Source organism: Lacerta agilis, chromosome 7, assembly GCF_009819535.1.
Source record: "Lacerta agilis isolate rLacAgi1 chromosome 7, rLacAgi1.pri, whole genome shotgun sequence".
NCBI classification, from domain to species: Eukaryota; Metazoa; Chordata; class Lepidosauria; order Squamata; family Lacertidae; genus Lacerta; species Lacerta agilis.
Genome location: NC_046318.1, coordinates 22,714,467 through 22,836,362, shown reverse-complemented (window position 1 = coordinate 22,836,362; position 121,896 = coordinate 22,714,467). Strand labels below are relative to the sequence as shown.

At 46.5% G+C, this 121,896-nt stretch overlaps 6 protein-coding genes across 7 annotated transcripts; 4 read left to right on the top strand and 2 right to left on the bottom strand.

The window, feature by feature from the left end:
- Positions 1–9,978: 9,978 nt before the first annotated feature.
- On the top strand, positions 9,979–18,453 carry LOC117049672 (tubulin beta-1 chain-like). The gene is made up of 4 exons (XM_033154479.1): positions 9,979–10,139; positions 10,883–10,991; positions 16,117–16,227; positions 17,036–18,453. Exons 1-4 carry the CDS (start codon positions 10,083–10,085, stop codon positions 18,094–18,096), a joined length of 1,338 nt encoding a protein of 445 aa, XP_033010370.1. The 5' UTR covers positions 9,979–10,082; the 3' UTR covers positions 18,097–18,453.
- A 3,356-nt stretch (positions 18,454–21,809) lies between these two features.
- Positions 21,810–48,117, top strand: LOC117049670 (tubulin beta-1 chain-like). Its single transcript, XM_033154477.1, has 5 exons — positions 21,810–21,949; positions 22,683–22,791; positions 27,086–27,196; positions 28,039–29,114; positions 48,016–48,117. The coding sequence occupies exons 1-4, from the start codon at positions 21,893–21,895 to the stop codon at positions 29,097–29,099; spliced, it is 1,338 nt and encodes a 445-aa protein (XP_033010368.1). The 5' UTR covers positions 21,810–21,892; the 3' UTR covers positions 29,100–29,114; positions 48,016–48,117.
- On the top strand, positions 42,436–48,006 carry LOC117049673 (tubulin beta-1 chain-like). The gene is made up of 4 exons (XM_033154481.1): positions 42,436–42,578; positions 43,288–43,396; positions 45,984–46,094; positions 46,919–48,006. Exons 1-4 carry the CDS (start codon positions 42,522–42,524, stop codon positions 47,977–47,979), a joined length of 1,338 nt encoding a protein of 445 aa, XP_033010372.1. The 5' UTR covers positions 42,436–42,521; the 3' UTR covers positions 47,980–48,006.
- A 6,748-nt stretch (positions 48,118–54,865) lies between the features above and the next one.
- On the top strand, positions 54,866–59,193 carry LOC117049671 (tubulin beta-1 chain-like). The gene is made up of 4 exons (XM_033154478.1): positions 54,866–55,022; positions 55,769–55,877; positions 57,340–57,450; positions 57,962–59,193. Exons 1-4 carry the CDS (start codon positions 54,966–54,968, stop codon positions 59,020–59,022), a joined length of 1,338 nt encoding a protein of 445 aa, XP_033010369.1. The 5' UTR covers positions 54,866–54,965; the 3' UTR covers positions 59,023–59,193.
- A 1,615-nt stretch (positions 59,194–60,808) lies between these two features.
- BPHL (biphenyl hydrolase like) lies at positions 60,809–74,727 on the bottom strand. Of its 2 annotated transcripts, XM_033154475.1 has the most exons (7): positions 74,577–74,727; positions 71,506–71,609; positions 69,629–69,795; positions 68,095–68,248; positions 65,849–65,980; positions 62,248–62,371; positions 60,809–61,205 (listed from the first exon to the last, which is right to left on the bottom strand). In XM_033154475.1, exons 1-7 carry the CDS (start codon positions 74,690–74,692, stop codon positions 61,118–61,120), a joined length of 885 nt encoding a protein of 294 aa, XP_033010366.1. In that variant the 5' UTR covers positions 74,693–74,727; the 3' UTR covers positions 60,809–61,117. The 2 variants fall into 2 exon arrangements, with proteins under 2 accessions (XP_033010366.1, XP_033010367.1); XM_033154476.1 differs by lacking the exon at positions 62,248–62,371.
- A 3,109-nt stretch (positions 74,728–77,836) lies between these two features.
- RIPK1 (receptor interacting serine/threonine kinase 1) lies at positions 77,837–103,271 on the bottom strand. Its single transcript, XM_033154473.1, has 12 exons — positions 102,857–103,271; positions 98,359–98,561; positions 92,990–93,143; positions 91,859–91,996; positions 90,578–90,806; positions 90,293–90,442; positions 87,754–87,830; positions 86,082–86,172; positions 83,457–84,071; positions 81,633–81,701; positions 80,044–80,190; positions 77,837–78,344 (listed from the first exon to the last, which is right to left on the bottom strand). Exons 2-12 carry the CDS (start codon positions 98,508–98,510, stop codon positions 78,049–78,051), a joined length of 2,118 nt encoding a protein of 705 aa, XP_033010364.1. The 5' UTR covers positions 98,511–98,561; positions 102,857–103,271; the 3' UTR covers positions 77,837–78,048.
- Positions 103,272–121,896: the final 18,625 nt, after the last annotated feature.

Genomic DNA, 121,896 nt, shown 5'->3' with positions numbered 1-121,896 from the left:
TAAAAGGGCATAGGATAGAATGTCAATCAGATCAACCAAAGGCTTGCTTAAAAAGGAATGTTTTGGCTGGCGCCTAAAGGTGTATAATGAAGGCGCCAGGCGAACTTCCTTGGGGAGAGCATTCCACAGACAGGGAGCCACTGCAGAGAAGGCCTGTTCTCCTGTTGCTACTCTCCAGACCTCTTGAGGAGGGGGCACACATCAGAAGATAATCTCAGGGTACAGGTAGGTTCGTATGGAAAGAGGCGGTCCTTGAGGTATTGCGGTCCTGAGCCATTTAAGGTTTTATAGCCTGCACGCTGCCTTTCCCAAAGAAACGCCCCACCCCCGCCAAACACTAGGTTAAAAACAGTAGACTACACATCAGGGCTGCCATATGCAACCTTCTTGCTTCGGCAACATGAGTAGAACAAAACAGGGGTGCTTTGCAGGATGGATAATATCTTTGGTGATCACTTGCAGCCGAGTAAGATTGTTTTCCATAAACACGGTTTTAACAATGAGTCCGTAAGTGACTGTGGAGGCCAGTTCTGGATCCACACGTCCTTCCACAGTGGGGACATTGGTTTCCAGGCGGGAGTTGATCATGGTGTGGATTTGCCAAGCATGCCTTCCTCTTAAAGGTAAAGGTAAAGGGACCCCTGACCATCAGGTCCAGTCGTGTCCGACTCTGGGGTTGCGGTGCTCATCTCGCTCTATAGGCCAAGGGAGCCGGCGTTTGTCTGCAGACAGCTTCCGGGTCATGTGGCCAGCATGACAAAGCTGCTTCTGGCGAACCAGAGCAGCACACGGAAACACCGTTTACATTCCCGCTGGAGCGGTACCTATTTATCTACTTGCACTTTGACGTGCTTTCGAACTGCTAGGTGGGCAGGAGCTGGGACCGAGCAACGGGAGCTCAACCCCGTGGCAGGGATTCGAACCGCCGACCTTCTGATCAGCAAGCCCTAGGCTTTGTGGTTTAACCCACAGCGCCACCTGGGTCCCTTGCCTTCCTCTTAGCACTTCCTTAATGTGCTAAGGATGGATATAACCCACACACTTCCAGCAACTGTCCTGACATTCAAAATATGGTTATAATTGTTGTGTCTTGGGTTCGTGGAACAATAACTCCAGCAACACTTCTTCGTGAACAGCTCTTTATTGTAAGGTAACCAACAGGACAGGACAAGACTGGGGAATGGGGGCAGGGGAAGCTCTATTTAAAGGCACACTGGTACAGAGAGGATAGATACATTTAAGCGGGAACCAATAATATTCAAACTTTCCGGCGGGACCCAATCAGGCTGTGGATTGTGCTTGTACCCTTAAACTGACCAATGACATTACTCCACCCAGCTGACAGAATGTCTTAATTAATTCACAACAATAATAGAAACAGACTTGGTCTGCTTTGGTGTAAACAGAGTAATATTCAAAAATGTTGACAGAGTAAAAAGAGTTAGAAATATAGTACATTCCTGTCTTTGCTGCTGCATTTTGTTTTCTTTAGTTGACTCACTGCTCCGCAAGCACAGCTGCACTAAAATCCTGTATACCTGCACTGTTTTCTATGGGTCAGCAGGAATAACGTCTCCCCCAAAAACACACCTGCAGCAAAGGATTAGTAGCAAACCAAAACTGTAGATAAGAGGTGTTTCACTCTAGCCTTGTCTAATTGGATGAATCATCTTTTCTAAAGTGTTAGTTGTTGGTCTGATTCCATTCATTGACTTAAAACGCCAAAAGGTGGGAGCAGGCTAGTTTCTCACAAAGCATGGATGCCTACGGATCTCTGGAACATTAACCTTGCATGCATCGCACAATGAGGCACCAAATGTGGAATGGTGCTGCGGAGCCACATCGCTGCATGCGTCCCTGATGTTCAGACATTAAGTGCTGGTGTTTTCAAAGGAAAGCTGGTGTGCATAGCCTTTCCTTGGTAGAGGCAATGCGGTGCTTGTCCCTTGGTACACAGAGGGGGAAAAGTTGCACACAACACCAAGGAGAGCTGCAAAAATACAAGCTGACTTTCAAGGTAGAGTCTCTTGGGCAGAAAGGACTTCTGGGTGATCCCTCAAAGGAACCTTTCATCTCCTGGCAATTTCAGCAAACATAAAGTAACAAATCACTAAAATCGAACAGCTCATTAAAGAGAGCTCTCTATAAGCACTAAAATAGTTTGTTATTCAGCAGGACTCCGTGGCCTTAAAATAAATACATGTTTGTATTTTTTGTCATTTAAGTTTGAAAGTGCAGGAAATTAGAAAGCAGATGTGATAAAATGGAGGGTGGGAAAAGATCCGAAGAATGAAGAATGGCAGTTCAAGATGATGGAGGATGCAAAATCAGAGGGTCTAACCAGCAGAATAGGGGAATTAAGGGGAAATAATTGTAAACAAGTGAAAACGCTAGCAGGATTATTTATTTATTTATTATGCTTTATTGTGTTTAAACATCAAAAAAGAATACCCATACATTTACATCATCTGTTATACGAAATACAAAGCCAACAAAAAATAAATTCATATCTTCTGACTGTAAATCTTCTTTAAGTACATCTAACTTCCTGTCTTCTCCATTTTTCATTTAATATTTACAAACTTAAGGCATAAACCTATCCATTCAATTTATAATAAAATATTATTTCCCCATAGTCAGCTTTTTTTTACTTAGTACAGGTACAGAGGTGATTTGAAGGCAGCAACCCAGTTCATACTGCAACAGTTATTGTTAAGATATATTTTGAAAACTTCCCATTTTACAATGAATATTTATTTGGCGTAAGCGCACCCATGGAAAAAGGTAGGATCTTGGTGTTTTTTTAAAATAATTGGGCTAGTTCTGCATATACAACCAATTTTTGTAACCATTCTGATCTGGAAGGGGTTTTATCACTTTTCCAATTAGACGCTGTTAGGATTCTTGCTGCGACAGTGGCGTACAGAAAAATGTCTCTTACATTCCTCGGAATGTCTGGTCCTGTAATCCCAAGTAGGTTAGGAAGGCTTTTGTTGTTGTTGTTGTTTTAAAGAAACCCTGAACATTTTTTATAAGTTCTGAATAAATATTGTCCCAGAAAATCCTCCTCACCTCCACATGGAACTAAGAGTATAAGAGAGGGAAGGAAGGAACAATGGGGAAACTGCACAAAACAAAACACAATAGAAAAGAAAAGCAGTCATACAATAGGTGTGCTTCAAAATCTCTACTAGTCCCTTGACATGTTACTTTCTGCACAGAAAACTCCCACTGAGAGCCCCACTCAGTAACAACCAAAGGTGTAAAGACCAAGAACCCCACACTAGCAGCAGCAGCAGCAGTAGTAGTAGTAATAAAAATAATAATAATAATAATAATAATAATAATAATAATAATAATAATAATAAATTTATTATTAGAAATAATTTATTATTTGTACCCCACCCATCTGGCTGAGATTCCCCAGCCACTCTGGGCAGCTCCCAAATGAATGTTAAAACAATACAGCTTTAGATATTAAAAACATCCCTAAACAGGGCTGCCTTCAGATGTCTCTTAAAAATAGGATAGCTGCTTATTTCCTTGACATCTGATGGAAGGGTGTTCCACAGGGTGGGCGCCACTACCGAAAAGGCCCTGTGTCTGGTTCCCTGTAACCTCATCTCTCGCAATGAGAGAACCGCCAGAAGGCCCTCGGCGCTGGATCTCAGTGTCCGGGCTGAACGATGGGGGTGGAGACGCTCCTTCAGGTATACAGGACCGAGGCCGTTTAGGGCTTTAAAGGTCAACACCAACACTTTGAATTGTGCTCGGAAACGTACTGTTATGTACTAAACTTGGATCCTAGAACAATAGGAAGGTAGGATCCTAGAATGCAACAACCTGATTGGCCTGTGGGAGCAGCCCAATCAGGCTCCAGGAAGGAAGCAGAATCAGCCAATCAGACGGGACCCATTGTGTAAATAATGTATATAAAGCCAGAGGTTTTTTGGGGGGGGCGGGACTCACTGTTTTACGAGCTGCAATAAAGAGCATGAAATCACTATGCGACTCCGAGTATATTTCACTGGCAATGAGGATGGGATCCCACTGAGCTGTCCACCATGCACCACACTGCAACTCGCCACCGGCCACACTGCTGCATCGCACTGCACATCCAGGCTACAGCTCCAGGATCCAGAATGGCAACAGACAGCAGCTTCATGCAGGTCAGCCCAGCCTCAGGAGATGGGAAGGATACACCACCCACTTCCAGTTCCTCCTGGAGGCAAAGGATGTCACCGACACAGTCAAGAAGAGGGCAACATTCTTCAGCGTCTGTGGAGAGGAAACGTTCAAGATTGCCCGGGTCCTCCTCGCACCCAAAAATATTGCGACCATTCCCTACGACAGGATAATGGAATGACTGAAGAGGCACTTCTCGCCGCAGTCCTCGGTGGTAGCCAGGGGCGTAGCAAGGGGGGCGGAGGGGGCGGGGCCCCCCGGGCAGTGCCCCTGCTGAGGGTGACACTTCGGGGCATTGGCTCCGCCCCCTGGACTTTAAAAGAAATTGAAATTTTTTAATTTTTTTTATAAAAAATTAAGGCTATTTTTGGCACTGCTGGGGTGGAGCTGCAGGGGCGGCCAGCGAGGAGGGGTGTCACCCCCCCTCGCTGGCCGCCCCTGCGGCTCCGCTCCGGCAGCGCCGAAAATGGTCCCCCCCTTCCAGCGGCGGAGCTCGGCATGGAGGCTGGCTGGCTCCTCGTTGGCCCGTCCCTCTCCCTGCCCCGACTTGCACTCCGCCAAGGGAGCCCAGGCGGTGGATTCGGGAGTCTTTGCAGCCCGCAGAGACTCCCGAATCCACCGCCCAGCACCCCTTCGTGCAGCGGCTGCTCGCGCAGGGACGAGTAGCCGCAGCACAAAGGGGTGCCGCCACCATGTGGCGGCTTCAGGACTCTCCCGAAGCCGCCGCCCGGCACCCCCGGGGCGGGGCGTCGCATGCGTCATGACGCACGCACGCACGCACCGCGATGCCCCACCCCCAGGGGTGCCTCTTGGCTTCCTTCCCCGGCCAGCCAAGGGGCTAAGAACGCCCCTGCTGGTAGCGTGTCGCAATGCCTTCTACACAAAGTGGCAGGCCCCCAGAGAAACCATAACCTGGTATGTAACCTCTCTCCACCAGGCCACCTGGCTCTGCAACTTCACAGAGCTAGAGAACATGCTCCACAACCGCCTCATGGGAGGCCTGAGAGACGAGAAGCTGCAACGGCGCTTCTACGCCAAGAAGGACCTGATGTTCCAGGTTGCCCTAGAGGAGGCCTTGGCAACCGAAGCTGCCGAGAGGTCAGCGCAAGGGTTCTGGCCGAACTCGGCGGTTAGACTTGATCATGGTCGACTTCTGGTGTGAGCACCATTCCGAGCTGTGGACCGGCTGGTGCATCTGGAAAAATACTGAGACCCTTATCACATCCTGCCTACTTAAATCCCACGGTCTCCTTAGACTCAACAATGACATCAATCCAGGAAAGACTATTGCTTGAATTACAATTACTTCAGCAGAATGTTATAGAAAAGTTTACCCAGATTGGAGCTACTTTGAAAAACTGTTCTATACATCCACTCGATAGAAAGGATGGAAAGAATGCTGATCCAGTGGAATTTCATGAATAGGAATATGCACAAGCTGGTAAACAAGAAAGGCTTCCCTGGCGTGAGAGGCGGGGAGCCCTCAGTGTGGACAGTACAATGAACTCCTGGGGTGGCAGCCCAGAGGTTTGTGAACAACAACCATGGAAAGCGCAACAAGAAGTTGAGAGTGGAGGAAAGACACTTTGTGATGAACTTATTGCAGCTACTTATCAAGAAGATTGCTACATTCTGGAGAAGAGGAAGCTACATCTGAAGGGAAGAACAGAAGGAAAAGAAGGAAAATTGAACATGAAGGAAATAATATAAGAAGGAGAACCTGGACTGGTGGAATGTTGGGGGGGGGAGACTGGTGGGGGATGGGAAAGGTAAAGGGAAGGGTGATGATGGTCAGGAGAGGGGTGGGGTAAAGTATGAATTATTGGGAAATGAAAGGCTGACCACGGTACTCCGATACCAGAGGGAAAACGGACTATGAGAATGGAAGAAATATCTAGGTACTTGTTAAAATGTGATTTATATATATATATATATATTTGAAATTGGAATCAGAAGAAATATAGGCCACAGCATAACAAAGTTAAGTGAAGAGAGGATAAAAGAGGTAGAGATGTGTAATTTGATGCATTATTTGATAAAAATAAGATTTGAGATTTGAGATATGTTGATAAGAATAAGATTTAAGGTTTAAGATATATTGATTATAATTGTAAGATTAAGATTAGATGCAAAAAAGTAGATTTTACAATGTTACAAAGTTACTAAAGAAGATTAGAAATGAACGCAAAAGAGAGGATGTGAGGAAGTCCCAAGCTTAGGATTATAAAGAAGATAAGGATGAGGAATTAATTGTTTTGTTTGTGTGTATTTTGTGCAGTTTGTGTAGTGTTTGTATTTTGTGTATTTTTATTTTGAAAAGCCAATAAATTCTTAATAAAAAAAGAGACTTGATCATGGTCAAGGGGCCCTACATCAGCTCACTGGGGTTGGCTTGGTTCGGGCCACTGGGGCTAGCCATCACAGGGGTGAACCCCACCAGTTTCCATGTGGATGTGGACGCCATATGCAAAGCATTTCCAGAGGTTTTTGATGAAGCATTGGGACGATATTCTGGCTCCCCCGTCGGCCTACAACTAGACCCCGCCATACAACCCATCAGGCTCAAGGTCCACCGGGTCCCGTTCGCCCTGAAACACCACATAGATGAGGAATTAGACAGGCTTGTGGAGCAAGGAATGCTCGAGCCGGTGCCTAACGCCCCCTGGAAAACCCCAATCATCAGCCCAATGGCTCGGTCCGCATCTGCGCAGACTACAAATCTACCATAAACAAGACCCTTACGGCCCATGCGTACCCAGTGCCAGTGGTCAGCCATGTCCTTGCCACCCTGGCAGGGTCTAGGATTTTTGGTAAGCTGGACTACCAGCAGTTACCAGTTGATGAGGCCACTGCCAATGCACAGACAATTGTCACGCACAGGGGTGTGTTCCGTGTCAACCAGCTGCAATTCAGCGTCAGTGTGGCGCCAGGCATATTCTGAAATCTCATGGACTCTCTCCTCCCTTCTTCGATGATGTGTTGATTGCCAGGACCACGCCAGGGGAGTTCGGGGGCCGACTCCGCACTGTTCTGCACCGTTTTCAGGTGGCTGGTCTCAAGGTGAAGTGGGAAAAGTGTCTGCTAGGAGTGCAACAGGTAGAATTTCTGGGATTTATGGTGGACGCAGACCGAGTCCACCCGACCAGGGACAATGTGCAGTCTATTTGCGATGCCCTGGCACCTAAGGGTAAGGCGAAACCCCAGGGCTTTTTGGGACTATTGAACTTTTATCACACCTTCTTACCTCACAAGGCAGCGGTAGCAGAGCCCCTACACAGACTATTAGACAAACGGGCACTGTGGGCGTGGGGGCAGCGCCAGGAGGCTGTGTTCCAAGCAGTCAAAGACCTGTTGGTCTCAAACTCAGTCCTGGTGCACTTTGATGAGAGGCTGCTGCTAGTGCTGGCATGCGATGCCTCACCCTATGGTGTCGGCGCAGTCCTGGAGCACCAACTTCTGGATGGGAGAGAGGTGCCGGTGGCCTATTTTTCCCAGACCCTCTCCGCAGCCAAGAGGAACTACTCGCAAATAGACAAAGAGGGTCTAGCAACCGTGAAGGGAGTAAAGAAATTTCACGATTTCTTGTACGGGCACCCCTCCCTTCACCGTGGCGACCGACCACAAGCCACTGCTCGGCCTGTTTGCCCTTGAGAAGCAGACCCCTCAAGTACTGTCACCCCGCATCCTCAGGTGGTTGATTTTCCTTGCCGGCTACCAGTATACACTGATCCACCGGCCTGGGAAGGCGATGGGCCATGAAGACGCCCTCAGCAGGCTGCCACTACCAGAGACTGACCCCGACCCAGCACCCGCACAAGAGGTCATGAGTGCTGGAAGTAGCATGCCACACCTCGAAGGATAGGGTCATCTCCTGGGTCTTGAACTGGATCCAGTAGCAACCCCAGGTTGGAATTCACGGGCTATACAACCCACAAACATGGCCCACAAGGGGAAGCAGGGTGGTTGTTCCCCGGCTCCTCCGCCAAAAGGTCCTCACAGCCCTACATACTGCCAGGCCTGCCAGGAGTCCTACCCAGATCCCCCAAGGGCCCCTGTCCAACCCTAGGTGTCCGCCCAAGCACCGTGGTCCCGCCTGCATGTGGACTTTGCTGGCGCCTTCCAGGGAAGGACATTCTTTGTAGTGGTGGACTCATACTCCAAATGGCTGGAGGTTGCCCTGGTACCATCCACTCCTATGGCCGCAGCCATCTGAGTACTACATAGGCTGTTCACGACCCACAGGCTCCCCGACACCCTTGTCTCGGATAACGGAACAGCATTAACGTCAGAGGAGTTCCAGACCTTCACAGCGCAGAACGCCATCTGCCACTCATGATTGGAGCCGTTACACCCTGCCACCAACAGTCAAGCAGAGCACATGGTGCGGACCACCAAGGATGCCCTCTGTCACATGACGCATGGGTACTGGGAGTACCGCCTCACCGCATTTCTCCTAGCCCAGCCCAGCATCCCCAGCACAATGACTGGCTGAAGCCCAGTGGAACTACACATGGGCTGGTGCCTCACAACAAGACTGGACCGCCTTCACCCCGACAGGGCTCAGGATGAGGCAGCGGTGGGTAAAAGTAGGGACCCCCGAACCTTCCGGCCCCGGGACCCAGTGTACGCAAAGAACTTCGGGGCGGGGCCGGCAGGGTATCTGCCAGAGTCACCAGAGCAACCAGACCCGTTTCATATGAGGTGCTAACGGGGGGGGGGGTAAAGCTGGCGCTGCCACTGTGCATCAGCTACAGTGACGATTCCAGGGGGGGGGGAGACTGGGAGGAGGGCTGGACTGAGGAATCCCAAGGAGACAGCTGGGAGGGGTGGCTGTAGAGCAGGAGGAGCGGGCAAGGGAGGCAGAATTAGTAAGGCCAGAGGTGACCCCTGAGGCCGAGCAGCCACAGAAACCAGAGTCAGCCCCGGAAAAAGAGTCTGAACCAGAAACCCATACTGAGGGACACCGCAGACCAAGGCGTATATGTAGGCGACCAGCATACCTCGACAACTATGAATGCTAACCTTCTGGGCGCGGCGGAAACTTAGAGGAGAGGGGTGATATGTACTAAGCTTGGAACCAAGAATAGGCAGGTAAGATCCTAGAATGCAACAATCTGATTGGCCTGCGGGAGCAGCCCAATCAGGCTCCAGGAGGGCAGCAGAACCAGCCACTCAGACAGGACCCATTGTGTAAATAACATATATATAAACCCAGAGGTTTTGGGGGATACTCACTCACTGTTTTACAAGCTGCCATAAACAGCATGGAATCACTACGCGACTGGGTATATTTCATAAACAAAAAAAAAGGGGGCTACAATCCTAATGATAGTTTCTTGGATTTCTGACCGCAGCAGAAAAACGCAACCCTTAGACTGAGCTCGCGGGCCTACAGCAGTCTATCAGCTTTTGGATCTGGAGGAAAGAAAACCTTCGAGTGCATCAAAATGGTCTCTGCTGCAGGCAGGTCCAAAAATAAAACCCCGCTGCAGAAAAGAAAAAAAAAGGCGGCACAGCGAGGACCCGCTTTTCAGTATTAGGGTCGCCCCTAAGAAACCGCCGGCTTACGTCCGCGGGGCGGGGCCAGTCAAATCCACGCCCACTCCCTCCATCGGGCGAGAGATGCGGAGGTGTGAACTTTCTCCTCTCCGCCCCTCGAGCAAGAGACAAGGAGCCTTCTACGTGCCTTTAGCCCCGCCCCGCTCCCGCCAGGCCGGGAAGGGAAGGGAAGGGAAGGGAAGGGGCGGAGCCACGCGCCTCCCGCTGTATAAGAGCCCTCGGGGGAGGAGGGAGGCGCGCCCTTGTTTCCTGCTGCTGCTATTGTCGAGCGAGCAAGACGCAGCTTTCTCTTTCCTGAAGGTAGCAAGCGGGTGATCGCCTGAAACAAAGTCGCAGCCATGCGGGAGATCGTGCACATGCAAGCCGGCCAGTGCGGGAATCAGATTGGAGCCAAGGTATAATGGGAAAGCGGGGGCAAGGGGATGGGGGGGGGCGGAATCTATTGTTGGTAAGCGCCGGGTGTGTGGGGACCAGCCGTGTCGCCCCCTTTTCTTGCGTCTCCAATGAAAGGCATAAATCGCCACCTAAGAATTGAGCTGAAGGATTGGGGGGAGGACAGAGCACTAGGAAAACCCTCCCCGGGGTTATGTCTACCATGCGCCTCCTCTTTCGCAAAGCTATGGATGCCCCCCCCCCATCTCTCCCTGCCCCTCCCTGCCGCTTCATAGGGCAGATCTTGCGGAAACAATGAAGGCCTTCGCTTGCCATCGTGGCCAGATCTGTCTCACACAGACAGATTTTCCCCTCCTTACCAGCTAGAACTAGCAGCAATCCAATTATAACGGTAAGCTTTTAGGTTGCCTCGCCCCTCTGCAGAGAATGCAGGCTGTTATTTGGAGCAGCGTTCAAGCTGGTTGGGTGTTTGCGTGATGGTGTAAAACCGGAAGCCCATTGGCTTTTTTCTTTGTTAAACAAGACCCCCCCTTCCCCCAACAATATGTCCATCCGTGAAATTTAACAATCCTGCCTTCTTATGCCCTGCTGGCATTGCTTTGTGTGAAGGGACTCTGTCTCGTCATGGCGCAATGGGTCATGTGCTTGCAATATGGTGGCTAAGGTGTGGCCGCGGCAGCTGCACGTGTTTCGTCATGCTTCTTTGTAGCACTTGCTAAATAGCTCTCCAAAATTCCCATTTCAGTTCTGGGAAGTCATCAGCGATGAGCATGGCATTGACCCGACAGGCAGCTACCATGGAGACAGTGACCTGCAGCTTGAGAGGATCAGCGTCTACTACAATGAAGCTGCCGGTAAAAATGGAGTGCTTGTCTTTTTAAGAAAGTGCTTCTAGCTGCTTCCGGAAATTAGTCTGTTGCCCATTTACAGAAATCTTGATTGATAGATTGCACAGCTTCCAACTCATTAAATCTGCAGATAAATATATAGTTCTTGCAAAGAGCCTTTTTATTTTTATAAACAGATGCTCTTCCCATTTTTGGTGTCCATCCCCACCTTAGAATAATTTTTTTCTCTGTGTGAGTGGAATTGAAAGAATTTATTTGTTCTAAGATGGAACCTGCCTGCCATAAGCTCCCTAATTATCTGTTTTCAAACTAAAAATACAGACTTGGGAAGAAGAAGAAAAATGCACACCTGGCCAGTAAACTGGGGCTGTCTTAAAGGATTTAAAATCCCTCTTCGTTATTCTGGGGTGGGGCCAGAAAAGGAACTAAAGTAATAAAAACAGGTTTTTCGTGGGGGGGGGGAACATTGACATTGTTGCATCTGGATGTCAAAGGTTATTTATGGTTTCTGTAACTGAAAATGAATAACCTTGTAATAAAAATTTGCAGACTACACTTTCCATGGGTACGTATGAAGTACAGGTGGTGAATTGACTCTGGCTGCTGTGGTATCTATGCACACATGTACACGCACACACAGGCCAACCTTGACAGGTGAGCAGGACGTACCGCCTGCCAATCACCGGATGTCAGGTAGTGGTAGTAGTACAGTGGTACCTCAGGTTACATACGCTTCAGGCTACAGACTCCCATGGGCGTACCCAAGGGGGGGGCAGCTGCCCCCCAGAAGCAAAAATGATCGGTGTCATGCTGAGGAAGAAGCGGGGCGGGAGGAGAGGAGCGGAGAAGGGGAGGCAGTGGAGGAGGAGGCTGCTGTCCCCGCCTGAGTTCCTCCATTTGCCCCCCCCCTTGCCCAAGGCAGCTCCTGTCAGGCTTCGCTCTTCCCTCTCACGCCTCCCTCCCCTCCCAGCCGTCTCTCTCTCTCTCTCCCTGTTGCCCCTCCATCCGGTGCCTGCATGCCTTCGCCCCTTCCCCTTCTCGCCCTTTTTCTCTCCCCTCGTTCCTCATATTCCCTTCCTTTTGCGCTGCCGGTCTCCTTCAGCCTCCTCCTGATTCTCCTTCGCTTTCTGTCCTTTTCCCTCCCTCCTTTCCTGCTCCTCTTTGCATCCTTTCCATTTCTTCCACCCCAGCCCCAGATATATTTCCTTCAGCCTTCTCCACTCCACCCTTCATACTTTACCTCCTTTCTTGTGCCATTGCCATTTTCCTCACTCAACTTTTATTTTATTTTATTTTCTCCCCTCCCCTCATTCCTTCGTTGCTTTCTCGCCTTTTATTGTCTTCAGCCTGTCGTCTGCTGCCCCTTCATTCCCTTTTCCCTTCCCCTTGGCCCCCAGGCAGAGACCCAGAGAGGGGACCCAGTCAATGACACTTCCCTTGGCTACTGCTTTCTGAAAGCAGTAAGGAAGCTTTCTTTGGCGACAATGGGGCTTGTGCATTTCATGGAATTGTAGAGTTGGTCCAAGTACCCCCCTGCAACAAAGAAATCTTTTATCCAGCATGGGGCTCAAACCGACAAGCCTGCGATTGAAAGTCTCCTACTCTACCAGCTGAGCTGTTCCCCTGAGGGCTAGTGCAGGACATTTTGCTGCCTGACGCCAAGGATGAGAGTTCACCCTTCCCATCCTATGTATTTAGTAATTTGTTAGGTTTCTATCTCATCTTTCCCTCCCCATACATTTCTCTCCCCCATTATCTGTGCAACAGGCCTAAAGAAGAGGTTAGGCCATGGGTAGGCAAACTAAGGCCCAGGGGCTGTATCTGGCCCAATCGCCTTCTAAATCTGGCCCACGGACGGTCCGGGAATCGGTGTGTTTTTACATGAGTAGAATGTGTCCTTAAAATGCATTTCTATGTTATTTGGGGGGCCTGCCTGGTGTTTTTACATGAGTAGAATGTGTGCTTTTATTAAAAATGCATCTCTGGGTTATTTGTGGGACATAGGAATTAGTTGATTTTTTTTTAATTTTCAAAATATAGCCTGGTCCCCCACAAGGTCTGAGGGACAGTTTGCTGCTGAAAAGGTTTGCTGACCCTTGGGTTAGGCTAAGAGACTGGGTCTATGAGTGGCTTTGAACACTGCTCATCTTGATCCTCTAACCACTAGACGACACTACAGAGGCCCACCAGACTGGCAGATGAAACTTCACTGCTAACAAAATAGAGTACATCGCTGCAACAGGTTGGCCTAGTGGGCACAGGGCAGGCTGCATGGCACTCACAGCTCTGTGGAGCAGGCAGGGAGGAGCATCACTGCTTATTTCACAGTTGAGTATGGCAATGCTCTCTGTGCCAAATAAATAAGCTTTTACTCATTCATCCTTTTCCTTCTAAAGACCTTTTTATCTCCCCAGGCTTTATTAACCTCTGCCTAACGCCCTGCACATAGATCATTTTCAGTACTGCCTATTACTGTTTTTAAAGTAATTTGTATTAGTTCTTATAAACTGTCTTGGGAATTTTGAATGTAAGGGCAGGTGCATAAATATTTTAAATACAGTGGTACCTCTACTTACGGACGCAATCCATTCAGGGGTGCCGTTTGCACCCCGAAAAGTCTGTAAGTAGAGCGCTGCTTCTGTGCGCCACAGGAGGCGACAGAAACCAAGGCTCCGGCGCCTCTGAGCCAAGTGCAGAGCGCCTCTTCCTCCCAACCGCCAGCAACCCCCATAGCAAAACCTTCTGGGATCGGCAGGGGGATATTCTTAGATGTCGGCTGGGTCCCCGTCTGTTGGCTGCTTCTCTGTTGGGAGTCAAGAAGAGAAACCGGGGCGCCTCTGAGCATGTGCAGAGTGCATTTCTGTTCCCGCTGGGCAGTAAGTTCACAGCAAGACCCAAATGGTGGTGGTGGTGGTGCTGCGAGTGAAAACCTCGCGGGCAGGGCCTCAGAATGACGAGAAGATGTCCACTCTACCGACCGAGCAGAAATGCGGCCCATGTTTTCTTTTCCGGGGGGGGGGGGGTTCAGCATCTCTCCTGCACATGTCAAGGTTCACGGGGTAGCTAAAGGCAGTTTGGATATGTATGAAGCCTCTTTGGAAAGGGGCAGTTTCAGATACTGCTGGGGACAGAGGGAAAGCGGGGCATCTGGCCAGCTCTGTTGGAAACGGGCGATGGGGTGCCGTCAGGGCAGGACTTTGGGGGCAGAAGTCCATGACCCCATTCATAGGAACAAGCAGGACCCACACTATACACAGCAGGGCTATCAAAGCATTCCCCCCCCTACATTTTTTTTCAGAAGCATTTTTTTTCCGGCTCAGCACCATTTCCCCCCTCTCCCTCACTGCATACTCCCTCCTCCCGGTGCAGCCATTGGCTAATATCGCTGAGGTACAGGCCAATGGGCGGGTGGCTCTGCATGGCTGAGAGCAGGAAGAGGGCTAGGCTGAGCTGGCTCAGTGCCATTTGCAGCAGCCAACCATGCCCAAGCCTACTGCCAGCTGTTTCAGGTAATCTATGTGTTTTTCCTTTATTTATTTTTTAAATAATGGATGTGGATGGGGTCTGGATTGAAACGAAAGTTTTGAGCAAGTTTTCTTCATACCCAAGATATTAGTATAAGACATGTAACTAGAATAAAAATTATCTTTTTCAAGCAAATCATTGTAATAACTACCGTAATAAAGCACTGCTATAATTATATATAATTTTCTTTAAATCTTGGTTTCATTCACCTTTTCCGTGCTGAAATGTCACAACCTGAACAACCATGGCTTGCCCCCCCCCCCCAGTTTTGATCCTGGGTACGCCCCTGCAGACTCCGCTAACCCAGACATAACGCTTCAGGATAAGAACAGAACTCGTACTCTGGTGGCGCAGTGGCAGCGGGAGGTCCCATTAGCTAAAGTGGTGCTTCACGTTAAAAACAGTTTCAGGTTAAGAATGGACCTCTGGAATGAAGTGCTTAACCCGAGGTACCACTGTAGTAGTAGTAATAATAATTTATTATTTGTACCCCGCCCATCTGGCTGTATTTCCCCAGCCACTCTGGGTGGCTCCCAGCAGAACATTAAAGACATGGTAAAAGATCAAATATTAAAAACTTTCCTAAGCAGGGTTTCCTTCAGATGTATTCTGAAGAATTTTTCCGGGTTTCACCATGCGCACATGCGCAGAAGCAGCACCTCCTGTTGTGAATTCCTCGGGATGCGGCCAGAGTTCCAGAATGTATCCCGTTCGCATCAGGAGCTACCACTGTAGTTGTCTATTTCCTTGACATCTGATGGGAGGGCGTTCCACCGGAAGGGTGCCACGACCAAGAAGGCCCTCTGTCTGGTTCCCTGGAACCTCACTTCTTGCAGTAAGGGAACCGTTGGAAGGCCCTCGGAGCTGGATCTCAGTGTCCGGGATGAAGGATGGGAGTGGAGATGCTATTTCAGGTATACTGGACCGAGGCCGTTGAGGGCTTTAAAGGTCAGCACCAACACATGGAATTGTGCTCGTAACATAATAAGACCCCTGTCTTAAGTTCAAAGGAGATTGTGGTAAGAGCTGATGGGCTACAACTTAGCTGAGTGGGATATGGGGAGGGACCAGTGCAGTGGTGGAGCAGGTACATCTCAAGTTAAAAGGACTCAATGGTGAGTGATTTGAAAGGCCCTGCAGACATGGGAAGAATGATGCATGCTTTCCTCTCAGTTTGTACAAAGGTGCCGCTTTGTAAAGGCATAACCAAGGCTAGAGTATGATGGTTGGACAGTGTTCTCAAAGCTACCAACATGAGTCTGACCAAACTGCAGGAGGCAGTGGAAGACAGGAGTGCCTGGTGTACTCTGGTCCACGGGGTCACAAAGAGTTGGACACAACTTAACGACTAAATAGAGTATGATTAAGGCCTGTTTTCTGAAGCTGATGCCAGAAACCTGCTTTCTTTGTGCGGTTGATTTTACTCACTAAATACCTTGGAGAATGTTGATAGTGGTTGCCACTGAAAATCTGTTCACAATAAGAGCTGCTACTTGATATGAAATTCTTTTCTGAGTAACGCTGAGGGTTGCCAGGAGCACAGGAGACTGCAGATAATTTAGCGAGGTCACTGCATCCATAAATCTTTCTTTTGTTCTTACTGCAGGCAACAAGTATGTCCCCCGTGCAGTGCTTGTGGACTTGGAGCCTGGCACAATGGATTCTGTCCGGTCTGGACCATTCGGCCAGATCTTTCGGCCTGACAATTTTGTCTTTGGTATGTAATATTCCTTCGGTGACGGTAGTCTTCCTTCTTGACAGGAGCTCAATGTATCTTGAAGCAGCTGCTGGATTGCTCATGCATACTCATTCCAAATGTTCTGTGAATCTCATCCCTTAAGAGACACTTAAGATCCAGTATGGAGTTGTGGTTAAGAGCGGTAGACTTGTAATCTGGTGAACCAGGTTCACGTCTACGCTCCTCCACATGCAGCTGCTAGGTGACCTTGGGCTAGTCACACTTCTTTGAAGTCTCTTAGCCCCACTCACCTCACAGTGTGTTTGTTGTGGGGGAGGAAAGAAAAGGAGAATGTTAGCTGCTTTGAGACTCCTTCAGGTAGTGATAAAGCGGGATATCAAATCCAAACTCTTCTTCAACTTCTGCTTGAATTCAACTATGAGGAATGTTTGACTAATTAATCCTATACATTCTCTTGGTAACTTTTGCTGATGTTGCTTAAACAAGCCCAAGGCTAGTTATGCCAGGTGGAAGATTGGTGGCACATCTCCAGGTATACATAATAGGTGACGTGGTACAAAGATCTCTCCTTCCACTGAGCCAGTTTCATCATCACCTACCCTCAAATTGCCAAGGTACGAAAGGTCGTGATCCAATGTACTTTTTCAGAGCTGGGTCTTTAAAGACTATAATTAAGAACCAGAGGAAAATAAACTGGTTTTGTGGTCTGGGTCTGGACATGGCTTATAAGAGGAACAGTTGGACCAGCTCATGATGCCAATAGCAGATAAAAATCAATAGTTGCTCATTTGTTTCTGTATCCTTTTCTTTCTGCTTCTTCCTCTAGGCCAGAGTGGTGCTGGGAACAACTGGGCCAAGGGCCACTACACAGAGGGAGCTGAGCTGGTGGACTCTGTGCTGGATGTGGTAAGGAAGGAGTCTGAGAACTGCGACTGCTTGCAGGGCTTTCAGCTGACCCATTCCCTGGGTGGTGGCACGGGCTCCGGACTGGGGACACTCCTCATCAGCAAGATCCGGGAGGAGTATCCCGACAGGATCATGAACACGTTCAGCGTGATGCCGTCCCCTAAGGTGTCGGACACGGTGGTGGAGCCCTACAATGCCACGCTGTCCGTCCACCAGCTGGTGGAGAACACGGATGAAACGTTCTGTATTGACAATGAGGCCTTGTACGATATCTGCTTCCGCACACTCAAACTCACGACTCCGACGTACGGGGACCTCAACCACTTGGTGTCGGCCACCATGAGCGGTGTCACCACCTGCCTGCGGTTCCCTGGCCAACTGAATGCCGACCTCCGCAAGCTGGCGGTCAACATGGTGCCATTCCCTCGCCTGCACTTCTTCATGCCGGGCTTTGCTCCCCTCACGAGCCGCGGAAGCCAGCAGTACCGGGCCGTGTCTGTGCCAGAGCTGACCCAGCAGTTGTTTGATTCTAAGAATATGATGGCGGCTTGCGACCCACGCCATGGGCGCTACCTGACAGTGGCAGCCATTTTCCGGGGCAGAATGTCCATGAAGGAAGTGGACGAGCAGATGCTCAACGTCCAGAACAAGAACAGCAGCTATTTTGTCGAGTGGATCCCCAACAACGTGAAGACGGCCGTGTGCGACATCCCTCCGCGAGGCCTCAAGATGTCCGCCACCTTCATTGGCAACAGCACAGCCATCCAGGAGCTGTTCAAGAGGATCTCAGAGCAGTTCACGGCCATGTTCCGCCGAAAGGCCTTCCTGCACTGGTACACCGGAGAGGGCATGGATGAGATGGAGTTCACGGAGGCCGAGAGCAACATGAATGACCTGGTCTCCGAATACCAGCAATATCAAGACGCCACAGCGGATGAGCAGGGAGAGTTTGAAGAGGAAGGCGAGGAGGACGAGGCTTAGGATCGCGGTGGTTTTGTGCAGTGGGGCAAGTGTGTGAGGGCACAGTCTGTTCAGCTCTGCTGCTGCATGCTTTTTCAGTCCAACTTGGTGCTTTTACTGTTGATTTCCCTCATTGCCCCAAACCATTTGATTTGGATCACTTTTATAGGTCATGAGAACATTTCATCGTAATAATGAAAAGTGGGTGCTATGAAGCTCTCCATGCTTTCAATTGGGGCTAAAGTGAACGTTGTAATTGTTACCCTTAAGAATATATTTACTTCCTTGTTAAGACAACTGTTGTCCTTCAGCTATATGGGTAAAGCTATTGATCACACAATTGTGCTGCAGCTGTTTTATTAAAAAGTAGAAAACATGGCAGAGGTTACTTGTATCTCAGTTTATCTGAAATAAAGACTTCTCGGCTGCTCCATAGACAAGGAAGCTAACTACACAAGCCATATTGAAGATTCAGCAATCTAGAAATAGTAGTTTGAAAAGCCCATTGAGGAACAACCTGAGAACACCTGCACATTTTGTAATATATTTAGATGAGTATGCTCTCCTTGGGGTGCTAACACTATATAAAAAGATAATGTCATCTTTAGCTTCTTGGTGCATTTCCTAATTGAGCGATGAGCGACCTGTGGTCTTCCAGATATTGTTCGACACCAACTCCCATCAGCCCCAGTGAGCATGGCGAGTGGGAGTTTTAGTCCAACATCACTTGGAAGGTCACAGAATCAACATCCCTATTTAAGGAAGCTTGAGTATACTTTGAAGAAAATGGCCAGAAACATGTTTTCAACAGTGTCATAATAAGCCTAAAGCCCAAATTGCCCTGACATTAAGGAGTACTGTTGTCCATTGAAAAGCAAGTTGCTACTCTACCCCTAATTGATGCAACAAGAATTACAACACAAATTTCATTTTTCCTCATTACAGTGAGGAATTTACTTTTGCAATTAATTTAGTGAAGTTTAAAAAACAACACCTAAACACACTCATCTTTAGAGGAGAGTCAAGACCTCAGCCTAAAACCAATTGCTTGAAGGTATGGTAAATGATTATCATTACAGGAAAACAAGATTGGGCCTGTGCCTCTGAAGCTTCATGAGAACGCAGAAGATTGCGGTCTCTGATGATAAGAGTTGAGGTTGTCCTTCAGATCACTACATGCACCTGAAACCTTGGAGAAGTGGCTACTGAGAATATATTTTGCTGAGAGAATGTGCAGAATCTGTCTGTTTAACCGAGGAAGAGTCAAGATCTGTCCATTCGCTCTCCACAGAGAAGAGTTTTCCTTCATGCTGTGGTGATGCTGCAGGGCGAAAAAAGAAGAAATACGTGGTTTCCTTTACCAGCTTCCTAGGACTCGGACAGGAACCTATTTTTCTGCATTCCCTAGGGCAGGCATATCCAACTCCCAAGATTCTGCAATCTACTCCCACTACGGGAAAAAAAACTGGCTGTGATCTAACCATTTGATTGACCAAAGTTGTTGAGCTTTTTCTTTTTCTTTTTGGACGATCGATCAGGATCACGCGATCGACCAGGGATGTCCCGCGATCAACCAGTAGATTGCGATCAACCAGTTGGACATGCCTGCCCTAGGGAATAATGGGGTGGCTGGGCAGTGTTTCCCAAACTTGGGTCTCTAGTTGCTCTTGGACTACAACTCCCATCATCCCAAGCTAGCAGAATTGGTGGTCAGGAATGATAACTGTAGACCAAAAACAACTGGAGACCCATGTTTGGGAAACCCTGTACTAAATGAACAAATGCCTTATTCAAGGTGGAATTTGGAAAACATGGTAGGAAAGGACTGAAAGCTTTCTAAACGAGGGTTAATAAACTAGCCCTTTTGGCCTATGCTTCTTGTTCTTTAAAGGAGCTAAATACTCTCACGCCCCCTGAAATATATATATATTTCAATGATAATACCCCTAACCATAAGAAAAACAATTTAATTCACCATGTGCATGTCGTTTGCAGGTGGCTGACCAAAATCTGCTGGGTTGTCATGTGTTCCTAAAATCTATTCAGTTTTTTTTTATCCCAGAACTTGAATTTTCATCCCAATAGCTTCCTTGTGAGGAAGATGTCTGGGATTCTTTAGCTGTGATTCCTGCATTGTAGGGGGTTGGACTAGATGACCCTTTGCGTCCCTTCCAACTCCTCCAGTTCTTCAACTCTGGCTTTGTCAAGCCCAGCATCTGAAGCACTGGTGACATGCACACGTTTGCTGAATATCTTCCTTTTAAAGGAAATCAACTTTGTAAAATGCAGGGCGGGAGAGAGAGGAGAGGCACCACTTTTATGGTGTATTTTAATCTGGAGCATCAGTAGTGGAGTTAGGCTCCCCTTGCCCCAATTCCTTTAAAGCATTTCTAATCTAAAGCAATAGCATGTGTGGCATCCTATGATCAACAGGCCTCACACCTGCAACCCATGGAACTGAATGTTCATGCTGATCTTAACAGGCTACAAGAGATCACAAACTCATAATGCTATGTTCTGTCCAGAGACCCCCAGGAACATGCTGCATCTGCACATTGTGCTAGAGATGGCCATGATCATAAATGCACATGAACTTCAGCAGCAGTGGGGAGCACTCTGCTCAAATCTGCATGCGACTAAGAGTAGGAGAGAGAGGAGGAGGAAACAATGGCAATGGGGAAACAGCACAAAACACAACAGAAAAGAAAAGCAGTCATACAACAGGTGTGCTTTCAAAACCTCTACTAGTCCCTTGCTTGACATGTTACTCTCTGGGCAGAAAACTCCCCACTGAAAGTCCCATTCAGTCACAACCAAAGGTGTAAAGATCAAACACCCCGCACTAGTAAACAAAAACATGGGGCTACAATCCTAATGATAGTTTATTGGATGCAAGTCTTGAGACAGAAGAGGAAGGCTATGGGAGCCTGATTATTTCACTGCTTCCACAACTGCATTGAAAGGTAGGCAGGTTAGCTCTCAAGCTACCTGGTCAAGGCTAGCCTCCTCACAGATAGGAGGGAATTCTGGGATATAAAAGAAATCGCTTATAAAGTCTTCTTGGGAGACTCTGTGCCCTGCACTTGTCAGCCAAACCCAAATCAAGTTATAGGGAAAATAGCTGCTTTTCCTACTCCACGGCCTGCTCTCTTCTCACTCTTTCACCAGAGTAGTATGAAGCCAGCAGCTAGGCATGCTATTGAGCAGGATTTTCACGGCAGCGTGAGCCCTTTCTTAACAAAACCAAATACCTTTATAGTCGGTAATGCCCACTCCTTGGATGAAGGAGGATGTGAAAAGGCTGGGTGGGGAAGGGGGAAATCGGAAATTTCTGACCGCAGCAGAAAAACGCAACCCTTAGACTGAGCTCCCGGGCCTAGAAAACCATCGAGTGAGTCAAAATGGTCTCTGCTGCAGGATGGTCCAAAAATAAAACCCCGCTCCTGAAAAGAAAAGAAAGGCGGCACAGCGAGGACCCGCTTTTCATTATTAGGGTCGCCCCTAAGAAACCACCGGCTTACGTCCGCGGGGCGGGGCCAGTCAAATCCACGCCCACTGCCTCCCTCGGGCGAGAGAAGCGGAGGTGTGAACTTTCTCCTCTCCGCCCCTCGAAAGAGAGACAAGGAGGCTTTACGTGCCTTTAGCTCCGCCCCGCCAGGCCGGGAAGGGGCGGAGCCACGCGCCTCCCGCTATATAAGAGCCCTCGGGGGAGGAGGGAGGCTTGTTTCCTGCTGCTGCTATTGTCGAGCGAGCAAGAGGCAGCTTTTTCTTTCCTGAAGGTAGCAAGCGGGTGATCGCCTGAAACAAAGTCGCAGCCATGCGGGAGATCGTGCACATGCAAGCCGGCCAGTGCGGGAATCAGATTGGAGCCAAGGTATAATGGGAAAGCGGGGGCAAGGGAATCGGGGGGGGGGGTGATCCATTGTTGGTAAGCGCCGGGTGTGTGGGGACCAGCCGCGTCGCCTCCTTTTCTTGCGTCTCTAATGAAAGGCATAAATCGCCACCTAAGAATTGAACTGAAGGATTGGGGGGAGGACAGAGCACTAGGAAAACCCTCCCCGGGGTTATGTCTACCATGCGCCCCCTCTTTCGCAAAGCTACGGATGCCCCCCCATCTCTCCCTGCCCCTCCCTGCCGCTTCATAGGGCAGATCTTGCGGAAACAATGAAGGCCTTCGCTTGCTATCGTGGCCAGATCTGTCTCACACAGACAGATTTCCCCCTCCTTACCAGCTAGGAGTAGCAGCAATCCAGTTATAACGGTAAGCTTTTGGGTTGCCTCGCCCCTCTGCAGAGAATGCAGGCTGTTATTTGGAGCAGCGTTCAAGCTGGTTGGGTGTTCGCGTGATGGTGTAAAACCGGAAGCCCATTGGCTTTTTTCTTTGTTAAACAAGACCCCCCTCCTCTTCCCTCAACAATATGTCCAACCGTGAAATTTAACAATCCTGCCTTCTTATGCCCTGTTGGCATTGCTTTCTGTCTCGTCATGGCGCAGTGGGTCATGTGCCTGCAGTATGGTGGCTAAGGTGTGGCCGCGGCAGCTGCAAGTGTTTCGTCATGCTAAACATGACGCACTTGCTAAATAGCTCTCCAAAATTCCCATTTCAGTTCTGGGAGGTCATCAGCGATGAGCATGGCATTGACCCGACAGGCAGCTACCATGGAGACAGTGACCTGCAGCTTGAGAGGATCAGCGTCTACTACAATGAAGCTGCCGGTAAAAATGGAGTGCTTGTCTTTTTAAGGAAGTGTTTCTAGCTGCCTCCGGAAATTAGTCTGTTGCCCGTTTACAGAAATCTTGATTGATAGATTGCACAGCTTCCAACTCATTAAATCTGCAGATAAATATATAGTTCTTGCACAGAGCCTTTTTATTTTTATAAACAGATGCTCTTCCCATTTTTGGTGTCCATCCCCACCTTAGAATAATTTTTTTCTCTGTGTGAGTGGAATTGAAAGAATTTATTTGATCTAAGATTGAACCTGCCTCCTATAAGCTCCCTAATTATCTGTTTTCAAACTAAAAATACAAACTTGGGAAGAAGAAGAAAAATGCACACCTGGCCAGTAAACTGGGGCTGTCTTAAAGGATTTAAAATTCCTCTTCATTAGTCTGGGGTGGGGCCAGAAAAGGAATTAAAGTAATAAAAACAGGTTTTTGTGTGTGGGGGGGGACATTGACATTGTTGCATCTGGATGTCGAAGGTTATTTATGGTTTCTGTAACTGAAAATGAATAATAAGAATAATAATTTATTATTTATACCCCGCCCATCTGGCTGTTTTTCCGCAGCCACTCTGGGTGGCTCCCAGCAGAACATTAAAGACATGGTAAAAGATCAAATATTAAAAACTTTCCTAAGCAGGGTTTCCTTCAGATGTATTCTGAAGAATTTTTCCGGGTTTCACCATGCGCACATGCGCAGAAGCAGCACCTCCTGTTGTGAATTCCTCGGGATGCGGCCAGAGTTCCAGAATGTATCCCGTTCCCATCCGGAGCTACCACTGTAGTTGTCTATTTCCATGACATCCGATGGGAGGGCGTTCCACCGGGAGGGTGCCATGACCAAGAAGGCTCTCTGTCTGGTTCCCTGCAACCTCACTTCTTGCAGTAAGGGAACCATTGGAAGGCCCTCAGAGCTGGACCTCAATGTCCGGGCTGAAGGATGGGAGTGGAGACCCTATTTCAGGTATACTGGACCGAGGCCGTTGAGGGCTTTAAAGGTCAGCACCAACACTTGGAATTGTGCTAGGAAACATAATAAGACCCCTGTCGTAAGTTCAAAGGAGATTGTGGTAACAGCTGGTGGGCCACAACTTAGCTGGGTGGGCTATGGGGAGGGACCAGTTCAGAGTTGGAGCAGGTGCATCTCAAGTTAAAAAGACTGGATAGTGGGTGATCATAGAATCAGAGTTGGAAGAGACCACAAGGGCCATGCAGTCTAACCCCCTGCCAAGCAGGTTACACCATCAAAGCATTCCTGACAGATGGCTGTCAAGCCTCCGCTTAAAGACCTGCAAAGAAGGAGACTGCACCACACTCCTTGGCAGTAAATTCCACTGTCGAACAGCTCTTACAGTCAGGAAGTTCTTCCTAATGTTTAGGTGGAATCTTTTTTCTTGTAGTTTGAATCCATTGCCCCGTGTCCGCTTCTCTGGAGCAGCAGAAATCAACCTTTCTCCCTCCTCTATATGACATCCTTTTATATATTTGAACATGGCTATCATATCACCCCTTAACCTTCTCTTCTCCAGGCTAAACATACCCAGCTCCCTAAGCCGTTCCTCATAAGGCATTGTTTCCAGGCCTTTGACCATTTTGGTTGCCCTCCTCTGGACACGTTCCAGCTTGTCAGTATCCTCCTTGAACTGTGGTGCCCAGAACTGGACACAGTATTCCAGGTGAGGTCTGACCAGCAGGGGCGTAGCTAGCCACTGGGCTGCCGAGGGCGGCAATCCCAGCGGCACCCGTGGGGGCAGGGCGTCGCTCCGTGCGCATGACGTCATGACACATGCGCACAGAACAACGCCTCTGTGCGGGCCACTTGGCCCGCCCCTCTCCCGCTGCGCTCTGTGAGCGGAGCCGTCCCGGGGAAAGGAGAGGGGTTGAGCCAGCTGGCCTGCCCCTGTCCTTTCCCCCGGGCTCCGCTCCCTGAGCCCAGCGGGCAGGGAGCGGAGCGGCGGCACGTGGGAGTGGTGGGAGGGGCCGCCGCTTGTCACCCCACGTGCCAAGAAATTAAATGTGACAGCGGAAGGAAGATTCTGAGGAACTCAGGATGTGGTTTCACCTCAGAAAAAAAACACGTTTCTCCACAGTTGCCTCAACTTCCAAACTGAGCGCAGCTGGAGGAGGCAGGGAGGCTTTTGGAGTTACAGGATGCTACGGCAGAAGGGCAGCCGGCCCCCAACTCCCACCCAGGGAGAACCCCAACCTTAAATGAGACAAAAAGCCAGTTAAAGCAGATAGTCAGTGCGGGAGGCGACTCAAATTGCCTCAGTATCCCTCTGAGGCGACTGCCATGAGCGCGCCTTTGTCTCCCAAACCTCTTTCCCCAGAATAGCCATAATACTCCGGAGGACAAGCTCCATCCACCCCACAATAGCTGGATTCCACCAGGCACACACGCAAATCCTCAGGATCAGGCACGCCTCACCCCATAAACTTCAGCAACTCGTTTCAGGCGAAAGCCTCCCCAAAAGCCCCAAAGACGCGCACCATGCCCTCGTTCAGGAAAAGAACCAAGCAGCGTGCCTCGTCGGTCCTTTCCTCCACAGAAACACCCCCCCCCTCCAACAAACTTAAAAGCCATTCCTGCCTCTCGCACTCTATAAGGCACTCAACTAGTACCCACCACCACGTCTCGGCTGGTGGTGCTGCTTTCAGCCAATCCCGGATTTCCCGCCAAAATAGCCACCAGGCTCAGATGGCAGAAAGTCTCTCCAGCTCCAACCGTCGGGGTTAGCTCGTCGTGTCTTGCCATTCCTTCTTTTCTCGTGCAAGGTGTCACCCCACCCCCTTTGCCAAGTCTATTTGGTGGCGAGAATCCCTCGCCCCAGAGGCTGCCCCTCTCACCCCAGTGATAACTGCAGAATCCCCCGTGGAGAGCAGCAGGAAGGGGAGCGGGACGCAGCTCAGGCTCCTCATGGCTTCCTCTGTTCTCTCTCCCCGGGGCTGCGTCTGCACCTCTCCGCGCACTTAAGCCTCGCTCAGGGCTCCCCTTAGGGCAGCAGCAACGGTGAGGAGGAGTGGAGCCGGGGCCGCTGCAGCCCGTTATAAAGCTTAGGGCTGCCATTCAAAAGCAGGATGAGTCACTAACCCACCTACCCAGCAATGCTGCCGTCGGGGGATAGGGACCGGGGGGGGGGAGGACACGCACAGGAGCAGCCACATAAACACACAACACAAAACAAGCACGCACCTCCTCCCCTCACGCTCTCAAGAAGTAGTAGCGCGGCGATTCCCTCGCGCAGAAAAGTGCACAGATATGAGGAAGGGGGGCGCTCCAGGCTGGGTTGCGTTCAGTTGCCACAAATGGGTGCGGTGGACAATACGTTTGTCAGTTTTTATATATTTGCCGTGAGAAGGGTAAATGGGCGGGGGTGGGGAAGCAGGCAAGCAAGGCCATTCATGGGGATGCTGTGGAAATAAAACTTGCAAGAAGAGCACTGATCCCACAGTAAACACGTCTGAAAGCAGGAGCCCATGCAGTCCTACCAAAGCCGTTCGTTCTGTCGCCCCGGGAGCAGCAGCACCGCACACACTGTGCGCAGCTGCTCCCACGGCGACGGAGCGAGCGGCGGTGCGTGGGGGTGACAAGCGACGGCCCTTCCCACCACTCCCCACGCACCACCGGTCACCCTGGGAGGAGCAGTGCTGCACAGACGGGGTGCTCGCTCGGCCAAGCGAGCACCCCGTCCGTGCAGCGCTGCTGCTCCCGGGGTGACTGAGGGAGCGGCGGCGCGGGCCGCCGCTTGTCACCCTGTCACTGGGGGCATGCCGCCGCTACCGCCCCTCCCCAGCGACGCCCCTGCTGACCAGAGCGGAATACAGTGGTACTATTACTTCCCTTTCCTCTGAGTTTGTACAAAGGAGCCGCTTTGTAAAGGCATAACCAAGGCTAGAGTATGATGGTTGGACAGTGTTCTCAAACCTACCAACATGAGTCCAACAAAACTGCGGGAGGCAGTGGAAGAAAGGAGTGCCTGGTGTACTCTGGTCCACGGGGTCACAAAGAGTTGGACACCACTTAACGACTAAATAGAGTATGATTAAGGCCTGTTTTCTGAAGCTGATGCCAGAAACCTGCTTTCTTTGTGCGGTTGATTTTACTCACTAAATACCTTGGAGAATGTTGATAGTGGTTGCCACTGAAGATCTGTTCACAATAAGTGCTGCTCCTTGATATAAAATTCTTTTCTGAGTAACACTGAGGGTTGCCAGGAGCACAGGAGACTGCAGATAATTTAGCGAGGTCACTGCATCCATAAATCTTTCTTTTGTTCTTAATGCAGGCAACAAGTATGTCCCCCGTGCCATCCTTGTGGACTTGGAGCCTGGCACAATGGATTCTGTCCGGTCTGGACCATTCGGCCAGATCTTTCGGCCTGACAATTTTGTCTTTGGTATGTAATATTCCTTCGGTGACTGTAGTCTCCCTTCTTGACAGGAGCTCAATGTATCTTGAAGCAGCTGCTGGATTGCTCATACATACTCATTCCAAATGTTCTGTGAATCTCATCCCTATGCAAAACTGCTGACTCTTTTGTCGGTTCTGGGAGACACTTAAGAGCCAGTGTGGAGTTGTGGTTAAGAGCGGTAGACCTGTAATCTGGTGAACCAGGTTCACGTCTACGCTCCTCCACATGCAGCTGCTAGGTGACCTTGGGCTAGTCACACTTCTTTGAAGTCTCTTAGCCCCACTCACCTCACAGTGTGTTTGTTGTGGGGGAGGAAAGAAAAGGAGAATGTTAGCTGCTTTGAGACTCCTTCGGGTAGTGATAAAGCGGGATATCAAATCCAAGCTGCTCTTCAACTTCTTCTGCTTGAATTCAACTATGAGGAATGTTTGACTAATTAATCCTATAAATTCTCCCGGTAACTTTTGCTGATGTTGCTTAAACAAGGCCAAGGCTAGTTATGCCAGGTGGAAGATTGGTGGCACATCTCCAGGTATACGTAACAGGTGATGTGGTACAAAGATCTCTCCTTCCACTGAGCCAGTTTCAACAACCCCTACCCTCAAATTGCCAAAGGAATGAAAGGTCGTAATACAATGTACTTTTTCAGAGCTGGGTCTTTAAAGACTATAATTAAGAACCAGAGGAATATAAACTGGTTTTCTGGTCTGGGTCTGGACATGGCTTATAAGAGGAACAGTTGGACCAGCTCATGATGCCAATAGCAGATAAAAATCAATAGTTGCCAATTTGTTTCTGTATCCTTGTCTTTCTGCTTCTTCCTCTAGGCCAGAGTGGTGCTGGGAACAACTGGGCCAAGGGCCACTACACAGAGGGAGCTGAGCTGGTGGACTCTGTGCTGGATGTGGTAAGGAAGGAGTCGGAGAACTGTGACTGCTTGCAGGGCTTTCAGCTGACCCATTCCCTGGGTGGTGGCACGGGCTCCGGACTGGGGACACTCCTCATCAGCAAGATCCGGGAGGAGTATCCCGACAGGATCATGAACACGTTCAGCGTGATGCCGTCCCCTAAGGTGTCGGACACGGTGGTGGAGCCCTACAATGCCACACTGTCCGTCCACCAGCTGGTGGAGAACACAGATGAAACCTTCTGTATTGACAATGAGGCCTTGTACGATATCTGCTTCCGCACACTCAAACTCACGACTCCGACATACGGGGACCTCAACCACTTGGTGTCGGCCACCATGAGCGGCGTCACCACCTGCCTGCGGTTCCCTGGCCAACTGAATTCCGACCTCCGCAAGCTGGCGGTCAACATGGTGCCATTCCCTCGCCTGCACTTCTTCATGCCGGGCTTTGCTCCCCTCACGAGTCGTGGAAGCCAGCAGTTCCGGGCCGTGTCTGTGCCAGAGCTGACCCAGCAGTTGTTTGATTCTAAGAACATGATGGTGGCCTGTGACCCGCGCCACGGGCGCTACCTGACTGTGGCGGCCATTTTCCGGGGAAGAATGTCCATGAGGGAAGTAGAAGACCAGATGCTCAACGTCCAGAACAAGAACAGCAGCTATTTTGTCGAGTGGATCCCCAACAACGTGAAGACGGCCGTGTGCGACATCCCTCCGCGAGGCCTCAAGATGTCCGCCACCTTCATTGGCAACAGCACAGCCATCCAGGAGCTGTTCAAGAGGATCTCAGAGCAGTTCACGGCCATGTTCCGCCGCAAGGCCTTCCTGCACTGGTACACCGGAGAGGGCATGGATGAGATGGAGTTCACGGAGGCCGAGAGCAACATGAATGACCTGGTCTCCGAATACCAGCAATATCAAGACGCCACAGCGGATGAGCAGGGAGAGTTTGAAGAGGAAGGCGAGGAGGACGAGGCTTAGGATCGCGGTGGTTTTGTGCAGTGGGGCAACTGTGTTCATCTCTGCTGCTGCATGCTTTTTCAGTTCAACTTGGTGCTTTCACTGTAGATTTCCCTCATCGCCCAAACCATTTGATTTGGAAGCACTTTCATAGGTCATGAGAACATTTCATCATCATAATGAAGAGTGGGTGCTATGAAGCTCTCCATGCTTTCAATTGGGGCTAAAGTGAAGGTTGTAATTTTTACCCTTAAGAATATATTTACTTCTATGTTAAGACAACTGTTGTCCTTCAGCTATATGGGTAAAGCTATTGATCACACAATTGTGCTGCAGCTGTATTATTAAAAATTAAAATACATTGCAGAGGTTACTTGTATCATAGTTTATCTGAAATAAAGACTTCTCAGCTGCTCCATAGACAAGGAAGCTAACTACACAAGCCATATTGAAAATTCAGCAATCTAGAAATAGTAGTTTGAAAAGCCCATTCAGGAACAACCTGAGAACACCTGCACATTTTGTAATATATTTAGATGAGTATGCTCTCCTTGGGGTGCTAACACTGTTAAAAGATAATGATGTCATCTTGAGGCTTCTTGCTGCATTTCCTAATTGAGCGATGAGGGACCTGTGGTCTTCCAGATATTGTTGGACTCCAACTCCCATCAGCCCCAGTGAGCATGGCGAGTGGGAGTTTTAGTCCAACATCACTTGGAAGGTCACAGAATCCACACCCCTATTTAAGGAAGCTGGAGTATACTTTGAAGGAAATGGCCAAAAACATGTTTTCAACAGTGTCGTAATAAGTCTAAAGCCCAAACTGCCCTGACATTAAGGAGTACTGTTGTCCATTGAAAAGCAAGTTGCTACTCTACCCCTAATTGATGCAACAAGAATTACAACACAAATTTCATTTTTCCTCATTAGTGAGGAATTCTCTTTTGCAACTAATTTAGTGAAGTTTAAAAAGCAACACCTAATTACACTCATATTCAAAGAGGAGAGTCAAGACCTCAGCCTAAAACCAATTGCTTGAAGGTATGGTAAATGATTATCATAATTACAGAAAAACAAGTTTGGGCCTGTGCCTCTGAAGCTTCATGAGAATGCAGAAGATTGCGGTCAGTGATGATAAGACTTGAGGTTGTCCTTCAGATCACTATATGCACCTGAAACCTTGGAGGAGTGGCTACTGAGAATATATTTTGCTGAGACAATGTGCAGAACCTGCCTGTTTAACCGAGGAAAAGTCAAGATCTGTCTTTTCGCTCTCCACAGAGAAGAGTTTTCCTTCATGCTGTGGTGATGCTGTAGGGCGAAAAAAAAGAAAAAAATACGTGGTTTACCACCTTCCTAGGACTCGGACAGGAACCTATTTTTCTGCATTCCCTAGGGCAGGCATATCCAACTCCCAAGATTCTGCAATCTACTCCCACTAGGGGAAAAAAAAACTGGCTGTGATCTAACCATTTGATTGACCAAAGTTGTTGAACTTTTTTTTTTCTTTTTGGGCGATTGATCAGGATCACGCCATTGACCAGGGATGTCCCGCGATTGACCAGTAGATCGCGATCAACCAGTTGGACATGCCTGCCCTAGGGAATAATGGGGTGGCTGGGCAGTGTTTCCCATACTTGGGTCTCTAGTTGCTCTTGGACTACAACTCCCATCATCCCTAGCTAGCAGAATCGATGGTCAGGAATGATAACTGTAGAACAAAACAAACTGGAGACCCATGTTTGGGAAACCCTGTGCTAAATGAACAAATGCCTTATTCAGGGTGGAATTTGGAAAACATGGTAGTAAAGGACTGAAACAAAGCTTTCTAAACGAGGGTTAATAAACTAGCCCTTTTGGCCTATGCTTGTTGTTCTTTAAAGAAGCTAAACACTCTCACGCCCCCTGAAATATATATAAATGATAATACCCCTAACCATAAGAAAAACAATTTAATTCACCTTGTGCGTGTCGTTTGCAGGTGGCTGACCAAAATCTGCTGGGTTGTCATTTGTTCCTAAAATCTATTCAGTTTTTTATCCCAGAACTTGAATTTTCATCCCAATCGCTCCCTTGTGAGGAAGATGTTTTGGATTCTTTAGCTGTGATTCCTGCATTGCAGGGGGTTGGACAAACTGCTTGCGTGGAATCCTCCCCACTGCTCATCTCGCCTCCATACGACCGGCTGGGGCAAAAGCGAGTCTCTTGGTCGAGCCCCTGCCTGGAAGTCCGGGGATTGCACCAATTCCAGCCCTGGCAATCCTGGGTCCTCGGCCCCCGCCTCACTGCTCCCTTCCTCGCGTGTCGTCATCAGCTGGCTAGCGGCTACAGCTCTCGCCGGTACCCCTTGAAACCATTTCTCATCTCTCACATCCAAGCCTTGCAAGGACAAAGACAGATCTCTAGAATCTCTGCCTGCTGCCATTTCCTGACTAGCTGACCAAATAACAAACCGCTTGCCCCTTGCTTGGGAAGTATACCACAAATCACCGTTTCTAGTTCACTCCAGTTTGCTTGGTCTTATCCCACCGCGCTGCCACCATGTAGTATTCGAGCGTCCACTTGCCTCTCAGCGTTTCCCGCTGCCAGCGTCCCGGGCGCCCGAATTACTCCTTTTTGTCTTGGCCCAGCTCTCCAGCTGAGGCAAGACAGACCTTTTCGCTGCCACCACCCTCTGCAAATTTGAATCCCAGCTGCAGCCACAGAATAGGACCCGAGGGCAGCCCCACCTGTGCACCGGCTCACAGCCTTCAAAGCTCAAATAGAGCCACAAATAATTATTCCCTTAAAGTAGCATACCAAGCGGCAGACCTGGATTTAGCCAAGCAAACGTAGAAATGAACAGAAAACCAGAACAACAGTTCCTTTAAACATTTATCTAAAAAATTACTAAAAAGTACATAAGGTATAGTTCCCAAATCAAGTTACATGCAAGAAAACAAAAACATTCTTAATAGACTAGCCCAGGGGTCTGCAACCTTTAAGACAAAAAGAGCCACTTGGACCCGTTTCCGAAGAAGAAAAACAAACTGGGAGCCGCAAAACCATTGCGACATTTAAAACAAATACAACACTGCATATATATGTATATGTATATATGTATTTCAACTAACAATCCAGTCTTGGCTCCATGCACTGCCTGTTAATGCTTTGAATAAACTCATACTGCAGCATAAACTTAACATTCTATTTACGGGGGACATTATCTTCAGACCAACTAACTGAGTTTCACGATACTTTACTGCCCATACTTAAAAAAAAGAAATCCCTCAGGATCTTTTCCACCACACCTAGTTTGAAAGCTCTTTCTGAATGCTGTGTCAACCAAGAGGATTGGCAATACTGAAACCCAGGCAGCACTGAGACTGGTATGCATAACCATGTGCAAATAAGGCCGTTCAACACCTTTTTGAAAGCCCTAGCAAACAACACAAACAACACTAGCAAACAACACAGTCCCTCCCAAATGTAGTATACCCCAATGCAGATGCTGCTTGAGTCACACAGAGGCTCCCCCAAGCAACCAACAAATGAAATAACAATAACAATATTAATGTTACCAATAATAGTAATACAAGTAAGAGGTCTCAACGAACCTTTCGCTTCTGGAGACTCCCCTGTATTAGGCAACTAATAAATAGCATTAAGAACGGTGATAATATAAGGAAGAGGACCAGCAAAATTTTTGCTTGATGGCAAATTGCCCAGAGACTCCCACCCCAACCCCCATGTTAGGCAACTACTAAGTTAAATAACTAAGCAGGGCCCGGTATGGTTTCAAACTGGATGGGAGAGCATGTGTTGAGATACTTGTATTGCCGGGGGTTGGGCTAGAGGACCCTCGGGTGCCCCTTCCAACTCCACAGTTCTATGATTCTAACAATATAAGCAAAAGGGTGAGTGCGTTTTTCACTCAAGGCCAGTGCATGCCCCCTTAAAAACAACAACACACCATCAAATCCCACTATGGCGCTTAATAGAGCAATTTCGTTGTTTCACGCAAGGGGACAATGACAATGAAGATTTATTCTATTCAGTAGTAACAACACATGCCTTTAGTCCTTTGCAGGTTGCATAATCGGTTATGCTGCAGTCCTGTCTAGGCTCGTTTTACCAGGACCTAAATCCCGATGGACCTCAGCGGGGATTTGCTAAGTGCGCTGGTTAAAGTCTTTGAAAGGCTGCAAACTTGTTGTTGTTGTTGTTGTTGTTCAGTCGTTCAGTCGTGTCCGACTCTTCGTGACCCCATGGACCAGAGTACGCCAGGCACGCCTATCCTTCACTGCCTCTCGCAGTTTGGCCGCTGCAAACTTACCCGGAAGTAAGTCCCATGGAGCGCAATGGGACTTACTTCTGAGTAGACAAACACGGGGCTGCGCTGTGAAGGTGCCACTTCAAGATGCAACACCCTCGGAAGTGAAAAATGCTAGGCGCGTCTACTCAGGAGTAAGAGCCGCTGAGTTAAATGGAACTGACTCCCAAATTCAGAGGAGCGCAGGCTTGCTTTTTGTTTCATCGCTACATCTTAAGGTTTATTTGGGGCCTCCTCCACGTGCACTTCTCCCTAATGATTATGAAATAAACGAGGTTGAGGGGGGGGACGCCTGTTGCCCTTAATCCCGAAGAGCTCACCAAGGACAATGACCCCTTAGCTTCCCAACACACACACGTACACCTCTCCTCCAGACCATTTGCTGGCTTTACTCTGATTTTCCACTTCATCCCCCCCCCAACACACACACACACACACACATCCTTAGATGGGCTTGTTTCCTCCCCAGCAACCTAACCAGCATTTGCAAAATCAGGGGTTGCGAGCAGTGGAACTGGGGGGAGTGAGGTTGATATCCATCGGTCCTTTTCTGATTTTTTTCTCCAAGAAGTTAATGTTGGGGGTGGGGAGGGCGCGTCCAGGATGCCACCAGGCAGGCCCCGCTTCCTCTACAATTTTTTAAAAGAGGGCTTGTTCCTCCTCGCCCTCGCCTGCCGCCCGCCGCCCCTGGCTCAGCCCGCAGCTGCCTACCTGTTGTCGTCGCCTTGAGCCAGCAGCAGCTCCACGCCAGCAGCAGCAGCTCCATGCCAGCAGCAGCCACACCTCCAGGCCAGGCGCCAAGGAGGGAAACTGCTGCTGTCTGCTGCTGCGCCTGCGCTGGCATAAACGAGGCACGGCGCATGAGCAGAGCAGCAGCGCCTGCCTCAGCCTTGGGGGCAGGCCGCTGGCCAGCTGGAGGGCGGGCTGCTAGCGGCCAGCTGGAGAAGAAGAGGAGGGTACGGGAGCAGCCGGCGGGGCCACAAGCGCGGCGCCGCCCCCCAACTTCCCCCGCCCTGGAAAAGAAGTGGACGGGCACAGCCGGCGGAGCCGCGGCAAAGGTGTGAAAGAGCCGCATGCGGCTCCGGAGCCGCAGGTTGCAGACCCCTGGACTAGCCTAAAGACTTTCTTTAATCCCTCTCCATTTAACCGGCAAGGATGAATACTTAGCTGCATCTGCATCTGAAAGAAAGGCAGTTCTTCTGGCAGGCAATTAGGTGACCAAGGCCGCCAGGCCTCTAAGCTTCCTAGGTGCCCATACTCCGATGTTCCCAGACACCTCAGCAGTCCTAAGTCAGGTGTGAAAAAGCTCCCTGCATTACAAAAGGCTGGGGCAGATAAAGGATTCCCCCACGTGGAGTCCCCGATTATCCTCCTATAGGAGACAGGTTCTTAATCCAATTAACCAATCAACAACTCTTGGTCATTACTCCTCACCTGCCAAGGATGAAAGGCAGCTGCAACCTTTTTGATGTTTTCCTCCCTAGTTTTCTCACCAGCTTGACAATCACCAGCTGGCCTCCTCAGTTCTTATCAGACATCAGGGTAACTCCTTGCAACTGTGAATCCTAACACTCCCAGCTGATCTGCCGGGTCATAAAAACTTACAGATAACCCTCTACATTCCTGAGCCAGGGCAGCCGTCGGTCAGCTTCCCATAGCATAGTACCCATGATTCTCTACTCCCAAAAACCCCTGCTTCAGAACCAAGGATTTTTGGTCTTACACTACACATGCTTCCCCTGATTTAATACTCCATTCTTAAGAATTAAACAATACAGTAGTACCTTGGTTTTAGAACAGCTTAGTTTATGAACAACTTTGAAACAGAATGCTGCAAACCCGGAAGGTGGGAACAGGTTAGTTTCACACAAGGCATGCTAAAAACTTGCTCTTAACGAAGGCCATTGATCTGAGGGTTATGATTTTTGTGGAGGAAGATGCCCTTGCTGTTTCATGGAAGACCACAGATTTCAGTAACATTAACCTTGCATGCATTGCACAATGAAGCACCAAATGTGGAATGGTGCTGCGGAGCCACATCGCTGCATGTGTCCCTGATGTTCAGACCACTGGCGGCGGAAGGTTCCGCGCTACCCGGGGCTGCGAAAGAAAATGCCCCGAGGGCGGGGTGTTGTGATGTCACATTGTGACGTGATGGCGGAGTGCGCCTGTGCAAAATGTCGCGCAGGCGCACTCCGCCGGCGGGCCGCTGCCACTTCCACAGCCGATCACGCATGGCAGCCCCATGAGCTGCCTTTTCGCTCTGTGGCTCAAAAGGGGGCAGCAGAAGCAGCGGTCCGACGACGGAGTGCGCCTGGGTGAATTGTTGCGCAGGCGCACTCTGTCGTCAGGCCGTGCGCTGCTGCTGCCGGGGTGATGGAGGGAGCGGCGGCGCGTGGGAGTGGCAGAAGGGACCGCCGCTTGTCACACCCCCACCCCGGTCACCCAGGGCGTACTGCCCCTACCGTCCCCCCTAGCGACGCCCCTGGTTCAGACATTAAGTGTGGGTGTCTTTAAAGGAAAGCTGGTGTGCATAGCCTTTCCTTGGTAGAGGCAATGAGGTGCTTGTCCCTTGGTACACAGAGGGAATAAAGTCACACACAACACCAAGGAGACCTGCAAAAATATAAGCTGACTTTCAAGGTAGAGTCTCTTGGGCAGAAAGGACTTCTGGGTGATCCCTCAAAGGAACCTTTCATCTCCTGGCAATTTCAGCAAACAAAAGGTAACAAATCATTAAATCGAACCACTCATTAAAGAGCTCTTTATAAGCACTAAGATAGTTTGTTGTTCTGCAGGACTCCGTGACCTTAAAATAAACACAGAGTACGTTTGCATTTTTGTCATTTAAGTTTGAAAATGCAGGAAATTAGAAAGCAGATGTGATAAAATGGAGGGCGGGAAAAGATCTAAAGAAGAAAGAATGGCAGTTCAAGATGATGGAGGATGCAAAATCAGTGGGTCTAACCAGCGGAATAGGGGAATTATGGGGAAAAAATTGTAAACAAGTGAAAATGCTAGCAGGATTAAGGTAAATTCAACAGTTAAAATCATGCTAAGGTAATATTTAAAAGGGGGTGTGTGATTTAGAATAGGATATGCAGTAATGATGGGAAACTTAAAAGAACCATGGGAAGGGAAGCCAATGGTTGCATTATTTTATTGGTGAAAGTATAATTGTGGGAAATATACAAACTTTCAATAAAAATATTTATTTTTAAGGAGAAACCAAGGCGTTATGACTTGTATGCACAGCCTTTCAAATATGCCTCTTTGAGCTCTTAATCGCGGCATGTTGGCTGACAGAATCATAAATAGCCAAGAAGAAGAAGAAGATATGCAGCTAAATACTGTTGCCCGTCACCCCAATCTCCAAGATGTGTGTGATTCCAGGGGTTTCAGACCCACGGTCCAAGTTTCCTACTGGAAATGAGGCACAGCAGAGACTGGTGCCTTTTGTGCGATGTATCATCACTGAAGCAGTCAACTACAACATTTCCTGTTGCTTAGAGTAGACACACAGGGGAATGTTGCTCCAGACAGGGAGGACTTCCTGTCATACCTGCTCTGGAGCCTCCTCCCCCTGTGTGTGACCAGGTAGATGGGCATGACCCTACAAAACGGCTAGTCATGCAGTCATCTTTCCTTTTTTCCATTTTCTCCTTTCGGACTCCTGTTCTGGCTCTTAGCCAGCTCATGGCTCATCTTTACAGAGGATGGAAGCCACAAGGTAGAAGGTCTGAGGCCTAGCTCAGACTTCTCTTCTCTACAAATGTAACTGTAACCACAAGATAAAGCCTTCCTTCAGAATACTGCTGTGAACTGAATGTAAGTAAACTTTACTCTTAAACAAGACTGTTGTGTTATTATTTCAGGAGGGAAATAAAAGGGGACAATTTGCCAGGAACAAGCCAGACTGGATTGCTTAACTCAAATGATTCTAACAAATCATCAGCTTGCTTCCAGCAACCTGCAAGGGTCAGGGAATGTGCTCTGCTGCTTTCTCACTAGCGTGAGTGAGGAGGGATAATACTTAATATATCCGCTCCTACTTTCCTCAACATTCCCACACCTTTATTTACACATATATACAACCTGAACATATGAAGGAGGGGCTTACAGCATTAATATCCCAAAAGGGTCTCATTTCTCCCATAGCTACAGCCTTGGATCCAAGCAGAAATGAGCTACAGCTCCCTGACTCTGCTTGCTGCTTTCCCCCCAGTTTCTTGCTCACATCACAGCCAGCTCTCAAACTCTGGCTTTGTCTTCAAATTCACTCTGAGTTGAAGGAGGGGCCCTTTCTATTTGCTCTTTGGCACAGAGCTCCCTCTCTTTGCTTCCCTAATGGCTCGTAAGCTTCCCTTTGTTCTCTAAATGGCTCATCTCCCAAGCAATTACCTGATCAGGAAACTGGCCTGGCTTATTTTTTAACATTTACTGGACCCAGGAATTTAGGGGAGTCTGGTCCCCACAAACTCATAATGCTATGTTCTGTCCAAAGGCCCCCAGGAATATGCTGCATCTGCACATGGTGCTAGAGAGGGAAGGAAGAAACAATGGCAATGGGGAAACAGCACAAAACACAACAGAAAAGAAAAGCAGTCATACAACAGGTGTGCTTTCAAAATCTCTACTAGTCCCTTAACATGTTACTCTCTGGGCAGAAAACTCCCCACTGAAAGTCTCATTCAGTCACAACCGAAGGTGTAAAGATCAAACACCCCACACTAGTAAACAAAAACATGGGGCTACAATCCTAATGATAGTTTCTTGGATGCAAGTCATGAGACAGAAGAGGAAGGCTATGGGAGCCTGATTATTTCACTGCTTCCACAACTGCATTGATTTTTTTTTACAAAGATTTTATTGGTTTTCCACACAATAAAAGACAATACAACAGAACAAATACAACAACAAATACAACAATCAAAACAGAATTTAAAAAAAAAACCAAATACAAACCTCGACTGGAATACCAATATTCCTTTTACTACTTAAACAAATTCTTGTTTCAAATCTACTTGGGGGACTTCCCCTGTTTTCTCTCCTTTGCTTCCAATTCTAATTTACTTTAATAACTTCTCATCTCTAAAGTTTAAATCATCACCGTCAAAATATCTAAACATAACTTCTTAATATTTATTTTTACTTCATAATACAACCTATTACTTCTTAACTCAAATCTTACATCTTATTTTACTTAAACTGCTGCTGATAAACAATTCACATATCTCCTCACTAGTTCAAAATCTTAAATTCTTAACACACTGACTTCAGGGTACCATGGTGAGCCATCCTAATTATATTTTAAATATTCTCACCCTATCCCTCTTCTAACCATTTTCCTTCGCCATCTTGGGATCACCCCCCCAGACATTTCTCCACCTCCCTCCAACATCATTGTCCAGAATGTCCTCTTTTTCTTTATAACCAAAGGTCAAGACGCAGTCCATAAACATCCTTGCAAGGAACTCCAGGGAACACAAGTCATCACCTTCCAGCATCTCCATTTCAGAATTCCAGTCATCTTCAAGTTGCAATTTCAAAAATCCTTTTCCCTTCATTTCTGGGCTCTCACCCCAGAAATTGGATATAAATTGTCTTCCAACCCTGGGTCTCTCACACCAACAGGATTTTCCATCTTTCTGGAGTTGCATAGTCACTGTATTTGTTTCTCAAAAATTTCCTCAAGTTCCCTAGCAAGGTTTTCTTCCAGTTTAACAAAGTTCTCAAGAATCTTTCCTGTTGCATATAACTTTTCCTCGACATTCTGCTTCAACAAATTTAATTTCTGGTTTAACAGTTCTAACTTCAAAAGAATAATCCTTTGTTCATGAGTCATACCCGGATCTAAAGCCAGTTTAAAAACGAAACCAAGCATGGTAGAAGTAGGCAGAGGGTATCAAGTTTCAGTACTTTTCCATCTTTAACCACAAGTTTCAGCCGCCATTTCCCCCCGAATCAGGGTGAAAAGATTATAATCCAACAACTTCAAAGAAGAAATATTTCCAACATCTTAGTTCCCCTGGAAGGGGTTCAGCCAGTCTCGCTTGTCAAAAAGCTCCATAGAAACTTTGTATTCGCTACTGCAGCAACAGCTAGAAACAATGTTATTTTCTTCATTCAGCAAAGGGAGGAACGGGCTTCCTTTTGACGTTCCTCCCGGAGTGCCAATTGTCAAAATTTTTAAATCCAATTAACTCCGTACTCACGGCATACGGGTTTCTTCTTTTTTCCCCTTCAAATCAGGTAAGAACGACGCGCTCAGTGCAGGCGGCAGCCGCCACTTCGCCTGCCCGATTGCGGCATAACCTCCACAGCCCGGCGCCGTTGTCCCTTCACTCCCGCGCCCCTTTTACAAGGGGAACGGGAGAAGGGTTCAGCGCCATAGTGGGCTCGCTGGAGAGCCCATGCCGCGGGACGCTCGACCCGCGGTTTAGCTGAGCCCGCTGTGCGGTAGCGGAGCTCCTACCCCCGGGGCAGGCCAGAGTCGTCTCGCTGCCGAAACGACCCTCTACCGCCCGCAATGGTGTCCTCGCCGGAAGTCCACAACTGCATTGAAAGGTAGGCAGGTTAGGTCTCAAACGATTGCATTTGGTCAAGGCTAACCTCCTCACAGATAGGAGGGAATTCTGGGATATAAATGAAATCGCTTATGACTTCCGGCGAGGGCGCCATTGCGGGCGGTCGTGGGTCGACTCAGGCCGGCCCGGGGGTAGGAGCCCCGCTACCGCACAGCGGGGCTCCGCTAAACCGCGGGTCGAGCGTCCCGCGGCATGGGCTCTCCAGCGAGCCCGCTATGGCGCTGAAGCCTTCTCCCGTTCCCCTTGTAAAGGGGGAGCGGGATTGAAGGGACAACGGCGCCGGGCTGTGGAGGCATGTCCCAACAGGGCCGGCGAAGCGGCCACCACCGCCTGCGATGAGCCAGATCGTTCTACCTAACTCAGAAGGAAAAAAGAAGAAACCCGCAGGCCGTGAGTACTGGAATAATCAGACCTAAATTTTCTGACATTTAGCGCTCCGGGAGGTACGTTAAAAAGGAAGCCCGTTCCTCCCTTTGTTTAAAGAAGAAATAACTGTTTCTGACTGTGACTGCTGCTGCAGTAGTGGATACAAAGTTTCGATGCAGTAATTTTTTTGACAAGTGAGACTGGCTGAACCCCTTTTAGGGGAGCTAAGTTGGTGGAAATATTTCTTCTTGAAGTTGTTGGAATGCAATCTTTTCACCCTGACTCCAGGGAAAATGGCTGCGGAAACTCATGACTAAAGATGGAAAAACACTGAAACCTGATACCCTATGCCCACTTCTACCATGTTGGGTTTCGTTTTCAAGCTGGCCTTAGATTCTGGACTGACTCATGAACAAAGGATTATTCTTTTGAACTTAGAATTGCTAAATCAGAAATTAAACGTGTTGAACCAGGATGTCAAAGAAAAGTTATATCCCACAGGAAAGACTCTTGAGAATCTGGTTAAACTGGAAGGAAACCTTGGTAGGGAACTTAAGGAAATTTTTGAAGTGCAAAGTACAATGTCCATGCAACTCCGAGAAGATGAAAAATCCTGTTGGGGTGAGAGACCCAGGATTAGAAGACAATTTATATCCAATTTCTGGGGTGAGAGCCCAGAAATGATGGGAAGAAGATTTGTGTATCTACGATTAGAAGATGATTGGAACTTTGAAATGGAGATGCTGGAAGGTGATGATCTGCGTACCCTGATGCTCCCTGCAAGGACCCTTATGGACTGCGTCTGGAACTGTGGATTTATAGAAAAAGAGGACATTCTGGACAATGGTGTTGAAATAAGATGGAGAAATGTCTGGGGGGAGACCCCGAGATGGCGAAGGAAAATGGTCAGAAAAGGGATAGGGTGAAATATTTAAAATATAACTAGGATGGTTTATTATGGTACCCTGAAGTCGGTGTGTTAAGATTTTAAGATTTTGAACTAGTGAAGAGATATGTTAATTTTTTTATTAGCAGCAGTTTAAGTGAAATAAGATGTATGATGTGTGTTAAGAAGTAATAGGTTAGTATGAAGTAAAATTAAATATTAAGAATTATGTTCAGATTTTATTTCTTGGATGATTTAGATTTTAAAGATGAGAAGTTATTGAAGTAAATTAGAAGTGGAACCAAAGGAGGGAAAACGGGGGAAGTCACCCAGTACAGATTCAAACAAGAATTTTTTTTTTTTTTGTTCTAAACAAGAAAAAGAAATATTGGTGTTTTAGTGGTGGTTGGTATTTGTTTTTCATTATGTTTTGATTGTTGTGTTTGTGATGTGGTATGTGTTTTGTTGTTCTTTGTTTTGAATAAAACCAATAAAATTCTTATAAAAAAATAAATAAATGGAATCGCTTATAAAGGGACTTGGGAGACTCTGTGCCCTTTACTTGTCAACCAAACCTCCCTCAAGTTATAGGGAAAATAGCTGCTTTTCCTACTCCAGGGCCTGCTCTTTTCTCACTCTTTCACCAGAGTAGTATGAAGCCAGCAGCTAGGCATGCTATTGAGCAGGATTTCCCCGGCAGCGTGAGCCCTTTCTTAACAAAACCAAATACCTTTATAGTCGGTGATGCCCACTCCTTGATGAAGCAGGATGTGAAAAGGCTGGGTGGGGAAGGGGCAAATCGGAGATTTCTGACCGCAGCAGAAAAACGCAACCCTTAGACTGAGCTCCCGGGCCTAGAAAACCTTCGAGTGAGTCAAAATGGTCTCTGCTGCAGGCAGGTCCAAAAATAAAACCCCGCTCCTGAAAAGAAAAGAAAGGCGGCACAGCGAGGACCCGCTTTTCAATATTAGAGTCGCCCCTAAGAAACCGCCGGCTTACGTCCGCGGGGCGGGGCCAGTCAAATCCACGCCCACTCCCTCCCTCGGGCGAGAAAAGCGGAGGTGTGAACTTTCTCCTCTCCGCCCCTCGGGCGACAGACAAGGAGGCTTCTACGTGCCTTTAGCCCCGCCCCGCAGGAAGGGAAGGGGCGGAGCCACGCACCTCCCGCTATATAAGAGCCCTCGGGGGAGGAGGGAGGCTTGTTTACTGCTGCTGTTGTCGAGCGAGCAAGACGCAGCTTTCTCTTTCCTGAAGGTAGCAAGCGGGTGATCTCCTGAAACGAAGTCGCAACCATGCGGGAGATCGTGCACATGCAAGCCGGCCAGTGCGGGAATCAGATTGGAGCCAAGGTATAATGGGGAAGCGGGAGCAAGGGAATCGGGGGGGGGGGGTGATCTATTGTTGGTAAGCGCCGGGTGTGTGGGGACCTTTTCTTGCGTCTCCAATGAAAGGCATAAATCGCCACCTAAGAATTGAGCTGAAGGATTGGGGGGAGGACAGAACACTAGGAAAACCCTCCCCGGGGTTATGTCTACCATGCGCCCCATCTTTCGCAAAGCTACGGATGCCCCCCCATCTCTCCCTGCCGCTTCATAGGGCAGATCTTGCGGAAACAATGAAGGCCTTCGCTTGCTATCGTGGCCAGATCTGTCTCACACAGACAGATTTCCCCCTCCTTACCAGCTAGGAGTAGCAGCAATCCAGTTATAACGGTAAGCTTTTGGGTTGCCTCGCCCCTCTGCAGAGAATGCAGGCTGTTATTTGGAGCAGCGTTCAAGCTGGTTGGGTGTTTGCGTGATGGTGTAAAACCGGAAGCCCATTGGCTTTTTTCTTTGTTAAACAAGACCCCCCTCCTCTTCCCCCAACAATATGTCCAACCGTGAAATTTAACAATCCTGCCTTCTTATGCCCTGTTGGCATTGCTTTCTGTCTTGTCATGGCGCAGTGGGTCATGTGCCTGCAGTATGGTGGCTAAGGTGTGGCCGCGGCAGCTGCAAGTGTTTCGTCATGCTAAACATGACGCACTTGCTAAATAGCTCTCCAAAATTCCCATTTCAGTTCTGGGAAGTCATCAGCGATGAGCATGGCATTGACCCGACAGGCAGCTACTATGGAGACAGTGACCTGCAGCTTGAGAGGATCAGCGTCTACTACAATGAAGCTGCCGGTAAAAATGGAGTGCTTGTCTTTTTAAGGAAGTGCTTCTAGCTGCCTCCGGAAATTAGTCTGTTGCCCGTTTACAGAAATCTTGATTGATAGATTGCACAGCTTCCAACTCATTAAATCTGCAGATAAATATATAGTTCTTGCAAAGACCCTTTTTATTTTTATAAACAGATGCTCTTCCCATTTTTGGTGTCCATCCCCACCTTAGAATAAATTTTTTTCTGTGTGAGTGGAATTGAAAGAATTTATTTGTTCTAAGATGGAACCTGCCTGCCATAAGCTCCCTAATTATCTGTTTTCAAACTAAAAATACAGACTTGGGAAGAAGAAGAAAAATGCACACCTGGCCAGTAAACTGGGGCTGTTTTAAAGGATTTAAAATCCCTCTTCATTAGTCTGGGGTGGGGCCAGAAAAGGAATTAAAGTAATAAAAACAGGTTTTTTGTGGGGGGGAACATTGACATTGTTGCATCTGGATGTGGAAGGTTATTTATGGTTTCTGTAACTGAAAATGAATAACCTTGTAATAAAAATTTGCAGACTACACTTTCCATGGGTACCTATGAAGTACAGGTGGGGAATAGACTCTGGCTGCTGTGGCATCTATGCACACAGGTACACGCACACACAGGCCAACCTTGACAGGTGAGCAGGACGTACCGCCTGCCAATCACCGGATGTCAGGTAGTGGTAGTAGCACAGTGGTACCTCAGGTTACATACGCTTCAGGTTACAGACTCCGCTAACCCAGAAATAACGCTTCAGGTTAAGAACTTTGCTTCAGGATAAGAACAGAAATTGTGCTCTGGTGGCCCAGTGGCAGCGGGAGGTCCCATTAGCTAAAGTGGTGCTTCAGGTTAAGAACAGTTTCAGGTTAAGAATGGACCTCTGTAATGAATTAAGTTCTTAACCCAAGGTACCACAGCAGTAGTAGTAGTAGTAGTAGTAATAGTTTATTATTTATACCCCGCCCATCTGGCTGTATTTCCGCAGCCACTCTGGGTGGCTCCCAGCAGAACATTAAAGACATGGTAAAAGATCAAATATTTAAAACTTTCCTAAGCAGGGTTTCCTTCAGATGTATTCTGAAGAATTTTTCCGGGTTTCACCATGTGCACATGCGCAGAAGCAGCACCTCCTGTTGTGAATTCCTCGGGATGCGGCCAGAGTTCCAGAATGTATCCTGTTCGCATCGGGAGCTACCACTGTAGTTGTCTATTTCCTTGACATCTGATGGGAGGGCGTTCCACCGGGAGGGTGCCGTGACCAAGAAGGCCCTCTGTCTGGTTCCCCGGAACCTCACTTCTTGCAGTAAGGGAACCGTCGGAAGGCCCTCGGAGCTAGACCTCAATGTCCAGGCTAAAGGTTGGGAGTGGAGACGCTATTTCAGGTATACTGGACTGAGGCCGTTGAGGGCTTTAAAGGTCAGCACCAACACTTGGAATTGTGCTCGGAAACATAATAAGACCCCTGTCTTAAGTTCAAAGGAGATTGTGGTAACAGCTGGTGGGCCACAACTTAGCTGGGTGGGCTATGGGGAGGGACCAGTTCAGTGTTGGAGCAGGTACATCTCAAGTTAAAAGGACTGGATAGTGGGTGATCATAGAATCAGAGTTGGAAGATACCACAAGGGCCATCCAGTCTAACCCCCTGCCAAGCAGGTTACACCATCAAAGCATTCCTGACAGATGGCTGTCAAGCCTCCGCTTTAAGACCTGCAACGAAGGAGACTCCACCACACTCCTTGGCAGTAAATTCCACTGTCGAACAGCTCTTACTGTCAGGAAGTTCTTCCTAATGTTTAGGTGGAATCCTTTTTCTTGGAGTTTGAATCCATTGCCCCATGTCCGCTTCTCTGGAGCAGCAGAAAACAACCTTTCTCCCTCCTCTATATGACATCCTTTTATATATTTGAACATGGCTATCATATCACCCCTTAACCTTCTCTTCTCCAGGCTAAACATACCCAGCTCCCTAAGCCGTTCCTCATAAGGCATCGTTTCCAGGCCTTTGACTATTTTGGTTGCCCTCCTCTGTACACGTTCCAGCTTGTCAGTATCCTTCAACTGTGGTGCCCAGAACTGTACACAGTATTCCAGGTGAGGTCTGACCAGAGCAGAATACAGTGGTACTATTACATCCCTTTCCTCTGAGTTTGTACAAAGGTGCCGCTTTGTAAAGGCATAACCAAGGCTAGAGTATGATGGTTGGACAGTGTTCTCAAAGCTACCAACATGAGTCCGACCAAACTGCAGGAGGCAGTGGAAGACAGGAGTGCCTGGTGTACTCTGGTCCACGGGGGTCACAAAGAGTTGGACACCACTTAACGACTAAATAGAGTATGATTAAGGCCTGTTTTCTGAAGCTGATGCCAGAAACCTGCTTTCTTTGTGCGGGTGATTTTACTCACTAAATACCTTGGAGAATGTTGATAGTGGTTGCCACTGAAGATCTGTTCACAATAAGAGCTGCTACTTGATATAAAATTCTTTTCTGAGTAACGCTGAGGGTTGCCAGGAGCACAGGAGACTGCAGATAATTTAGCGAGGTCACTGCATCCATAAATCTTTCTTTTGTTCCTACTGCAGGCAACAAGTATGTCCCCCGTGCCATCCTTGTGGACTTGGAGCCTGGCACAATGGATTCTGTCCGGTCTGGACCATTCGGCCAGATCTTTCGGCCTGACAATTTTGTCTTTGGTATGTAATATTCCTTCGGTGACGGTAGTCTCCCTTCTTGACAGGAGCTCAATGTATCTTGAAGCAGCTGCTGGATTGCTCATACATACTCATTCCAAATGTTCTGTGAATCTCATCCCTATGTAAAACTGCTGACTCTTCTGTCGGTTCTGGGAGACACTTAAGAGCCAGTGTGGAGTTGTGGTTAAGAGCGGTAGACTCGTAATCTGGTGAACCAGGTTCACGTCTACGCTCCTCCACATGCAGCTGCTAGGTGACCTTGGGCTAGTCACACTTCTTTGAAGTCTCTTAGCCCCACTCACCTCACAGTGTGTTTGTTGTGGGGGAGGAAAGAAAAGGAGAATGTTAGCTGCTTTGAGACTCCTTCGGGTAGTGATAAAGCGGGATATCAAATCCAAGCTCTTCTTCAACTTCTTCTGCTTGAATTCAACTATGAGGAATGTTTGACTAATTAATCCTATAAATTCTCCGGGTAACTTTTGCTGATGTTGCTTAAAGAAGCCCAAGGCTAGTTATGCCAGGTGGAAGATTGGTGGCACATCTCCAGGTATACGTAATAGGTGACGTGGTACAAAGATCTCTCCTTCCACTGAGCCAGTTTCATCATCACCTACCCTCAAATTGCCAAGGTACGAAAGGTCGTGATCCAATGTACTTTTTCAGAGCTGGGTCTTTAAAGATTATAATTAAGAACCAGAGGAAAATGGTGTTTTGGTCTGGGTCTGGACATGGCTTATGAGAAGAACAGTTGGACCAGCTCATGATGCCAATAGCAGATAAAAATCAATAGTTGCCAATTTGTTTCTGTATCCTTCTTCCTCTAGGCCAGAGTGGTGCTGCGAACAACTGGGCCAAGGGCCACTACACGGAAGGAGCTGAGCTGGTGGACTCTGTGATGGATGTGGTAAGGAAGGAGTCGGAGAACTGTGACTGCTTGCAGGGTTTTCAGCTGACCCATTCCCTGGGTGGTGGCACGGGCTCCGGACTGGGGACGCTCCTCATCAGCAAGATCCGGGAGGAGTATCCCGACAGGATCATGAACTCGTTCAGCGTGATGCCGTCCCCTAAGGTGTCGGACACGGTGGTGGAGCCCTACAATGCCACGCTGTCCGTCCACCAGCTGGTGGAGAACACGGATGAAACCTTCTGTATTGACAATGAGGCCTTGTACGATATCTGCTTCCGCACACTCAAACTCACGTCTCCGACGTACGGGGACCTCAACCACTTGGTGTCGATAACCATGAGCGGCGTCACCACCTGCCTGCGGTTCCCTGGCCAACTGAATGCTGACCTCCGCAAGCTGGCGGTCAACATGGTGCCATTCCCTCGCCTGCACTTCTTCATGCCGGGCTTTGCTCCCCTCACGAGTCGCGGAAGCCAGCTGTTCCGGGCAGTGTCTGTGGCAGAGCTGACCCAGCAGTTGTTTGATTCTAAGAACATGATGGTGGCCTGTGACCCGCGCCACGGGCGCTACCTGACTGTGGCGGCCATTTTCCGGGGCAAAATGTCCATGAGGGAAGTGGAAGACCAGATGATGAACGTCCAGAACAAGAACAGCAGCTATTTTGTCGAGTGGATCCCCAACAACGTGAAGACGGCCGTGTGCGACATCCCTCCGCGAGGCCTCAAGATGTGCGCCACCTTCATTGGCAACAGCACAGCCATCCAGGAGCTGTTCAAGAGGATCTCAGAGCAGTTCACGGCCATGTTCCGCCGAAAGGCCTTCCTGCACTGGTACACCGGAGAGGGCATGGATGAGATGGAGTTCACGGAGGCCGAGAGCAACATGAATGACCTGATCTCCGAATACCAGCAATATCAAGACGCCACAGCGGATGAGCAGGGAGAGTTTGAAGAGGAAGGCGAGGAGGACGAGGCTTAGGATCGTGGTGGCTTTGTGCAGTCGGGCAAGTGTGTGGGGGCACAGTCTGTTCAGCTCTGTTGCTGCATGTTTTTTCAGTTCAACTTGGTGCTTTCACTGTTGATGTCCCTCATTGCCCCAAACCATTTGATTTGGAAGCACTTTCATAGGTCATGAGAACGTTTCACCATAATAATGAAGAGTGCGTGCTATGAAGCTCTCCACGCTTTCAACTGGGCTGAAAAGTGAACGTTGTAATTTTTACCCTTAGGAATATATTTACTTCCTTAAGACAACTGTTGTCCTTCAGCTATATGGGTTAAGCTATTGATCACACAATTGTGCTGCAGCTGTTTTATTATAAATTAAAATACATTGCAGAGGTTACTTGTATCATAATTTAGCTGAAGTAGACTTCTCAGCTGCTCCATAGACAAGGAAGCTAACTACACAAACCATACTGAAGATTCAGCAATCTAGAAATAGTTGTTTGAAAATCCCATTCAGGAACAACCTGAGAACACCTTCACATTTTGTAATATATTTAGATGAGTATGCTCTCCTTGGGGTGCTAACACTATGTAAAAAGATAATGTCATCTTGAGGCTTCTAGGAGCATTTCCTAATTGAGCGATGAGGGACCTGTGGTCTTCCAGATATTGTTCGACTCCAACTCCCACATGGGAGTTTTAGTCCAACATCACTTGGACGGTCACAGAATCCACATCCCTATTTAGGGAAGCTGGAGTATACTTTGAAGGAAATGGCCAGAAACATGTTTCCAACAGTGTCGTAATAAGTCTAAAGCCCAAACTGCCCTGACATTAAGGAGTACTGTTGTCCATTGAAAAGCAAGTTGCTACTCTACCCCTAATTGATGCAACAAGAATTACAACACAAATTTCATTTTTCCTCATTTCAGTGAGGAATTTTCTTTTGCAATTAATTTAGTGAAATTTAAAAAACAACACCTAATCACACTCATCTTCAAAGAGGAGAGTCAAGACCTCAGCCTAAAACCGATTGCTTGAAGGTATGGTAAATGATTATCATTACAAGAAAACAAGATAGGGCCTGTGCCTCTGAACCTTCATGAGAACGCAGAAGATTGTGGTCAGTGATAAGACTTGAGGTTGTCCTTCAGATCACTACATGCACCTGAAACCTTGGAGGAGAGACTACTGAGAATATATTTTGCTGAGACAATGTGCAGAACCTGCCTGTTTATCCTTCATGCTGTGCTGCTGCCGCAGGGTGAACAAAAACAAAAAAAAAGACATGGTTTCCTTTGCTACCTTCCTAGGACTCGGACAGGAACCTATTTTTCTGCATTCCCTAGGGCAGGCATGTCCAACTCCCAAGATACTGCAATCTATTCCCACTAGGAAAAAGAAACTGGCAGTGATCTAACCATTTGGTTGACCAAAGTTGTTGAGCTTTTTCTTTCTTTTTGGGCGATTGATCAGGATCACGCAATTGACCAGGGATGCCCCGCGATCGACCGGTAGATTGCGATCGACCAGTTGGACATGCCTGCCCTAGGGAATAATGGGGTGGCTGGGTAGTGTTTCCCAAACTTGGGTCTCTAGTTGCTCTTGGACTACAACTCCCATCATCCCTAGCTAGCAGAATCGGTGGTCAGGAATGATAACTGTAGACCAAAAACAACTGGAGACCCATGTTTGGGAAACCCTGTGCTAAATGAACAAATGCCTTATTCAAGGTGGAATTTGGAAAACATGGTAGGAAAGGACTGAAAGCTTTCTAAACAAGGGTTAATAAACTAGCCCTTTTGGCCTATGCTTGTTGTTCTTTAAAGGAGCTAAACACTCTCAAGTCCCCTGAAATATATATATATTTCAATGCTAATACCCCTAACCATAAGAAAAACATCTTAATTCACCTTGTGCATGTCGTTTGCAGGTGGCTGACCAAAATATGCTGGGTTGTCATTTGTTCCTAAAATCTATTCAGTTTTTTTATCCCAGAACTTGAATTTTCATCCCAATAGCTCCATTGCGAGGAAGATGTCTGGGATTCTTTAGCTGTGATTCCTGCATTGCAGGGGGTTGGACTCGATGACCCTTTGCGTCCCTTCCAACTCCTCCAGTTCTTCAACTCTGGCTTTGTCAAGCCCAGCATCTGAAGCACTGGTGACATGCACACGTTTGCTGAATATCTTCCTTTTAAAGGAAATCAACTTTGTAAAATGCAGGGCGGGAGAGAGAGGAGAGGCACCACTTTTTATGGTGTATTTTAATCTGGAGCATCAGTAGTGGAGTTAGGCTCCTCTTGCCCCAATTCGCTTAAAGCATTTCTACTTGGAAAATGTTTCCAACAACTTGGAAACAGAACGCTGCAAACCCGGAAGGTGGGAACAGGTTAGTTTCTCACAAAGCATGCTAAAAACTTGCTCTCAACGAAGGCCGTTGATCTGAGGGTTATGATTCTTGTGGAGGAAGATGCCTTTGCTATTTCATGGATGACCACAGATTTCAGGAACATTAACCTTGCATGCATGGCACAATGAGGCACCAAATGTGGAATGGTGCTGCGGAGCCACATCGCTGCATGCGTCCATGGTGTTCAGACATTATGTGCGGGTGTCTTCAAAGAAAAGGGGTGTGCATAGCCTTTCCTTGGTAGAGGCAATGCGGTGATTGTCATTTGGTACACAGAGGGAATAAAGTTGCACACAACACCAAGGAGACCTGCAAAAATATAAGCTGACTTTCAAGGTAGAGTCTCTTGGGCAGAAAGGACTTCTGGGTGATCCCTCAAAGGAACCTTTCATCTCCTGGCAATTTCAGCAAACATAAAGTAACAAATCATTAAAATCGAACCACTCATTAAAGAGCTCTCTATAAGCACTAAAATAGTTTGTTGTTCAACAGGACTCCATGGCCTTAAAATAAACACAGAGAGTATGTTTGTATTTTTTGTCATTTAATTTGAAAATGCAGGAAATTAGAAAGCAGATGTGATAAAATGGAGGGTGGGAAAAGTTCCGAAGAAGGAAGAATGGCAGTTCAAGATGATGGAGGATGCAAAATCAGTGGATCTAACCAGCAGAATAGGAGCATTATGGGAAAATCGTTGTAAACAAGTGAAAACGCTAGCAGGATTAAGGTAAATTCAACAGTTAAAATGTTGCTAAGGTAATATTTAAAAGGGGTGATTTAGATAGTTAGAATAGAACATGCAGTAATGATGGGAAACTTAAAAGAACCATGGGAGCTGAAGAAGGGAAGCCAATGGTTGCATTATTTTATTGGTGAAAGTATAATTGTGGGAAATATACAAACTTTCAATAAAAATATTTTTAAGGAGAAAGCAGATGTGATAAGTAAAACCAAGGCGATATGACTTGTATGCACAGCTTTTCAAATATGCCTCTTTGAGCTCTTAATCTCGGCATGTTGGCTGACAGAATCATAAATGGCCAAGAAGAAGAAGAAGATATACAGCTAAATACTGTTGCCCGTCACCCCAATCTCCAAGATGTGTGAGATTCCAGGGGTTTCAGACCCACGGTCCAAATTTCCTATTGGAAATGAGGCACGGCAGAGTCTGGTGCCTTTTGTGGGATATATCATCACTGAAGCAGTCAACTACAACATTTCCTGTTGCTTAGAGTAGACCAGCGGTCAGCAACCCGCGGCTCTTTTACACCTTTGCCGTGGCTCCGGGGCGGATACGCCCGTCCACTTCTCCAGTTGGCCAGCGGCAGCGGCCGCCCTCCAGCTGGCCGGCGGCCCGCCCTCCGGAGGCTGAGGGCGCTGCTGCTGTGCTGCTCTGCTCATGCGTTGTGCCTCGTTTCTGCCAGCGCAGGCGCAGCAGCAGTTTCCCTCCGGAGGTGTGGCTGCTGCTGCTGGCATGGAGCTGCTGTTGGCTGCTGCGGGCCAGGGGCGGTGGGTGGCGGGCGAGGGCGAGGGGGGAAGCCCTCTTTTAAAAAATGGTCGAGGAAGCGGCGCCTGTTTCCCTGCTGCTGCCTCCTTCGCTCCTGGTTCCGCTTGCAGCCTCAGACCGCGCTCTCGCGGGTGCGCGTCTCTCTCCGCCCCGGAGCAAGGCCGGGGTGCCCCAAAAGGTTGCAGTTTTTCCTCTGTCCTGAGAGTGTGTTAGGGGAGCCTTGACAAAGCACCTGTTGGCGTGGAAGAGAGGAGTCCTAACTTGGATCTGTGTTCATGTGCAAAATCTATCGCCATTGTCATTAAGGGGGCAGGGAACTCCCCTAAAAAGGTTTGAACACTATGAACTACTACAGCCACCTGTATGCAAGTCAGCACAAACATCACAGGCTTCTTTGGTGCAATTCTGTGCTTTATTTAGCAAGAGAGGAGGTTGGAAGAGGTGAGCATAGCCTCTGGTCTGGAATATTAAGGGTAAAAGACAGCAGTCTTCAATTAGACATGGGACAAACATTTAACACAAGTGTGCAGTTGAGGACTCATTTTTTAGAAAAACAACAACAAATCAAATATTTGTATGTTGTTACCCACCTTGGATCAGGCTGTGACCTGGTAGTGGTCCCCAGGGTGGATAAAAATGAATGATTAAAAAAAAAAGATGGATTTTTTTTATTTAAATCAGATTTTTTAATTTAAATCAGATTTTTTAAAATTTAAATCGGATTTTTAAAAATAAAATGCAGTGTTATATTTGTTTTAAATGTCGCAATGGTTTTGCGGCTCCCAGTTTGTTTTTTTCCTTTGGAAACGGGTCTAAGTGGCTCTTTTTGTCTTAAAGGTTGCAGACCCCTGGAGTAGACACACAGGGGAATGTTGCTCCAGACAGGGAGGACTTCCCTTCATACCTGCTCTGGAACCTCCTCTCCCTGTGTGTGACCAGGTAGATGGGCATAATCCTAGCAACCCTAGTCATGCAGTCATCTTCCCTTTTTTTCCATTTTCTCCTTTCGGACTCCTGTTTTTGCTCTTAGCCAGCTCATGGCTCATCCTTACAGAGGATGGAAGCCACAAGGTAGAAGGTCTGAGGCCTAGCTCAGACTTCTCTTCTCTACAAATGTAACTGTGACCACAAGATAAAGCCTGCCTTCAGAATACTGTGAACTGAATGTAAGTAAACTGTACTTTTACTTTTAAACGAGACTGTTGTGTTATTATTTTAGGAGGGAAATAAAAGGGGACAATTTGCCAGGAACAAGCCAGACTGGATTGCTTAACTCAAATGATTCTAACAAATCATCAGCTTGCTTCCAGCAACCTGCAAGGATCAGGGAATGTGCTCTGCTGTTTTCTCACTAGCGTGAGTGAGGAGGGATAATACTTAATCAATATATCCTCTCCTACTTTCCTCAACATTCCCACACCTTTATTTACACATATATACAACCTGAACCTATGAAGGAGGGGCTTACAGCATTAACATCCCAAAAGGGTCTCCTTTCTCCCATAGCTACAGCCTTGGATCCAAGCAGAAATGAGCTGCAGCTCCCTGACTCTGCTTGCTGCTTTTCCCCCAGTTTCTTGCTCACATCACAGCCAGCTCTCAAACTCTGGCTTTGTCTTCAAATTCACTCTGAGTTGAAGGAGGGGCCCTTTCTATTTGCTCTCTGACACAGAGCTCCCTCTCTTTGCTTCCCTAATGGCTCATAACCTTCCCTTTGTTCTCTAAATGGCTCATCTCCCAAGCAATTACCTGATCAGGAAACTGGCCTGGCTTATTTTTTAACATTTACTGGACCCAGGAATTTAGGGGGGTCTGGTCCCCACAAACTCATAATGCTATGTTCTGTCCAAAGGCCCCCAGGAATATGCTGCATCTGCACATGGTGCTAGAGAGGGAAGGAAGAAACAATGGCAATGGGGAAACAGCACAAAACACAACAGAAAAGAAAAGCAGTCATACAACAGGTGTGCTTTCAAAATCTCTACTAGTCCCTTAACATGTTACTCTCTGGGCAGAAAACTCCCCACTGAAAGTCTCATTCAGTCACAACCGAAGGTGTAAAGATCAAACACCCCACACTAGTAAACAAAAACATGGGGCTACAATCCTAATGATAGTTTCTTGGATGCAAGTCTTGAGACAGAAGAGGAAGGCTATGGGAGCCTGATTATGTCACTGCTTCCACAACTCCATTGAAAGGTAGGCAGGTTAGGTCTCAAGCTACCTGGTCAAGGCTAACCTCCTCACACATAGGAGGGAATTCTGGGATATAAAAGAAATTGCTTATAAAGGGACTTGGGAGACTGTGCCCTTTACTTGTCAGCCAAACCCAAATCAAGTTACAGGGAAAACAGCTGCTTTTCCTACTCCACGGCCTGCTCTTTTCTCACTCTTTCACCAGAGTAGTATGAAGCCAGCAGCTAGGCATGCTACTGAGCAGGATTTTTCCAGCAGCGTGAGCCCTTTCTTAACAAAACCAAATACCTTTATAGTCGGTGATGCCCACTCCTTGGATGAAGCAGGATGTGAAAAGGCTGCGTGGGGAAGGGGGAAATCGGAAATTTCTGACCGCAGCAGAAAAACGCAACCCTTAGACTGAGCTCCCAGGCCTACAGCAGTCTATCTGCTTTTGGATGGGGGGGGGAAACCTTCGAGTGCATCAAAATGGTCTCTGCTGCAGGCAGGTCCAAAAACAAAACCCCGCTCCTGAAAAGAAAAAAAAGGCGGCACAGCGAGGACCCGCTTTTCAGTATTAGGGTCGCCCCTAAGAAACCACCTGCTTACGTCCGAGGGGCGGGGCCAGCCAAATCCACGCCCACTGCCTCTCTCGGGCGAGAGAAGCGGAGGTGTGACCTTTCTCCTCTCCGCCCCTCGAGCGACAGACAAGGAGGCTTCTACGTGCCCTTAGCCCCGCCCTGCTCCCGCCAGGCCGGGAAGAGAAGGGGCGGAGCCACGCGCCTCCCGCTGTATAAGAGCCCTCGGGGGAGGAGGGAGGCGCGCCCTTGTTTCCTGCTGCTGCTATTGTCGAGCGAGCAAGACGCAGCTTTCTCTTTCTTGAAGGTAGCAAGCGGGTGATCTCCTGAAACAAAGTCGCAGCCATGCGGGAGATCGTGCACATGCAAGCCGGCCAGTGCGGGAATCAGATTGGAGCCAAGGTATAATGGGAAAGCGGGGGCAAGGGAATCGGGAGAGGGCGGAATCTATTGTTGGTAAGCGCCGGGTGTGTGGGGACCAGCCGTGTCGCCCCCTTTTCTTGCGTCTCCAATGAAAGGCATAAATCGCCACCTAAGAATTGAGCTGAAGGATTGGGGGGGAGGACAGAGCACTAGGAAAACCCTCCCCGGGGTTATGTCTACCATGCGCCCCCTCTTTCGCAAAGCTACGGATGCCCCCACCATCTCTCCCTGCCCCTCCCTGCCGCTTCATAGGGCAGATCTTGCGGAAACAATAAAGGCCTTCGCTTGCCATCGTGGCCAGATCTGTCTCACACAGACAGATTTCCCCCTCCTTACCAGCTAGGAGTAGCAGCAATCCAGTTATAACGGTAAGCTTTTAGGTTGCCTTGCTCCTCTGCAGAGAATGCAGGCTGTATTTGGAGCAGCGTTCAAGCTGGTTGGGTGTTTGCGTGATGGTGTAAAACCGGAAGCCCATTGGCTTTTTTCTTTGTTAAACAAGACCCCCCTCCTCTTCCCCCAACAATATGTCCATCCGTGAAATTTAACAATCCTGCCTTCTTATGCCCTGCTGGCATTGCTTTGTGTGAAGGGACTCTGTCTCGTCATGGCGCAGTGGGTCATGTGCTTGCAGTATGGTGGCTAAGGTGTGGCCGCGGCAGCTGCAAGTGTTTCGTCATGCTTCCTCGTCGCACTGGCTGAATAGCTCTCCAAAATTCCCATTTCAGTTCTGGGAGGTCATCAGCGATGAGCATGGCATTGACCCGACAGGCAGCTACCATGGAGACAGTGACCTGCAGCTTGAGAGGATCAACGTCTACTACAATGAAGCTGCCGGTAAAAATGGAGTGCTTGTCTTTTTAAGGAAGTGCTTCTAGCTGCCTCCGGAAATTAGTCTGTTGCCCGTTTACAGAAATCTTGATTGATAGATTGCACAGCTTCCAACTCATTAAATCTGCAGATAAATATATAGTTCTTGCAAAGAGCCTTTTTATTTTTATAAACAGATGCTCTTCCCATTTTTGGTGTCCATCCCCACCTTAGAATAATTTTTTTCTTTGTGTGTGTGGAATAGGAAGAATTTCTTTGTTCTAAGAGGGAACCTCCCTTCCATAAGCTCCCTAATTTTCTGTTTTCAAATGCAGGGTTTTTTTTACTTGGGAAGGGAAACATTGACATTGTTGCTTCTGGATGTCGAAGGTTACTTATGATTTTTGTAACTGAAAATGAATAACCTTGTAATAAAAATTTGCAGACAAAACTTTCCATGGGTACCTATGAAGTACAGGTGGGGAAGTGACTCTGGCTGCTGTGGTCTCTATGCACACATGTACACACACACACAGGCCAACCTTGACAGGTGAGCAGGACGTACCGTCTGCCAATCACCGGATATCAGGTAGTAATAATAATAATTATTATTATAATAACTTATACCCCACCCATCTGGCTGTATTTGCCACTCTGGGCAACTCCCAGCAGAACATTAAAAACATGGTAAAATATCAAATATTAAAAACTTCCCTAAATACGGCTGCTTTCAGATGTCTTCTAAAAGTCAGATAGTTGCTTATTTCCTTGACATCTGATGGGAGGGCATTTCACAGGGTGGGTGCCACCACCGAGAAGGCCCTCTGTCTGGTTCCCTGCAACCTCACTTCTTGCAGTAAGGGAACCATTGGAAGGCCCTCGGAGCTGGACCTCAATGTCCGGGCTGAAGGATGGGAGTGGAGACGCTATTTCAGGTATACTGGACCGAGGCCATTGAGAGTTTTAAAGGTCAGCACCAACACATGGAATTGTGCTCTGAAACGCAATAAGACCCCTGTCTTAAGTTCAAAGGAGATTGCGGTAACAGGTGACGGGCCACAACTTAGCTGGGTGGGCTATGGGGAGGGACCAGTGCAGTGGTGGAGCAGGTGCATCTCAAGTGAAAAGGACTGGATAGTGGGTGATTTGAAAGACCCTGAAGACACGGGAAGAATGATGCATGCTTTCCTCTGGGTTTCTACAAAGGTGCCGCTATGTAAAGGCATAACCGAGGCTAGAGCACGATTTAAGGCCTTTTCCCTAAAGCTGATGCCAGAAACCTGCTTTCTTTGTGCAGTTGATTTCACTGACTAAATGCCTTGGAGAATGTTGATAGCGGTTGCCCTTGAAGATCTGTTCACAATAAGTGTTGCTACTTGATATAAAATTCTTTTCTGAGTAACGCTGAGGGTTGCCAGGAGCACAGTAGACTGCAGATAATTTAGCGAGGTCACTGCATCCATAAATCTTTCTTTTGTTCTTACTGCAGGCAACAAGTATGTCCCCCGTGCAGTGCTTGTGGACTTGGAGCCTGGCACAATGGATTCTGTCCGGTCTGGACCATTCGGCCAGATCTTTCGGCCTGACAATTTTGTCTTTGGTATGTAATATTCCTTTGGTGATTGTAGTCTCCCTTCTTGACAGGAGCTCAATGTATCTTGAAGCAGCTGCTGGATTGCTCACACCTACTTATTCTAAATATTCTGTGAATCACATCCCTATGCAAAACTGCTGACTCTTCTGCCTGTCCTGGGTGACACTTGAATTCAACTATGAGGAATGTTTGACTAAACCTATACATTCTCCCTGTAACTTTTGCTGATGTACTGAAACAAGGGCAAGGCTAGTTCCTCTGAGCCAGTTACATTCTCCCCTACCCTCAAATTGCCAAAGGTACGAAAGTCATGATATTTGTTCAAATGTACCTTTTCAGAGCTGGGTCTTTAAACACTATATTTGAGAACCAGACAAAAATAAACTGGTTTTGTGGTCTGGGTCTGGACATGGCTTATAAGAGGAACAGTTGGACCAGCTCATGATGCCATTAGCAGGTAACAATCAATAGTTGCCAATTTATTTCTGTATCCTTGTCTTTCTGCTTCTTCCTCTAGGCCAGAGTGGTGCTGGGAACAACTGGGCCAAGGGCCACTACACAGAGGGAGCTGAGCTGGTGGACTCTGTGCTGGATGTGGTAAGGAAGGAGTCGGAGAGCTGTGACTGCTTGCAGGGCTTCCAGTTGACCCATTCCCTGGGCGGTGGCACAGGCTCTGGGATGGGGACGCTCCTCATCAGCAAGATCCGGGAGGAGTATCCCGACAGGATCATGAACACGTTCAGCGTGATGCCGTCCCCTAAGGTGTCGGACACGGTGGTGGAGCCCTACAATGCCACGCTGTCCGTCCACCAGCTGGTGGAGAACACGGATGAAACCTTCTGTATTGACAATGAGGCCTTGTACGATATCTGCTTCCGCACACTCAAACTCACGACTCCGACGTATGGGGACCTCAACCACTTGGTGTCGGCCACCATGAGCGGCGTCACCACCTGCCTGCGGTTCCCTGGCCAACTGAATGCCGACCTCCGCAAGCTGGCGGTCAACATGGTGCCATTCCCTCGCCTGCACTTCTTCATGCCGGGCTTTGCTCCCCTCACGAGCCGCGGAAGCCAGCAGTACCGGGCCGTGTCTGTGCCAGAGCTGACCCAGCAGTTGTTTGATTCTAAGAACATGATGGCGGCCTGCGACCCGCGCCATGGGCGCTACCTGACGGTGGCGGCCATTTTCCGGGGAAGAATGTCCATGAAGGAAGTGGACGAGCAGATGCTCAACGTCCAGAACAAGAACAGCAGCTATTTTGTCGAGTGGATCCCCAACAACGTGAAGACGGCCGTGTGCGACATCCCTCCGCGAGGCCTCAAGATGTCCGCCACCTTCATTGGCAACAGCACAGCCATCCAGGAGCTGTTCAAGAGGATCTCAGAGCAGTTCACGGCCATGTTCCGCCGAAAGGCCTTCCTGCACTGGTACACCGGAGAGGGCATGGATGAGATGGAGTTCACGGAGGCCGAGAGCAACATGAATGACCTGGTCTCCGAATACCAGCAATATCAAGACGCCACAGCGGATGAGCAGGGAGAGTTTGAAGAGGAAGGCGAGGAGGACGAGGCTTAGGATCGCCGTGGTTTTGTGCAGTGGGGCAAGTGTGTGGGGGCACAGTCTGTTCAGCTCTGCTGCTGCATGTTTTTTAGTTCAACTTGGTGCTTTCACTGTTGATTTCCCTCATTGCCCAAACCATTTGATTTGGAAGCACTTTCATCGGTCATGAGAACATTTCATCATAATAATGAAGAGTGTGTGCTATGAAGCTCTCCACGCTTTCAATTGGGGCTGAAAAGTGAACTTTGTAATTTTTACCCTTAAGAATATATTTACTTCCTTGTTAAGACAACTGTTGTCCTTCAGCTATATGGGTAAAGCTGAATTGATCACACAATTTTACAGCAGCTGTTTTATAAAAATTATAAATTTAAATAAATTTATAATTTTTATAATTTTTTTGCAGAGGTTACTTTTAGCATAGTTTATCTGAAATAAAGACTTCTCAGCTGCCCCATAGACAAGGAAGCTAACTACACAAGCCATTTTGAAACTTCAGGAATCTAGAAATAGTAGCTTGGAAAACCCATCGAGGAACAACCTGAGAACACCTCTGCACATTTTGCAAGCGTGAAAGAGAAGAAATCCGTACAGCAGCTTCCCCTAACCTGGCCCTTCCAGCTGTTTTGGATTATACCACCACCAGGACTAGGTTGGGGAAGGATGCTCTACAGAACTCTAGAGGTGTATGTTCAGCTAATTCTGGATATTCCCTGCCCTCAAAAAAATGTCCTTGTAGTGCCAGAATGCACAGTATATAAATTTGCAACCTGAATTGTGTGTTAGATGTGCAACAGTTTAAATTTGAATTGCAACATTTGCGGTTGTTGCACTGCGTACCTCAAAGGATGCAGATACTTAAATTATGACTGAATCATGGATAACTTTTTCTTCAGAGGGAGGACTTTGCCAGTGAGTTGTACGGTTTATCTTCAGTTCCGTAGTTAGGTTATATTTGGGGTATTATTTGCTCAGTGACGTATGTCCCATGTTCCCTATGAAGGAAAACAAATTGGCTTTTAAACCTTTCCATTTGAAGAGAATAAAAAAGCTTGAAGATGAGGGGGGGAGGGGGGAAAGCAGCAAGTAGACAGCAAATAGAGCAGGCATGGATTCTGATAGCAGTGATTTTTTTGTGGCATTTTTGTGTAAACATTAAGAATCTGTCATGAACTCAAACTGTTCATGGTTTATGTGTGGTGTTAAATATTGAGTACTCTATAAAGGCATGTGTTCTGAATAATGACTCTTGTTTCTTTCACGATAGATCATATTGTACATCTATTAAAACCAGGGCCGTCTTAAGGAGATCGGCTGCCGTGGTGCAGTGATCCCTCCGGCGCCCCCGGCGTACCGCCTCTCCGCTGCCGCCCTCTCACGCTTGCCGCCCCTCGGGAGGGGGGGTGGGCGAGCAGGGGATGAGGGGCATGGCCCTGGCACGCGAGCACCCGGCCGACAGCCCGCCCTTGGGGGCGGGTTGGGGAGGGGGGTGGCCGGTACGTCGGTGGGCTCGATCCTTCCGGCGCCCCCATGCGTCCCACAACAATAAATTACTCCCCCCCCCGCTCGCTGCGCTCAAAGACGGGGCTGTGCCGCCGGCGTGTGAGCGCCCGCCCACCCGCCCGTGGGATCGGGTTGGGGAGGGGGCGCCCGGTATGCCGGTAGGCTTGTGGGGGTGCCCCTGGGGGCCTGGCGCCCTGGTGCGCCGTGCCACCAGCCCAAATGGACGAGACGGCCCTGATTAAAACTAATGTACTTCCCTAATGTTCCTTTTAAAGTTGCTAAGAAACACGAGCAGTCCTTAATAGCCAAAAGGCAGACTTTAATGCTCATTTAAGTGTAAAACCCCTGGAAGGTTAAGATACAGCCAAACACTTGACATAAGAAGCATGTTACAACTTTGGTGCAATACATATATAACAGGAAGAAATTTGATTCCCCGTCCCCCCCATACTTGATGAAGCTGATTAAAGTGGACTTATCGTCCTATCCACCCCGTGAGTAGGAACAGCAAAGAAACTGCTGCTTATCAATTATTATTATTAATTAAATTTGTATACTGCACTATACCCATAGATCTCAGGGTGGTTCTGTAACAACTAGCAACATTTCATAGAAGAAATTTTTCCACCACTCTGTTAAATTCGTCTGCAAAGCGTAGGTGCAAATTATGTTTTCCTTCCGGCATCAAATGCAACCTGAAATGACAAAAACGCTGGATAAATTCTAGGTGTACAGGAAACATGGCAAGCATTTATTACTTAAACCTGCACTCTGCCCAAGTGCATGCAAGAAGCCAGCTTGCTAGAAAGATTTGCATTTTCGTATTTGGAATTGATATCTCAAAGCATCTGGGTCATAATTTATGGACAGTAATGGAGGTGTCCGACTCGGGTCATGCTACAATTATTTCCCAGTCCATGCTCATCTTTTTCAAATGGACATGTCTCCAAAAAAAAAAAAAGCCTTTATGAAAAGAAGCAACATAATCGGCAGGACATGACTGTAGTGGAGTCATGTCATAGCAAAGTATTATGAGCTGCTGTGGCCATTTCAACATTCGAAGCAAGCACTGAATTGGCAGGTTTACGTGCCTGTCTGACGTGGGCAAATTTGGAAACAAGTTTCAGTGAAACTTAAGCTTGCAGTCTTCGTTGTCTTGCTATTTCTACAAAATTACTGGATTTTAAAAAATGACCCCTTAAGGAATGTTTCAGCAAGGTGGTTCATTTAAACTATGACAACATTACCGCGTTTATTCACTGCAGGGCGTCCAAGACAGCGATTTTGTAGCTGCTACAGAATAGATTGCCTCCATTGTACCATGTCCCATTAAAGACTTTCAGCATTTAGAGTTTTGAAACTCTTGCTAACAGTTTCTAACTTCCTAATGCCGGTGTCTAATTTTGGAAGCAGGTCCTTCAGCTTCCATCTCAAGTTACGGACCCCAGACGCTTTGCTGAATTGCGAAATGAATTTTGTGCTGGTTTGTCCAAGTTGCACTTCCTACTTGCGTTCAGAAATTGCATCTACTGAGCACAAATCTTTCCTGTGGGATGGATCTGTCTGCTTGTGAGTATTTCTACAATATCGTGGCTGGAAGCATTCTTTCAAATGATCATAGCTTCTAGAAGCCTACAAAGTGGTTCGTTCTGAACAGCTGGAGAAGCTTTTTAATCTATTCACATAATTTTTAGCTTTAGTTTCTCCTGCCCACCTTCCCAAGAAAAACTGACTTACTGTGAACCCTTGATATGTTTGTGAAGATATTCAGGGTGAAAGCGTGGAACCAAGGGGTCTTTCTCTCCGTGGATTATTAACGTTGGGCAGTTAATATGAGGCAGCAAAGACTGACAGATACTTCCTGGGTGTGGGAAGTGGAAAAAAATGTCAAGATAATTTCCTTATTCATTTACTTTGAAATGGTAATATGCTTCACTGGGGAAATGTGATACTAACACCACCTACTTCCTCCTTGCAAAGGAAGTGAAATAGTTGATTCTTCTGGCTGCAAAAAAATGGTTTAGTAGCAACTGGATCAGCAACAGGAATTACCACAATGGGAGCAATTCATTGAGTGCCTGCCAGTCTATCTGATTCTGACAAAATTGCCAGAACTCTCCCCCTTCTCTCAGCATCTAGTTCTGAATTCTTAGACAACCTGTTCAAGCATGTACTGATAACTGCATCTAAGAGCTTTGGTACTTAAAAATTTGTTTTTGTAGGCAGTTTACTTCTGTGTTTCCTTTTATTCCCCATCATGAGTGCCGGCACTTATGAATCTTGAATTAATGCAGGCAGGATGTTGTGTGTTCTGTGCGCACAAAATAAATTAGGTTCCAAATAACCCAATTCTGTGACCTGTATGCCACCCTGATACCATATACAGGTTTACAAAGAAAGGTAAAGCTGATACCTAGCTCTACCTCTCTCTCAAATCAGAACCAGTGAAGGCCCTGTGTGAGTGTCTGGAGGGGGTTGGAGGATGGATGGCGGCTAACAGATTGAGGTTGAATCCTGATAAGACAGAAGTACTGTTTTGGGGGGACAGGAGGTGGGCAGGTGTGGAGGACTCCCTGGTCCTGAATGGGGTAACTGTGCCCCTGACGGACCAGGTGCACAGCCTGGGAGTCATTTTGGACTCGCAGCTGTCCATGGAGGCGCAGGTCAATTCTGTGTCCAGGGTAGCTGTTTATCAGCTCCATCTGGTACGCAGGCTGAGACCCTACCTGCCCGCAGAATGTCTTGCCAGATTGGTGCATGCTCTAGTTATCTCTCACTTGGACTACTGCAATGTGTTCTATGTGGGGCTACCTTAGAAGGTGACCCAGAAACCACAACTAATCCAGAATGCGGCAGCTAGACTGGTGACTGGGAATGGCCGCCGAGACTACATAACACCGGTCTCGAAAGACCTACATTGGCTCCCAGTACATTTCCGAGCAGAATTCAAAGTGCTGACCTTTAAAGCCCTAAATGGCCTCGGTCCAGTATACCTGAAGGAGCGTCTCCACCCCCATCATTCTTCCCAGACACTGAGGTCCAGTGCCGAGGGCCTTCTGGCGGTTCCTCACTGTGAGAAGCCAAGTTACAGGAAACCAGGCAGAGGGCCCTCTCGGTAGTGGCACCCGCCCTGTGGAACACCCTCCCACCAGACATCAAAGAGAAAAACAACTACCAGACTTTTAGAAGACATCTGAAGGCAGCCCTGTTTAAGGAAGCTTTTAATGTTTAATAGACTATTGTATTTTAATATTTTGTTGGAAGCCGCTCAGAGTGGCTGGGGAAACCCAGCCAGATGGGTGGGGTATAAATAATAAATTATTATTATTATTACAATGTTACAAGAGTTCCTAAGGCCTGGGAACACTGAGAAAGTGTCATCAAGAAATTAAACAGTGGCTAATAATAATCCGAGCAGCCCTAATCTCCTGATCTGCACTGCTGGGTGTGTGTGTGTGTGTGTGTGTGTGTGTGTGTGTTAGGCTATGGTAAAGGTGGAAATCTGTTAGTGGGGTGAGTGTGGGTCTTAATGGAAAGCAGTCTCTGGAAGTTCTGCTGGTGGTAGCTGGCAGAAAGGCCAGAAAGGGTGCCAGGCTTGCAGATTCCCCAAAGGCACCAATTCTCGGACACCTCAGCTAGGCCAGCCTGGAACTCATGCAGCAAATTTTTTATTTCCACCTCTTCGCTCCTGGTTGTCAGAACCTGGGAAGTGATGGCTGATAGGCCACTCTACTTCTCCCCAGCTGGGACTGGGATAGTAATAATGCAGTTCTAGGTCTACCCAGAAGTCAGTCTCACTGAGTTCATTGGGGTCTGCTCCCAGTATATGTGGGTAGGAGATTGCAACCAGAGTTGCTTTGCCCAGCCTTGCTGCCCATTCTGTGCCCTCCAAGTGATTCGACCGCTTTGTCCTTGATGTAATTAGCAATTAGCATTCAGAAGCCTTTTTTTTAAAGCTCGGTTTTTTTAAAAAGCTGCTGGAAATTAGTCCTGAACGATTATTGCTTTTTTAAACCAAGACTGGCAATGATTGACTTAAGCAGAGGAGTGTAAGCAGGGAATGTTAATTTTTTTTCTGAAAGGTGGAGTAGAAAATACAGAAATACCTTGTGTGCAATTAGGCAGTGTGTCATTTCCCCTACAAGATGTTCCAACAAGCTTGCTTTCTCGAAAAAGCAGAACTACGAGCAAAATGCACGGATCTGACAAGCATAACGGTTATTTCAAGGTTGCAGAACTGTTCAAATGGCAGCTCCTCATTTGCAGGTGGATTGCCAATCCAAATCTTAAGGGAGGGGTTGTTGTGAATCCGGAGACCCCCCTCCCCAACACAATCCCTCAGAAGCTTCTTTCACCTTGCAAGTAGCATAGTGCTTTTCCAACCACTGCCACCAGTAAAAAAACAAACTTCATATGGCAAGGAAGGTAAAATGACAGCCAGAGAAACAGTCTGCACTCGAAATGTTTATCCCATGGCGGCCATGTGTCAAAAGGTAAAGGTAAAGGACTCCTGGATGGTTAAGTCCCGTCAAAGGTGACTATGGAGTTGCGGTGCTCATCTCGCTTTTAGGCTGAGGGAGCCGGCGTTTGTCCACAGACAGCTTTCCAGGTCATGTTGCCAGCAGGACTAAACTGCTTCTGGTGCAGTGGGACACCGTGACGGAAACCAAGTGACAGAAACCAGAGTGCACAGAAACACCATTTACCCTCCCGCCTCACTCCATCGTGGGGATTCGAACCGCCAACCTTCCGATCGGCAAGCCCAAGCGGCTCAGTGGTTTAGACCACAGCGCCACCCACATCCCAAAAGGACACAGAATTGGGAGGGGAACTTCATTCGTAGCTGCTAAAGGGAGAGCCTCAGCTCTGATCTAAATAATCACTTGCTGGAACGCGGCTATAATATACGGGAGGAGTTCACCGTCTGCTGAGGTGAATCAGTGCAAACATTTCAGCTCTGACAGCACATTTCCCTGCTCCTCAGTGCTGCTCTGGGGAAGTGAGATCATGATGGAAGAGAAGGCAAGCCTCCATTGTGCTAATGGAAGTCCTGGTGTAGGCTTCCGCTAATAGAAGGAATTAATTAAATCTGACCCATTGTAATATTTCAGTTATTTTAAAATGATTGCATTTGTATCCCACCTTCTCCCTCTAATCACACAAAGTCAGCAATAATTTTTAAATGCTTGCAGATCCCTGGGAAGAAAATTTGTGGATAAAGATGATTCTGAGATACAGCAATGGACAATGGTGAAATGAAATGCAACAAAACAGGGTGGAGACCTAAAGCTTATCATTGCTGGTCTCTCTATTTCTTTTTAGCTGCAGGATTTCTTACCATTTGGCTTTTGTGCAAACTGGGAGATTCCATCCACCCAGGCTGCACAGGTTTTGCTAAAGTAATCGTGGCCGTACATTTCTTCCATTGGCTGCCTGGCTCTTTCACTCCATTTTGAAACATCACGGATAGCTGCGGACAAGGGAATGAAATGTGTATATTAAAAGAAATATCAAAATCCTGCCTACTATGGGGGAGCGGGGAACCTTTTGCAGCCCAAGGGCCTCAATCCTCTTCCATCGCTAACATTTCAGAGCTTCGTGCCAGCAGTGGGCAGGGTCAATGCAAATTGATTCACACAATTAAACACAAATCCAGCTCTTTTCTAGTATTTTGAGAGAGAGAACCTCTACCCACTTTCTCCAGATAATTTTAATACATCTTTATTATGCCCCCATTACTCACCATTTTTCTAGGCTAAAAGGCACCATACATCATAACCTTTTCTCATAATGGACTGGATTTAGCCCCACCCCTAATCATTTTGGTTGCACTTTTTCCAACTCTACTGTATCCTCTCTTCGCTTCAGTAACTAGAACTGTACACAGGATTCCATAGTTGGGTATAAAGGCATTGGTAACTGCATTTTCAATCTCTTTTGCGAACTAGAATTTTGCCATTTTCACAGCACTTAAACTCTGGGGCGCGGGTGGCGCTGTGGTCTAAACCACTGAGCCTAGGGCTTGCCGATCGGGAGGTCGGTGGTTCGAATCCCTGCGACGGGGTGAGCTCCCGTTGCTCGGTCCCAGCTCCTGCCCACCTAGCAGTTCGAAAGCACGTCAAAAGTGCAAGTAAATAAATAGGTACCACTCCGGCGGGAAGGTAAACGGCGTTTCGGTGTGCTGCTCTGGTTTGCCAGAAGCGGCTTAGTCATGCTGGCCACATGACCCAGAAGCTGTACGCCGGCTCCCTCAGCCAGTAAAGCAAGATGAGTGCCGCAACCCCAGAGTCATTCGCGACTGGACTTAACTCTTAGGGTTCCTTTACCCTTTTTTAAACACTGGATCAGCATTTAAATTGAGCTTTCCCTCACATCCTTTCTTGGTCAGTAACTGTTAGCTCGGGCCCCACCAGTTTATAATGCAGGGTTGGTAAAAATCCAGACATAAACAGTTGTTGAGATTTTGGGGGGCATTCGCCCAATAGCCCCCACGCTGTCTGCCGCTGCCAAGCCCAAACCACCTGTGGCTGCAACAGAACCCAAGCTGCGCCAGAGCCTAAAGTAGAGCCACCTGTGCACCCCAAAAATTTATTTTTTAATTTTTTAAATCCCAGACATTTGCTTTAAAGCATAAATTTCCCTCCAGGTGGCCATATACACCCCCCAACAGAGGACATGTTCTGGAATTTCTGGACATATTGCAATCCCAGTATAATGTGAAGTTAGGATATTTTGTTCCACTTGACCCTTAGTTACTCTGAGTTGTACTTGGCATTTTCTCATCCATTCATCCATTTTGGATAAATACAGTTCGAGCTCTTTGCAGTCCTTTTGTTTTTTGTCTTTACTACCCCGAATAATTGGATGTCATTAGCATATTGGCTGCCTCACTGCTCAGCTTTGTCGCTTATGAACAAGCTAAAAGAACCAGCACCAATACAGCAGTATCCTAAGATCTCATCTCACTGCTAGAAGCGCTCACATTTAAGTTTTTACAGAGTTTGGTTTTTTTTAATGTAGCAGCAAAATGTGCAAATGTTTAGCTTTAAACTGAATTATTTTTCTGCAGGGTTGTTAATTATAGTAGCTCCATGCCTCACCCCGTCCCCATTTCTGTTCAAGAGCAATTCAACTGTTCCTTAAAACATTTTTTTTCCTTTTTGTAACCACAATCCATGATACTTGATTCAAGAAGGCTTTTAATTCTATTTGATGCTTATTCAACTGGTGCAAAACAATATTTTTCTGATTTATCGTTAACTATTTAATGGGAAAACAGCAAGTATTGTAGGGAGCTGAAAAGGTGGATAATCCATTTTCTCCTCACATATATTTTGAGTACAGTGGGAAAAGATTTTCTTATAATAGACCATTATTATATTTTCATTGTAATGCATTTTTACTATATTGGAGCATTAAGTTTTACATCTAGTAACCAAGCTTCCTTTCTGGGTTAGGAAGATAGCTGAATCACGAATTCTTCAAGCTTACATTACTTCAATTTTTGAAATGTTTATGGCTGTTTAAAAAATAAAATTAAAGAAAAACTTCAATGTACCCTTTCTACATTCATCTGATACATACCATTGTAAAGTTTCACGTCGTCCTCTGAAACGCTGGGATTGGCTCCCCAAACTACCATTTTGTGGATAAGATTTGGATTCTTTGCAGCAGCAATGAGTGCTGTTATTCCACCATCACTCCACCCCAGCAAGGAGAACTTCTTAAACTTCAGTGCCTTGTTTAGTACAGGGAAACAGACAGGAAACAACTGATTTTTACAGCTGAATGGCTTTACCTGAAGACACAAGTCACTTCAGAAGCAACCCTTCCTCACCGAATTCAAGGGAATTTACAATTGCTGGAAGTTTGGCTATGTTGGGCCTACCAAAATTCACCTATGGTACTGGAGGCTTGCTAGATCAGGGGTTGCTACCTTGTGGCCCTTCAGATGTTGATGGTCTTCTTCCACCAGCTCAACCAGAATGGCCAATGGTAAGGAAAGATGGGAGCTGTAGTCCAGCAATATCTGGAGGGTCACAGATTAGCCACTCCCATACTGTATCCTGACAACCTACAAGAAGGGTAGCCAGCACCCTTCCTCCAGATCGTCTAAAGCAGTGTTTCCCAAACTTGAGTCTCTCCAGCTGTTTTTGGACTACAATTCCTATCATCCCTGGCTGCTGGTCCTGCTAGACAAGGCTGATGGGAGTTGTAATCCAAAAACAGCTGGAGACCCAAATTTGGGAAACTGTGATCTAAAGTAATATCCAAACCTTTGTGAAAGTAAAATAGAGTAGATATAACAGCCACCCCCTCCTGCCGGCACTCTGTGCTTTGAGTGAGAGTAGCCCATACATGCTGCCTCATAGACCCTTCCGTGAAGCACAGAGAGGTCTGCTACTTCAGTCGTGGTGGTTGGTGCCAGGCTAAGATGGTAGGTGTGTATGAAGGCTACAAGAAGGCTAGGGAGCTATGCTCATTCTGGAGGTGGAGGGGAGATTAACTGGACCACTGGATTGTAGGGCTAAAACTATTTGGCTTAACCATTCATGACAAATCATTTGGTCCTCATTCTCTCTCTCCAATCCACTTTGTGTTTCTCAATGTGTTTTTCTCCAGAAGTAGGTCTGGCTGTTAGGAGCTATGAGAGAAAAAAGTTCAGCACCCCCTACCATGGACCTCTTTTGCTCTTAAAGTTGTTTCCTTCAATTACATGTGAATGAGCTGAAAGTTTCAGTGACTTGTAGTTTGGGTGCTAATACCTTATACTTGTTTTTGTTTGTGAAGAGGCTATATATAATGGTGAGCGTTGTTGTTGTTGTTGTTGTTGTTGTTGTTGTTGTTGTTGTTGTTGTTTTAAAGGAATTACCAGTAAGCTGAATAGTCTTTGAAAGGAATAGGTTGCTGAAGCAAAAAAACCAGGCAGTGCAACAGAGGTATCCTGCTACTAAACAGTTAATCGTTTTCATAATGTTTCTGAGCCACAAACTCTGAGGCTCAAAAAAATAAAACTTTTGCTTGCTGTGTTTGCTCCCACAACCAATATCCTAAAACCCCAGGAAGGGAACACTTCAGTTCTCCAAAGGGTGTTTGTTCCTTAGAAGGACAAATTTACCTGCATCAAGTCCACAGCATCTTTTGCATCTCTTTCAAAAAAATCTGCAGGGAAGTCTCGAAGTGGGGGGATTGACTTTCCATACCCGCGAGGATCCCAGGCTACAACTGTGAATTGCTGCTTGTTCATAGACTTCAGCTGTGGTCCAAAATCAGTCTGACCACTCCCTACAAAAAATAGGTGAAATAATTGCACCAAAACAGACAATTATTATGCCCAGGGCTGTTTTCAGCTGGAACTCAGTTCCAGCACCTCTCAGATGGGTGCCATTGCCATTATAAGAGAACTATGGTGAGTTCTGGCACCTCTTTTTCTAGAAAAATAGCACCAGTATGCACATTTTAAGTTTAAAAGGAAACTCTGCCTTATGGGTACCACCCAATAAACCAACTTTGTCTCTTTATTTCTCTGCTCAAGGAGTTACAGATCTAACATAACATCCTACAACTACTGACCGCAGCCACAGATACTCTCTTACAATGATGAGCAATTGGAAATTACTGGTAAGCCCCAACAGTTATATTTACAGTGGTATCTCTGGTTATGAACTTAATTTGTTCCGGAGGTTCGTTCTTAACCTGAAACTGTTCTTAGCCTGAGGTACCACTTTAGCTAATGGGGACTGCCGCCGTGCCGCCAGCGCGTGATTTCTGTTCTCATCCTGGGGCAAAGTTCTTAACCCGAGGTAGTGCTTCCGGGTTAGCGGAGTCTGTAAACCTGAAGTGTTTGTAACCCGAGGTGTTTGTAACCCGAGGTACCACTGTACTTAATATCTATGCCCCATATGCTTACAATCAATGGTGCAAGGACACCTTTTGACCAGGGAAATGTCCCCCCCCCATGCACCGGACTCATTCTAAGGATTGTTCTTGGTTACACTGTAGTGGCTTGGTGCAAGAGAGGTCAGGACTCATTTGACAGGTGCGGAGAAGGGGGAAATTCAACAGGTGTAGCTTGCGTGATAACTCTCATCACCAAGGAAGACCACATGGTGGGATATGAGCATAAGAACATAAGAGCAGCCCAATGGCTCATCACGGCCAACATCTTGTTCTCCTAGGGGACAATCAGATGCCCATGGGATGCTCACATTGAGGACCCAAGCAGAAGAGCCCTCTCCCCTCCTGTGGTTCTCAGCACAGAAGCATTAGTAGGGGCAGAGCAATAGCTTTCATGACTAACAACCATCAAAAGCCTTCTCTTCTATGGCTTTGTCTAACCCTCTCTATGTTGAAATAAGAGATGAGGCAATAGCTTTTGCGGAGAATTGAAAGCAGCTTGGAATTAAGGGGTGCTGCTCCTCACCTGCACACCTGCCATCCTCTTTTCACCTTTGGCGTCCTTGCAAACACCTGTTTGGCCAGAGGCAAGAAAATCGTCTCTACACCCAGGCAAGCGATGCCTCTTTCAAATCCAGTTCTAGTTCTACATTCTTAAAAACTGCATATTTAGCCTAAATAGGTAAACAAACACGTAGAAGCCCATGAACAATCCTGAATTAAATAAATGGCACAGAAGGAATTTTATATCTTAGCTACAAAATGGATTACTTCTGTATGATGGCTATGCTCAATCTCCACTGTCTGAAGCAGGATGACTCTGAATACCCGTTTGTGTGAATCGAAAGTGGGGAAAGTTGTACTTGGGTCCAGCTGGTCTGGGTGACCACTGTGAGAAAAAGTTGGTGGACTGAGTTGTTCATAGTTCCTTACAATATTTTTTTTTTTTAAAAAAAAATCATTGCCACTCTGTAAGAGTGTGAATGGTATGAATAATCCTGGTTCTTGTGTATATATCTTACTGGGGAAAATAACGTCACCAAGAAAGACCACAAACATAAGACAAAGAACAAAGATGTAAGACAAAAAGATCCAAACCTAACATTCCAGGGAGAAGCAAGACAGCATGGCTTCCACTTCCCGTTTGCTGATAATGTAGTCGGACGCCATTCACTTCGACTTTAGCTGAGGTTACTGAAGTGCTGGAGGAAATATCAGCCCCCCCCCAACAAATAACATTTTAGCTTTATAACACCTGAATTGGAGCTCAGACTGCCCAGTCTTACTGTTAAGACTGATGCTGTTAGTGAAAGAAGGATAAAGTGTGGTTGTTTGCACTTTAGGTACGGAAGGAATTTTTTTTGTCCTGTATGATAGGAGTGAAGTTGCCAAAAATTAGAAAAACAGAATTGTGCTCTGAGGGTGTTCTTTTAGCAGACTGTGAAAGATTTACTCAATGCTTTGGCAGCTTTTGAAGGAGGATGGGCCTTCAGCTGCTGGGGAATAAACAAATGAAGCATTCTCCTGTATGGAAACACAAGAGTGCTGCTATCCAGCGAAGTGGTTCTGTAAGTGCAAGGATTTTTGTTTGTGCTGTGGACCTCCCCCCTCCCTCTCCTTTCTCTGTGCATCCCCCACCCTCTCCACAAATCTGCTCCAGAGGGGATCAGAGGAGAACTCCAGAACAGATTTAACCCCCGGGATTGTTGACTTAAAATCCAGGTACTCTACAAAAGATGAGGAACAGCAGTGCGTTATTGCAACATTCATAAACCAAATCCTCCAGCCTCATTTGATCTGAGTTTCTTCTCCCACACAGATCTCCTTACAATCCAAATTCAGAACTATCAGTTACATCCCGTTGTGAAGCAAGTAATGTCACTCACTAATTGCATGCTGGTATTTTAGTTATTAAATAGGCGTATACGTACAGAAAAAAAAGTAAAACTGAGATTTGATGCTCTTAAAGGAATGGAGCAACCATTTCGAATTAGATTAAAACATCGCTCCCAGGGTTCTGTCATGCTCACATGACAGATAAATGTTGGACTCCAACTCCCCTGTTCTGGAGTCATGCCTCTTTAAGGAATGGAACCCAGAATGCGTAATATTCTCCTGAGCTTTCAATAAAATGCTCAGCATGGCCTTGCTTTCCCCCAATTCCCTTCTTTTAGTCAGTATCTGCTGTTTTGCTTCTATGTAGCTGGAAACCAATCTGTTGAGTTAATGACTAACAAAGGCACAAAAAGAAAATGGATCCACTAATCTAGCCATTGGTCTGGGGAGCGGGGAAGTGTGATACCAGCAACTGAACCAGCTTTATGTGTTTATTTGGGAAGGAAAACCGAATCGCACAAAATAGGGGCACCAATTGGATAGCGCTGCGTATTGATAAGATAGGGACTAAATTTATGTCAGTGCTTCGCCACGAAAGGACTTTGGACATTTTATCAAATCGTGTCTTGTGACCCTTGCCATTTTAGAATTGCAAAAACACTGTAAAATATTTGTCTTAACCCATATTCCAAAAGGGTGGCTACATTAGAATATTGTAGCAAGAACAGTCTTGTGGGCAGTGGTAACCCAATCCTACAAAGAGTTACTTGGAAAATCCACTTTGAAATACTGTACCCCATTCCAGAGCTTTTCTCTGGTCACTTCCAGCTTAACTGGATGATGTTGGGGGGGGGGGCGTGGCGTGGCGTGGTTGAGTGCATTCCTCCACAAATGGAAGGAAGTGTAGGAAAGGAAAGAGTGTGGCTTTGAGATTTAGGGGGATTCTTTTTAATAAAAAAAATTGCTTGACATTTCACTTGGTAGGGTTAGACCCTGTTTGCTCTAATCAAACTTTAATCAGGAGGTAGGAGAAAGTGGGTGGCGCTGTGGGTTAAACCACATAGCCTAGGGCTTGTTGATCAGAAGGTTAGCGGTTCGAATCCCCGTGGTGGGGTGAACTCCCGTTGCTCGGTCCCAGCTCCTGCCCACCTAGCAGTTCGAAAGCACGTCAAAAGTGCAAGTAGATAAATAGGTACTGCTCTGGCGGGAAGGTAAACGGCGTTTCCGTGTGTTGCTCTGGTTCGCCCGAAGCGGCTTTGTCATGTTGGCCACATGACCCAGAAGCTATATGCCGGCTCCCTCAACCAGTAACGCGAGATGAGCGCTGCAACCCCAGAGTCAGACACGACTGGACCTAATGGTCAGGGGTCCCTTTACCCTTTACCTTTTTAGGAGAAATGAAGAGTGGAAATAGAACAATACCAGAATTCCACAATGGCACATTTCAAAGGTAACCTCCGTTGACAACGTATACTAGTAACTTGGGGGCCCTCAGCCACAACACCCTAATTCTGTGCATATTTATAATCTGACACTGGCCAAGTCGAGGTGCTAAGGTTGTCACTTAGCCAAAATTTTACTGGGCCCTCCAGAACTTTTATTCAGTTGCCAGAACAGGAAGAGGAAATAAGTGTTCTGATTTTCATTGATCTTCATGTATTTCTGTAGCCTTTGGAAGCACATCACGTGCTCACAGGCACGCTCAAAACGAGAGCAACAGCATCAAGCGATACCGCAAGCTCACACCTCTCATTGAGTTACTTATGGTGCATATGAAAGAGGCTTGTTTATAATCAAATTTTGGGAAGGATTTTTGTTCTTCTGCAACTGTTCTGTTTTACATGGTACTTTCTGGATGTCCCGTTATCAGATATGATAAAAGTAGCTGCGCACTGTTAGGAGCATGGGCGTGGCCAGGATTTATGTTAGGGGGAGCAGAACCGAGCTATCTGCAAGTATTTTTTTTTTAATTTATGGCTAGGAGTTATTTCTCTTTGTTTTCCAATGCATTTCTTATCAACAACAACAACAACCAATAAATAATTAATAATAATATCGGTGGGGCGCGAGCAAATCTTTATGCTGAAAGTGTGGCCCAGAGGAAAAAAATTGGGAACCACTGGGTTGCGCGCTATGCTCTTAGGCACGCACGCGTCTCCTCCCCCGTCCTCCAACATTCTGCCCACCGCCCCGTGCTCGTCAGGAGCCACCGACTGCGCGCGCGCACAATCCCTCCCCCGCGTTCCCGTCTCTAAGTCGCTGAGTCTGCAGAGCTCCCCCGCCCCGTCTGTCTGTCTGTCTGTCCGCCCGCCCCGTCTCAACTGGGAATTTACCCGTAGGAAGCAGCCGGCGCCTGGGAGATCCGCAGCGTCGCCCCCTGCGCGGAGCGGGAGAGCTGCGAGAGAAGGCGACGCAGCAAGAGCCCTCCTCCGCTTCCCGGCCGAGCCATGGCCCTTTCTGGCTCTGCCGCGCGGTGGCTCCGCCTTCGCCTTCTCAAGGGAAGGACGGACGACTGAGCGGTCCTCGAAGGGTTAACATTTCACAACCAAGCTGCAGGCCGGGCAGGCTGAGGGCCTGAGGCGACCCATTTGGGGTGCGGAGGGTTTTTTTTTGGGGGGGGGGCTTTTAATCAGTGCCGGATTTACCTATAAGCTAAAGCTTAGGGCCCCACTCTCTTGGGGGCCCCCTAAAAAGAAAAAAATGGATTTTGTTATGTGCAAATAGCTTTAGATACCTATTAGGTCCATAAATATAGCATATTTGAATATAGCATATATTCAACACAAAAAACTCACAATTTGTTGTTGACAAAGGACAGCTGGACATATAAAGCGCCCCATTACCTTCAGTAGCTTAGGGGCTCATCAAACCTAAATCCGGTCCTGCTTTTAATTGTTTAGTTTCTCTCTCCTCTCCCCCCCCCCCTTATTGCAAGCAACTTTTTTTAAATCCATTTAATTTTTTTTAATCCGATGCTTTGTTCGTGCATTGCAGGGGGTTGTGTTGATGACCCTTGGGGGACCCACCATCCTGACTCTACAATTCTGATTCTACTTGCAACTGAATGCCAGTGTGTGGAGTGTTGGGGGAGGGGTAGTACCTCTGGTGGGGGGCACACATCATGCTCCTTTGGGTCCCCCACCTTGCACCTAGCTCTCACCCGTGGCTCTTGACATGCGACAGGAATGGCTTTGACTGGCTGGCTAAAGTAGGGCAGGGTAGCTCAAGCCCTCGGTGAGATAGGGACTTCCCCTGCACGTGAAAAGAAAAGCTTGAGAAAAGAGATTAGCTAGATTCGGGGGGGGCCAGAGAACTCATTGGGGGCTGCGTCAACCAGGACAAGTTGAATGGAGCCTCAATATTCAGGTGCAGTTTATCACAATACCAGCTACTGGAGCGCAGGTGTGTGATGAGGACTGCTAATGGACTTCCCTGGCTACTGTTGGAAAGAGGCAATCCTTACCACTTTTCGCACTTCATAACAACTCTGCGAGTAGCCCAAGCTCGCTCAGTCTACTTCTTGGCTGAGTGGAGATTTGAATCTGGGCCTCCACAGCCCTGGTCTGGCACTAACTACCACACTACCATGTACTTAAAGGTAAAGGGACCCCTGGCCGTTAGGTCCAGTCACGGACAACTCTGGGGTTGCAGCGCTCATCTCGCTCTATAGGTCGAGGGAGGCGGTGTACAGCTTCTGGGTCATGCGGCCAGCATGACTAAGCCGCTTCTGGCGAACCAGAGCAGCGCACAGAAACGCCGTTTACCTTCCCGCCGGAACGGTACCTATTTATCTACTTGCACTTTGACGTGCCTTCGAACTGCTAGGTTGGCAGGAGCAGGTTCTTACAGCTTGTTAACTCTGCTAATGATAATAATAACATTTTTATACCCTGTTTTCTACAAAATTACACAGGGCAGCTTTCATAAAGTCCACACAACACAAAATAAGTCACGCAAATACATTTTGAGAGGCAAAATGTAACCTAAAAACGAAACAGACTAGCACAACAGCAGCTAAAAACAGGGAGGAGTTCTAAAAAACAGTTTAAATAATAATCCCCCCCAAAGTCCCAGGATGGTAACAATGTAGATAAAACAGTTTAAAACAAATTGCAGTCACTACCAGAGTGGGTCCCAAAGTATGTATACTTTACACAATAAATGATTAGGAGGCATGGGATTATAAGCTAGTTCCCTTACATGTCTCTAATTTCTCCTGCCACTGAGGTTCTTTCTTAACCAGGATGCGAAATCAGGATTTGAGGCTGCTTCCATAGCAGTTATGGTAACTGTGGTTGCCATTCATGCTGATGTAACATAAAAGCTGCAGCTGAGATTGCACATGCAGATTCCTGGGAAAAGGGAAGAGGAACTCCTGTGGTCCCCTTGCAGCCTCATAACCATGGTTAAGAGATTGGGTATGCTACATCTGGAATGCTTTCACACGCCTGGTCCTTTTAACGACATATAATTCACCTGATGTGAATTAGCTGGCCAAAAACACTACCATTACAAATCATTCTACTGTTCTGTAATCCTTGCCTTCTGAGGCCACGCCAAGCTAGATCTGAACTGGAAGGCTTTGCCATGATTTTGACAAAATACGAATTTGTTATTCATGTATTGCACATATCTAGGAGCCCTGGACAGTTAAGTCCAGTCAAAAGCGACTGGGGTTGCGGTGCTCATCTCACTTTTAGGCTGAGGGAGCCGGTGTTTGTCCACAGACAGCTTTCCAGGTCATGTGGCCAGCATGACTAAACCGCTTCTGGTGCAACGGAACACCGTGAAGGAAAACCAGAGTGCACGGAAATGCCATTTACCTTCCCGTCACAGCGGTACCTATTTATCTACTAGCACTGGTGTGCTTTCAAACTGCTAGGTTGGCAGGAGCTGGGACAGAGCAACGGGAACTCACCCCATTGCGGGGATTCAAACCACCAACCTTCTAATCGGCAAGCCCAAGAGGCTCAGTGGTTAGACCACAGCGCCACCCATGTCCCTGGTACATATGTATGGTGTGGTGAGTCTGACATCCATAAAACTGGGCTGTTCATAGTGCGCTGACTAATCTCCATGCTGGCAGCTGTTAGTACCAGAGACTGAATGGGACTAGTCCAATCCAAAACAACACAGTTCAAAACAGTAGCCATAACATTGAGCTACAATGATTAGCCACACTTAGTCTGAAATCCTGTGCACAGTTCCTTAGGATCAAATCCTATGTATAGGATTGAGGAGCAGATCTGTGGCTGAAGGAGCATCTCAACCCCCATTTTTCAGGTCCAGCGCTGAGGTCCTTCTGGCGGTTCCCTCACTGTGAGAAGTGAGACTACAGGGAACCAGGCAGAGGGCCTTCTTGGCAGTGGCACCCACCCTGTGGTACGCCCTCCTATCAGATGTCAAGGAGATTATCTGCTTTGTAACAAACAAAACTTTAATAAAAATTAATTTAAAAAAGAAGTGCAACGGCAGTGGTATTGCTAGAAAGTGCAGTTTTCCCTCAGTCTTCCTTGCTTGGTTCTTACTATATGCTAATAGTGAATGACTCAAGATTGATATATGCTTTCCGTTTTTGCATCTGATAATATTTTATTATTTACAGTAAAGCTAGAGGAGCAGTCTTGCGTCCATTTATATTGGGTTTTATTTAATTAAAAATATACAAATACATTCATTTGACGGCAAATTCTATACAGGCAGCACCAGAGTATTCATAATGGCAATCAAGATACTGTAAAGCAAAATGTCCGTACTTTTCCCTGTAGGGAGCTCTGCAAAGTAGTTTATGCTGGTTTATGGCTCTCATTTGTTACTCATTTCTGACTCCTGCTTTATTTTGGCAAGGAGATCTATCCTCTGGCTAGCAAAGAGAGCTCTGGCCAGCTTTCCCACCGTCGCTCCTTTGCTCCCTTCCTTCATCAGCCACCTCTGAAACATTTGATAAACTTTTTCCTTTAACCCATCCCGCTCGTAGTCGTGGTCAATTTCCTCCAGGTCAGGGTCGCTGAAGCCCAGCTGCCGCGCAGTGGGTTTCCACTTCTTTCCCATATTTTCTCTCACGAAGTTCAGTTGCACTTCTGAAACGAGAGCAGTGTTCTCTGGTGGCGACAAAAGGGAAATGTTTCTTTAGTGCCTTGGTGACGGAACACCGTTTCTTTTGTTCTCGGAGACAATAGGAAGATCCTGACAAACTCCCATCTTGCATGAGAAACATGGGTGCGAGGGGGCAGGCAGGTCAATGCTGCTACTAACAGTGAATGCAGGGCTCTGAGTGCATGTCAATATATAAATATATATAAGGTAAAGGACCCCTGGGCAGTTAAGTCCAGTCAAAGGTGACTATGGGGTTGCAGCACTCATCTCGCTTTCAGGCCGAGGGAGCTGGCATTTGTCCACAGACAGCTTTCCAGGTCATGTGGCCAGCATGAATAAACTGGCGCAATGGAACACTGTGACGGAAACCAGAGTGCCAGGTAACGCCATTTACCTTCCCGCTGCAGTGGTGCCTATTTATCTACTCGTGCTGGAATGCTTTTGTACTGCTAGGTTGAGAGGAGCTGGGACAGAGCAATGTAGTCGTGGGGATTCGAACTTCCGACCTTCCGATCAGAAAGCCCAAGAGACTCAGTGGTTCAGACCACAGTGCCACCCACTTCCCTATGCCAATATATTCATCATGGAACCTCCATTTGAGGGTGAATTCTGAGCCAGCCAGAATTGTCCGAAAATGCCACAAGACTGCATTGCTACATGATTTGCTACACTTTAGAAAACAACAACAACAACTGGGGGAAATAATTTTTTCCTACTGAAGTGGGACACTTATTTATGAAAGCGTGGGATGGGGGAGAGAGAAGGAAAGGAAGAGAAGCTTTAGCATGCTGCAACAATAGCATCACAGCCTAAGAGGTAGCTACTTGCCACCAGTGGCATTAAGTGATACAAACTATAAGACCAGAATCTTCAGGGTCAGAATCCGAAATCGGACTGCAAAGTCCGTGTTTTGTGGATATCACTAGCACCTCTGTTTCTACAGATTAATATAGTACTGATAGTACTACTACTAGTAGTATTAATAATAGTACTATCAGTACTACAGTGGTACCTCCGGTTATGAACTTAATTTGTTCTGGAGGTCCGTTCGTAACCGGAAACCACTTGTGACATGAGGTGCACTTTCACTAATGGTGCCTCCTACTGCTGCTGCGCTGCCGGAGTGCAACTTCCACTTGCATCCCGGGGGAAAGGTCGCAACAAGGGGCATCTACTTCCTGGTTAGTGGAGAACGTAACCTGAAGCATTCATAAGGGGGATGGTACATAACATGAGATATCACTGTACTATTACTACTACTAATTTATTTCTAATACCCCAGCCACTCTGGGTGGCTTCCAACAAAATACAGAGGAAAGAAACGGGGGGGGGGGAGACAACATCAAACATTAAAAACTTCCCGAAACAGGGCTCCCTTCAGATTTCTATGAAAAGTCATATAGTTGTTTAACTGTTTGATATCGGAAAGGAGAGCGTTCCACAGGGCAGGCATCATTATAGAGAAGGCTCTCTGCCTGGTTCCTTGTAAGCTCACTTCTTGCAGGGAGGGAACTGCCAGAAGGCACTCGGATCTGGACCTCAGTGTCCGGGCTGGACGTATCTTTCCTTGGTAGATGTTTTCAGTTCTATTCAATCCTACCGGTAACTACATATCCTGAACAGAGTTTCAAAGGCAAAATGTATGGCTTTGAAACCAAGTACTATTTCATTAAGGAAGAAAAAAGTTTTAACTTCAGTACTTACCAAACAGTTTCTGGTAATCTGCAGGATTATAATGAGTATTTTCTGGCATTTTGTGTATTTGTTGAGGCTTTTGTTTAATGGTTAGGACGTTGTGAGAGCCTATCTGAATTGCACTACTATTATATATATTGTAGCTTGCAGGTTCTCCTGTATGTAAGATAATTTTTAAAAAACACCCATTTAATAAAGCAAGTATAAAACTATACACAAACAAAATGAGCATAGGGACAGTGCAGGGGGATAAATGACTGACCCGTGTGTTCACACATGTTAATTTAAAGAAGGAAATAGTAAAATGGCAAAAATGCATTATTTGAATGCTGCACTTATATGTTGGTTAGTTTCACTTCAATGAAGGAATGGTTCCTGCTCTTAGAATTTATGTTACCGTACAAGGGCATATTTACACAACCAGGTTTATTTCTCAGGTTGGTGACTGGTATAGTTAATCATGGAATTACAGAATTGTAGAGTTGGAAGGGACCCTGAGGATCATCTAGCCCAACCCCCTGCAATGCAGGAATATGCAGCTGTCCCATACGGAAATCGAATCTGTGACCTTGCCATTATCAGCACCATGCTCTAACCAACTGAGCAAGCCAGACTGCTCCAATAGTTCTTTGATAGGAGTTAAAATCATAGCAAACCTTTGAAAGCTTGTGTCAGTCAGATCAGTAGGACGAGACAACAAACTCCCCAAAGAGAAAACATGTTGGCTCTTCTATATCAGGCACGTCTAACTCCCAAGAGACTGCGATCTACTCCCAGTTTAAACAAACTGGCAGTGATCTACCCAGAGTTGTTGAGCATTTTTTCGGAGGAGAAGCCAGAGTTGTTGAGTTGGGGGGGGGGGATCTACCCTGTCGATCACGGTCGACCGGTTGGAAATCGTTCTATATCAACAGTGTTTCAAAAACGTTGCGAGAATTAAGTCTTTTGAATCAAATAGATAATGCATTTTGAGACTTCATTCAGTGAATATGACTGTATCTTGTTGAGATCAAAACAAAACAAAATAAAAAAATCCTTCCAGTAGCACCTTAGAGACCAACTAAGTTTGTTTTTGGTATGAGCTTTCGTGTGCATGCACACTTCTTCAGATCAAGCAAGCAGTTGTTCCTGGAGCTCCAAAACTCTGTCTTTTTTCATTTTGAAAGGGACCAGCACCACAAAAGGGAATCTCAAACTCTCTCCTCGTGGAAGGAGCAGATTGCAGGGGCCAGTTCTGCAACCTAACATAGTCTATGCTGTTTGCACCTTGGGCCCCTCCAAAAATCCAACTAGTGTGCCTAATAAACCCTGGGAAAGCGGGGTTAAATCCTACAAATTTGGCTGCTGGGAATAGGCACACTCAGCCAAGGCAGAATTGGATCCCACCCACCCTGGTCGATCAGCTCATTTCACGTGTGACACCAGCTGATGGACAGGTGGATATGATTGGAGGGAAATGGCCATGTAGGAGCTTCCCTACTTCTGCTTTAGAGCTACCAAATGGTATTATAGCCCTAAAGAGTCCAGACCGCTCATGCCACTCATGTTGAGATCATACTGCTCATGTCAAGAAATAACTACAGGGAGTTTTTTTTTACCTGAATTCTGTTTGTGTATAGGCGTATGGGCGAAGTTCGTCTTCATAAAAGAGGTCGATTCCTCTGGATCTAAACAGGTATGCAAATTGTGTCAAAAATGCACCACTGCTCTTGAAACATTAAACTCTTGACAGTGCAAAAACCTACGCAGACAAAAATCTACCCAGGTGCAAAAGAGCTCCTGCATTCATTAATGTAGATGAGGGAATTTCAACAGGTAGACATTTCACAATACAAAGTGGTGGTCTTGGGAGAGCAGCAACTGCCAGAAGTGAGAGGTGAGGACATCAAGCCCTAGTACTTTTCAGAAGACCACACTGACGTCCGACAGAATGAAGCCCTCCCAGATGCAGGTAGGTAGCCGTGTTGGTCTGCCATAGTCGGGGGGGGGGGAATTCCTTCCAGTAGCACCTTAGAGACCAACTAAGTTTGTTGTTGGTATGAATACCAAGAACAAACTTAGTTGGTCTCCAAGGTGCTACTGGAAGGAATTTTTTATTATTATTTTCTTTCTCCTAGATAGACAGTCTAAGCTTCCAGTGCTGTACTTGTTGACTGTCACGGAGCCACATTTGCAGCCCACAATGCTGACGAGCCAGAGAACTTCCTGCAGAGTTGGGACCAACCAAGACCCACCTTCCCTGGAGCTCCTTGGGATGTGTGGACCCTGAGGGAAGACACCAGGCAAGGGAGGAAATAGGCCTGAGGATGTTTCGCACCACTTGTTAATAAACCGCCTGAGGCGCTTTGTCCAAAAGGTAGCATATAGATGCAATTGATCAATATAATTAAGTTAGCAATTTCTATTCAGCCCACAGCCAGTGAGTACAGAGTGATGTCCAACCAGCATTCCTAGTGCTCTTACACCAGAGGAGACATATGCCGACAAAGAGAGAAGCCAAGGGAGTTTTTGCCAATTCTCCCTCGAAACGCTTGCTTAAGTTTGTTTTATGGTTGTAACTCTATTATTATTTTTTTATAATTGTATATTTTATTGTTACAACCTACAGGATTATTGTTGAAGGGCAGGTAAGAGATCTAATCACAAACAAACAAATAAAACTGCTCCAGAACAGGTTTCCAAAGCACACTGGGGATTGCTGGGCAAAGGGGATTGGCAAAAACCTTCGCTCATCTTCTGAGGTGATTCCACCGGATCAAAAGCCCTTTTAGTACAATGGCACGAAAGGGCCACCACCCAGTTTTTAGGGTGCTGGAGTATCCCTTATGTATAGATGGATATTCCACCTTCCTCCAAAATGGAGCACAGCTTACAACATTGATAATGAAACATGACAGTCCTAAGAAAACAACACATATAAAATACAGCACAATGAACAGCACGGCTAATGCTCTATGTAGAAACTGCACCACAAACAGTATTTTGCGATTCAAATGCTTGGAGGAAAGTGATTCCATTCCACAAAGCCTCCCAGTCAGTGCTGCTCATTGGGCGACCTCAGACAAATATTCATTTCGGTCAACCTCAGAAGATTGTGAAATGAAATGGTACGGGAGTGGGGAGAACTGTTTGCCGCAAGCTCCTTGAAGGGAGGGCAGGATGAAAATTTAATAAAATAAATAAATAAATATAAATATGCATTGTAACCTTAAAGCTCACCAGATTTTGAATTGCTATTACATTTTAGCTGCCCAGGATTAGCAGGATGGGACGAAAGACTGGCACATAAAAAACGGGACAGCTTTTACTGTATTTTCTTTGTAGAAGGTAGTGAAGAAGAGCCATTTTATTGCTGGTGTTAGGCATGTGGGCTCTTTCTCCCCTGAAGGAACAAGAAGACGACCCTCAATCAGTTCACTTACCAGTTTCTGCACTGAAGCTTTTGCCAAAATAGTAAGGTCTGAATGGGTTAGGTTGACGATCCACACCAGATTCAGGTACAGGCGGTTTACTGAAGCTAAAGGGATTGGCTGATCCATAGAGATCTTCTGGGCTTAGAGATGCTCTGAGATTTGCAGATCCGGGCCCATAGTGCCTAACTGGATTCAGCAGGATATTATTTTCCCTTTCTGGAGTAGCTCTGATTGGCGATGGTTTCCACTGACGACTGTACGGGTCCACAGTGGTGTTGCTACGATGGGAGCCAGGCCCGACCTTTTCAGATCTCAGGTGCGACTCCTGCATCGGTCGGTCGGCAGGTGCCTTTGCATACGGGTCGTGAGACACCTTCCTCCTCCTCTCCTCCTCCAGCATTTCGGCGCTGTGCGGCACGGAGCGGCCTTCCGCCTTGTCCATCCTGCTGCCATGCACGTGGTAGTTCAGCTCGTCCTGCAGTTTCCGCTCCAAGGTCACCGGAGGATCCAAGGACGTTTCGCAGCTCTCCACAGGTTCGTTCACCAGGCAAGCCGCAAACATGGCTTCATCTACGGTGTTGCTGGCCACAGGACACTGAGAGCTATGCAGAGAGCCGGGCGGATCTGCAGGGCAGAAAGGGAGAGGCCTAAGAGGACTGGTCGTTTTGCAGAGATTTCACTGCAATGTTCTAGCGCAGGGGTCAGCAAACTTTTTCAGCAGGGGGCTAGTCCACTGTCCCTCAGACCTTGTGTGGGGCTGGACTAAATTTTGGATATATATATATTCAATGAATGAATTCCTATGCTCCACAAATAACCCAGAGATGCATTTTAAACAAAAGCACACATTCTACTCATGTAAAAACACACTGATTCCCGGACCGTCCGTGGGACGGATTGAGAAGGTGATAGGGCCAGATCCAGTCCCCAGGCCTTAGTTTGCCTACCCATGTTCTAGCACCTTGGTGAGACTCTACTGCTGTGAGATCAAGGCTGCATCCAGGGACAGGAAGCCTATGGGCCTCCAAATACTGTTGAACTACAATTCCCATCAGTCCAGTAGCATAGGGAGGGCCACAGCTTTCCCTGACCTATCCTACACTCTCACCTTCGATCCCAATGAAGTCAATGGGACTTACTTCTGAGCAGATTTGCACTGAATTGTGCTGTAAGCATGAAAAGCTCATTGGGTTGCTATGCTTTAATAAAACAAATATTGGTCGTCTTCCACAATAATTTGCCTTATACAGTCAGCCTAACTTGCTATCATCTGGGAGATGCCATAAACTGCAGTATTGCTGTACCACTGTGCTCGGGCACAAAGTTCTAGCATCGGCTGCCATTTTCCACGGCCCAGCAAACGAGAAGTGAAGGTATCATACTTCAAAATCACAACCAGAGAGGACCAGAAGGAAGCCTTCCAAAACCAGAAGATTATAGAAAGTGCTCTCACAAAACTCCCACTCAACACACATGGGGTGGGGGGTGGGGGTTAGAAGCCTAGAAGGACAAAGGAATACTAAATAACTCCCCCCCCCCATTTGGAAGAATTAAGTGTGTTCATACCACCACCCTGTTCTAGGGTTGAGCAGTATATCGATATATTGTCCATAATCATGATGTTGGTTTCATAATTTCAGAGCTGGCAATATATCGCAATCATGCTGTGTGTGTGTGCTCGCGTGCTATGCAAAAATCACGATGCAGGAAAAACCGTGAAGGCAGTTAATGCCTCTACATAGCTCCATCCTGACTTCAGACAATGTGATATATCAGCGTATTGCGATGTTGAAAACCAGATATCACCCAGCCATGGTCTATTCTGAATATTCAGAAGTTCAGGTTGAACAAGTAATCAGCATAAATAACTGCCAGAAAACCTTTTTTAAAAACCCACTTCCAATATTAACAGGTGCTACAAAAAGGAAGAGGCTGCTACTCTACCTCATGCTTTCTGGCAAGCTGAACCCCTCCAAAGTAAAACGGAGGTGTGGTCTTTGTTCTTATGCCAACCCAACAGGATGACCCAAAGGAGCCTTTGGTATTGATCCTCCCTGAGACCTGCTGGCAGGTTTCCTTTGAAGGCTGCTACACCTCAGGCTGTGCCTTACAGCCTAATACCCAAAGGTCAAGAGCCTTTTGGTAGCTGTAGACTCTGAATAGAGACGGCAAGAATAATGACTTTTGGAAGTGTGAATGGTTCTTGGCTTCTTGTTGTTGTGGAAATCCTGCTCAGCCCCTGCTGCTTCCACGCTATGGGATTTCACCAGGCCCTGTCTGTTTGTCTGTGTGGGCTTCCCCTGCCCCAAAAAGGGAAACAGATGGGGTGATGAATTCTCCACCCCAAACTGACTTCATCACTTCTGTGACGCTATCATAAAATATACACATACTCTAATTTGAGTCATAAACCAGAGCCCAGACAAAATCTCCAGCTCTGATATGATTTATTTACAAAGTAGAGACCGAAACTGTAGTCTGCACTGACCCTAATCAGCACTGAAATGGTGTACTTCAGCTTTGATTGTGTGCGTTTTTTTAATGGGTGTCCTTGTTATCATAAAGAAATGTGCAGCTGTTGCCCCAAATATGGAATGCAAAAGGATGAACTCTTTAACAACTGAAATGAATTACCCATCCGGCCATTGCTTGGTGGTTCCACTGTGGCATCCACTTGGAGAGACTGCATCCTTTTTATAAGCTCCGTTGGCTCAGGGTACGTTTCCTGTCGCAGAGAACAACAGCAACTAAAATACCTGATTGAATCACTGGAAGAACCTAGAACCTCTAGGGGAATGTTGCGTAGGGTGCCCATCAAGCAAAATCCTGATGGACTGTACGACTAAGGATGTCAGGAACCCTGTTGCACAGGGAAACTTACATGTCTAGAGGTTTACACATGTAGGCTTTTGCATTTCAGACACTCCAGTTAATGTGTGAATGGCAGAGAGAGACCAAGGGAGCAGCCCCACTATTACTTCTCTCCTAACACTAGAATTTGTGGATTCCCAATGAAGCCGAACATTGAAATAGCCATGGCAGATAAAGTAATTCTTCATGCAATCTATAGTTAAAGCATGGAACTCACTTCCACAGGAGGCAACGATGGCCACCAGTTTGGATGACTTTAAAAGAGGAGTAGACAGAGTCATGGAGGGCAAGGCTATAGCCATGATGACTATGCTCTGTCTCCACATCTGGAGACAGTAATGCTTCTGAATACCAGTTGCTGGAAACCACAGGAGAAGTGAGTGCTCTTGTGCTCAGGTCCTGCTTGAAGGTTTCTCACAGGCTGTCAGCGATTGGACTGAAGAGGAATGGTGGAGGCTACCCCCCATTCTCCTGAACCTTCCCGAGAAGAGGAGGACAGTATAGACTTACAACGGTGGTTTGCAGAAGGTCATGAGACAGAAGAAGGACAAAGCTGGGAGATAATGGAAGGAGAGGGAGGGGGAGCAGAAGAGTCACGACAGCTGGTTGACACATTATCATTAGAAAGCATTCCCGACCCCCCCCTTCTTCTAGAACAAGGAGGGCTGTTAAAGTGAGAGAACAGAAAGCGAATAGACAAAGGTCCTCACGCAGCCACCATATAAAGGGGTGGAGCTGCTGACGACTGAGAGTAAAAGGGGGGAGGAGATTACCAAAAGCAATGCCATTATCCTAGAGACAGCATCCTGCATCTCTCTCTGTGACTATTGAATAAAATACCATGGTAAGAGCTTCTTGTATTTTCATTACTAGCAGCCTGCCATGAAGCCCAACACAGGCATTTGGGCATTATTATTATTATTATTAGTACCCTGCGCATCTGACTGGGTTGCCACAGCCACTCTGGGTGGCTTCCAACAGATATAAAAAGATAATAAAACACCAAACCTTAAAAAATATTCCCTATACAGGACTGCCTTCATATGTCTTCTAAAAGTCGTATGGCTATTTATCTCCTTGACATCTGGTGGGAGGGTGCTCCACAGGGCAGGTACCACTGCTGAGAACAGGATTCTGGACCACTGGGCTGGTCCAGAAGGTTCTTCATATGATTTTGTATGCTTTTAGGGATAGAATTGGAAGGGACCGAGGAAGTCATTTAGTACACCCCTCTGCTTATTGCAGGATCTACAATGCAGATGCAGTGACAATCTCTGCTTCAATGCTTCCAGTGGACGAGATTGCTCACCTGTGTGACAGCTCTTACTTTTAGGAAATTTCTCCTACTTAATAGCTGGAATCTGCTCCCCTACAATTTCCACCAGTGATTCTCGCTCTTTTTCTTTTTTTCAGCCATAAATGTTTGACAACTTACCTTTAACTTTCTCAAGTCATCTTCAACATCCTTTTCATAGTTCTGCTGATAAAATGGCTTGTACGTCAAATTGATTTCTGTAGTAAAGGATTAGTCAATTAGTAAAAGAAAACCCCAAATGCGGTCTCAATGAAAAACAGATGAGACTGTTCTTATGCTGTTTTTATAAAGGCAAGTAAGAAGTGATATGGCAGTGGCAAAGCATGGCAGGAGGGCACAGGGGCGGTTGCCCCTGGCGCAAAATTACTAGGGGGCGCAAAATTTCAACACCCAGTGTTGCCTCAATAAAGCTGCACATTTCCGTCGCTGGGTTCCATTGAAAATGGCTTCTCTATGTGAAGCAGGAAGTGACCACTCCAGGCAAAGGAATGACTCTTCTTTTCTTATCTCTGTGGCTGTGATCTCCTGGGTGACACGAATGCTGTAAGGCAGTTGAATATGCATGCATACTCTGTCCGTTCCCCCCCCACATGGCCCCGGGCACTGGCAACCCCACGCTACGCCACTGTGACATGGCAGAAGTGTACAAAATTGTGTGTGACATGTAGAAGGAGATGGAGACAAGTTTTCCTCCCTCTCTCATTAACACTAGAACTTGTGGAAATCCAATGAAATTGAAGAACAGAAGATTCAGGACAGAGAAGGTTCTACTTCACACGGCACCTAGTTAAACCACGAAAGTCTCTCCCACAGAAGGCAGCAAAGGCCACCAACTTAGATGGCTGTAAAAGACGATTGGACAAATTAATGGAGGAGAGGGCAACTAACCATGATGGCTACATTCTCCCTCCACAGCCTGAGGCAGCATGCTTCTGAATACCAGTTGCTGGAAACCACAGGAGGGGAGAGTGCTATTGCGTTCAGGTACAGTTCCCAGGCTGATTTAACAAGCAATCCCCCTTTGCAGGGAACTCTGTGAATTCTAGCTCTGTGAGGGGAACACTGGTCTCTTAACAGCTCTTGGCACACTTAACATACTCTAGCTCTCATAATTCCTTCGGGAGAAGCCATGACTGCTTAAAGTGGTATCGTAGTGCTATAAATAATAATAATAATAATAATAATAATTATTATTATTATTATTACTACTACTACTACCTATTAGATTTTTTTATCATGGTGTGAATGTGGCCTCAGTCACCTGGCCCCCCTTTTGCAGTGCTAAGTGGTACAGCCCACATACCTCTGTTCTCCCCCCCCCCCAGTGATGCCTTAGCCCATTTGGGATTTCCAATTCCCCCTGGGGAAAGAGAGGCAGGTATCTGTTGAGAGCTAGCAAAGCGGTCTTCAATGAATCCCCTGTGCCTTTTTGAATACCTGGTTTAGGGCCTTAGAACCAAAGAATTCTGAGTGCAGGATTTATTTATTTTTACTCAGAACTGAATGGAGCTCTCAGACCGTCCACACAAAAATGGCTACCTCAAACATTTGTCATTTCAGCAGTATAGCTTGAGGTGAGGAGAAATTGATTTTGTTGCTGCTCTTGTTAAACCATCAAAGGTCTGAAATCCTTTCCAATTCACTGCAAATCACTCTGGTTTCCCATAGATCCAGATTGACATTCAGCCCATTCCTTTTCTACTCCCTATTTGTAGGGGGTTTCGCAGGGGTGACTATTGAAAAAAGGGTATCCTCTCGACATGCACTTGTGACATCACATGGGTCGGGAGGCCCAATGGGTCGGGAGGCCCAATGAGGCCCTCCTTCACTGTGGTGAGACCTGGTGGGGCGCTTTAAGATTGGGTGGGGCTCAGCCCTGTCCTCACATACTTCCCCATAGATTTGGCACCTATAAGGAGTGCAGTGTTACCTCTTTGCTGTTCCTCATCCCACTGCACCTGTAAAAAGGTTCAGTCATGTCTGACTCTGGGGTTGCGGCACTCATCTCACGTTAATGGCCAAGGGAGCCGGCGTACAGCTTCCAGGTCATGTGGCCTGCATGACAAAGCCGCTTCTGGCGAACCAGAGCAGCGCACAGAAGTGCCGTTTACCTTCCCGCCGGAGTGGTACCTATTTATCTACTTGCACTTTGACGTGCTTTCGAACTGCTAGGTGGGCAGGAGCTGGGACCGAGCAATGGGAGTTCACCCCACTGCGGGGATTCAAACTGCCAACCAGTGTGAGAGCCAGTGTGGTGTAGTGGTTAAGAGCGGTAGACTCGTAATCTGGGGAACCGGGTTCGTGTCTCCACTCCTCCACATGCAACTGCTGGGTGACCTTGGGCTAGTCACACTTCTTTGAAGTCTCTCAGCCCCACTCACCTCACAGAGTGTTTGTTGTGAGGGAGGAAGGGAAAGGAGAATGTTAGCCACTTTGAGACTCCTTCGGGTAGTGATAAAGCGGGATATCAAATCCAAACGCTTCTTCTTCTTCTTCTGATCAGCAAGCCCTAGGCTCTGTGGTTTAACCCACAGCACCACCCACCTGTAGACCCACCCAAAAACTAAACATCTGGAATATTCCGTATGACCTTAAGGCTGCCCTCCTCTTGTACTCAAATATTGCCGGACCCACTTCAGCAAAAATGCCCTCTCGCTACCTGCAAAAGTTGGCCGTTCCTCTGGCTCTTGACTCCAAGATTGTTTCATTAACGTAATGATCTCTCCTGGGCAACTTTCTTCAATGTCCTCTATGAGAGGCCTGTCCCCATTCATGATGCAGAAGTATATTTGCGTATCAGTCAGAGCATCTGGTGGGGGAGAGAGGAATTGAACGGGTTTAAATAATAATAATAATAATAATAATAATAATAATAATAATAATAATAATCGTATGCAGCTTTAAACACTCCAGCAAGCGGAGTTATTTGATCAGAAACACTCACTCTCATAGGGCTCTTTGTTAGCAAAGATGGCCCATAATACTATGCCAAAGCTGTACACGTCTGATTTTTCCACAGGCGTGGTGTTAACTGATGCCAAGTGTTCTGGGGCCATGTAAAAAAGGGTGCCGGCGTTGCTCTTCGAGCTGCGATTGATTTTCATCTTCCGGATGCTCTCCTCTTTAGTCAGCCTGCTCCAGCTTTTGAAGCGGGCCACACCGAGGTCCGCTATCTGCAGGAGAGGATGGAGAACCGTTACAACAGGAAGAGGTGGGAGCAGCAAGGTCCAACTGAGATCACACAAGCACACAGTCGATGAGACCCTCATGGGCCGTCTTCTCCAACTTCCTGCTTGGCGCAGGAAATCCAGAGCTAGAGCATTCTATATAGATGGACTATCTACCCTCTACTTAAAGGAAGGGAGAGCCCACCACCCCTCTAGGTCATGGGTTCCATGGTCACAGCTGCTCAAGAAGTTTGACTTAATGCTCAACCAAAATTTACCTGCCTGTATCTTAAGCCCACTGAATCAACCCCTGGAAGCAGCAGAGAACACACATTTGCCTACAATGTCCCCACATTCTCAGTCTTCTCTTTTCCAGGCTAAACATGCCCCAGTTCTTTCAAACCATTCCACATAGGACTTGTTTTTCTTAATGCTGACAGTCTTTTGTTGCCTTTCTCTAACCCCATTTCAGTTGAGGACAATTTGCAGTTGACATGCTTAGCGCGACAGCAAATGTTTCCCAAAGTACTTTGTTATTTAATCAAATATAGTGTTTTTAAGTTAACCGGGTCAAATGGAGTGCACCAATCTGAACATTCAGAAAAGCATGCGGTATAGCCTTTCCTGGCCTGCTATACCAGGAAGGGAATGCAAAACACTGGGAAACTGTGTATTTTCCTTCTCATCCACATGTGCATAGCGGGTAAAAGCCTGGTTAGCTTACTGCAACCGTCTAAACATAGTGGCTTCTGGAGCAGATTGCACCCACTTTACAAACCTTGGCTGCAGATCTTGGTTAAGGAGGAGAGAGCAGAACAACAATCCTGGGTTCAGAGAACATGCAAAGCCATACCTTGCCTTAGTTGCCACATTACACTGAACTATAAGGACCAGGAGAGAAGCAAAGTGGCTGCGATCTCCCTGGGATCCAGCACATTTGCAGTCACACAAAACCATGGTTTGCCCAAACAGGCAGGTTCTGCTATAAATCATGCCCACATCTGGTTTAGCCCTAAGATTGACATGTCTCCCATCCAGGAATTATGTGCTAATGGTACCTTAATATGAAAGTCCTCGTCTACAAGGATATTTTCTGGTTTTAGGTCCTTGTGAACTAAGCCCTGTTCAGTTAAGTAAAGCATTCCTTCAATGATCTCTAGGATGAAACACCCTTTCACGGACAAAGGAATAGAGGTCTGCAATAAAGCAAAAACAGCAGAATATTAGTATATACACTGAGTTATACCTGCCATGATCAAGATACTGCCTTTTAAAAAATGAAAAGCAGTGGTATTCAATTAAGTTTACTCATAGTAAACATATCAAAATTAATGAACTTAGCCATGCTCATTAATTTCAGTGGGTATACTCGGGGTTAAACATAACTGAATACCACCCCAAATCTTTAAAAAGAGCACTGACTTATTCAGTCCTCTGTTGAACGAACATCCATCAGGAATAGATATCAAGCCTTACGAATCATGGTTGCTAAAGGAGTTTGAATATAAACCATGCCCAACTAGTGCTCCTTCCAATTATCTTTGCTTTTTGAAGAAGCAAAAAGGATCCTCACAGAGGCTAGACCCAGCAGATTTGGAGATACACATTTTAGAAAATAAGGACAGAATCTGTCTGCTGGTGAGAAATATTAACAGATAGCCAACTACCCATCATCATGACGGGCAGATTCTACATGGCAACAGGGATTGGTATCCATGGGAAGGTGCCAAGACCGCATCACTAACCCACTGCCAAACAGAAGCTCAAACATATTATATAAGCATATATTATATTACTATCTGGCCCAAACCTTCCCAATACTTTGGAAATCTGGATCTTGGGAGCAATTATCTATGCAAGACTGCTCCATTTACAGCGCAAATTATGAACAGGAGGTTCGCTGGTGCAGAAATCATGATCTCCCCATACAGAGCAAACACTCACATTTATGAGTTGCAGAGCCCAGTGCTAGTGTGTTCCTAACATTCACTATTAGCATGTCTTAGACCTGATCCAGGTCCAAACCAATGATGAAAACATTTTCACTGAAAGGGACAAAAAAAAGTTGTTGATAGAAACAAACCCAAGATGACCGACAACGTTTGAATACAATTTTCCGAGGTTGTGGTATAATCTCAAAAATTACCGCTTGGCTTCTTCCCAGTGTATCAATCATAATCTCTACTCACTGCCTTTAGTACGGACATCAGGTTTCCTTTGCGTACGTATTCCATCACCAGGGAGTAGTTGCCATCTTCCAAAATGATGCCCAGTAGCTTCACCACACGGTCATGGTTTAGTCTGAGCATAATCTTGCCTTCTTCGAGAAGGGATGTGTTACATCTGGGGGGTGGGGGAGAGAAATAGGTACCATTGGATTACCAATGTCCATGACTGCCAAGAAGGGAATAGAGCTATAGACTAAAGATCCCAGTAAGACATTCCAAGGTGACAGGCAGAAATGTCAACTTCTTCACCTGAACTCTCCAAAATGATGAGCCAAACCTGCATAGCTCAAGCTGCAGCATAATCTCCGAATGAAATGGCAACTGCCTTGCTGGGTGAAATCCTGCCTTGTTTCTGAGTGGTGATGAGTTAGCATTGTTATTACCAATTATTCATTTGATCATTTGCACAGCACTCTGGCTGGGAACTGCAGGCTAGTGCTTCCCAAATTTGTAACAGTGGGATAACACATTTTAAAAATGCGAATTAAAATTAAAAACACACAGGTGGTTTTCTTATAGTGTGTGCAAGGTGACAGAATTACAGGTAGATCTACTAAAAAGCCACATCAGGAGTGGCCGAATGATCTAATGACACATAATCCAGTCAGGCCTGGCATCAACAAGTAGCATGCATTGGCAACTTCCAGGACCCACACTGATAACAACAACAACAACAACAACAACAACAATTTATTATTTGTACCCTGCCCATCTGGCTGGGCTTCCCCAGCCACTCTGGGCGGCTCCTGGCCTGGGCCCCCTTTTTAACCCCCCACTAGCATTTGTGTTGGGCAGTTGGGTCTGCTGAAGACACCATTTTAATTTCCCACAATGCCCCATCAATGGGTTGCCCTAAGGCATTGTGGGAAATGGCAGCCTCCCCCACACCCAGCTGCCCATTGTGCTGCTGCAGCCACCATCCGATAAGGAACATTGCTATAGCAAGGAGCCCTACAGAGAATGATTTCTTTTTTTTAAAATAAGAATTTATTGGATTTTTCAAAATCAAATTAAACAAAATACAAAAACACACAATACACACACTACACAAAAACACACCAACAAAAAACACAATTATTTAACCATCCTTCTCTTCTTTAAAATCCTAGGGCTGGGACTTCCTCACATCCTCTCTTATGCATTCATTTCTAATCTCCCTTAGTAACTTTGTAACATTGTAAAATCTTATTTCTTACATCTAATCTTAGTCTTACAGTTATAACCAACATATCTTAAATCATACAACATGTTCTTATCAAATAAAATATCGTATTCCAAATCTTAACTTCTTATATCCTTTCTTCATTTAACTTAGTAAAGCTGATTCAAGTTACTTGGAAAAACTGTTTTACTGATCTACTCAAGGAAATAGTTAGAGAGAACTTTATTCCAGAGATCTCATCTGATGAAGAAGAGGCACAAGTACAGGGACAGGAGAGGCTTCTTGGACATGAGAGGTCGGATGCCGGTAATCGGGACAGTGTAGTGAGCTTCTGGGGTGGCAGCTCAGAGGCTTTGGAACAACAATTCTGGGAAATGCAACATGAACTGGAGAGTAGAGAAAAGTTACTTTGTGACAATGTCTCTGCAATCATGTTTCAAGGAAATGCGACATTCTGGAGGAAGAAGGAAATTGCAACATTCTGGAAGAAGAAGAACCTGGACTGGGATAATGTTGGGGGGGGGGAGCCTGGTGGGAGATGGGAATGGGAAGAGGGAGGATGGTGAGGAGGGGGGTGGGGTAATAGGGCGTGTCATTTAAGGACGGAAAATTTTATTTTGTGAATTTGCTCAATGAGGGGGTCTAAAAATATGTAATTGCACATGAGGAATCCAAATCTGCAATTATTTTTATGATTGGTTGATGTTTAGCTTGGTAAATTGAGATTTGTTTGAAATACACTAAAAAAAGCCAAAAACTCGCATTTTGAAGCAAAGTTAAAGTTTTTAATCATTTTATACAAGCAAAATATAAAGAAATTTTATTTCCAGCTGTAACAACATATCATCACTTTATCTTATAACGTCCTATTATAGTTAAAAAAAAGAATAACATTAATTGGAATTAATAACAAGTTTCATCAAGTACTGTATTGATTCATTTCTTGACAAAACCAGACGACCTGCTTCTTGGCCTCTCTGCAGCCTCCATGACTTGTTTCACACATCTTTCAATCCCTTGACCATGACAAGGCCACTGAGGAACTTGCATAGGCTTGTCAATAAATTCCTTTATTTCTGTCAAGGTCATTTTGCATGTTAATGGAGGTTCATAAACTCCATCAAACCAGTCTATCAACTCCAATAAGTTTGAAGCAGAGGTGTTTATAGAAGGTGTCTTCCTTGGACATACTGAAAGGTCTCCAAATATATCATCATTGCCACCTCTCAAATCGATGATCTTTTGAATTCCAGCTCTCCTTTCTTCCTTATTATTTGAGCACAGCAATGTCTGAATTAACATTTCACTAAATGCATACCACGCTGAACGCTTAACAGTCGGCAAAACAGCATTTACTACAGCCTTGTTTTGCAGTCTAAGCTGTTGCAATTGAAACAACAAATGACATGGGCCTTCTATCCACAAATGTTTTACTTTTATATTGAACCAACACAGATAGTACACACCAACAATGTATTCTACAATCAGCCTTAAATTATTGAGGTTTTTGCCTTTTAGGCCATGTTTGGAAACTCACAAGCGACAAAGTCTGTTTGCTGTTGTAAGCCACCTTACAATGAATTTGAATTTCAAATTCATTAGACAATGAATTTGAATTTCTTCAAATTCATTGTCTAATGATGACATCAATTTCTCCTGTGCTCTCTTTACTTTATTGTGGTCAACAACAAGTTTCGTATTCTCTTCAGTGATCAAGCCAATATCAATAAATGCAGCGGTGGTAATTGCAGCTGTGGCACGAAGACCAACACCGTATCTGATGCACTGCATAGCAACATTAGGAATATCTAATGTATTGTACTGTTTCTCTCCATTAGAAGTTGAAGGAGCTGCTAAATCATAATTTGATTCACCTCCATCTTCTGTATCAGATTCTTTTTCATTTCCAACCCCGGAGGAACTTTCTTCATGTGATGGAAGTGAAGAAGTCTGCAAACATTCCTTTTTCTATTCAGCATCAGCAAGTCTTGTTCTCTCAACTTCTCCTCGCTTTTGCTTCTTTATCAGTCTGTTATGTTCTGGAAAATCTGGCAAACCAATTTGGTGTGGTCCAATAGAACCAATATTGTTTCTCTGGCCTTTAATGAAAGCAAGTTCTTTCACTGGGATCTTCTTGTCTTTAGAGCATGTGCAATTAATGTGAGCTTCTTTTGTGCAATCTGTAGCACAGCCGAATTCAGAGCACATAATGATTTCACATTTGCAATTGAGAATGTCAAAGAGCTTGTCAAGTTTTGAAGCAAAGGCTTCTTTAATATCTAACTTGCCCCTTCCAAGAGATATGTTTTCTGCTTGCTCTCAACTTTCTTGAATCTTTGCTAATACTGTAACTCTTGAATTCACAACAGGGAAAACAAAAGAACAGTTTGCTCGTTCCCATTTTTCAAGTACTTTAGGCTATAAGTCTTTTGCAACACTGGCAGCTGGATAGTTTCTCATATCCTCACTTACTTTGTTCTCTCGGCAACAGTCCATATCTTAACATGTCTCACAAAGTTGGTAATTCAGAAGGCAACATGTCTCTTCCACTTCCAATAAGGTTGCTCATATGTGTGAATGTTCCCTGCCTTGTTCTCTTCTTTGTAGTCATAGTGAAGCAGTTATCACTGGTTGTACAAAGCAAAAAAGAAATCGCATACCATTGTATAATATTAGAATCATAGAATCCTAGAGTTGGAAGAGACCACAAGGGCCATCCAGTCCAACCCTCTGCCAAGCAGGAAACACCATCAAAGCATTCCTGACAGATGGCTGTCAAGCCTCCGCTTAAAGACCTCCAAAGAAGGAGACTCCACCACACTCCTTGGCAGCAAATTGCACTGTCGAACAGCTCTTACTGTCTGGAAGTTCTTCCTAATATTTAGGTGGAATCTTCTTTCTTGTAGTTTGAATCCATTGCCCCGTGTCCGCTTCTCTGGAGCAGCAGAAAACAACCTTTCTCCCTCCTCTATATGACATCCTTTGATATATTTGTACATTGCTGTCATATCACCCCTTAAACTTCTCTTCTCCAGGCTAAACATACCCAGTATTAATAATACAGATAACTACATATTAATAATTAATAATATTGATATTAATATTAATAATACAGATAACTACAATACATATATAACAGAACTACAATATCTTGTAATCAATTTTAGGCACTTATCAACATCTGTTTTCATGAAAATTTGGGAATAACATATACGTTTAAATGACAGAAAAATTTAAAAAAATTAAAAAGTAGGAACTTTTCACATAGATATTTACCAAGCAAGACCTAAATATTTACAAGTAACCAAAATATATTTCAAATTACCTAATCATACCACAACTTTTTAACACCCCTCAAATCAGGATTTTTAAAGATGAAAAATTCAACACGCCCTAGTGGGGTAATGGGAATTAAGAGGTATATTACAAATGCTGACCACAGTACTCTGATATCAGAGGGGAAAACGGATTTTGAGAATGGAAGAAGTACCTAGGTTTATGGTAAAATGTGTTGATTGTTACAGAGAATGATTTCATAGAATCATAGAATGCAAGCTGGATAGCTCAGCTGGTTAGAGCTGGTAACACCGAGGTTGCAGGTTCGATCCCCATAAGGGGATTGGACTAGATGATCCCCAGGGTCCCTTCCAACTCTATGATTCTATGAACCAAGGATCATCTTGTCCAACCCCTTGCAATGCGGGAATCTTTTGCCCAATTGGGGGGGGGGCTTGAACCCACGACCCTGAGATTAACAGTCTCATGCTCTATCGACTGAGCTATGGCTCTGTTCTGTCGAGTTTCCACTCAGATCTGGAGCAGAGGCGCCATCAGCCATGGAGGCTAACTAGGAGGCAGCCTCCTCTGTGATGATCTGAGCCCAAAGGAACCTTTAATTGTTGAAGCTGGGAAATAAGAGTGGGAGATGGCCATTGCTTTTGTGAGCTGCATGTGGACTTCCCACGGGCATCTGACTGGTGATGATGGTCATCTGGTTTGATCCAGCCGGACTCTTCTTCTGTTCTCACTGCACAGATCTCTGGGTAAGCAAAACCCTGGGAAAGTTGAGGGAGGAGCCTATCCAGTCAGAAACTGGCAGGAGCTCAGTGGTAGGCAGCTCTAGACTGCTCTCTCTTGCCTGCAAAGGATCTCCCTCTGACCAACTTACTCTGTGCGCTGAGGCCCTGTGTACACCGTTTTCAACACCACAAGCCCATGCCTCTTGTGGTAACACAACGAGACCATTCCAAATCCGCCGGCGTCCAGCTGCTCTTTTTGCAAAAAGTCCTCCGAATTCATCTGAATGTCATCCAAGGACATGTTTGCGGCTCACGGGGCGCTCCAGCAATTCGTAGAGAGAAATTCCAGGGCCTGCAATGTGAAAACAGAAGAGAAGGCATTGTGTGTGGTCTGTCTTTCCACTGCCACAGGACACGATGGCCAAAAGGCCACGAAGAAAGCTGTGCAGACCCATCAAAGACCTAAGGATGGCATGAAGGTGACAGTAAGAGTGAAATCCTATGCACGTTCAGTCAAAAATCAATCCCAGAGTGTTCAATGTGGCTTACTCTCAGGTAAGTCTGCACAGGTAACAACAGGGGTCAGCAAACTTTTTCAGCAGGGGGCCGTTCCACTGTGGGGGGCCAGACTATATTTTATTTGGGGGGGGGGAAATGAATGAATTCCTATGCCCCACAAATAACCCAGAGATGCATTTTAAATAAAAGCACACATTCTACTCATGTAAAAAACACACTGATTCCCGTACCATCCACAGGCTGGATTTAGAAGGCAATTGGGCTGGATCCGGCCCCTGGGCCTTAGTTTGCCTACTCATGGACTAGATGATCCTCAAGGTCCCTTCCAGCTGTATGATTCTATGATTCTTGCACAACAGACCTGCTTCCCCCAAAATGTAGGACTTTCTGTGACAGGGAAATGCACTGGAAAATGTGAGATAACATTTGTGTTGATGCCGTGTCACCTAACCTTCCCATAAACAAGGCGGAATGTGAATACTCGTTGAATAGCCAATGTCATCTAATCTCCCTATAGGGACGCGGTTGGCACTGTGGTCTAAACACCAAGCAGGCCCCACAGATAACCCAGAGATGCATTTTAAATAAAGGGACACATTCTACTCATTTCAGCTGAATGCTACTTAGGGAAGTAGGAGGGTTTGGGGTTTCATGGGTCTAGTTTTAATTCCCATTTTTTTCTCTGGCTGCTTAGCTGTTTTAATGTATTACTGTTTAATTTTTTTCTTTTAGGGCTGCCATATATCTGGGATTCGACCATCAGAAATAGTGTCTGGGCAGAATGTCCAGGGAAACCTGGGCGTACGGCAACCTATGTTGGAAGTGTAGATTTTAGGGGTGAATTTTCTTAAAAATAGCTCTGAAACGACTTCTTCTTTTTGTGGAGATTTTCCAAACAAACAAACAAACAAACCAACTCAGCAACTTTTGTGTCTGGATTTTAACTTTTTGAAATATGGCAACTCTACTTTTAATTTGCAGTATTTTTTTTGCTGCTTTTTGGCTCACAGGGTATGCATGTTCTTTACCCTGTTGGGTTGGGGGAAAGCTCATATTTTCCCAACCCAACAGGATAGCTCAGTCAGTAGAGCATGAGACTCTTAATCTCAGGGTTGCGGGTTTGAGCCCCACGTTGTGCAAAAAGATTCCTGCATTGCAGGGGGTTGGACTAGATGACCCTCGTGGTACCTTCCAACCCTACAATTCTATGATTCCCTGGCCAGTCAGGGCTGAATGGACCAGTGGTCTTGCTACATGTAAGGCAGATTCTTATGTTTCTCAACTATTGTTGCAAAGCCCTTTGGGGGCATATAGGCAAAAAGTCAATGGGATTTACTCCGGGGCAATAATGTACAGCACTGTAGCCTGAGCAATAGAAGTAGTAGCAACAATAGTTGAGAAACATAAAGAATCTGCCTTATATGGGTCACCAGCTTGGTACCCATTGGGCCTTCCCTGGCACCTGCAAGCTCACCTCCCTGCTACTGAAATCAGGCTTGGGGGAAAAGAATTCTGTTATAGCAAATAGAACAGAAGGAGACGTCATGGTCCTGGACTCAGATTCCTCATCAGGGGGATAGGGGAGAAGAACGGAAAGGAGATGCAGGACCAGCATGCCTCTCAAAAGAGAGACTGTGTTGCATAGTGGTTAGAGCATTGGGCTAGGACCTGGGCGACGAGGATTCAAATCCCTGCTCAGCCATGAAACTCACTGGGTGACCCTGGGCTGGTCAAGTCTCAACTTAACCTACCTCACGGAATTGGCTGCGAGGGTAAAATGGGAAGGAAGAGAATCATATCTGCCACCTTGCACTCAGTGTTAGAAATCAGCCAGGCACTTGGACTGGCGCATGTACAATTGAACCCACCTACATCTGACCTAACGTTTAACACATGCAAAAACAGGACTGCTAAATACAGGATACCCAGCCCCTCAGTGGGATCCATCCACACAATGGTAAAGTGATTTAAAGGCAGATCCCAGGCAGAGATGCCTAGGTTCAGACATCACCTTGCCGACAAAGGTCCTTATAGCTAAAGCTATGGTTTTCCCAGTAGTAATGTACGGAAGTGAGAGCTGGACCATCAAGAAGGCTGATCGCCGAAGAATGGATGCTTTTGAATTATGGTGCTGGAGGAGACTCTTGAGAGTCCCATGGACTGCAAGAAGATCAAACCTATCCATTCTCAAGGAAATCGGCCCTGAGTGCTCACTAGAAGGACAGATCCTGAAGTTGAGGCTCCAGTACTTTGGCCACCTCATGAGAAAAGAAGACTCCCTGGAAAAGACCCTGATGTTGGGAAAGATGGAGGGCACAAGGAGAAGGGGACGACAGAGGATGAGATGGTTGGACAGTGTTCTCGAAGCTACTAACATGAGTTTGGCCAGACTGCGAGAGGCAGTGAAGAATAGGCGTGCCTGGCGTGCTCTGGTCCATGGGGTCACGAAGAGTCGGACACGACTGAACAACAACAACATCACACCTCTTTCACCCTTTTGTTAAGCAAACAGGAACAGGACGACCAAGGATGGGCAAGGTGAAAAATAGGCAGGAAATTCTGGGATTATGGAAATTGTAGGAATCAATCAGTTCACAGCCTCCTCCTCCCCTATCCACTGACATGCCTTGGTAAAACAAAGGTTAAAAAACTAGATTCAAAGGCAGCTTTCTCCCGATTGAAGTGCAGAGTGTTTGAGGACCGGGACAAACCAAAATGCTTGTTTACAAATGCTTGTTTACTACCAACCTTACTGTGTGCTTGTGAAACATGGACCACTTATAAACACCATCTCCAACTCCTTGAAAGATTCCATCAACAGTGTCTTGAAAAAAAAAGTACATATCACCTGGGAAGACAGGTGAACTAATGCCAATGTACTGGAATAAGCAAAGATAATCAGTGTAGAAGCATTGATTCTTCAACATCAACTTCGTTGGACTGGTCATATTGTGTGGATGCCTGGTTATTGTCTTCCAAAGCAACTACAGTCATACCTCACGTTGCGTTCGCTGTGGGTTGCTTTGCTACGGGTTACGAACGCGCCAAACCCAGAAGTACCAGAATGGGTTACTTCTGGGTTTTGGTGCGCGCGAATACACAGAAGCACTAAATCGCTCTTTGTGCATGTGCAGAAGTGCCGAATTGCGCCGCGCACATGTGCAGATCGGTGCTTCAGGTTGTGCTCTTTTCATGTTGCGAACGGGCCTCCGGAACGGATCCCGTTCACAACCAGAGGTACCACTGTACTCTATTCCAAACTTTAAAATGGTAAGTGTAATGCTGGTGGTCAACAAAAGAGGTTCAAAGACTCTCTCAAGGCAAATCCAAAAAAATGTAGTACAAACATGGACAACTGGGAAACACTGGCCTGTGAGTGTGCCAATTGAAGAACAGCCTTTACCAAAGGTGTCATGGGTTTTGAAGATGCTCAAACTCAGGATGAAAGGGGGAAATGTGCTAAGAGGAAGACAGGCTTGGCAAACCATCACCATGATCAACTCTCATCCAGAAACCAATGTCCCCACTGTGGAAGGACGTGTGAATCCAGAATTGGCCTCCACAGTCACTTACGGACTCACTGTTAAAACCGTTGTTTATGAAAGACAACCTTGCTCGGCTAGGAGTGCTCGCCAAAGAAGAAAGATGTTATCAAGTGCAGCAAAATACGAGTTTGGAGGGGCTAAGTGGCTTTCATCTCCCTCATGCCCAAACCCCTCTCCAACTCCACATCCGCAAAAGCAGAGCGAGATTGCGGCCGGTTAAAACTTTTGAGCAAAACCCAATAAGGCACCCAGCTGCACTCCTAGCCACACAATAAGCAAAGGGAAGCGCATGGTTTAGGATCCGGATGGTGACTAATAATGGGAGGGAAGAGTTCCTATCACCATCGGTCACCCCGCCCTCATTCAGCGAGCCGCCTCTTGAAACCATGGACTTCAGCAGGGGGAAGGATTTGCTGAAACCCTCCAGATGAAGTTTGCGCGCGCGCGAGCTCGCTCACAGAGGCACAAACTTAGTTTCATTTTCCGGCAAGCCTCCCCTTCCCCCTCTCGCTTCCCTCGAGCGCAACGGGAAGCAAGCGGCCGTAGGCTGTTCCCCACAAGTTCGATCCTAAGGAAAACCTACCCGGGCGAGTCTTTCTCTCTGCAGGGATGCCGAGGGGGAAACCTGGAAGCAGCCAGCCCGAGCTAGTGGGGGCCGGGGCACCACCTCCTCGGCTCCAAAAAGATCGACGGGAAGGGACCAGATTCCTCTCCACCGTCTCCTCTCCCCGAGCAGCAGGAGAGATCCCCAGATGGTGTACGCTGCGCCCCACGGGGAGCGATCCCCTCGATTTCTTCTCTTTCCTTTTTCGCCCTCCTGCTCCCGAAAGGGGCCACCCACTGCCCGGAGCGCGCCCGGCGCTTTTCTTCCTCTTTCGCCGAACTTTGCCGGGGCGGAGTCAGGCGGTGTTAAAAGCGCACGCAAGCTCTTCCCAACCTATGATCCAGGCTTCTCTTCTCCGGAGGGGGAAGGCGTGGCGAGCAGCGAGGCTTTCGGATCTCCCCTCGGGGCGGGATCGGCGGGCGAGATCTCCGAAGAGAGAAATGGGTGGTGTCGAGAGCTCCCGAAAGGGAGAGGAGGAACACGAAGGAAGGTAAGAGAACAAGGGCTTCCTTCAGCTGTGAGCAGCTGAATATAGTGCTGCTTCTCACTTGCTGGATGCCACAGGAGGGGAGAGATGCTCTTGTGTTCAGATTCTGCTCCCTGGTTTCCCACAGGCAGCACTGTGAGAACAGGATACAGTACTGGACTGTTTGGGTCTGTTTGGGCAGAAAGGGACGCCAGGCTTAAGCCAACACCTTCAGTAGTAGTAGTAGTAGTAGTAGTAGTAGTAGCCCTGCTCCAGAATGGAGTTTGGATCGGGTGTACTTCAAGTTTCCTTGAATTTGCACCAGCATCTAGGGTAGAGAATTGCCTTGCCGAATAGTGTTTGTGAATTGTTGTTTAGTCGTGACCCCATGGACCAGAGCACGCCAGGCACTCCTGTCTTCCACTGCCTCCCGCAGTTTGGTCAAACTCATGTTGGTAGATTCGAAAACACTGTCCAACCATCTCGTCCCCTGTCGTCCCCTTCTCCTTGTGCCCTCCATCTTTCCCAACATCAGGGGCTTTTCCAGGGAGTCTTCTCTTCTCATGAGAGCCTCAGCTTCAGGATCTGTCCTTCCAGTGAGCACTCAGGACTGATTTCCTTCAGAATGGATAGGTTTGATCTTCTTGCAGTCCATGGGACTCTCAAGAGTCTCCTCCAGCACCATAATTCAAAAGCATCAATTTTTCGGCGATCAGCCTTCTTTATGGTCCAGCTTTATGGTTTGTGAATTACACCACCCTTTCTCTCAGCTTAATTTATGCCTGTTTGCCAGGTCATGTGGCTGAGCTGGAATGGATTTAGGATCCAGCCTAATAGGGTAGCTCCATTAAGCACCTGTGCTGTACATGGGCTAGACTTGCGCCCCCCCCTGCATTTTTAGGGGGCGTAGTTTTGTTTCACTTGGCAATGTGAGGAGCAAGGGTGGCATCTTCTGGTGAACCCGAAGATTGCATGGCCTCCTTTTAATTTCCTGGTGTACTCCTCCATTGCCTCATGACTGATACCAACCAACCATCTTGAGTTTGTGCTTCCTGATTCAATGCAATTTAAGAAATGCTCAGGGCTTAGCCATGCTTAACTTTCCTTCGCTCTTTTCTTTTTTGCTGTGCTTTCTCCACAAAAAACCCACTGAAAGAAAGAAAGAAAGAAAGAAAGAAAGAAAGTGGTGGACCCAGCTGTTACCTGGAACTTTCCCTTCTTCTCCCCCTCCCTCATCCTGGGAGATCTTCCCTTCCCTGCCTCTCACTCAGGATCCTTCATCAGCCATCCATCACCTTCATGTGTGTGTGTAATCTTGGATCTCAATAATGGTCCAGAGCAGAGGACACCAAAGAAAAGAAAAAGGAGAAAGAAATTTGAAGGGGGGGAGGGGAGAGAAGGAAATAAAATAAAAATAAAACGGACTTTTCCGTCTGTAGAAAATCCAATGCAAGGTTCATGTCTTCTTCATTCACATAAATACATGAAAACACAAAGCTCCTTCGGATCATTTCATGGAATCTGTTGTTTGTTTTGTAATTTTTAGTGTTTGTTTCGTTTTAATGTTTGTAATGTTTGAATGATGGCTATGCTCCGCCTCCACAGCTGAAGGTAGCAATGCTACTTCTTTTTGAATAACCTTTTACAGTCATAGAATCATAGAGTTGGAAGAGACCACAAGGGCCATCCAGTCCAACCCCCTGCCAAGCAGGAAACACCATCAAAGCTTTCCTGACAGATGGCTGTCAAGCCTCCGCTTAAAGACCTCCAAAGAAGGAGACTCCACCACACTCCTTGGCAGCAAATTCCACTGTCGAACAGCTCTTACTGTCAGGAAGTTCTTCCTAATGTTTAGGTGGAATCTTCTTTTTTGTAGTTTGAATCCATTGCTCCGTGTCCGCTTCTCTGGAGCAGCAGAAAACAACCTTTCTCCCTCCTCTATATGACATCCTTTTATATATTTGAACATGGCTATCATACCCCGGGTTGCACACGCTCCGTGTTGCATACATTCGGGTTGCGTACTCCGCTAACCCAGAAGTGCAACACGGAGCACGGACACTTCTGTGCATGTCCGTGCAGTTCGCGCATGCGCAGAAGCATGATATCACACTTTCACGCATGCATGAAAGCGCCGCCCGGGTTCCGCAATGTTCGGGGTGCAAAAGGCACCCCGGAACGAATTCAGTGCGCAACCTGAGGTACCACTGTATTGGGCTTTATAAACAAGGTTCATAGGAATAATAAATGATACAGATACCGGTATATAGACCAAGTCTTCTCATGTTATTTTTATATCACAAAAAATAGCATAATAAATTTGCAGTAATATCTACAGCATATGGTTCATTGTTAGTGGTCAGTGTATATATTCTTGGTTCATGAATTGGTTTAAACAAAAACAAAGGGGAAACAGGATAGAACAGTTAATGTATGACATTCAAGATCACATAGCTGAACGCCTAATCAGGCACCCTTGTGATTGCATTTCGATTAATAGTCATTTTTCCTCTTATGTTACGACGCTTAATAATTACTTATGCATGAATGGAGACCAAAAAAACTTCTCACACCGAACTGGAAGTATGTTTATTATCGTTTGGCACAGGAGAGCACAGGAGATATGCCACAAAGTGAACATGAACAGGTAAGCTCAGACTAACTATAAAAGATTAGTCAAGCAGAATCACCCACTGTGTGTGCCATAGAACCGAATCCATACTTCTTTCCTTCACTGGAACAGAATAAGTGATTTTCCAGCACTAGATCAGTCTTGAAGTCAAGGAAATGGGTTCACAGATTTAAAAATGGGACCGGTTTGCATGGTAGTCATTGCATGAAACCAGGCCTCTGATTCTACCCCCTTTCAGTCATTCCCAGCGTACAAAGGCAGAGCAGATGGGGAGGAATAATGAAGCCAATGGAAACAACAACAACAATAACAAAAGGATAATATTTTTTATCTGTGATATTAATACTCAGCTGTTACTTATAGGAGTGCAGCTTCCAATGGTCAGGGCCTTGTAGAACATCACAACGATTGACATATTTAGAAACTCAAAGGGATGCTGACTTCTCAAATTATCCTTCCAAATGTCGGCTGAGTGACAGCAGACAAAACAGCTGGTTCCAAAGGTTTAGTGACTCTTTGCCACGGACAAGGAAAATGGTGTCCAATCATGAGCAGAGTTGGCTACACACGCTGAGGCCTGCCAGGTAGCTTTATTCCTGTTGCTGGGTACTGTGCCATGTGGATGGAGACATCTTGCAAGACAAGCAACATCAATGCACAGTACAGTGGTACCTCGGGTTACATACGCTTCAGGTTACATACTCCGCTAACCCAGAAATAACACTTCAGGTTAAGAACTTTGCTTCAGGATAGGAACAGAAATCGTGCTCTGGCGGCACAGCAGCAGCGGGAGGTCCCATTAGCTAAAGTGGTGTTTCAGGTTAAGAACAGCTTCAGGTTAAGAACGGACCTCCGGAACAAATTAAGTACATAACCAGAGGTACCACTGTAGTCGAGAAGTCAGGCCTGAGGCCTGGTACAGGGCCAGCTCTCTCATCAGGCAGAGGGAGGCACCCACCTCAGGCAACCCGGGAGGGTGTTTTTTTGTTTTGTTTTTTAAAGCAGCAAATTATTATTCAATTTATTAGTGTTATGTTTCAATTCCTAGGGAGAGAAATTTTGTATCAGGTGCCAAAAAAACTTGGCAAGCCTTGGCTGGTGGCATCAGGAAAAGGAGCACCATATGCTGTTCCAGCTCAGGCAGCAAATGCTGTGGTCTGGTGCAGGGCCGGATTTAGGTTTGATGAGGCCCGAAGCTACTGAAGGTAATGGAGCCCTTTATATGTCCCTCTGTCCTTTGTCAACAACAAATTGTCGCTGTTTTTTGGTGTTCGACATATGCTATATGGTAATTTATGGACCTAATAAGTATCTAAAGCCATTTGCACATAACAAAATATGCATTTTATCAAAGTAATTGTTGAACTGAAATACAATTTTGAAGTCCATGCAGAATGTAGGCACCCTATATATAGAAATGAGGAAACCAGTGATATTTTAGGGAGCAGGCTAGCAGGCAGGGCCCATTACTTGCATCATAGGAGCTTACACAACACGAAACACTGTTGCTGTATGTAGGTTTTATTTTATTTGTTTTTTATCTTATATTTTGGAAATGTACATACAGTTTTTTTTCTTTAATTTTTTTTTGGGGAGCCCCCAAGAGAGTGGGGCCCTAAGCTATAGCTTGTTTAGCTTATACGTAAATCCGGCACTGCATGCATCCCTCTCCGAGATCTGTTATAATTTCCAAATCAATTTTAAAGCTACCTTCTACTGGGAAGAGTTGCTGTGCTCACGAGGCCTGGCCTCCTGAGCTGACCTTGTTACCTTGAATAAAGAGTTAACTTTAGGCCTACTGATGCCGTGTCCTTGCACACCTCCCTCCGGCAACTCCTGCAGCCAAGCTGGTGCAGTAACACATTGCTCTGCTTTGCTTCAGACCATGTCAGCAAGTTGGCAGGAGTTCGAGTCCTCTGTAGGGCTACGGGTGCTGCACCCCTGAGCTACATTATAATTCTTTAAAGAAAATTGCAAAGTCAGAATAAATGAGCTGCCTAAAAGAATGGAAGAAGTAATGTCTGGAAAAAGAATGGTTTGATCACTCAGTTGTCTGGATGTTAGTGAGCTGGAAGAAGTCTCCTCATATAATTTGTATGGGAGCAGTCAACTTTTAAGTGAGTATGAGCTGTGCTCAACCTCAATAATAAGAGAGGTAGACGCATGGGGATTTGACAGGAAGTCTGATTTGTGAAATTAAAGTTTTGTCAAGTTAAGTTTGTTATGTATACGTACGTAAGAGAGTCTAGGTATATATAGGTATGTATAAGTAAGTGGATGTATGGACTATCTAATTACCGGTATATGCCTGGCTGAATTTTTTTTCCTTTTTCTAATATTTTTTCCTTTTAGTTTTCTCTTAAGATATAAACAGTAAGACACAGATACGACTATGTGGGATGTTAAATTTTATTCAGTAATATTATATAATAGCAGTTGTAATACTTTGTTACCTTTTTTTCTTTCTTTGTTAAACAAAATGAATTAATAAAAATTACATTTAAAAAAAAAGAGCAGGCAGTTGTATGGGCAGTACAGGGAAAGGCCTTGAGATCTTTGCAAATACACACACACACACACACATGCCTCAACTCTTGGCAAGCATGTAGACCATATATTTGCCTAGTGCCACCTGGTGGCTATATGAAAGAAACTCATTTTAAAGTTCCAGTTACAGGTAGGTAGCCGTGTTGGTCTGCCATAGTCGAAACAAAATAAAAAAAATTCTTTCCAGTAGCACCTTAGAGACCAACTGAGTTTGTTCTTGGTATGAGCTTTCGTGTGCATGCACACGAAAGCTCATACCAAGAACAAACTCAGTTGGTCTCTAAGGTGCTACTGGAAAGATTTTTTTTAAATTTCATTTTAAAGTGTTTCTTTTAAAAAATTCTGGCTTGACAGTGTTGATTTATTAACACATAAACTGCTAAAGAATAAAACTGTTTCAATGGGTCATGTTAAAAGTCTTGTGCGCATAGCAAATACTCATTAAGACGAAAGATCTCTATAAATAAATGTCCACATTTTTCTTTGTCTTCGTGAATTGAAGGGAGACCATGGCTTCGTACACACTATATAATATATTGAAAGCACATTTGAAACAACATTCTTTCCCTCAAGGAATTCTGGGCACTGCAGTTTGCCCCTCACAGACTTAATGATTCCAAAGTGATGTTTTGGTCTGCCATCTTGATTCAAAATGAAGCCTGGTGTCCAAATGGTCACAACGTCTGCTTAGGGTTGCCAGGTCTGCTTCCAAAAAATAGTGGACAAGTGGGGGGCGGGTTAAATTAAATTAAATTATATATTTTCTTACAAACATTTTAACACGTATTAAAATACCATTTCATCATAAAGCTTTTGAATTAAAAAATGTCCACTATTCTGTGGGGGGGGGGGAGTGAACATAATGTGAAAAAGTGGACTGTCCACTCAAATAGTGGACACCTGGCAACCCTACGTCTGCTGCTTCACCATGAGAACCCCGGTGCCAAGTTTGGTGATGATATCTCAAGTGGTGGCTGAACTTGCGACAAAAAAGAAGTGAACTCACACCAAAGTCATGTTTCAGCCCGCCATCTTGATTCAAAATGGCAGCCATCTTCCAAACATCAACGAAGAGTGCTACCCCTACCTCAGAAACCCTTGTGCCAAGTTGGGTGGCTTTATCTCAGGAGGTATCTGAACATCTAAGGAACAAATAAAAAAGGACTTGCAGACAGACAAACAAACCACTTTCTAGAATCCTGGGAACCGTAGTGTGTTAAGGGTGCCAGGAATTAACGCACTGTGAGAGATAAACTACAGTTGCCATGATTATTTTTTAGGAAGCCACATGCTTTAAATATATAGTGTGGGTGTGAGCAGACTCATTTACACAAGAATCATAAAACAGATGATATCTCTCAATGGAAGAACTGTAGATGCTTAAAAGAAAATGGGTGCCTTTTCTTTTAAAGGACACACAAAGCACCAGTAATCACAGGTTCTTCCCACACAACACATCAGCAAGTCACAATATTTGGGGGCACGCACAACTGATTACCTAGCTATTCTTACTAATTTTCCTCAGAAGTTTTCTTTCTCTCGCTGAATTAGCAAGAGAGTTGAGTAACAGAAGAAAAGGAAGCAAGAAGATGGGTTTATGTGGTTTTTCGTCTTCGATTCTGAGGTCAGTCGCAAGAGGAACTTGGTGGCAAAAATTAGGATTGGGAAATCATGAGCAAAAGCGTGGAGAGAAATGCATACACACAACACACACACACACACACACACACACACACACACACAGACAATGTAAACATGTTCTTCCAAACCAGGGGGCCAAATTCCATGTCTGACACGATTATTTCAGTCTTGTAGTAAATAGCCATTCAGCTGGTCATTCACGGTGTGTAGAAAAAGCCACACCAGGCAGGGAATCATCTGTAAAGTGGAGAAGATGAGACATAAATTGTCGCTTCCTTGCATTCCTTGCCACAGTTTTTCTGCCTAGCCTACCTCACAGGGTTGTTGTGAGGGCAAAATGGAAAGCACTGAACCACGTGCACCCCATTGACTTCCTTGGAGGAAAAGTGGGAGAAACATGTAATAAATAAATAAATCCTCCCCTCAAAGAATGTGCTCAGAGTTGATTTGTGCTTTTGATTCTCTGTATGTCTTTGTGCATTGAGCTCTCGTTTGTAGATTATTTTAATGAATTTATATACTGCCCTATACCCAGAGGTCTCAGGGTGGGTCACAGAATAAAATCAAAATATAAAACCACAAAATACATAATCAAAATTAAAACAACCACCCAATAGCAAAACCCCACATTTTAAAAGGGCATAGGATGTCAATCAGATCAACCAAAGACCTAGTTAAAAAGGGAGAGTTTTGCCTGCTGCCTAAAGGTGTATAATGAAGGCGCCAGGCAAACCTCCCTGGGGAGAGCATTCCGCAGACAGGGAGCCACTGCAGAGAAGGCCCGTTCTCATGTTGCCACCTTCCGGACCTCTCGAGGAGGAGGCACACAAAGGAGAGCCTCAGAAGATGATCTCAGGGTCCGGGTAAGTTCATATGGAAAGAGGCGCTCCTTGAGGTATTGTGGTCCTGAGCCCTTTAAGAGCCAGCACTTTAAGTTGGGCCTGGAAACTAATTGGTAACCAGTGCAGTCAGATGAGGATCAGTGTAATATGCTCAAATCGAAGGGCGCGCAGAGCCCCGCACCGCTCCAGCGCCAGGCCCCTCACCCCCTGCTCTCCCACCCCCCCAAGGGGTGGCAAGCATGGGAGGCGGCGGAGAGGCGGCACGCCCGGGGCCCCAGAGGGATCGCCGCGCCACGCCGGCCGAAGACGGCCCTGCCGGTGAGCAACCTGGCCGCTGAATTCTGCACTAGCTGAAGTTTCTGAACCGTCTTCACAGGCAGCCCTACGTATAACGCATTGCAGTAATTTAACCTTGAGGTTACCAGAACATAGACAACACTGAGCCTCGAGCAACAGCGAAGGATCCAGGAGTACCCCAAGCTACGAACCTGCTCCTTCAGAGGAATTGTAACCCCATGAAGAGCGACATACTAAGGATGCAATGGAGGTAGCAAAGTATGCCTTCTTTCTTGCTGCCTTCACTGCAACTAGGTAGGCTCGATAATGAGCCCTTACCAGTGTTCGGTTGCATTCATTCGGATCTTTCCTCCACTTGCATTCAAACTGTCTTCCAGCTTGTTTCCTCGCCCTAAGCTCTGGAGTACACCAGGGGGCCAAATGGGCTCCACAAAGTGGGAGAGGGCGCTCAGGGACGATCGTGTCAATAGCTTGAGCCATTTGGGTGCTCCAGAGGTCAGCCAGGGCTTTGACAGGGGTGACAGTCATATCAGCCAAAAAGCCCCCATAGCCGTTTGTAATCCCACTAGATGCATCAGCCTCCGAGGGCGGAAAAAGGTACTGACAGCCTAAATCTCAACAGCAAGTGATCTGATTGTGACAAGGGACTGATGTCAATGTTCCCCACCTTCAGATCACCCACTTCCTGTCCTGTCGAGAAAACAAGGTCCAGAGTATGGCCTGCCATGTGTGTTGGGCTGGTGACATGTTGGGACAGCCCCATAGTTCTCATGGGAGCCATGAAGTCCTGAGCCGCCCCAGAGCCAGCTGCTTCACCATGGATGTTGGAGTCTTCCAGAACCAGCAGTCTGGGAGTCCTCAACCCCACCTCCGAGACCAGCTCTGTCAGCAAGACTGCTGGGTAGCAAGGTGGTTGGTAAACCAGCAGATTCCCTAATCTGTCCCGATTGCCCAGCGCCAGGAACACACACTCTAGATTCCCCCCTGACGGGACAGAGAACCTGGAGACAGAGAATCTCTATGGACCACAGCAACTCCCCCTCCCCGACCCTCAAGTATGGCCTGACGCTGCACTGAGTACCCCAGTGGGCACAGCTGGGTGAGACCAACTCCACCCTGTTCACCCACCCAGGTTTCATTGATACATCCCAGATCAGCCTCCTCAGCCATAATCAGATCATGGATAAGGGAGATTTTATTCTGGGCCGACCTGGCATTCAACAGCAGCAGTCGCAGACCTGAGAGCTGGTTGACATGAGAACGACAATTCCCCAGGTTGGAGGAGGGGCCATAGCTGTCAAGTTTCTGATTTGAAAATAAGGGATCAGCAGTCTCACCTATCCCGGGGACAGTCACATGTCAGTGGTGGGTGGAGCCAGAAGCAAAAGTGGGCGGAGCAGCAATGTAAACTCCAAGTGGGCTCGGGCTCGGAGCGGAACAAAGAGGAGGGCAGCCAGCAAAGAGGAGGGCAGCCATGTGCTCCGCGCAATGGAGCCCCATTGTCTTCTTGTCTGATCCCATCAAAACAGGACAGGAAGCAGCAGCTGCTCAAAGGCAGCCAGGCTCCGCCCACCAGCTAACCCTATTGGCTGGCTGAGGGGCTCGGCGGCAACGGATAGGGGCTGATGCAGGGGGGGGAATACACCCCCCCCTGTAAGCACGGGAAACGGCTCCCACTTGCTTTGAGGGCTGAGGCTTTTCTCTCCAAGTAGGCGAGGTCTTCCCACCCAGTCCCTGGCTAGCAGGGGAGGAGCTGCTTCCATTAAAAATGGGAAATTTAAGGGAAATAAAAAAATAAGGGAGAGCAGCAGGAAACTGCTTAAAATAAGGGAGAATCCTGGGGAAAACGGGATACTTGACAGCACTGGGAGGGGCTGGCACACGGCCCTGTCACTAACTACCTGTGCTGCGTGTGCCCCCTATGTGGCCTGCCCCTCCCCCTGCTCTCCCCTGCTCCTCTCCTCCCAGGCACACCCCACCAAGTGCTCTTACAACTCAGTTAAAAACAGTTAAAAAACTAAACAAATATTAAAAAGGATATAAAAAACAATTTAAAAGCAGAGAAGAAACCCTCTCTGAGTAACAGCAACAGCCCTTATAAAAGCTGTCAGGCCCTGCCCTGAGCCAGGTGGAGAGAGGCAGGAAGCTCTCAGCAGGGTTCTGGTCAAAATCAAGGTAGGTCTTCAGGTGGCTTGCAGCTGGAGACGGAAGAGAAAGAGCTGTTGCTAAAAGAATAATGGGTTGCCGTGTCCCCCTGGACCTTTCACTACAAGAGGTCACCGAAACAGTGGAAAGAACATCTATTAAAAGCCACCTGGGAATAAAAAGTGGTTGCTATTGACTCAGTTTTTTTATTGCATATGATTGTAGCCGGGACAGAACCTTATTGCACCTGTTGAGATTTGAATACGTAGCTTTCTTAAAGAATGGGGAATCCCTTTTCCCTCGCTGTGCTCTAGAATGCTGCCGTGTTCACTCGGTGCTGAAGGGCTGTGTACATTGGTGCAACGGCGTCTCCTAACTTCTCTGCAAACCAGCCAGCACAAACGCTCCATAAATAACTTGCCGTGTAGCTTTCCTGCAAACTCTGCGCAAAGCAATCAGGATGGATGATCAGTCAACAGGTCATCTGGACTTGACGTTTGATGTCATTCTCCCATCAGCCAACAAGGGGTGCTTTTTAAATAAGACACTCTAACAGCCGATTGATTCATTTTTCTTTAGTTAATGATGTGAATAACTGGCAACAGTACACTAAATTTTGACTATTCCCACTGGATCACTCAGAGACCTGCCTGATTAGACTTTATTGCAGGTTTCTGGTCATAGGAGCCAACTCCTAGGGGCTGAGGCTGTCTCCCCAATAAAATATTTGAGTCGTCCCCCCCCCACGTTCATAGGCATTGCCATTCAAATGCTGTCTGTTCACTGCATCATGTGATTGATTGTGCAGGGCAGGGCTTACTTGGGGCCCCCAATATTTTATTCAAGTTGGCACCCCTGTCTCTGGTTGTCCCTCATGACATGTAGCGTGGTGTTTTTTTTAAAAAAAAACAAGCAAACAAGCAAATAAATCAATCTCTGGTTTATATTCAGGCTTTACTATTTTACTACTCAAACATGGGCCACCAGGGGTAGCTATGCAGCCAAGCAATGAGCATTTATGAAAGAAGAAGGAAGAAGAAAACAGTTGTGTGTGCGTGTATGTGTACCTTTCTGTGTGCCTTGTAGAGAGGAATTATGTGCCCTTTCCCTTTCTCATCTAGCAAAACACTTTAAAGTAGAAGAAGAAGAAGAAGAAGAAGAAGAAGAAGAAGAAGAAGAAGAAGAAGAAGAAGAAGAAGAAGAAGAGATTGCTTTATCGATTCAACATATCTTCAATTTATATATTTTTAAAAAATCCTCTGTTGCAGTTCAGGCATATCTACATTACAAATTTAAACTGCTCTGTCAAGAGTTCCCCCCAAGGGAAAAGAGCTTGGTGAGTTGGCAGAAGATTTAGGGTCCCCTTGGGGCAAGAGAGGTGGCCCCCAACCTGGAGCTGCTCAAATGTTTATGAGAGCAATCCTATGCATGAGTAGCTGGCATAAAGCAAGCTGGTGCTAAGAAGTTAAACTGGTGTAAAGTTATAGCGGATCCAAACTTCATTCGGCAGTGGGCTATCGCTGGCTGAGCTGGCCTAAGCTTGGCAGACTGGGTCAAACAAGCCTTTTAAACCGTGGTACACTACCGTTTTTGCTGGCTTAACTATCTCTGGGTTGCCCTACCTGCAATAAAACATGTCTCTCCTGTATCGGTCTCTACAGCCACAGCAGGTGCTCTCCAATAGTTTGACTTTCCCCCAAAGGGTAAAGTCTTCCATTGGCTCCCAAGATGGATGGATGCCAACAACAGTGGAGAAGACCATCGGGGTAGAGGACCAAACTCACGCAGGGTCTCCTCTGCCAATGCTTGGAGCTTCCTGGCCTATAGCCTCTCCTCCCCTTCCTGTTTGTCACTGCCTGCTTGTGGCCACTTTCGCATCACCTCAAAAAGAGGACAGAATTTCATAAAATTCACCTAGGCCCATTTTTCTCTATAGATGCAAATTTAGATATTTGACCTGTGTGCCAATGAACATTCTGGAGCCCGTCGAGACTGGTTGGGCGAAAGGCAAGGAACCCAACAGTAGGTGGCGTCAGAACCAATCACAGGCAAGGGCAACTAACTCTGGTTTTGTCCCACCCCTCTCCTCCTTGCTGACTTCTCCAAGATCTTGTTGTGAGGATAAAAAAGAGAAGACCCAAGAAAATGCACATTTCACCCTCATCTCTCTCTTTTGCTGTATCCTCTTGATTATCCATAACCCATGAAATAAGCAGGTTTCAGTGAGAGAGAGAGAGAGAAAAAGGGCAGATTTATTTTTTATTGTTATTACAACGCAGGTGGTACTTTCATTCTTCACCGTTTAGTTTCAATGTGCCTGAGATCTCCTTTCTTCTCAGAGAGGTTTCCCTGTTGAGTACAATATGAGTGATATCAACAGTACTTTGCGCATAAGGCAGTGTTTTCCGAACTTCTGACAACTGAAGTGTTTTCTGAATTTAAAATTATAATACGTCCATGATACAGGTGCTCTGGAAGCACTGATTTTCAGAGTGTGGAAGTGTAAACAAGTAGCACAGCCTAAGGAAAATAAAGAGCAAATCCAGCATCTCAGATTGTGGTTTGAGTAAATATGCAACAGCAACAAGAATGGCTAAAGTCCTTAGTGAAAATGTTATTTTTTCAGTAAAGATGGGTTTCTCACTACAGGAGTAATATTGTTCTTTTGAGTCCTTCACTTTCCACATGGTTATAAACCAAACTCATTCTGCATAAGAAGATGTTACATTTAATATTATGCTGCAGGCTGTGTGATCTAGCATATTCATGAGCAGACACACACACACACACCCCATTGCCGGGGAAAGTTCAGCAGAGCTCTGTCACGGGAAAGAAGGGGAACCCACGTTGCTAGCAGCTCCTCCAAACACTTGGTTTGCTATATATATATTTTTTGTTTAAAAAGATGTCCTTCAGTAATGTTTCCACATTCTTGTCACTGTCTCCAGGGTCTGCCTTCAGTCTGTCATGCAGAACCTTGGGTTGAGGTGAACAACAGAATGTCACATGACAGGCATGGGGTGAAGTTAACAGGAGATGGGATGAATCACTACACATCTGTGAAAAAAGGAGAATATGGAGAATAGAAAGCGCAAGAGGGGAGGAGAAAAGAGAACCGGGGGAGGAAATTTGATGTGCTAGACACTTGTGGGATGAGGAAAAAATACCATGCTTTACACGACGCTGTTTGCAAAAATAGGCAAAAACATTTCTCCAATGAAAATAGGGGTGTCCCATCCCATAATAATAATTTTACTATCTGACTGGGTTGCCCCAGCCTCTCTGGGTGGCTTGCAACATATATAAAAACATAATAAAACATTAAACTTTAAAAAAAACACCCAGTATACAGGGCTGCCTTCTGATGGCCCAGGGGTTGGATAACTCCATACTCTCCAACATCTCTCCAATGAAAATAGGGACATCCTAAGGAAAAGTGGGACATTCCGAGATCAAAGCAGAACCCGGGACGGCTTCTGTAAATCCGGGACTGTCCTTGGAAAATAGGGACATTTGGAGGGTCAGGTGTGCAAAGGCTGGTTGGGGAAATGGGCTCTTTGGAGGTTTGGGAAGGAAGAAGAAACTAAGATTTTTGATACTGCAAAAAGCGTGACATGACTTCTTAATAACAGGGTAGAAACTATGGCAAAACAAAAAAGCTACAGAGTGGCTTAACAGTCAGTCCTTCTTCCCAGAGTATTCTGGGCATTGTAGTTGTGTGAGGGGAATAGGGGTCTGCTAACAACTCTCAACACCTATAACCAACCACAATTATCAGGATTATTGGGGTGGGGGAGCCACAACTGCTTGAAGTGGTATCATAGTGCTTTAAATGCATAGTGCAGATGAGACTGATGTTGCATCAAGCGCTATCCCACACTTTCTAGTGCATTTTCTGGTCTCACGGAGACGCCGTCTTTTTACACAAGACCTCCCAATCCACAGTAATTGTGCAACCTGGCTTGGACAGCATGCGATCGAATACCGTTTGAAAATAGCAACCGTCTGGAAACACCCAGAGTGGTTTTTCTGAGGGAATGTTTTGTCTTTCCAGAGAGGATGTGTCAGGGATTGAATCTGGGACCTTGTGAATGCAAACTGTTTGCTCTAACACGATAGGCTCCAAGTTTGAGAGCTAGGCTTATCCTAACAGGAAGCGGTCAATTTGAGATGGTGTGTGCGTGTTTCTGGAGTTTCAAAATGGCTGGGCCCTCAGTAATGGACGCATTCTGACTGATAGACTCACAAACTTAGCAGGAGATTGTAGTTTACTCTGGCAACTTGAATCAGTATATTCCTTTGAGAAGCTGGGACCTCGAGACCCTCCTCCTCTTTGGTTTCAGTGCTCCTTTCACCTTGTGGACCACAGTAGCCAAACTCGTATCATGTGTATGTGACCCCTGTTTCCCCTCTTTCCAGGCCCTTGGTTTGTAGGGTTTGCTGCCTGGTCATGGGCAGCATGACCGTTACTTTGGGGCTTTCCCCCACTCAGAAACTTCCTTCAGGCTTTTCTTTTCATTTTGAACCATCTTTCTCGTGCTTTCTCTCTCAACGTGTGCCCCCCCTCCTGTTAGTATAATTCTACCCTTCCTTTCTCTTGGAACACTAAACCTTTACTCCACGTGGGTATACTAGTTAGAAGTCAAACACTTAATTATTTTTTAAAAATGAACCAGGTGAAAACAAACATATAGTAGTAGCGTGTGTGCCTGTCTGTATCGGAGATTCTTTAGCGTCTGGTGGCCTATGGGGAAAGCTCCCCAACCACCATGCATACTTTCATATAAACCCTGAACCAAGTCTATGCCATCTCAGGAAGACAGGAATTGCCAACCTGGCGCTCACACTATGCTGTAGGACTACAACTCCCATCAGCCCCAGCCAGCTCAGCTGATGGAAGTTGTAGTCCAATGATATCTGTGGACGGCATCAGGTTGATCAAAAGCTGCAGGAATGTGTCTTAGTATTTTGGTCCACACAAAACCTGGAAATTCAGTATCAGGGTCCTGGGCGTAGCCAGGATTTATTTTAGGGAGGGGGGCAGGGTTTTTTTTGTCGGGGAGGCAGAATTGAGTTATCTGTGATGCAATTGGTCAGTTAGTTAAGTATTTTTATTTATTTACTTGATTTAGGGGGGGCAGCTGTTCCCCCTGCAACCCCCCTGGCTACACCCATGATCAGAGTTGGTTCAATCCAAACTACTGTCCAAGCCACACGCAAAGAAACCCTAACATTGTATCATGTAATGTAACATTACTGCACAGTTTATTACCAGATTTCACATATTAGGCTGTATCCTATAAGTGAAATCAACAGTCATGATTTTTCTACCAGATTAAAAGGATTACAGTGCCAATTATCAGCAACAAATGGATGGCATCCGTGGAATGTTGTATGTGAATTTAATGCTGCTTTGCTACGAATCATAGAATCTTAGAGCTGGAAGGGGCCATAGAGTCATCTAGTCCAGCCCCCCTGGAAAGCAGGAACCTTGACTAAAGCATATATGACAGATGACACATCCAACCTCTGCTTAAAAACCTCCAAAGGAGGAGAGTCCACCACCTCTCGTGAGAGTCGGTTCCACTTCCAACCCCCCCCCCCCCGAATTTTTAGTCAGAACCTCCTTTCTTGTAACTTGAAGCCTTTGGTTCGAGTCCTACCCTCCAGAGCAGGAGAAAACAAGCATGAGATAAACATACTGTAGTATCTCAAGATAGCCTTCGTTCCAGTTTACCTAGAAGTAAATTCCATACATATATTTAGTATGCCCTTTGCATGGTGTTGACCATGTTGGTGCATGGTTTTTCTTCCAGAAATAGCCAGCTGAGGGAACACCAATCTGGATTGGGACCCTGAAGGGATGGTAGGGGAGTTTAGCCCACTGCTGTGGTCCTAATTTAGCTCAGCCCCATCCCCACAACTTGCATGAAGGAAAAGCTACCATGGAAGTGAGGTACATCTGGACTCGGCATGAGAGAAAACCTCTCCCATCGAGAAAGAGCCAGGAAGGGAGTCTCCAGTGTGTCAAACTCCTTTTACTTCACAAATTCTTCAAGTGGTTTCTCTCTCAGAGCACAACATCTTTATAACAACTAACGGCCTAGTATAAAAGGATGGCTTGAAAGAATTTCATTTTTCTTCCTCCACACATTATTCACTTCAGCGTCTCTTGGGAGTTCTAAAGACAAATGCTGTTCGCATGTGCTTCTGAGTCCCCTGTGCTGTGGGGAACTCCCCTCTCAGGGGAAATTCAGGTGTAGTCACAAAAGGGGGGGGGGAGTCCCCAATGATGAGACCACAGTGCACAAGACCTCTGCAAAAATGGCCACGTGGCTACAAAAACTTTTGCAATAACCCTATCTTGTTCCACAGTGGGTATAATTTGAGAGGAGAGCAAGAATTTTCAACAGTGCTCTTTGGAAGCAGACCCCCACCCCAAGTGTTCCTGTTTTCCAGGGACAGTCCCATATTTACAGAATCATAGACTCATAGAATCATAGAGTTGGAAGAGACCACAAGGGCCATCCAGTCCAACCCCCTGCCAAGCAGGAAACACCATCAAAGCATTCCTGACAGATGGCTGTCAAGCCTCCGCTTAAAGACCTCCAAAGAAGGAGACTCCACCAAACTCCTTGGCAGCAAATTCCACTGTCGGACAGCTCTTACTGTCAGGAAGTTCTTCCTAATGTTTAGGTGGAATCTTCTTTCTTGTAGTTTGAATCCATTGTCCCGTGTCCGCTTCTCTGGAGCAGCAGAAAACAACCTTTCTCCCTCCTCTACATGACATCCTTTTATATATTTGAACATGGCTATCATATCACCCCTTAACCTCCTCTTCTCCAGGCTAAACATACCCAGCTCCCTAAGCCATTCCTCATAAGTCAACGTTTCCAGGCCTTTGACCATTTTGGTTGCCCTCCTCTGGACACGTTCCAGCTTGTCAGTATCCTTCTTGAACTGTGGTGCCCAGAACTGGACACAGTATTCCAAGTGAGGTTTGACCAGAGCAGAATCCAGTGGTACTATTACTTCCCTTGATCTAGATGCTATACTCCTATTGATGCAGCCCAGAATTGCATTGGCTTTTTTAGCTGCTGCATCACACTGTTGACTCATGTCAAGTTTATGGTCTACCAAGACTCCTAGATCCTTTTCACACGTACTGCTCTCAAGCCAGGTGTCACCCATCCTGTATTTGTGCCTTTCATTTTTTTTGCCCAAGTGTAGTACTTTACATTTCTCCTTGTTAAAATTCATCTTGATTGCTTTGGCCCAGTTCTCTAATCTGTTAAGGTCATTTTGAAGTGTGATCCTGTCCTCTGGGGTATTAGCCACCCCTCCCAATTTGGTGTCATCCGCAAACTTGATCAGGATGCTCTCAAGCCCATCATCCAAGTCATTGATAAAGATGTTGAATAAGACTGGGCCCAAGACAGAACCCTGTGGCACCCCACTAGTCACTTCTCTCCAGGATGAAGAGAAGCCGACCCACTTTCTGGTTTGATCTTAGAATGTCCTGCTTTTCCTAAGGACGTCCCTATTTTCATTGGAGAAATGTCAGAGGGTATGGAAGGAGGTCCCTATTTTCACCGGAGTAATGTTGGAGGGTATGGAGTTATCCAACCACTGAACCATCTGAGGACAGCCCTGAATGGGGAAGTTTATTATTATCATTATTATTTTTAAAAAGGTGCAATGTTTTATTATGTTTTTTAATATGTTGGAAGCTGCCCAGAGTGGCTGGGGCAACCCAGTTAGATGGGTGGGGTATAAATAGTAAAATTATTATTATGGAATAGGACGTCCCTATTTTCATCAGAGAAATGTTGCAGGGTATGTAATTCCCCACTACGCTCCTTGACCATTTATGCACAACTTTTATATAAATGCATAAATGAAAGTAACAATGCAGCAGAAACGAAAGCTACAAAGCTGTTGTCTCCTGTACATATTGTTATAGACTCAGGGTGGGGGGCAAAACCCTAGAAAGGAATAAATGGTAGGATTTTGATTATTTGGGATGTGAAGAGAGAAATACAATCTGCAGAGGAATTCCTGGGCTACCCTAGGCAAAGCAACCTGGCCAAGATAGAAACAATACAGGGCCATTGAGGGCCATTAGCAAGGCAAGAGAACTGTCCTCCCCACCTTGCCTTGAGGTCTTAACAGAGACTGAGGGTTTGGAAGGTTGCCAGGGTAACTGTGCTTAAGGTGACAGGTAAAGAGTTTTGAGCAAGGGTTGCTGGGAAGAAGGAAAAGGAAGAGACTTGGATCCATCTTGGGCAGGCTGGCTGCAGGCTGGCTGGGAGAAATGCCTTGGATTCCAAGGCTGCACTGCTGTGGGGTATAAGTCCCTCTTGAAATGACCATGCTGTAAGATCTGGACTCCCTCCTTGCAGACTGAAGGTGTAAATAGGTGAATAAACCATATTTCTTAAAGCTACAA

Excerpts from the sequence above, each read along its gene's own strand:
- RIPK1 (XM_033154473.1), bottom strand. The coding sequence starts at position 98,510 with ATGTCCTTGGATGACATTCAGATGAATTCGGAGGACTTTTTGCAAAAA. Across the intron at positions 87,831-90,292 it reads GGAACGGCCAACTTTTGCAG|AAATCAATTTGACGTACAAG; the intron begins GTAGCGAGAGGG and ends CCTTTACTACAG. Across the intron at positions 84,072-86,081 it reads ACCAAGCAATGGCCGGATGG|ATCCGCCCGGCTCTCTGCAT; the intron begins GTAATTCATTTC and ends TCTGCCCTGCAG.
- LOC117049673 (XM_033154481.1), top strand. The coding sequence starts at position 42,522 with ATGCGGGAGATCGTGCACATGCAAGCCGGCCAGTGCGGGAATCAGATT. Across the intron at positions 42,579-43,287 it reads GGAATCAGATTGGAGCCAAG|TTCTGGGAAGTCATCAGCGA; the intron begins GTATAATGGGGA and ends TTCCCATTTCAG. Across the intron at positions 43,397-45,983 it reads CTACTACAATGAAGCTGCCG|GCAACAAGTATGTCCCCCGT; the intron begins GTAAAAATGGAG and ends TTCCTACTGCAG.
- LOC117049671 (XM_033154478.1), top strand. The coding sequence starts at position 54,966 with ATGCGGGAGATCGTGCACATGCAAGCCGGCCAGTGCGGGAATCAGATT. Across the intron at positions 55,878-57,339 it reads CTACTACAATGAAGCTGCCG|GCAACAAGTATGTCCCCCGT; the intron begins GTAAAAATGGAG and ends TTCTTACTGCAG. Across the intron at positions 57,451-57,961 it reads GCCTGACAATTTTGTCTTTG|GCCAGAGTGGTGCTGGGAAC; the intron begins GTATGTAATATT and ends TTCTTCCTCTAG.
- BPHL (XM_033154475.1), bottom strand. The coding sequence starts at position 74,692 with ATGGCTCGGCCGGGAAGCGGAGGAGGGCTCTTGCTGCGTCGCCTTCTC. Across the intron at positions 69,796-71,505 it reads GCTTCTCCCTGGAATGTTAG|GGAGTGGTCAGACTGATTTT; the intron begins GTTTGGATCTTT and ends TATTTTTTGTAG. Across the intron at positions 68,249-69,628 it reads ATGCTGTGGACTTGATGCAG|GCACTGAAGTTTAAGAAGTT; the intron begins GTAAATTTGTCC and ends GTACTAAACAAG.
- LOC117049670 (XM_033154477.1), top strand. The coding sequence starts at position 21,893 with ATGCGGGAGATCGTGCACATGCAAGCCGGCCAGTGCGGGAATCAGATT. Across the intron at positions 21,950-22,682 it reads GGAATCAGATTGGAGCCAAG|TTCTGGGAGGTCATCAGCGA; the intron begins GTATAATGGGAA and ends TTCCCATTTCAG. Across the intron at positions 22,792-27,085 it reads CTACTACAATGAAGCTGCCG|GCAACAAGTATGTCCCCCGT; the intron begins GTAAAAATGGAG and ends TTCTTAATGCAG.
- LOC117049672 (XM_033154479.1), top strand. The coding sequence starts at position 10,083 with ATGCGGGAGATCGTGCACATGCAAGCCGGCCAGTGCGGGAATCAGATT. Across the intron at positions 10,992-16,116 it reads CTACTACAATGAAGCTGCCG|GCAACAAGTATGTCCCCCGT; the intron begins GTAAAAATGGAG and ends TTCTTACTGCAG. Across the intron at positions 16,228-17,035 it reads GCCTGACAATTTTGTCTTTG|GCCAGAGTGGTGCTGGGAAC; the intron begins GTATGTAATATT and ends TTCTTCCTCTAG.